Below are 144,179 nucleotides of genomic sequence, written 5' to 3'. Positions count from 1 at the left end.
GAAGAGTCAGTGCGTGGGCTGCTGGGGCTAATGCCAGCACTAGGTGCTAGCAGCGCCCAGCGCCAGCACGTAGCACCAGCACAGCCCAGCAGCAGCGTGCACTGGCTGGCTGGCTGGGTGCTGGGCAGCAAGGCACGCTAGCTGGCAGCCCTAGCTGGCACGCTAGCTGGCAGCCAGCTAGCACACCTTGACCCGGTTTTGGGCATGGTGTGTGGGGACCAATACATGGCCTTGGGGATCAAGGCAATGGTCCCCCCAAGCCTTGGTCCTCACTTGGCTTTCTCTATATTTGTGCCATGTGTCGATTTGTGATTGAGTTGATTAATTATTTAATTTTGGAATTAAATAATTGTCATTTTACCTACTCTCCCACATTGATGGGAGATTGGAAATCAAGGGATCATTTCCCTATAAATACCAAGCTTGGTATTGGGATTTGAGACAACCTTGAGTGGAATTAAAAAGGCAACTCTAGAAAAGAGTAAACCTTTGATTCGTAAAACTCATAGTTATTTTGTCCGGGTCTTGACTAACCTTCAAGACTTGGGACGCTCGGGTCGGGTCGGGTCGAGGGTACGATCCGTCGGAGATCTCGTCTTTTCGAGATTTTGAAGTAAGAGCTCCTTGGGAGCGAAGCACGCGTCAAAGGTATAATTCTTATCCTTAATCTTGTTTGATTAAGTTTATCATGCTTGTTTAATTGCTTTAATTAAGGGGCGGGTCTTGGTGGGTTTCCTTCCGCGTAGTGTTGGGTCACTACGAAACCCTACAACAACAACAAGTACATATATAACAACGGCCACAGTGAGGCAACACCGCTGCACAAATACCAGTTATGTAGATGAAGCACTTTCTGCTTCAATCTCTTTACCAACAAGGAGGACGTCTTCCTCAACATCCCCTTGATAACCACGGCACCAATTTTGGGTGGTAACCAATGCCTCAACATTCTTTGGCAAAAGCTTACCCCTATATTTGTTCAAAATACGACCACCCAAACTAAAGAAGATTCAGAGGCCACCGATGTAATAGGAATGGCCAAAACATCCCTTGCCATATTAGCTAAAATAGGAAGAGAAGAAGCTTGAGATTCCCAATACTTGAGAACATCAAAATGTTCCCCTTGAATTAATCGCGAACGAGGTCCATCCAAATATGCCTCAAGATCAGCCAGAGGGCATCTAGTTGAATCACCATCTTCATCATCAACCTCACACAACTGAAACAGTTTTTTTTATTAAAAGTTAAATTATGACATTACAAATAAAAATAAAAGACTGCCATTAATATTGTATAACATAATTACCGTGAAAATATTTTGAGAACTCAACATGCGATTAGAATTTTCAGATTGAGTTGTTTCGGAAGAGGCAGGATTTCTACAGCTTGTATCAGAATAAAATTTATAAAGGTCATAAAGAGCTTCCTTAATCATCTTAATCTTTTCGTCGCATGCCTCACCATCATACAACGAGTTCAACATATTTCTCACTCGATACAACTTATAACGAGGATCAAGAGCAATAGCAACTGAAAGAATCAAACAATAATCCTCCCAATAACCCTCAAACTTCTTAAGCATAACTGCTGCCATGGGTGCAAGTTTAGGGTCTTTATAGGCTTGAGTAATAGCGTACTCAATTTTTAAAACACTAACAAAATACAAATTAGCAGTGGGATATTCAGTACCAGAAAATAACACAGTAATATCATTAAATGGCTGAAGGAAATCACAAATTTTCTGAATGGTATCCCATTCATCAGCATCAAGTCTATAAGAAATACCCAAAAACCTACTAGTATATAGAATCAAGGCATCCTTAGCTTCTAAGGCTTTTCGGAGCATTGTATAAGTGGCACCAACGAGTCACAACATCGAGACATAACTTACCATTAAAAGCACAGTCTAACTCAGACAAAGCATGCGCAAATTGAGTTAATCTAGAATCAGAAGCATCAATATATTTAACAACCTCAAGCAATTTTTCAACACTTTCATGAACTTCTTTTAAACCTCTTTGAACAATAAGATTTAAAACATGAGCTGAACATCGAACATGAAAGAATTTACCATTACAAGGAAGAGGAGAGCATTGCATTAATTCTTTTTTCAAATATTCAACCATAACACTCATAGAACGAGCATTATCAACAGTTATTGAAAAAGCCTTACCTTGAAGATTCCACTCTTTGATCAGTTTAAACACAAACTTTCCGACCTCAACACCATTATGGGGAGGGCCACAATATCTAAAATTTAAAATTTTAGACCTAAGAGACCAACTGTTATCAACATAATGAGCAGTCAAAGTGAGATAGCCTCGGTTAGTACATGCAGTCCACAAGTCACATGTAAAGCTAACTCTACCAGAAACATTAGCCAAAGACTCATGCAACAAGGATTTATATTTATCATGTTCAGCAATAACATACTTTAACATAGTTTTTCTACAAACATGCTGCACCTTAGGATTCAAATATGCATGAAGTTCCCTAAGATATTCATGCTCTACAATATTTAAAGGATATGCATGGCAGATTATAGCTTTAGCAAACTTTTGTAAATAAGTTTTTTGATCAAATGCGGATTCTTCACCTTGCTGGAGACCATGCTTTAGCAAACATGCATTAATATGAGCTCTACAAGTTGAAGTAACCGCTTTACCAGGTGCTTTATATTCTTTGCCACACAAATTACAACGAGCATATTCTACCTTTTCATTACCTACCGTCTTTAAAAAAAAAAGTGTAATGCTTCCATATACCTGCGGTTCTTTGACGTTTATTAACAAAAGTAGTGATAATACCGGTATTACTAGCATCATCAACCGGGCTAGAGGCAGCTTGAGAGCTAACAATATCAAAATTTGATTGCCTCTCATAGTCAAATTCATCATACCTCGTGAGACATGACTGAAACAAAAAAAAACAGCATTTATAAGTACCAAATGAAATGACAGATTTCAAATGATAAGTTTCCTGTGAGTTATCTTTGACATTTTATCCCCCCTCCCCCCCCCCCCCCTAAATATGTCATTTTTAAGCAATGATGATATACTATTCTTTAATGACATTATTTTCTGAGTTGCTTCCTGCTGCATTGTAATATACTGGATCAAAGTACTCAAGAATCAGGTTTATTGTATTAGTTCTGAATTTTTACTTCAAAAGTTTCAGAAATAAAAAAAGAAACCTTTCTGAAAGAACAAAGAAAATCATGATTTTGCAGTAACATGATAAATGTGCTAAGTAGTAGCTTACTGTAAGCCAATCATACAAGTATACTAACTTTAAGTACTAACTTTAAGGTTTAGCTCGGTTTCATCTCATGAATTCATTCTCTAAATATGCCCTATTGAGGGTTTGCACAATCAAAAAATGAATTTCCCCAACTCTCTGAAAGTATCTTAACTAAACCATTATCATCAAATATGTTTCCTACATTCTCAAGATACTTTACATATATTTTGTGATCTTTCTCATCCAAAGTACAAATGTACAATGTATTTTAAGCAGCACGCCCATTTCACTGGACTATATATGTTCATTTCCTGAGATAATGGTAACAAACTAATAATTTATCAGTAATTAACTAATTTTGTCAATTTGTCACGGATCAATTCATTTCTTACTTTCTTTGTACATTGTCGAATTCCGAACTAAAAAAACAAAAACAAAATTCCTTGAAAAAACACCCAAAAAAAAAGTCAAATAAACCAACACAACACAACCATAATTCAATTCCCCTCCCTCTGAAAATCAAGATCTAGCGACTAAGATCAAATTCATACAAACAAAATTCATACCTTATATCGTCCGTCAGTAGAATATGACAGATCTACAAAAAAAAAAAGAACAAAAAAATTAAAATTTCAAAAAAAAAAAGCACAAATTATACATTGCAAAACAATAAATAAACAAAAGAACTAGAACTTTCAAAAAAAAAAAGCAGAAATTATAATTTACAAAATAATAAATGAAAAAACAGAACTTAGAAAAAAAAAAATAGGAACTTAGAAGTTTTCAACAAAAAAAAAATTCGGAACTTAGAATGAGAATGAAAAATACAAATACCTTATATCGTCCGTAAGTAGAATATGAGTATATGACAGATCTACAAAAAAAAACAAAAATTAGAACTTCCAAAAAAAAACAGAAATGAATCAACTATACATTGCAAACGAATCATTCGAAATAAATGAACAAAAGAATTAGACCTTCCAAAAAAAATCTGAAATTTTAAGAATAAATGAAAATATCAGATGAGGAAATGAGAGTTTCAGAGGTGTGAGAAAGCTTGAGAGATTCAGATGAAGAGGGAGATAGCTTAGGAGGTTAGGAGAAAGAGAGAGATGTTTGAGAATATCAGATGACTAGATGAGGAAATGAGGCGTGTTGTGTGCTGGTGCGTTTTATCTAGGTTTAGCTTTAGGTTTTACTTCTTCCCCTAATCTAACCGTCCATTTTCAATCTCAGCATCTCACCATTCATTTTTTGTTTTTTTTTTTGTAGTAATAAAGGATCCAGAATGTTCGTGCTTGATCCAACGGTCTTTTTTTTTTTGTGCTTTTCGAGTCTTTTTTACCGTTCCTTTTTTTTAAAAAAACATATTATTATTAATTATTTATTATTATTATTATTATTATTAATAGTATTATTATTGTTATTATTATTACTGTTAGAATGTTAGTATAATTTTATGTTAAATTATAAGTATTATTATTATTACTATTATTATTATTATTATTGTTGTTGTTGTTGTTGTTATTGTTATTATTATTACTTATAAATTGTAAGAAACGCAAATGAAACAAAATTGAAATTGATTCAATATGACATAGTTAATGTACATCAATATCTAACATCTCTATGTATAACTATATATATGAATATATCTGTGAGTCTGTGACTTTAAATGTAATAAACTAATAACTTAATAAGTAATAAGACTAATAAAGTAATAACTAATAACTAATAAGTAGTAACTAATAAAGTAATGAAATCTAACTGTTGTTTTTCATGGGCATTCAATCTAACCGTTGTATATTTGACTATTTGACTATTTGTACATTAGTATTGCATAATGATTTCATCACCACTTTAGTGATTTCGTCATTTCGTCCATTTAACTTATCAAGTTGTTTGAGTTAGTAATCTAAATAAAGTACCAAACTAAATAACTAATCCATTTAATCTCGTGTAACTTATAAATTATAAGAAATGCAAATGTTTGGAAAATGAAATTGATTCAATACGATATTGTTAATGTATATGTATTATGTATATCATATGGTAGTATGGTACGAATGTACGATTGGTATCATACTATCATTGGCTCATTGCCTCATTGAATCATTGGTATGTAACTATGTACGTATAATCGATAAACATATATGTTAAAACTTAAAAGTTTAAAACACTTGTTGATCGATCTAATTGAGTACTTGACCTACTTGTACTTCCTTAATTATCAATTTATCGTATTCTAAGTATCAACTCATTAAATCATGGTCATGACGCGATCTTTAAAACAATCATGAATTCATGACCCAAACCGCTTATAAACCGAACTGGCATGATCCGAACCGTTTATAAACCGAACCGACATTTGACTGGGTAAACCCGCCCCTAAACCGGCTCATTTCAAACCGAACCGGCATGATCCGTACCGTTTATAAACCAAACCAACAGTGACCCGGGTAAACCCGCCCCTAAACCGACCCGTTTCAAACCAAACCGGCATGATCCATACCGTTTGTAAACCGAACCGACATCAACCCGGGTAAACCCGCCCCCTAAACCGACCCGTTTCAAACTGAACCGGCATGATCCGAATTGTTTATAAACCGACCCGCTTATGACCCAAACCGAATTTAAACCGTAAAGAAATAAACCGAAACCGAACCGACCCGTGACTAACCCAAACCGAACTGAACCAACCCGTCAGCTAAATCAAACCGTTTCAACCCGAACCGCTCTAAATCGAAACCGACTCGCACCAAGGTCAAACCGAACCGCCAAACCGAAGTCCCACCCCTAACTATCAACACTAACCCACTTTTTTCGTGTCCAATTTGTATCGTGTTATCATCTGGTGTCAACTTTTGTCAACTCTACTCTACGTTGTTAATATAATGACGAAGTGCCTTATGAACTTTCTCTTTCTTTTATTAAATATTGAGTGTGTTAAACAATCATGTCGTGCAAACAAGTGGCAATTTGAAAAAATTAATATGCATGCACGAACCATGACCAATATTGAGCTTCAGAGTCTATCTCATATATCATGCCACGTTGACCCATCTCATGTTCAATTATACTCATTCTATTTACTAAGCGTACTTGATATCTATGTAATTTACGTTTGCCAAGTATGTGACCCAAACAATGTTAATTTAGTTAAGCACCATTTCTTTTCAACTTAATTTTAACTCATTTTATTCTTAAAAAAAATTACTAACACCATTTCTTTTCAACTTATTTTTAACTCATTTTGACTAATTTCAGTTTTGTAAATGAAGTTCGGCAAAATTAGCTTTTAAATTTGGCTTTTAAACCTTTTATTTTTACCCTGTTTTGATTTTGACCAACTTATAATTTTTATTTTATTTTTTATTTTACCAACTTATGTTTGTTAAATGTGTCAAAGTTATACCCAAATGACGAACTTCATCCGTAATTCCATGAAGTAAGGCCCACTATCCAACTTTTCTTCCCTTCAGTTCTACCTCGATTTTCATCTCCATAATTTCAATTTGTTGTCAAACTTGAGATTTTTTTCCTACAAAAGACAAAATTGAGTTAGGGCAAAGTATTAGTTGCAAATTAGTCCCATTGATTTTTAGTTCATACAATAAGAATCAAGCTACATACAACTATTCAAATAGTCAAGTATAGTTTTAAATATATTGTTCTTTCCCAATGGATGACCATGAGTTTTGAAGAAATCGTTAATTGAGTTCATTTTTCCAATTAAGCATAATTCATTAATTTGTATTATTTAACTTCATATAGAGCTAAACACATACTTAATTTATGATTATAGCTTACATTTTAGATTAAATAGCTGGCTTTGGCGCGGGCAATGCCTCAATTATTACATGTACTATATTTTCTAATCTACATTTTTTTTTTTTTTGAGGGGTGATTATGAGTATCACAAAAATTAGTGGATAAACTATAATCATCGAACTTGAGGTTATAGGTTCAAACCTTGAATTAACACCAACATATAAATCTATAGTTGCATATTAAATCATTCCTCTCAAGTCTCAATTGCTCCCCATTTGTGAATTAATAAAGTTTCAAATCTAAACCAAAATCAACAGACATTAACTGAAAAAATGCTAGCTACAAAGGAGGTAATCAACCATCCCTATATACATCCAACTAGTAACTACCCAAGTGATACGACTGAAACAATTTTGAAGATAAAATGAAAGCTAAACTGTATAAAATGTTACTTGTATTACATGAGCAAAAAATTATTAATGTATACAGACTAATATACAACAATTATTTCGATGTTTCTTCAATCAAAATCTTCGAATCATTTAACCTTATAAATGTAAAGCTATCCTAAGAGCTGAGCTCGAGCTTGAGCCTTATATGTGAATAATTGAATATACAGCCACCAAACCCTGATATCTTACCCATTGGTGGTAATGCAAGCATAGAGATCAAGAAACACCATGACATCTCCTTTGCTCTTTTGCTTGTTTAAGCAAATTATCTGAGTGATACATGAAACACGCAGCAAATTTTTGCTGTTTAATCAATCCTTTCAAGGTTATATAACACCATTCTTTCAAGAGCTACACGAAATGCGCTATCAGGAAGGCATTGAAGGCTCTGCAGAGCAATATCAGCCTTTTCTAGAGCTAATTCTCGAGCCCTCTCAATACCACCACAACTCTTAACAAGTTCAATGGCTTCATCTAGTGAGCCAGTCTCAGAGAATTCAGACTCAATAATCTCTCTCAATTTAGGTTCTTTTTCCAAAGCAAAAATTACTGGAGCAGTCAAATTTCCTTTTGCTAAATCCGCACCTGCAGGCTTTCCCAGCTGCTCAGCAGACTGCGTAAAATCCAAAATGTCGTCGACAATCTGGAAGGATAGACCAAGATTCCTGCCATATTCATACATATTTTCACAGACATTGCGATCAACTTCACTGAATATGGCTGATCCCTTTGTACTAGCAGCAAGCAGCGAGGCGGTTTTATAGTAGCTCTTGATCAAGTAGTCCTCCAATTGTACATCACAATCAAATAGGCTAGATGCCTGCTTTATTTCCCCACTAGCAAAATCTTTAATAACCTGCCAAAGAACAATGAAGATTAAATGTACAATTAAGAAATATATCACCATGAATATTATTCCCGATATTTTGTCATTTTCATAAGTACACTGAATGGCCCAATCAACTCCACTTGTGGGAAGAACTGAACAAATGCATGCTATTTTATCTCCTATAGTGCAAACAAATTAATAAGCTTATATCCCTCTTAGAAGTTTTGTAAAGAAGTTTTTAGAACATTAGTGAAAAGACAGAAATTCACAAGTTAATGTCATCATCATCATCATTTCACAAGATAACCCTCTTTTTGTCCAAATATGATACATCTCTTCTTTGAGCCTCATTTCCAGTAGTTCCTCACTTTTGAGGCAATGAAGAAGGGTGAACTACATTTTCGGTTAGCCATAATGATCATGAACACATAAAATTAGTATACAAAGCACTGGCTCATCAATGATAATTTTAGGTCCGCTACAGCTCACTTCCGTTCACATAACTCAGCAGCGACAAATCAAGCTAGGAGTTGAGCTTCTTTGTCTCCTCACAAGACAATAGTTATTATGCTTATTCTATAACAAATGTTCAATAAGTGCTATTGCAATGAATTACAGATATACCTGACTGATAAGCTTTATTACTTCCAGGTTTTCAAGATTTGCAAGGTACCATGATGACTGTGCGAACATGAAGTCCCCAGCCAGTACAGCCACTCTAGTGCCATAACGTTGATGAACAGTTTCCTTACCTGCAAAGGCATTGTAATCCTTTTTCAGACTAAGCATAAGAAAAATGATAGACACAGAAGCTATAGAATGAATAGCCCTTATTCAGAGCGAATTTCTGTACACATTCACTTATGATCAGCAAATGTGCTTCATTTCAAGAGATTAAACACCACTCTTTCTTTCCTTCTTCCTTTAAGAATTAAAGAAAACATCATTAAGCTATAACCACACATAAACTTCTGCTCCTCTAAAAATGAAAACTAGAAAATTGCAGATGAGTTGGAAAGGGAAGGAGAAACAGTGAAACATAATTTGAAAGGTAGTCAAGACCCATGGAAATGTTGCTGCAGGCTGACTATTAAATCAAGCGCTAGTATAATTTGAATAAATGTATTAGATCATATTAAATACGGGTCTGGGCCGCACCCGCAAACCAAGAGAGAGAGTCCACTTCACAAGACCAAAGGAGGTTCCATCCCAAAACCATATGGCAATAGGAGTAGCCCCTTAGCTTTATAAAGTGTTGAACTCTTCTTCTTTTCTCAATGTGAGACACTTACATGTGTTATTTGGTAGAATATACATCAACAGACCAACAAACGATAATGATATTTGATGATCAGCAATAGGGAACGGTATACAAATAAACATTGGTCCTTCATGTAGTTTCTGGTCTATAAAGGTTGCGAACATATATATGCAGTTAGGCTCTGCTGACTCATGAGTCATGAGACAAACTTGCAAGCACCACAGCCATGCAAAGGTAAATCTTTAAGAAAGACATATCTAAATTGCATGATTATCGGCATGAAAAGTCTCTTAAGCAAAACCAATAAAATAAACTATAACATTTATGCCTCAAGTATCTAAAATCCTCTGGCATCAAAGAACCATTCAACAAATACAAACCTTACCCCTCCTCAAGTTACTCTCATCAATGACATCATCGTGTATCAAACTTGCAGTATGTATCATTTCAATGATTTCTGCCAAACGGCGATGCTTTACTGTAATTTCCCTGGATAGTGATATATAGATGATAAGTGAAGAGGTTAAGAATCATATACTGAAAGAAGCAAACATATGACAGCACCGACATACTTTAAACCGGCTAATTGTGATGTAGCTCTTGAGACAAGGAAAACTAAAGCTGGTCTCATCCTCTTCCCCCCAGCACTAAAAATCTGCTCTGCAGCTGACATCAACAGTGGGTTTTCTGCACCAACAATCTAAAGCTAAACCAACATTAGATGCAGGTATCGAATCTAACAAAACTAGGATAACATCCAATATGATCCCACAAACATCCAATAAAGATGCATAAAATGATTTTTTAAAAGTTAGAAATAAATGATCAAGATTCAGCCACAAGGAGAAGGAAATGCCCACAGTTTCACAAGCCTTAATAATCAAATTTCTTATGTCGCAGCCCAGTTGCTCATATAGGTGAAGAGACTAGAAAAGAATGAATCATATAGAGTAACTGCACATCTCATTCACACAATTAAAAGAAAAGGTGAATATGCTATATGATTTAAGTCTAAATTCAAGATCAGATGCATAACAGACAAATGCCTGAGTTAATAACAGGATAAGGTATTCTCCACCCAAATTGCAGCAACAAAAAAACTGCCAAGAACATTTTTTTTTCAATTATTTCAGAACAAATAATAATTACTAAACAGGAAATCCAGTTTTATTTTCAAAAATGGCCAAGATCCAGCAATCCCCCCCTCCGAACCCATTCAAGATGAACCATAAAGCATAAAGCCCCCTCAATCTCATGATGAAAGTGGCTGCAGTAGAGGAAAAGTGGGAATACACTTATTATCTCTAGCAATGTTTGCAACCACCTTATTAGCAGAAAAGGTGAACCAACATATTCCATAAAGTACAAGTATAGGCATCTACAGATTCTGGAAGTACAAACTATCTATCAGCTGGACAAATGAGCAGAACTAAATGCAATGGTAATCGTCGAGAAAATTGTATATCCTAACCTAATGAATTAATAACTTTTAGGGAAGAGTATCAAAGGAGGTCCACCAACTACCACCAATTTAACAAAGAAAATTACAACTCAGCACGGTCATGCTCTATGTTACTTGGACTCGGGTACCCATGTCCAACATGGATACGTGTCTAAATGTCTGACTCGGCTATTTTGTGAAAATTTTCCATGATTTTGAACTAAAATGAGTGTCAAAGTGTCCCACCCATGTCCGAGTGTCAAGGGTCCGACACGGGTACGTGAGGTAAAATGAAGAGTCCGAGTAACATAGGTCATGCTAATGCGAAGTTCAGAAATAAGTGCAATGTGAGAAGAGGAACTGTTAAGCTTACAAGAGTTCTCTACAAAAGTGCAATGTGATGAAATTCTAAGAGTTTAAAGTGATCAATAGATACTGATCTAGCGTGCAGAAAAAACTCTTATGTATGCAGAAACATCAGTCATCCATCCAAAAAACATGAGAAAGAGGTTCCTTTTTAACTCGATCACGTGTGATGTTTCATGGGCTAGAGTGCAATTTCAACACTCTACCTCACATGGATCCATTTCAATTTGGCCTAGAGTATATTAAAGCCATTACAAGTCCCAACCATAGGCCTAACTCTAATACCATGTTAAATATGAGCCTAGGCCACATTCACCACAAGAGAGAGAGAGTCCACCTCACGAGCTTAAAGAATGTTCCATCCCAAAACCATATGGCAACAGAATGAGAAGCCCTTTAGACTTAATTCTCTCTTTTGTAGTCAATGTATGACATTCACATGTGTATTTGGGAAGGCTATGCTTCAACAAACAACTTTATCTTCAGATTATATTGAAATATAACTACATAAGCTGCCTTTAATATTCAAGATAGAAAGAATTTCAAATGTCATTGTCACCTGTCACCAAAATCCAATTATGTACTCTTTTTTTCTCCTCAACTCCACCTGTATATAAGCAAAGTATTGCTACATATGCCTATTTCCTTCCAAAATTTAAGACCTACAAAGCTACCACCATTAAACTATAACTGGTCTATAAAACCACAAGTCTTCAAATTTGAACATTTTTAACTAGGTGATAATTCTTAGTCACCAATATCCACTATGCTTACATTTTTATCCAGCAAAGGAAGAAATTAGAAACATCACAGAGTTCATCAAAGTTGCACTAGGTTTGGAAGATGAGAGGCAATACACGATTCATAATGCTTGATAGTTTCCCCATGAATAAATTAGCTATAAATGCTAGAAGGAAAGGATTTAAACCAAAGACTTTCATTCCTAAAGGTAAGGTCTACAATTGAGTGTGCTACGCTAAAGATGATGCGCCCATGCAAATTCAACAAACAATAGTAATTCCTCCGTTTTCCTAAATGTTAAATACTTTCTGTTTTCATCCGTTTTTCTAATTTTTACTCACTCTAATTTTATTCCTTTAATGGCAACCTTTTATTCATTTTTTATCATCTACAACACAGCTTTACGGGCCCAATTTTATTTAATAAAATCTCTTACTCTCTCTCTCTCCTCTTTAAAGCAAAAGTACCCACATGCATGGTCCCCGTACGCGTTGCTACAGTAAAATAGTATAACTCAAGAAAACGGAGGGAGTACAACTTTAATTTGGAGAAGGTCAGTATCAAATTGAACTGACAATGTGTGTTTCTATATTTATTATTTTGAACCCATTTTGGTTATGCAAAAGGATGGGGTTTGGTGTGGTGGGAGTAGTAAAAAGAAGCCGAATAAAAGGTCACCACAATTGTTTTAGGAACACTAAATTCTTCAAGCTCACTACTGCTAAGAGTGTGTAGCCACACTAATGAAGCAGATACTATCTTCAACAACTACTTTGAAGATAACTCCTTGACAACATTGAACAAAGTGCGAGTAACTCACTATCCTAGCCTAGTAGCCTCGCAATACAATTTGATAAAACACAACTTGATATTGTGTTGGATAACAATTACCTAGCCTCGTTTTATAATCTGATAAGTCCTGACATTGCACAATACTTAGATAACAATCCTTCATCCAAACACGCTCATCCTAACTTCTTTGCACAATCATTTTTGAAGCATTAGTAAGACTCAAATCAGTTTGCTTTTGTAGTCTTGAATTCATAAAAGCTTAATTGAAATAGTAGCCAATGAATTTACAACCAATCCAGGAAAAATCAATCCAATTTCATGCTTATTAATAGCTAATACCATCTTGGTGTATCTTCCTGACAATACTCATATCATTAAACTCAATCCACTGCTAAGCAAGTATTATACAATGAACCAAAGAAAATGATGTACTGTAACAAACATAATAATAGACAGAACAATGCTTACAGCTTGCAGATTCTTGTTCAAAGTCAAGAGATCATCAGCAACCACTTCAAAAAGATTAGCAATCGAAATCGGGTCACTCGACTCCTTCCTTACATTCAAAACAGGCAAAGGATCATCACTAATCCCTATTAAACATCCAAATTCACAAGCAAGCATAAGATATTCGTCCTCGAAATCGATTAGCAATGTTAAAACAGAACACAATAATTTGTCCATACCATTAAGTAAAGTCTCAGGTGTCTTGGTAGAGTACACCCTACACTTGGGACTACCAGAACGAAAACAAAACAATTTTCGCGCTCCATAACCTTTCCTTATGTTCTTCTTACTCCCACTACCCTTTACATTATTACTCTTTGCAAACAAACGATCAGAAGAAGCATTAGATGAACAACAACAAGCAATAAAATTAAACCTCATTCTACCAAAATCAACATTTTGGCAACTCATTGACATCATTTTGAGCAATACCCAGAAATCGAAATCAGTAAAAATTCAATTTCTAACCAAAACCCACCTCAGAAAGTTGATAACTTGATCATTTAACAAGAACCCACATGAAAAAATGGGATGAAATTAGAAAAAATTGTCACAAATTATGTCATAAAGGAGAAAAGTTTTTATTTATTTATTCTCTTTTTTGTATGGTGGAAACAAAGAATTGAAATGAGTGTTGCTGGAGTAGTTTAGTAGCAGCAGTTGGTAACGAATGATAAAGAAGAGATTGAGTGGCGGAAAGATGCCCACACATGTTCATTAATTTGCGTATGTGAGGGCACTCCGTACCTCTTTATTGATATTCAAGAGAGCCGTGTGTAAGTTGCAAGTGACTAAGATATGGGAGCAGAGACATTAAAGAGTAAATTGGGATATAAGAATATATCCTATTTCGTTTTTATTATGATTATGTTATATATTATATGTATTTAGTGGATATCAATTATACCCTTATGATAATTTTAGGATATTCTAGATATACTATGTTTATTATTATACAAGGAAACTCTAATTGTATCACATGTGTATATATATATATATATATATATATATATATATATATATATATATATATATATATATGTACACTTACATCATTGATTAATAAGAATATCCATCTATTTTCTCCCCTACTTTCTCCTATCCCCTTTATTTCATAACACGTTATCAGCACCAACCCTAGCTGACTGAGCAAGACCATATCCCATCAATTTATATGAATTTTCTGTTAGAATATGATGCAAAACCTATTTACGATTGATTGAAACCATACCTCAAAAGATAAGTTTATGGAGGAATTACCATTGAAATCTAACATCGTTCTTGATTGAATAAATATTCAAGCATGCATCAAGAGGTAAGTTTACAATTGTAATTATTAAAATCCAGAATTAAAATATGTGTGTGATCCGGCAATGATGTTTTGAGTTTCCACAAATTATTAAATTTGTCAAAACTACGTGTCCTTATACCAAGAGTCTTTCCCTTTTGATCTTAATTTTTCCCACGTTAATCATTTTATTAACTATTGTATTGGAAGAATTAAATTACTATTACTTTGTATTAATCTTATTTAGATAAGCAGATTGTTTGTTATGGGATTCCTTGGATATCCAAGACTGGAAATTTTGTTTTCATGTTTAATACTCATTACAGTGGGTTTAGTTAATTTTTGTTTTGGGGGCTTGTTTAATTTATTCACCTAATATTATGCCGACATGATGATTTGCTCATCTTCTCTCTTTTCCTTAAATGATAATCTTTACGATAACTATGCCGATTTCATTTGAACTATTAAAGTACTGTATTGGTGTAGCCCAAAAACTCCTATTTGCTTGAATATTCTAATTGTACGCATAGATTGTTAAGAGTATTGATAAATTCATGACTACTTTTATATAATTTGTAAACCTGAAGTACTATATTCAAGAACCAAAAACCCCTAAACTTGCTTGAAAGTTTTGTTTATACATACGTTTAACCAAGCATTATTTGCTTGGGAAATATTTCCTTAACTCATTGCATCTAGTTGGATAAATTGTTTCTTTGGTTTTGATTGACTTTGAGAAAAATCCTAGTTTTATATTGGATATGTTTTGTTGTTTTTAGTGTTTACTCTTTATTTGGTGTAGTGAACGAGTTATGCCATTATAATTTCATGATTTTGCCTGCTAAATTTTGGGACTATCACACATGATTAGTTTTATCACATTATTTTGTTATGTGTATGTGTTAAGTTTACTATTAATAATCTAAGATTATCAATTAATCATGATAATGTATATATAATATTTAATGCTCATGGTATATCACTACTAGAAAACAGGCTATTTCCGGCGGAAAAATTCCGTCGGAAACACCCTGAATTCCGTCGGAAAACACTGTTTCCGACGGAAATCTCGTCGGAACGTGTTGTCGGAAGACCTTTTGTAGGTAAAATGGCTTTTTCCGTCGGAACAGTGTTTTCCGACGGAATTTTCTCATAGGAAGGAAAGTTCCGGCCACCGGAAAGTTCGTCGGAAATTTCCGACGGAATACAAATCCGTCAGAAATAGCGATAAAAAAAAATAAAAAAAAAACCCACCACCACCCCAACCACCCTACCCTGCCCAAACCACCCCACGCTACTCTGCCCAGACCACCCTGCCTAGACCACACCACGCCACCCTGCCCAGATCCACCCACCCTGACCCAGACCCACCAAACCCAACCCAGAACCACCAAATAACCACACCCAACGAACCCTACACCACCCACACCCACCCTATCTCCACCTCGCCACCCCCACAACCACCATATCTCCACCTCGCCACCCCCACAACCCACAAAAACCACAAAATCGAAACCAAAAACTAAAAAAAAAACCGAAAAAACCAAATAATCGAAACCACAAAAACCAATCAAACAATATCGAGACCACCAATTTGGAACAAAAACCACAAAATCGAAATAAACAATTTATATATTATATTGTCCGAAAATCCAAAAAATTACAAACTTAAATTACAATTTCATCATAAAAACTATATAAATTTGTAAAAAATAAACCTAGATCTACATATATTTCCGACCTTCTAGGTGTTGTTGAGCGTCGGTGGTTGTTGTTGTTGAGTGGCGGTGGCTGTTGCGGTTGTTGTTGTTCCGATTGTTGATGTTGATGAAGAGAAAGAGGAGAAGGAGAAAGGAATAAGGAAGAAGAGGAGAGAAGGAGGAGAAGGAGAATGAGAAGAAAAGGAGAATGAGAGGAGAGAGAAAGAGAAGAAGAGAGGAGAGATAAGAAGAAAGAGGCGGGTTGCTGTCAAAAAAAAAAGGAGAAGAGAGGCAGAGAGATGGGGGTGGGTTTAGGGTTTTTATTTTTATTATTATTTAAATATGTTCCGACGGATTTTATTTCGTCGGAGAGTTTTTGTTTCGACAGAATAATCCGTCGGAAAGTTTCGACGGATTTTAATTCCGCCGGAAAATTAATATTCCGATGGAAAATTCCGTCGGAAAACCCATATATTCCAACGGATTTTAATTCCGTAGGAAATCCGTCGGAAATATCCGACGAATTTATATTCCGTTGGAATTTCCGACGGATTTTCTTGTCCGTCGGAAGAAGTCCGTTGGAAATAAGCCTATTTCTTGTAGTGTATATGTTTATATCTTATGCTCTGTATTTTAGGTGGCATTGGTTTGGTATATTAAATTATTATGTGGCTAAGTGCATTGCTAACGAAAGGCAAACTAGTTTTGATTTAATTTGTTATGTATGTAGTATACATATTGGGTTATATATATCTAGCTTCATGAAGAGCCTAACTTTGATTGAATTAAGTGATTGTGATGAGTGTAGATTAAACTTTATAGTCGATTGTTTGTTATGGTGATGCATTGGAGTCTTTAACGATGATTGTAATATTATTTTTACTTTTATGAGTGATATTACTTACACTTGAATGGAGCCATAATTTTATTGACCATATGAATATTTATTTAAAGATATTTTACGTCATTATCAAAAACTAAAATTCATGAGTATTGTTTGGTCCTTTGATGATATATAACATTGTTTTAATTAACCTTATGAATGATGAGATTGCTAATACTACTCATACCATGTCATCAGAGAATATACAAAAGTTTTGAATAGTATTCTATCTAGATATAGAACTCACGGTGAGAATTGAATGAATAAGAATTTGTGTAGTTGAAAGAATAACATATATTCTTACGTGATATTTCCTTAACTATATATTATATATGGAAGAGTTCATAAGAATATCTATATGAGCAAGAATAAGTGTTATGAGTTCAAGATATTAAACATGACATTGTGAGTAACTTACTTGAGTAATGTATTATTTATGTTCATAGTTTTAAGAATTTGTGATATAAAGATTAATATAATTTGGCTAGAGCTGAGGAACAACTAAGAGTTTTATATAAAAATAATTTTACTTTTCTTGATACATGTTATTGCCAAAAGAATTTATGAATTAAACGGTGCAAGGGATTTTAAAGGTTGTTGGATTAATTCCATAACCCCATATACAAGGATTAGGGGGAGATAGTAATTATTTCATTATTTTATGTAATCCTTGCACATGAATAATAATAAGATACATTGATGGTCAGTTTGGTACATATATTAGCTTAAGTATCAATGTTTTATTTAATAGGGACGACCACAAAATTATTTAATATTTAGAACGACACCGTCTAGATCGAAGATGGATATGAATAGATATATTGGTTATATACCAACTGTAAATGCCCCAATTAAAATTGATGTCCCAAAAGGACAATATTAGTTGCTAATGAACCTAAAGCACGCCTGAAGCGTGGTAGCCAAGCCCAATAGGTTCCAGAGATAAGAATCTTTAAACTGAAAAAGAGCAATTATTGATTATCGCAAATTTGAGGAAGTGATGCATTCTGATAGATCTCTTAAAGAGATTATGTTTAGTAAAATGGATATGTACCATGATTATATAGAATACTCCAGCAGAGTATAGGATGTCTAACAAGCTTAGCATGTATCAAGATTATAGCCAAAGCTCTAGCAGAGTATAAGTTCATATTGGATCAAGTATTATATTAGTTGCTTGTCTTGCCAATTATATAAAGAAACACATGTTGGTGTTCTAATATCACATCATAGTCATGGTCATGCATAAAGTAAATTTAAGTTATCACTAGTGTTGGAAAAATGACCAGAATTTAAATTTAGATAAACGATTGGATGTGATAATTAAATTAGGCCTCCGGGTTCAATAAATACCCGTTATGAAAACCTGAAGTTTCATTTGATAATGTGCTGACACTCTCTCAATGTTAGATATATGAAATGAATTAAATGGCAAGACATAACATTGAGATTGAGCTATAATAATTTTGTGTTGATGAAAATTTCAAGAGTTAATAGGTTTTGATTTTTATATATACGAAATAGTAGTAGGTGACCAGGAGTTTACCAAAATAACTTATGTATTATTATCAAGTATTAGGTGACCAGAAGCTCACCAAATACACTATTTAAGTCTTCAAAGATCCAGAAGATCACCACCTAGTAGAATTACAAGCAAGTGATTTACGCTTGTATACCGGACAATTCTTTTTATTGGGGCTATTATATGTCAGCACATTAGAAAGAGGAGAAGAAGGAAAAATGTACAACTTCACAACACATGTCTCCCCATTGACATTGATCTCCAGAAAAGAACATATTATGGAAATTGTAATAATAAATACACATGCAATGTAAAGTTAATGAAGAAATGATTCTTCATTGAAATTCTTCTCCAGAAGAGATAAATGTTGTTTAATACAAATCTTCTGAGAGATAAATTTTGATTGTGATCCTCGCAATGAAATGAATTTTAATGCAAATTTATATACTAAGTTGGTATAGAATTAGACGCCCCTATAAATGAGATGCTTTACCAACTTAGGGGGAAAAGAATCGGCAAAAGTTGGAAATCGAAAAGAATTTGATGATCCCTATAATGGTAGTTTGAAAAGTTATATGCCAACTTTTGTCTATATATTATCAAGATATGTTGCACATTTATGATTTGATTCGTATTCAGTTATGACTCATGTTGCATAGCGTTGAAGATACATTTTGGTCATATTATGTGTATACATTGAGATAAAATCTTGCCAATTATACTTAAATCACTACACCTGAAGTGTGGGTTGTATGATCGGTTCCAAAATAAAGATATGATATGTGGCAAGATAGTGCAGTTAACACTTTTAATATTGTAATCGTATATAAATACCATAGTGTATGAAATACCCCAAAAGTGGTATAGATATCTGAATTATTACAATAGATAGCCTATGATGTAAGAAAAGTTATGATGGTACCAATGAGAAACGTATTCAGATATCATTGGTAAAATAGCATGCAAATTAAAATTGTACCTTGAGGAATTATATGATACCGGAATATGATGGAACCGATATATAATATGCATATGCAGAAGGAATGGACTTGTGCATAAGGTATACAAATATATGTCCATTTTGATGTCGACATGAAACTAAGATTATAAATCAAAAGCTTATCATGGACAAGAAGTCCAATGAAATATGAATGCTAATGATCAAAACTTTATCATGGACTAGTAGTCCAATTAGAAAATGGATTTATGAAATCCACACTATATAGTGTTTGCATTTTGAGTCTTTAATTTATGTGCATGTTTGAGTTTTAGATTTATGCATCACTCATTGTATGTATAGGATGTAGTTTGATGCATTACTCATTACATATATATTTTGTTTAATGTGTTATCATGAATTCTACATCTCATATTGCATGCATTAGTAATAGTTCTATACAACAACAATTGTGTTATATGTGAATGTTTGTGCACTAAAAAAAATAGACATTTAGCAACAGATCAAATCCGTTGCTAGATTGTACTTTTCTGTCGCTAAATATAGGTAGCGACAGATTTTGAAACGGAATTACTCCATTGGTAAAACTGTTGTCGCTAAATGAGACTAGCGACGTTATATCTGTTTTCCGTTGCTGAACTTAGCAACAGATTTTTATTTCCGTCGCTGGTTTTAGCAACGGATTATTTTTATCTGTCGCTGGTATTAGCAAGCAAAAAAAAAATCCGTCTCTAAATTTAGCAACGGAAAAATTATTTTGAGTCTATAAGTAGATGTTATTCGGTTCGACCTCACTCGGGTCGACCCGACTCGGCTTTGCATGTAAGGCTCCTTGAATCCCCAATCTCAAGAATCGCAATAGGTAGGAATCGAACCCGTGACCTCATAGTCACATAGTGAAACTCTTACCAACTATACCAAATATTATTTGTTTACTTCTATGCACATAATTGATAATAAGTGAAAGAAAAATTAGAGACAGAATTTAAAATCCGTCTCTAGTTTAGAAACGGATTTTCAAATCCGTCTCTAGTTTAGAGACGGATTTTAGTTTACATAATTCGTCGCTAAAGTAATTTAGAGACGGAATTAAAAATTCGTCGCTCATATTAGCAACGGAAAAAAAAATACGTCTCTAATTTAGCAACGGAAAAAAAAAATCCGTCTTTAAATTTAGCAACGGAAAAAAATCCGTTTCTAATTTTGCAACGAAAAAAAAATCCGTTTCTAATTTAGAAACGGATTTTCAATTCCGTTTCTAATTTAGAGACGGATTTTTTAATTCCGTCTCTAATTTAGAAACGGATTTTTTAATTCCGTTTCTAAATTAATTTAGAGACGGATTTTTTTAATTCCGTCTCTAATTTAAAAATGGATTGAATTCCGTCGCTAGAATTCCGTTTCTATATGGACATTTTTTTGTAGTGGTGGTATGATGAGTTTATAATTATGATGAAGGCTTACAACAAGAAATTTATACTCCGATGGGCTTATAATTGTGATGAAAGTTTATATGATGACGATCCAATTACATGTTATGTATCATGCATGCATGAAAAGTTCCCGAAGAACTTACAACAACGTATTCAAATATCTAGCCCTTCAAATTCTATATTCTAAAAAATGACAATGTTGATATTGTTATCAAACTCATGGAGAGTATTGGTGACTAAGTTATTGAGATATCAACCTGAAGTTTAACCATGTGAGAGTTAATCGATTTTGTACACATTGGAGAACTCTCGTATAAAATGCAAAATGTCTAAAGAAGAATAGTAATGAGATATATTATAGTAAGAATCATCTTCTTATGGTCCAGAAGAACCATGAGTAAAGTATATAATAATTACTTATGTTATATATTACTAATTCATATAAACTTAGATAATGATATCAAGGTATCACGGGTTGCCATAATTATTATCAATATTTGATTATCAATAGCTACTTTTACGACCTCCAAAAGTAGGCATAATTTTGATGGTAAGGCAACTTTAAACAAAAATGTCATATAAGATAGTGGTAAACGCAACATAGGTATTGTTCTCACAAGTATGGATAAACGAAGATGCTTTACAGTGAAGATTCAAGTTTGATCAGGGAAGATCAACTATCAAGTAATGATAGTTAGGTACAAGTGTGAAGTTACTAAGGCATTGGATCATTACATTGGAAGATCTCAAGTTATGCATTCATCAGGGGGAGAAAATACGCGCTGCACTCTTTTTCCCTTAACCAAGGTTTTGTCCCACATTGGGTTTTCCTGGTAAGGTTTTTAATGAGGCAGCATGTCAAGGCATATTATGAAAGTGTTGCACTCTTTTTCCTTCACTAGGTTTTTATCCCATCGGGTTTTTCCTAGTAAGGTTTTAACGAGGCACACTATTTGATAATGGTCATCCAAGAGGGAGTGTTATATAATATATGTATTTAGTGGATGTCCATTATACGCTTATGATAATTCTAGGATATTCTAGATATACTATGTTTATTATTCTATAAGGAAACCCTAATTGTATCATACACACACACACACACACATATATACTCCTACATCATTGATTAATAAAAATATCCATCTATTCTCTCCCCTACTTTCTCCTATCCCTTTTATTTCATAACAGATTAGCTTTATTTAATTTTTTTTTTTGAAACGATTATGGTTAGCTATTTAGTTAGTCAATTAGTAGATAGTAATCCAAATTATTGCCAATTTTTTTTAATTATGATTCATATAAGATGACTAGGTCAGGACTTGTGCGATGCACGATTTATATAAAATCTACTTTTATAATTTGTACTTTAAAAAAAAATGGATAAATATAAATAAGAATTATGCACCTTGTACAAAAATATTTGTAATTTTATAGTTTTAGATTTTCATCAAAATTATGATATAATACATGTTCAACGTCGCCTAATACATATTTCAATGTAGGAGTCTATTTATTAGTGTGCTATTTACAATTGTTTCATTTTTTAAATATAAATTGATATGTTGTAGTTGTAATGTAGAAGTTTCTAATATTCAAATTTCAAACTTGTTAAATATGGTAGATGAAAAAAAAAAAAGATGACATCATCCTTGCATTTAGGCAGGAAAATATTTATTATGTGAGTGACATGTGAACAGTGATGACGTCAGCAACGTTTTATTTTAGTAATAGTTAATAGATTATCCAAAACAATATAACCAAAATGGTCAATAAGTATATAGTGATTTCAATTATTGCCAATCTCCTATTGATTATTTGATGAGTAGATTATATCATAAACAATTCCAGCCAATTTCGTATGATTTTTCTTTATTGAAAGTAGCCTATGATTATATTTACTAAATGTTAATTCAAGGGTGAGACTGACAATTTATTATACTTCCTCTTTTCTTTTAATATCGCATCATTTGTCTTTTAGGGAAGTTTCACAAATATTGCATCACTTCCATTTTAGGATAAAAAATATCTATGTTCACGCTGCATATATATACCCAACATACCCTTACTTTTTCAAACTTATTTTTTATTTTATCTTTACATTACATGGACAATTTTGTATTTTTACGTTTCTCTCTCTTACTTTTTCCCACTACCAAATTTTGCCTCCAAAACCCCTATAATGCAATAAAAAAAGAACGGAGGAAGTACTATATTCCGAATAAGAGTGGTGAGTAGGGGTATTAACAAGCCAAGCCGAAGCCAAGACTAGAAAAATTGAGCTTAGCTCGAGACTCAATCAAGGCTTGTTAAGCCCAAAATCAGTGAGGCCCAAATGATGCCCTTAGCCATAGTTTCAAGACAATTAAATTTTGCTTTTTGTAACACTTATATTCTATCATTTGCTGCTATTTTTCGATGTGAGACTATTTTCTTTTACTTTCTTTTGTTGGTTCTTCTTCTCCATAAAACAAAAAAACATGAACGAAATCTCCAAGACTCAACGACTTAGCGAGAACACAAGCTAGAGTTTTGAATATTAATTTTAGTTCCTAAGTCCAAAATATGAAACAAAGTTTATTTTGATGTATTACCAAAAAAAATAAAAATAATATAAAAAAAAAACTCGAGCTGTTCACGAGATTTTGAGCCGAGCCAAGGATAGTTTAGGCTTAACGTATCGAGCCGAATCCGAATTTGAGTTGAGTCCACTCGACCTTTGACCGAGGTGAGTCTCGAGTAGTTCACGAGCAGACTCGGCTCGTTAACACCCTTAGCGATGAGTAACACATGGTACCCTGTCAAAATTCTCAAAATCATAATCAAAACTTGTTGCAATCGGTTATGGGAAATGAGATTTGAAACCAGTCCGTCTTGTGTGTGGCCGGTTGTAAAAGAACAAAGTAATCCTTTATAATACTGACTGAGTAACCCTGTAATACTGACCAAATAACCTCTATAATACTGAAGAAGTAACCCCTGTAACACTGACCGAGTAACCCCTATAACACTAATGAAGTAACCCTCATTATAGTTGGCCACACGATGTGGCCAGCCACATATAAGAATTTGTGATATTGTTATTCTAGTTTCTTTCAAAGTGAACTTGGATTGATTTGTAGTTTGGGCTTATATAACAATTTATATGGTTTTAATTTTTGATTCTGAGTACTCAATATTTGAATCGGTATTGACATTTCTGAAAATTTGAGAACACAAAACATAACTTGTTTGCAATAGGTTCTTAATTTTATCACCTAGAACTGGAACCAACGCTCCAAAATAAATCTCAAGGGTTATTATTAGTATTAACAATACAATTAGTCAATAAGTATATTGTAGTCCCAATTATTATTAATCTCCTATTGATTGTTTTATGAGAAATAGTTTCAATTTTCAAACAATCATAACAACTATATTTGTCAAAGTAAATCAACTAGTCAATTATTTTAAAACAAATAAAATGTAAACAATAACAAAAATTGGGAAGGCTTCTTTGTAATTTGAAAAAGGAAAAATTCATGGAAATAATCCCACCTTTGGGCCGTTCGTTTTTAATAATCCCACCTTTGAGATATTTTTTTAATAATCCGACCTTTACCCTCCCATTCTTTTTTAATGGTCCCATTTTACCAGAAACCGGTTGAGTAGGTAATTTTTTTTTTTAAAAAAATTAATTTACACGTGTCACAATTTGATTTGTCCAAAATTAAAAAAAAAAAATCAGAAAACCAAGCAAGCTTCCCCTTCCCCCACTGGTCCACCCTAACCTCCACCACCACTGCCAAGCCCGCCGCCCCTCCCTCGTCGGAATGCCGCGTCTCCCCTAACCTTGGCGTCGCCGTTTTCCCCCCTCCTCGAAAACCCCCTCCCATTCCTCACGCAACCACCAAAATCGCTGCCAAAAACCCAAAAACCACCAAGGAAATCGCAGCCAAAACCCCAAAAACCACCAAGGAAAACGGAATTTTCAGGGGTGGGGGAAAACGGCGACGCCACCGTTCTCTTTCTCCCCTCACGACCATCGCCCCTTAGCTCCCACCATCGCCCTTTTTATATGCTCAAATTTTCTGATTTTCGTGAAGAACTCTAAAATAATAATTTGGGGATTTTTGTTTGGTTAAGTTACTCTCTTAATTCGTTGCACCAAATGAATATACGTTGGATTGTGAGCATTTTGATACAAATTTCATGCATTTTGGTGAAGAAATGAGTAAGTTCCCATTATGCCATGAACTCCATACGTGAGCTTCAATGGAGTTTCCTCCATTGTTGTCTTCTTTAAGCTTAAAAATGGGGTTGTCGAGGAAGGAGGGGAAGGGGAGAGAGACCGGCGGCCGCCGGCGCGTCTGTCGGAGCGGGTACCGGCTGCAGGGGGCTGGCCTGGGCTGGTGATTGGGCTGGCTCCCTAGTGGCTGGCTGTTTTTTTTTATTATTATTATTTTTTTTTTGTTTTTTTGTTATTTTTTTTTATTTTTGACCAATCACAGACCACCACGTGTCGGGGGTAAAGGTCGGATTATTAAAAAATATCTCAAAGGTGGAATTATTAAAAACGAACGACCCAAAGGTGAGATTATTCTCATAAATTTTTCCTTTGAAAAAAGCATACTAAAGAAAAAAAAAAGGAATTGGAGCAGTGCTTGAGTATGACCCTAGTTATTTTTGTATGTATATGTCTTAAGTCTTTACCAATCATTTAATCCTATGACGATATCTTTTGTTTATTATGGCTCAACTTTTTTTTGACACATATTATGGCTCAACTTGAAATAACTATAGGACTTAATTTGCCAATGAGCCCGGCCCTAAGCTAGAAACAAGTCTCTAGCTAGAACATACGAAGTACAACATTAACACGGTGTGGTACATTAAACACAATCGTAGTGTTATGTTAAATGAAAAACTTGATTAATTGATTATGGTTATAAAAAAAATTAAAAAAAATTAAAAAAAAAAAAAAAACACTAGTTGTAGCTAATGAATATACACTATAGACTTATTGAGTCGTTCAAGAGAATTATCATAATAGTGAGATTACTAAACGTCTAAACTCAAAGAGAGAAGATTCATGTTTAGAGTTATTAAATTGAGAGATATTGAGGGTCTTGCATCATCATATATATGTTATAAATAATTTGTGAGCGCTTGATCTTAACGGTTACTGATCTTATATTCTTATCCATTTTAAATTGATACATATGTCATTTAATTAATATGTAATTCTTCAATTAAAAAAAACACTACAAAAATTGATGGTATTTATGGTAGAGATAAGTTTAATTATTTAACTCATATTCGGCTGAAGCTAGTAAAAAGGGTCTCGCCTTGTTACAAAAATTACAGTATCAATTTATACTGGACCAAAATTTGACCAAAAATCCACAAATATTCCTCCTTTAAAGTCCGACATTATATGAAATTTCTTTCTATTGGTAGAGACAATTACCATAACCTGAAAAAAAAAAGGGTTAGAATAAACATAATCTAAATATCCAAATGGAGAGGAAACTTGCTAAACCAAAACCTTATACAAGTAAAGTAAGACTTGTTAAACTTAAGAATAATTGGACAAATTGGCTTAGCCTTCTATTGATATTCACATCGGTATATATATAGTAAATTTCACGTTCAATTTGTGTCAAGTTTGGATAATTTTTTTGCTTTTCCTAAATAAAATAATCATCATAATAAATAAACATCAAGTCAAGTCGAGTTGCATTGGGCCGAGTCATTAGGAATGGCTTAGAAAACAAAATAATTTCGAATCGCATAATCAGATATAGTTCAGTTTTGCCAAGTGTAGTTATCTATGTTGAATAGTATTTAAAAATGTAGTATTGATGACACATATACATCAAACTCCAATAATTCACTAAAATTATTTTAATTACCAAAGATTTTCAAATCAAATCCACCTCAAAAAGGAAAGATAATCAATAATATATTGAAACATGATCAACAAAATATTTTATGAATAATTTAAATAACTCGTAAGTTAGTGTATAACATCTGTAGTTCATATCTTACTGTAGCGATTACTTTTTAACATCTTACAATAAAATAATTACGTATTTTAATTGTATGACTAAATCAAAGACTTTGGAAATTGAAATAAGAACTTACTAGGATTAGTGATGACAATGAGTCCAGAACCCCTGAAGTCACAATTCAATTGCTGGCAACCCTTAGCTCTATAATAAAGATTCATAGCAATGGAAGCATGATTTATTAGATTATCAGGAGAGAAACAAGGACACCCTTGATGAAGAACACTGCAATCCACTTGAGAGCAAGCATAGTTTATGTTTGCTAATAATGTTGCATCATCTGATGATGGCTTTGCAACACACCATGTTTCCTGTTTCAATAATTTAATGCACCAAAAATATTAGAGATAATTAATAATCCAAAAAATAAATAAAAATTGTGTTAACTATAAAAAAAAAAAATGGTATAATGTAAGGAATTTATTTACATATTTTTTTTACCTGTATATTTGCCATTGCAAACATTTGACCTAGTCAACAAGAATACATTAATGGTTGATTAGTTTAGATTTTCACAACATCTATAAAATATAGTCCATCAAAATTTATAGCAATTTGAAATCATAAACTGTTTAAAAAAATCTCCTATAACCCTGGAAATTTATAAAATGGATAACAATTTTCTGAAATTTTCTCCAAATTAAAAAAATAAATATTAGGAAAATTAACTTATTGAGCAATTCATAGCAAAAAGTTAACTTCGTATAATAATTTTCAACGTTTTTTTTGTGTGACCAGCCATATTGTGCGACAAATTGACACACGCTAAAACACTGAACGGGTAACCCCTAATCAACCGAGTATCTGACCACACCATATAGCTAGCAAGATATGAAAATATGTTTCATAAATCGAACTAAAAAGAGAAAAGAAAAAAAAAATTGCCTAGTATATGAAAAATGGAAAAAAAAAATGAAATATCTTTATAAATTTTTCATAAAAATAAATTTGGCCTCCATTTAAAAAAAAAAAATTTGCTGAAAACAATGATGGAAAAATGTACCTGAAACAGAGAACAGCAGAATGAGAAAGAGGAGAGAGAAAGTAAATTTTGCCATTGTTAAGAAAATAATGCAAATTTTCTATTTAATCAAATTTGAGGAAGAAATAAATTACATAAACAAAATGTCTATTTATACCAAAGTGCAAAAAACACAACCCCTCTTTTCTCTGAGTTATTTTTCTTCTCTCAGATTTTCTCTTGAAAATTATTACATACAAATGAAGGAAATGCTCAATTTATAGTTTTCTTAAAACAACCTAAGCCATTTAAAATTTAGCCTGCAATATTTATTACCATTAGTTATTTTTCCCTATATTTGGAAACACCTTTAATTTTCAATGGTAATGCATGGTTATTTAATAACCATTTATTTTTTTTCTTTATGTTTCTTAATTATCTGCCAACAATCTCCCACTTGAAGACTGATTTCAATCTGTCTTCACACCAAGGAGTAGAACCTCAACTAGTCTTCTGTCATTTTAAGACCAATTGATGTTGAGCACAATTTCAACTTGTCAATCGTCACTGTTTTCGTTAACATGTCTGCTGGATTCTTACTGCCAAGAATCTTTTTAAGAGTTAACACTTCATCTTCTAGAAGAGACCTGATAAAGTGATAACGAATACCGATGTGCTTTGTTCTTGAGTGAAACGCCGAATTCTTTGCTAAATGTATAGCACTCTGACTATCGCTATACAAAATATTATTCACTTGTTTGAACCCCAGCTCATCTAACAAACCTTGAAGCCATATCATCTCTTTACTAGCTTCGGTCACTGCCACATACTCAGCTTCTGTAGTGGATAAAGCAACAATCTTTTGTAGTTGGGACATCCAACTTACGGCTGTATTTCCAACTGTAAATACATAACCCGTTGTGCTCTTTCTATTATCGACTTCACCGCCAAAGTCTGCATCAACGTAACCTTGTATTTTCAATTCACCTTTACCAAAGTACAAACACTTATTAATTGTACCTCGTAAATACCTCAAAATCCATTTAACAGCTTCCCAATGGACTTTTCCTGGATTGGACATAAACCTGCTTATAACTCCCACTGCATGTCCAATATCTGGTCTTGTACAAACCATTGCATACATCAAACTTCCAATAGCCGAGGCATAAGGAACCTTGGCCATATATTCTTTATCTTCATCTGTCTGAGGGGACTGATCCTTTGATAGACGAAAATGACTCGCCAACGGTGTACTAACAGGCTTAGCATCACCCATATTAAATCTCTGAAGAACACGTTTGATGTACTCTGATTGTGATAACTGCAAAGTGCCTCTCTGCTTATCTCTTGTGATTTGCATTCCTAAAATCTTCTTTGCTGGACCCAAGTCCTTCATGTCAAATTCCTATGACAATTGATGCTTCAACTTTATAATATCATTCATATCAGAACCTGCTATTAACATATCATCAACATAAAGTAATAGGATGATATAACTGGATTGATATCTCTTGAAGTAGCAACAGTGGTCAGCGTTGCACTTCTGGAAATCTTCCTTGTGCATGAAGTTATCAAACTTTTTGTACCATTGTCTTGGGGCTTGTTTTAGCCCGTATAAACTTTTCTTAAGTTTGCATACCAACTGCTCTTTCCCACTTTTTATAAAACCTTCTGGCTGGTGCATGTATATTTCTTCATCAAGATCTCCATGAAGAAATGCAGTCTTCACATCTAACTGCTCGAGATAAAGATCTTCAATTGCAACAATACTCAACACTGTTCTAATGGTATTGAGTTTCACAACAGGAGCGAATATCTCATTATAATCAACTCCCTCTTTCTGTTGAAAACCTTTGACAACTAGTCGAGCCTTATACCTCTTGGAATCATCGTGCTTCTTTTTTGCTCGATATATCCATTTGTTATGAAGGGCCTTCTTACCTATGGGTAACTTAGTTAGTTCCCATGTCTGGTTTGAAATCAGGGATTGCATTTCATCTTTCATTGCAAGCCCCCACTTGCTAGCATCTCTGGTCTGGGATGCTTCATAATAATCTTCTGGTTCCCCATCATCAGTTAATAACAAATAATTCATATATTTTTTATTAGGCACATGTGGTCGAGTACTCCTTCTTAGTGTAGGAGTTGGACAAGAAGGTTGTTGTATGTCATTTGATTGAGATGTACTGCCCTGTACACTATGTTCTTCTTGTTGCGGAGTACTTATGATAGTGTACTCTTGCATCGTACTGTCTGGGACATAATCTTCATCAATGAATGTAGATTCTTTTTGATTTGTTTCATAACTCTCAATTTTATGCCTATCTTTGTACATGACTCTCTCATTGAAAATTACATCTCTTGAACGAATAATCTTTTTGCTTTCATCATCCCAAATGCGGTATCCGAACTCATCTTCGCCATAACCGATAAAAGTGCAAACTTTTGATTTAGGATCAAGCTTATTTCTGCCTTGATCACTAATGTGCACATAAGCTACACAACCAAATACCTTTAAGTGCGACAATTTGATCTCTTTGCCGCTCCATACCTCCTCTGGTAATTTGTACTCCAATAGGGTTGATGGTCCTCGATTGATCAAGTAAGCTGCTGTATTGACTGCTTCTGCCCAGAATTGTTTTGGTAGACCTGACTATATACGAATGCTTCTGGCTCTTTCTGTCAATGTTCGGTTCATCCGCTCAGCTATGCCATTATGCTGAGGCGTACCTGGCACAGTTCTTTCCATCTTAATACCATGCTCGTAGCAAAACTTCTTGAATTTGGTGTCCTCATATTCTCCGCCATTGTCGGACCTGAATCTTTTGATCTTCAGACCTGTTTCATTTTCAACCCTAGCTTTCCATATCCTGAAAACTTCAAACACTTCGGACTTGTATTTTAGAAAGTAAACCCATACTTTCCTAGAGTGATCATCAATAAAAGTCACAAAGTACTGTTTTCCACCTATAGACCGGGTGGTTGTTGGTCCCCACACATCAGAATGAACAAGCTCCAATTTTTCTTTCATTGGAGTTCTTCCATATGTCTGGAAGCTTACCCTCTTCTGTTTTCCAAGTATGCATTCTTCACACATGTCTAAATTCACAGATTTTAGACTAGGGAGTTTTCCAATTGAATGCATGATCTTCATTCCTTTCTCACTCATGTGACCAAGTCTTTGGTGCCATAACTTGGAATTTTCATTCTCTGTTGCAACTGCAATCGAATAACACGCTCCAGCTGTCAAATAGAGAGTACCATTCTTTTTACCATGAGCAACTATCATTGCTCCCTTTGAAATCTTCCAATTATCACCTTGAAAGATTATAGTGTAACCTTCACGAGCCAACTGCCCAACTGAGATCAAGTTCTTTCTTAGGTCGGGAACATGTTTGACATCCTTCAGCTCCCAAGCTGACCCATTTAACTTAATTTTGACATTACCTTGACCAACAATATCACAAGGTTGGTCATCACCAAGGTATACATGTCCAAGGTTTCTATGGTCATACTTCTCAAAAAAGTTTTTATTAGAAGTAGCATGGAACGATGCTCCAGAGTCTAATACCCAAGACTCTTCTTTGCTCTCCAATGAGCATATCAACGCATCATTACCTTCTTCGGTAGAAGTGACATTTGCCTCTACCTTCACTTCTTTGCCTTTTAGTGTTCCCTTGCACTGATTTTTATAGTGCCTAATCTTTCCACAATTCCAACACTCCACAGTCTTTGAGTTTTGGAAATTATTTGGATTCCTGGATTTTGACCTCCTATCTCTGGATTGTCCTCGATAGTTTGATCTTTCGCGTTCATTCCTTCTGATTAAATTTCTTCCTCTTGACTCTGTATGCAATACTGAAGAGGATGAAGATTCACCTGATTCTCTTCGTCGAATCTCCTCACTAAGAACCAGATCACGAACGTCATCAAACTTCAACTTGTTATTTCCCGATGAGCTACTCACAGCTGTGACTGTAGCATTCCAATTATCTGGCAGGGAAGATAAAAGTATTAACGCTAATACTTCATCATCAAATTTGATTTCAACAGAACTCAATTGGGTTGTGACAGAATTGAGTTCATAAAGGTGTTGAGCTACCGATCCACCTTCCGACATCCTCAAACTAAACAACCGCCTCATCAAATGAACTTTATTGGAGGCTGATGGCTTCTCATACATATTAGAGAGAGCTTTCATGAGACCTGCCGTTGTGGTTTCCTTTGCAATGTTAAACGCCACATTGCGTGATAACGTCAATCGAATAACTCCGAGTGCTTGTCTATCTAAAAGCTTCCATTCTGCTTCTTGCATGCCATCTGGCTTTTTCTCTTCCAGAGGTTGATAGAGTTTTTTCTGGTATAAATAATCTTCAATCTGCATTTTCCAAAATCCGAAATCTTTACCATCGAATTTTTCAAGTTTAACTTCTCCTTTGTCTGCAGCCATTTCTCCCACTCAAATTTGACCTTTTCTTTTAGGATCGTTTTTATTTTTATCGTAATGTGGACTAATTGTCAACCAAGCTCTTGATACCAATTGTCAAGAAAATAATGCAAATTTTCTATTTAATCAAATTTGAGGGAGAAATAAATTACATAAACAAAATGTCTATTTATACCAAAGTGCAGAAACACAACCCCTCTTTTCTCTGAGTTATTTTTCTTCTCTCAGATTTTCTCTTGAAAATTATTACATACAAATGAAGGAAATGCTCAATTTATAGTTTTCCTAAAACAACCTAAACCATTTAAAATTTAGCCTGCAATATTTATTACCATTAGTTATTTTTTCCTATATTTGGAAACACCTTTAATTTTCAATGGTAATGCATGGTTATTTAATAACCATTTTTTTTTTTTATGTTTCTTAATTATCTGCCAACAGCCATTTCTTTCTTTCTTTCTTTGTATACCCTACAAAGCTATTAGTAGCAGTAATATAGATTAGTAGGTTCGTTTTTGTGGGAGAATTTAGATGATAAGATATGAGATGTGAGGGGTTGAGAAGGAGAAGGCGGGTTTTATACAAAGAGAGCGTAAATGAAAGTTAGTTAACGGCTATATTAAGCTATTTGATTCAATGAGTGTGCCGTTATTTGCCTATTAACGACTTTTTAGGTGGATTATATAATTACACTTTGTTTACCACTTACGAATTACGAGTAATTCGTAAGTCTCGTTTTATCACGCCATCTAGATGTATGGAAAGCTACAACTTTATTTTAATCTGGGTGGCTAATGCGCGATGCATATAGCTAGTCATTTTTGGAGAACTTTTTTAATTTAGTCTTTTGTCATAATTTTAGGGGCTGTTTGGTTGAAGTTGTTGAAATAGATTGGAATGGATTCTTTTATTTGTTTGGTTGGACTATTTAAGTATGAAATCTCATACTTGAGGAATTCTAAGTCCACCCTATTACATTGGAATCTCATACCCCCATCCCCTCTAAGGATTCATAAATCTATACTATTACTCAAGTATGAGAATCCATTCCATGATTAATTCAAACAGCTTTAGATTGGTATGGGATATAGAATCCATACCACCCAAGTATGAGAATCCATATCAATCCATTCCAACTTATTGAACCAAACGACCCCTTAGTTGTTGGTAGGATTGATGTGGGTGATTATATAAACAAATATTTGTAAGAGTATAAATGTATTCACACTATTTTTAATTTTTTTTTTAAAAAAGGCGATTAATATTAATAAGAGTAGATAATTAATTAAATATTTTAGAGGGCAAATTTATCCAAACACTATTTATAAGTGTTAATTCAAACTTTTTGAAAAGGTATGAATTTTGACATTTTGTCATATGTAATCTGACTAATCTCACATGAGTCGAATATATTTGTTTTAATATAAGGAAACATCTACTCTCCCTCTCATATTTTAAACTAGACTAGATAAAATGTTCAACACGAATTCTCTAAAAAGACGAGTGTACGTTAATTTTTTTTTTGGTGTTTAGAGAGCCACAAGGGCAGGGGTGAGAATCGATCCCAAGATCTCTTGGAATCGGGAGGGAAGCTCTAACTACTTAAGCTATCCCTCATCATAGAAGTATTTAAAGTTACCCTATATACTACAAAAAAATATTATTTTTTTAAGGGAAATTCTACATTATAACCCTTTAGTTTTGCGTTTTCTACGCAATGCCCCATCTTTTTGAAAGTTACACATTGTAACCCTCAAGTTTAATTAGTAACCATACGGTGACCTTGCCATTATCCTGTCATTAATAAATTTCGTTAGGTTGTTTTCATCATCGTTAATGGGGCCCACTCTCCACTAATTAATTTTTTTTGTCAATTTGCGAGGAAGAAAATATTTCGTCATAGGTTTTGGGGGACATTTCAACCCTTTAGAATCCAAATGGAGCTCAGATTTGACTAAAAAATAACGTAAACGCCTCGTTTTGCGTATTAAGAAATGTTTCAAACGCAAATTGAACATTTTTTAATACGCAAAACGAGGCATTTACGTTGTTTTTTTTTTTTGCAAAATCTGAGCTCAATTTGGGCCCATAAGGGCCAAAACGGGCCCTAAAACTTTTAAGATACATTTTCAATCAAGTAAATCGATAAAAACATATTAATTAGTATAGAGTGAGCTCCACTAACGTTGATTAAAACAACATAACGGAATTTGTTAACAGCGAGAAAACGGCAAGGTCACCGTGTGGTTACTAATTATACTTGAGGGTTACAACGTGTAACTTTCAAAAAGATGGGGCACAGCGTAAAAAACGCAAAACTAGAGGGTTATAATGTAGAATTTTCCTTTTTCTAATAATAAATTTTATGTTACAAAAAATTTATAATGTATTAGATTACTCATATTAGCATTTGTAGTTTGTAATCATGAATCTATAAGAAATTACACATTAAAATAAAATTTAAACCAACGACAAATTAAACATTACCCTTTAAGTAATTAAAGTTACCATAAAATTAAAATAGTTAAGTTACCTTCAAACTAGCCGTTTTACAATAAAATAACGTAAACTCGTTTTAGACAACACTTATTAAATGTCCAATTACTCATGTCCGGCTCACTATGAGTAATACAATATCTCCTCTAAACAAAAACAATTGAAATGGATTATAAGGGTATTAGTAATGCTTTTCTATGGAGCACTAATATGTCTCATCACTACCTAAACAAGTCAATGGACTAAAATTTGGCAATATCGATGCGGTCATGCTCCTTGCTAGTTTCCAAATCATGTTAAGATTTGTTGAATAATTTTCAATATTCACACTAGGTTTAGTTTTCAACGGCAAACTATAGATCTTATTTGTTGGATCGCAAACTTATGAAAGGATGTGCTCTAAACTATGATAACTTAAATAAGAAGGTAAAGGCATTGGGAATACAAAAATGAAAGGAAGGAAAGTAGTACTTGAGATTCTCTAAGCACATTTAAGTTGTAAGGATGCATGACATTCTTCTTTGTTTCATTCTATATTTACTCCACCCGTCCCATAATATAGTTTCCATTTTCCTATTATGAAAATCCAAAATTTTGTTCCTATTTCTATTTTTGAATAGTATGTGAAGACTATTATACCCTCACTTTTTTAACTTTATACACTGTACATCCTAAATTACCCTTGAATTTTGCACATGCCTTGTACTTTTTTCCACTTTCTCTCTCTAATCTATAATTGTACATTTTACTTTTATTAATGTACTTCATCCACTTTCTCTTCCTATTTCTTAAATACCGTGAAAAAACACAAATTGGAACTATATTATGGGACGGAGGGAGTATATGATTTCTTTAGCTGTTTAACTTATGCAAGATAATTGTAGGTGTGTCAAAAACTGATCCAATCTCGCTAGATTTAACCTAATATAAAAATAACCTGATTTAGAATTTAACTTTAATAGACACAATGATGTAACATGTTTCAAACTTGAACTAGACTCGATTAAACCCGATCCAACGACTCGAATTATTAAGGGCGGTTCACTAGCATTTCGATAAAAATCTAAGTAGATTGGGGTCAGTGTTAGACTGTTATGGCCATGTTTGTTAGGTTAGTGTCAAATTAAAGTGTGTTGTTTACAGGCCAAGATTTTATAAAGATTATTTTACCTTTTATAGTATAAATGGAGCCAACTCTTTAAGTCATGAGGACCGGGAAGGACACACCTTTGGTGAGTTATCGTGTCCACAGCTAGAGGTGTCGATTAAGATGATCGGATCGGGTTTGATGAGGTCGGGTTGGGTCAGATTAATTTTTAAATTTGAGTCACACTAAATTATTGTGTCTACGCGATTTTAAATCTAAATCGGATAATTTTTGGATCGATTTCAGATCGAATCGGTCAGTGGTGGTCTTGACATCTCTACCCACAATAAACGTAATGTTAGTATCAAATTAACAACACCACTTTATATATATATATATATATATATATATATATATATATATATATATATATATATATATATATATATATATATATATATATATATATATAAGTGAAAGGGAGGGTGGTTTTCAAAAAAAAAAAAAAAAAAAAAACATATTTGCCTCCAATTTTTTTTACAAATACTACTCCCTTTGTGCTTTAACAAGTGTTACACTTACTAAATGCGGTCGTGTTTTAATAAGTATTACACTTTCTTTATTTTTTGGCAAAAGGCTATATTTTAATATTTTATCCCTCTCCTCTCATGGTCGCCACCTAAACCCACTACTACTTTTTTTTATATTTATTTCCTCTCACATTCGTTACTTTTCAATAAATTATTAACCCCACTATCTTTCTTTTACAATTTTTTAATACTCAAATTACCCCACTTACCTCTTATTTTATTTAAGTTAATTAAATGGCCTAAAACTATCCGGTCAAAGACTCAAAATGTAACACTTATTAAAAACACAGAGGGAGTACTAATTATAAACTAAAATTTTTATAAATTGGTTTTCCTAAAATAACTTTAATACAGAGTACATTTTGTTAAAATGGGTTTCCCCAACAATACATGTAAGTGTCCTACATTGAGAAAACTAAGCTAGAGAGAGTTAAACATTTTATAAGGATAAGGGGTTACTCCTCCTATTGTCAAATGATTTTGGGATGGAACCTCTTAGACTTGTGAAATGGACTGCTATTAAACTCTTGGTTGTGGGTGCGGCTCAACCCCGTATTTAACATGATATCAGAGCTAAACCCATATTTTGGGTCTTTTAATGGCTGTAATGCAATGTATTGTGGGTCAATTTTAGTGAGTTCATGTGATGAGGGAGTGGAAAAATGTGCTCTAGCCCCACGAAACATCACATGTGACAAAATTAAAGGACCTTATATGTGAGGGTTAGTGTTGAAGTAGGCTTCTGAAACAACACATATAAGTGTCTCAGATTGAGAAAACAAGATAGAGTTAAACACTTTATAAGGCTAAGGGGCTACTCCTCCTATTGTCATATGGTTTTAAGATGGAATCTCTTTAGACTTGTGAAGTAGACTTTCTCTCACATGGTTGTATGTGCGGCCCAAGCCCGTATTTAACACATTATTTACTTTGCTGAATTCCAAAAAGATAAATTGACAAATAAGTTTAAAATAAACAAAAAAAGTTTATTTTCTGAGCCATGCTTGGATTTTAAATTAATATATATATATATTAATTAATTAATTAATTAATTAGTTTATCATAACTTGGCAGCTGATTGTTGTTTTTATAAAATTATTCGGCTTAGAAAATATTATGTGCTTGATATAAAGCAATTTGGTGTATTCAATTTTTTATTTTTTATTTATTAAATTTATTTTTTTTTATTATTATTATTTTTTTTTTGAAAGAGGTGTATTCAAATATTGATATTTAGTAGATGAATAAAATTTACACAAAAAAATAAGTTTCGAGTTTGTAGGATATAGTATATTGTCATAAATATTTTGGAAAAAGATTAAATAGATAAATCAATTTTAATATTGTTATAAAATTACCTTATATAATATACTTATGATTTGAAGGAATAAAATATGATGTATTGTCCTATATATAGATATGACATAATATGTATAATATATAAAGTAATAAATTAATATGGAAAAAATTTATATACAAATAAGGAAAATTTGTGAATTAAAATTATCAGAATTATATAATTTGTTGAATATTTTGGGCATATTTTAAAACTAGTTGATGACATTGGTGCCAAATAAAAAAAAAGAAAAAAAAAGGTTTTTAAGAAAAAAAAAACGGCACAAGATGTGACATATGCTATTCATGATGTCTGTTTTATTATAACACTAGGTTAATTTCCGTGCAATAATAAATTGACTTACTGATATGTTCATTTTATATAGTGTTTTACCTCGTCCCTTGGTCATATTTAGGAGTATTTTTGGCTCTTTGGAGCCACTTTTATTACTAATATGTGTTTTCTAGTGCTTTCGTAGATTTGGTATTGTTTTATAGGATATTGCAGATTTGGAGCATTTTCCCGGACTTATGATAAGCTACTACGAGCATTGGAGAGATATGACCATATGTCGTAGCCCAAGACCGGTTAGAGTCATCAAATCGGTGATTAAGGGCTCGACAAAGAAGAGATCGAGGCAATGGACCAAGTATTCAAGGCCCCAGAGAGGAAATCCGGATTGGGCCAAGAGAATGGCCCAATCGAAGAAACTCCCTTGCCCGAGAGCTCGCCCGACCGGGTGGGTGCCTCGCCCTAAGGCGCGCCCGGCCGAGCGAGGAAGGAAGAAATAGCAATCCTTCGCCCTGTTTCTCGCCCGACCGGGCGTGAGTGAAGATCTTCTCACCAAAAAGGCAGGCCGGCCGGGCGAAGCTCAGCCCGACCGGGCGCGTGTTTTTAAGAGGATTTCGACGATTTTAATTTGTTTTTATTTAGGATTTTTGTGCTTAAGTATAAATACGTTTTGTTAAGCTAGTGACGGGGACCTCTTCTCATTAGTTAATTTCCAGATTTTAGTTTTAAGCTTTTGGTTAATAATCTTGTTCTTTCTCTCTCTACACTTTTAGTTCATGCAATTCATCATTTCCGTTTATTTTGGTAACGATTTCTTCCCTTTTATTTTCAATTTTTAATTGCTTTGATTAATTATGTCTTGTTTATTTGCTTTGCTTAGTTTAGATTTAAATATGTGTGAGTAGTTTTATTTTTAGGGTTGTGGGGATCCATAAATAATACGAAGGGGTAGTTTATTATTGTTGATTGTCAATGCTTGATTGATTTCCTATTGGTTGATTTAATGCTATGCAATTAGATTTGGCCAGGTCTAATTGTATGAGTTATGCAATATTGATTCGAGATTCGAGAGATGAGAATTGATGTTTAGGCTTAGTTTCAATAGGAAAGTTAATTTATAAATGGTTAAGTCAAGATTCTAGAGATGCGATTTAATACCGGTAGATTAGTTCTGTGATTGTAATACGTAGCGAAAGCCCTTTATGATCTGATTAATTGGTGCATTGATGATTGATTATTGTGTTTTACCCTGAAATATTATTTATTGGTGAACCTACACCCTAGACTTTGATTTATTGATTTCTTCTTAGTTTAATTTGCTTTAGTTTATTTATTTTCCTTAGTTTAATTCTCAGAAAAAACAAATTGGTTACTTAATAGTTTAGATTATTTTAATTATTTAGGAATAGAAAGACTTGTTTCGTTGTGGATTCGACCCTATTTCCTTATCTACTTTAGTTAGAGGACTTAGGTAATTCTTTTGATTAGGTGATATGACTTTAGCCTGTCAAAATTTGGCGCCGTTGCCGGGGAAACAATTTTATTTTTATTCCTGATTATTTCAGTAGTCTAGATTATTTTATTTCGTCTTAGAGAACGCAAGTTCTTTGAGACAGTTTCTTATATTTGTTTGTTTAGTTCTGTGTTTATGCTAGAGGTGGGCATGGGCCGTGCCGGCACGCGGGCGGCACGAGCATGGCACGGTGGTGGCACGGCCCCCCGTTGTAGGCACGGTGGCCTAGCCGTGAACAAAATTTTAGGAAATCGGCACGAGCACGGCACGACACGACGTTTAGCCCACAGGCCGGCCCACAGGCACGTCACGCGGCACGGCACGACCAGTGCATAACGGCTAGTTTTGCTTTCTCCAATAGCTAAAAATGGCTATATTAACGGCTACTTTGCTTCCTAATTCCTATAAATACTTCACTTCTTCCTCCATTTTTTTCCACAATTCATCAACTCATCTATTCTCAAATCTCTTATTCTCTAATTATCTTACTCTCTAATTCCTGCTCTCTTATAATCTATACTTCTCAAAAAAAAAAAAATCTCATATAATCATTAGTTCTCTAATTCTCACAATTATAAAAATTAAAAACAAATTATAAGTCCGGGAAATTAATTAGCGGAAAGCAATCTAAGCGTCGTTCTAAGATCTAACTCAAAGTTATTTTAATTTGTTATTGTTATTGTTGTTATTATTATTATTATTATTATTATTATAATAAAATTAACAAAAACTTACAAAGTCAAACATTTTACAAGAAATTAGTGGGTAGCCGAGACACAATCTGGGCCCCCACTCCTCTAGCTATGGCGAATCCGATCCTGCTGAAGATGTGAGCAGCGGCACGAGCACCAATATCCTGAGTCCTAGCGAAAGCCTGAACCCGCTTCAACAACGCAACAACATCCTTCTCTAATTCCCCCAATGAAGAAAAGGAGAAAGGAAGAAAACCATAGCCAATAGCCCTGCAACGCGCCCCATATTTGTCTCGCTTCCGCTGAGCCGCAACCGACACAACACGACCAGGAACGAAGTCAGACAACCCAGATTGAGTCAATGGAGAAGACCTCGTCAAGTCAACACATACATTTAGGCCTCTATCCTAGGAGTAAAGCAACACATCTGCTGGCCGAAGAGCCCCGTCGTTCCCTCCGGTCAACCCAACGTTGACCTCCTTCCTTGCAGAAATCCCAGAGCGGAAACAAATATCAATAAGGGTACCACGAACAACGTTGTGCCGATGTTTAATACCCACCATCCCAGCACAAGAAACTGCATGATCCCCATAAATATCCTCATCAAAAACCCTTGAGCAACCAGAACAAGGTGCCGATACGGAGAACAAGGGAACACCCAACCGGTAGCAAAGAACACAACGGTAAGTCTTACCATTCATAGTCTAACCCAGACCTGATATCGGGACCGCACGCAACCAGGCAGAAGTATGATCCCCCTGCTGGGACTTCCATAAGGCAACCTGACGCGGAGATAAGGAGAAAGCGGATTCTGCAGAAGCAGTGACCTTCGTGAAATATATATCTGCCAATTTCTTCATGAGTTTGGGGGCAGCGATCTCACTAGGGTTACGCAAAAGGTCAGTCTCCATAGTCCTATTAAAAAGACTTAGAGCGTCATCGAAGGCCGGACCCAGACCAACAATACCAGAATTGCGAAGAAGCGAAGCCTGAAGACCAGAAGACTGCAAATGCGACGCAAGGAAAGCATAGTGTCGAACATCACCCGCTGAATAGACACCCAATCCCCCATAAGAAAAAGGTAAGGTGGCAAGCCGCCATTGCCAATCACCAAAACCTAGCCCCGAAGCAGTTACAATACGTTCCACAGAACCTCGAAGGGCTACATCAAAAGAAATTTGGGCCGCTTCAAAAAGACGAGGAGGACAAGTGCGCATAGAAAAGTAGAGTTTTGAAACTCCAGTACACGCACTAAGTAGTAACAACTCACATTGGGAATCCTCAAGCTTAGCAACATCATCCATGAGCACAATGGTCTTCGACACTCGCTGCGAAACAAGCTCACCACAGAAAGAGGCATCCGCTCTGGCAGGACCCCCAAGTAGCTTAACACCATGAGCAGGATGAGCAATATCCGGAGGAAAGACACCAGCCAGACGGCTACGAGGGTCCTCCGTCGGCCAGAAAACTTCCGTTTTCTCAACGTTAACATGGAGGCCGAGACGAGGTCCCTCCATCAAAATCAACTCCAAAACCTTCCCTACCACCAAGGTGTCACCAATAATAGTGCCATCATCCAAATACCAATCCTGCAAACATAAGTCGAAAGAATCCCTAATTCGACAAACCAATGGATGGAGCACCAAAGCAAAAAGCAAAGGGCCAAGAGGATCACCCTGCTGCACACCTTGACATAACCTTAAGGTATGCTCCCCATAATAGAGCCTGGCTGGAGTAGAGTAACAGAATTCAACCCAAGCGAAAGAGCTGGACAACGGAGACGAACCTCACGCAGTAAAGCCGTACGATCAACCAAATTAAAGGCATTCCGGAAATCCACCAGCAACATAGAGAGGCCAACATCACCACCCCGAGCCTCAACCAAACGATTAACAGCATGAAGAATAGCCTCGCCACCTGCCGGCACCCCAACACCGAACTGAAGACCTCCTAAATAGTTCCCCATACGGGGACCAAGTAAAGCAGCCCCAACCTTTGAAACCAGACGCCGCCAAACAGTACCCACAGCAATAGGACGAATACCACCACCGGGCTTAACAAGGGGCGTGAGAGGAGCACTAGCAATATACTCCCCCAACTCAGCCGGACATTTTCCTGCGAGAAAGAGATTAACCACCTGTGTAATAGAGCCCACCAACTCATCTGAAATAGAAACCGCAGCACCACTCAAGCAATCAAGAAGGTGCTGAGCACGCAAGCCGTCTCTTCCGCATGACGTACCACGCGGAAAACCCTTAATCTTATCCAAAACAACAGCAGATGAAGCAATGAGGGGCTGATCAACGGGGATATTCGGTAAGATAGGAGCCGGAAAAGAAGGGTGCTTAGCTTGTAAATCAACAAGAGTAGCATCATTGTAAGGGGCAAGACCAGAAGACGAAAGAACCCTAACCGCAGTAGTGTAATGTCCGTCACAAATCTTTCTCTTACACTGCATAATATTTCGATCAGACAAATCATGCTCATCATCAGCTTCCAACAAAGGAGGAGACACATCTGCCAACATATCCCGCACAAGAAGCATAGAACCACCAGGCTCACACCAAGAACGAATAGCAGCGGAGATACTCTCTTCCATTATTATTATTATTATTATTGTTGTTGTTGTTGTTGTTGTTGTTGTTGTTGTTGTTGTTGTTGTTGTTGTTGTTGTTGTTGTTGTTGTTGTTGTTGTTGTTATTATTATTATATACTAATTTATTATTATTGTTATAATTATTGTGTCACTATTATTATTGTTATTGTTATTATTATTTGTATTATTATTTGTATTATTATTATTGTTGATATTATTATTGTTATTATTATTATTAATCATGGCATCAAACCCGAACCCTTCTTTCTTCTCTAGAAAAGCCAAGTCAAAACGTACTAGTACTAGTTGGGAATCACCAAATCCAAACACTTCAATGCCCCTCCTAACATGCCCAATCCGAACATTTCCACCCCCTTCTTCAATCCCCAAACCATGGGAGGATTTGAACAATTTAACAATATGCCTCCTTGGAATATGTCTAGTTCGGGATTTCAAGTAAACCAATTCTCACCTCATTTATACGGCTCACAACATGAATTTTCTTATCAAACTACCCAAGGTAGCCAAACAAATGCCACCGAGTCAAGTGAACAATCCCTCGAAATTCCAAACGCCCAAATTCCAAACATCCAAATTCCAAACACATTAGATTGGTGTACCGAAGAGGAACTTGTCAATAGCAATTGAAAGAGTAGTGTTTGGGGATATTTTCAATTAATTAGAGATGGAACCAAAGCCAAGTGTAAGACATGTAACAAAATTTACTCGACCGAAACCAAGGGAGGGACGAGACACCTTAGTAGACATGTAAAAAAATGTGGTGGGCCATCTAGTGATCCAACTCAACCCAAAATTTCTCAATTCCATCCATATGGCTTCACTTACAATTATGAGAGAGATAGAGATGAACTTGGGAGAATGTTAGTACATGCCGAACAACCTTTTCTTTTTGCCGAAAATGATCCCTTTAACAATTACATTAACCGAGCACTACAAACCCAACACAAAAAAATCTCTAGAAAAACTATCCGTTCGGCTGCCATGAAATCTTTTCTGGAGTACAAATTGAAGTTATATGATGAGTCTTACTTGTAGAGTTTCTTTGGCTGCTGATGCATGGGATAGTGGTTACGGATATCACTATTTGTGTGTGACTTGTCATTGGTTGGATACTGATTGGTTATTACAAAAATGCATTATACATTTTAAAATGCTTGAATACCTCCACACCGGTCGTAATATTGCTCACCATTTAATGCAAGCTATTGATGCATATAATCTTAGGCCCAAAATCATGTCTTTGACTTTTGATAATGCAACTTCTATGACATATTGTGCAAATTTAGTAAAGCACAATTGACCGACTTCATATTAGATGGAGATGCACTACATATTAGATGCATTTGTCATGTTCTTAACTTGTGTGTGAAGGATGGAACACAAGCAATTGGTCCATTTTATCACAAAATTAGAAATGCTATTATGTCTATTAACAGCTCTAACATGAGATTTCAGGAATGGAAAGGTTTTTGCAGGCAACAAAGGATAAAGGCTATTAAAATATCAACGAATTCACTAGTAGAAAAAATGAATAAGGCACCGCAGCTTTCGCACCGGTTTTTGAAAACCGGTGTTAAAAGAAATAGGCGGTATTAATGGAAAGAGTTTTCGCACCGGTTCTTACAAAACCGGTGCGAAAAGTGAGTAAATCGCAACGGTTCAGTTCGAACCGGTGCGAAAACTCTTGTTAAATTAAAAAAAAAACCCGGTTATAATTTAATCTTCTTTCTTTCTCTCGAAACCCCTCGATCTTTCCTCCTCTCTCATTCTCTCTCCCCTCTCTCTCCTCCATTGAAGCGTACTCATCTACCTCTCTCTCCTTTCCTTTCTTCTCTCTTTCGATTGCCTTATTGCGACCTATGCACCCTTCCCCGGTTTCATTGTGGAGGTCTTCAGTTGTGCTCCATCAATCAAGGTTTTCCTCTTTCTTCTTTTTCAGTTGCATTCGATCTTAGGGTTTTGTTTGTTTTAAACTTGAGGGGTTTTTTAGGGTTTTGTTTGGCGGTGGTGGCTGTGGTGGCCTTATTGCGACCTAAAATCGTTGGCTTCATGTTCTTTTGTCAAAAACTCTTCATGGTGGCGCAATTGTGTCTTTGATGGATTTTGGTGGGTTCGGCTGTTGCGCAATTGCGAATACTCTTCCTTTTTTCTGGGTTTGTAATGAAATCATTGGTTTTGTTTGTGTTTTTTTGATGAAATTATCTTGTGGGTTGTTTTGTTTTGATGTTTTTTTTTTTTATGAGTATCTTCCGTTTTCCTGTTTTTTCTCCTTAATCTGATTATGGTTTGATTAATATGATTGTTGGACCTTAAATTTTTGGTTTATAATGTTTTGCTTTGATTTCATCTTATATTGTTAAGAAATCCTGCAAATTTCGGAAGGAAATTTGTAATTTCATGAATATCATCAACTTTAGCATAAGTTTGAATTCAATAGAGTTTCGATCTTGGTATTAAAATGCCTTATTTTCTGTTGCAAGAATCTAATTGGGTATGTTCTGAAATTGGGGGTTCTTATGTTCTGTATTGGATTTTTTTTAAGTAATTAATTTGAGTAGGAATTTTATTTTTAATAATGGAGTGTTGGTTTTTGGAATCAAGACCCAATTTCCTTGTTTGATAGCGTTTCAAAACTAAGAAGCCGCAGCAACCTATTATACCTTGATTAAGGTTTTGAATTTTTTGATGTTTGTATTAAGTGCTCTGAATTTGCTCATGTATTGGTTTTTGGCTTAATTTTGGTGAGTAATTGTTGAACTTTGTAACAAGGGGAAGTTAGTGGCTTGGGTTTTCAAAAGTATGCAGTAAATGAACGAAGTGAGAATACGACTGCTAGGTTAAAATTCTGTTATATGGCTGAAGTTTATGATTATTATAAAACGTTTTGGACAGAAAGACGAGAACTTAGTTTGGATTTTAAGAAGTTTTTCAATTCCTTTTTGGAAATTTACTACCCTTTCTGCTTAAGTTTTCTTTCCTAGATCGAGATAGTTAAATGATTTATGGTGGCAAGGGCAAGGATATGGGGCATTCAGTAAGTCTGCACTATTTAGTTTGAGTATTTGTAGAGGCTACTTCAGTATTTGTCTACACTTGATGGGTTCTAGAACTTGATTTTAGCCGCTTGCTATGTTGTTAGTGGGATAGCATTGGGTCTTAATCCTGGTAGCAAGCACTGATTACATTTTATAGTTTGACTTATTTCCTCATACTTCTTCGATGTACATTGTTTAGGAAGATCTGGATTAGATGTCTACTAAAAGACTTTAATATTAATCTCTACATAATCTTAAACAAGGAAAGCTTATGACATTACTAATGAAATCTCTGACATGGTAGCTTAAGTTGATTAGTGAAGGTTCTTATATTAATTTGGCTTACCATTATGTTCAAATAGAATTATGCGTTCGGTTTTTTTTATTTACAAATCCAAAGGAGGTTTACATTTCACCCTAGATAGTACTATTTTCTGTATGTGCTAATGATGATACTGTATAAAAATTTCAAAAAAAATGTATGTTCTGATAGGAGAAATAAGGTCTTTAAGCCTAATTAAGTACACTCATTTATATGTTCCAAGTATAATGACCGTTAATTAGAGTATAAATTTTGAGTTTAATTATCAAACTTATATGCAGAAACCTCACTCAAAATCTGAGGTGGACGGTAAAAGCAAGGAAACTAAAGGAGAAAAGGTAAAAAAATCAACTGTGCCACAAGAAAAAGTAAGCACTGATGCAAATGAAGAGAAAAATAAGAAGAAACAGAAGCGAAAGTAGGCAAATGACCTCCGATTTGAAGCAGAGATGGAAAAGTTGGATGGTGTTTCAACAAGAAAGCAGAGGAAGAAAGAGTAAGTGTGTGTGTGTGTTTTTTTTATTTTTTTATTTTTTTTTTGTTTTTTGTTTTTTTATTTTTTATGTTGGTTCTTGTTTGTTTGTTTGTTTTTGTACTCAAACAGAGTTGGATTATTGTATTTGTCATTGCGAGTGGTCAAGTCAGAGAAAACAATCTAGTGTTGGACATAATAGGATTAAGTTTAATCAATTAATCCTCCCTGAAGAACAATGATTTGATTTTGAAATTGGGTCTGAAGAACTTCAACTGTGATTCAGTGCTATGTTGAACAGATGACATTGCACTCTTGGATTAATCCCGAAATATGTAGTCCGTGCCTAGAATTGTTAGTTATTTTAAAACTTTAAAATAAGAGGTTTACCCATTTGATAATTTGATTAGGGTTTAAGTTTGAAGAGTGCCAAATGCTACAATTAAATTACTTCTTGATGCATGTTCGATTGTAGAAGAACACTTACCCGGTTAAGGTCAACATTTCTTAGTCGAATATTTCCTTTTGATGATAATATAAATTTTCACAAGATGGTAGCTGCTGGGATTACAATTGGAACTTTTTTTTATAGGTTTTGATGCACTTGAGTTGAGATTTTCTAAGGCTCATTTTGTGTTCGAAAAACAAATTTATGATATGGTTCGGTCCAAACTTTAACTTCAAGCAGCCAAATTTTCTTGATCTGATGTGGGTATTATTAGACCATGATTAGTCATGAACTTTGATTAAAAGGGCGGGGAGCAGTGGCGTGTATGTCTGCATTGTTGAAGCTGTACTGTAATACCTCATATATTAGTTCCATAAAGATGTGATGAATGGTCTATATATGTTTGAAACTAGGTTGGTTTTTGTGACTTCGGAAAAACCTAATTAAGTTTCTTAGACTAAAACTTGGATTCGAGTATGTTGATAGTGAGGCTGATAAGCTTTAGAAATACAAACACAATTGTGATGACTTAAAGCTCAGAACTATAGAAGAAAATTGGATTTTCAGGTTTGAAAGATTTCTTTGATTATTTGATGATATCTGTGCCAATTATCTTTACTGTGATCTAGTGTAACTTTTTTGGTAAGTTTAAACTTGATTCCTCATAAGGCTTAATCTATGATTTGGGCTGTGTTGTTACGTTTTTCGATATCATTGCAGACTTTAAACTGGAATAAAAATTAAGCTTACTTTTCAGGTTTGATCATCTTTCCTAAATGGCATCAGCAGCCTCTATAGCCTTAATGTCATATTCAGATTGCTGCCAGGGTATCCAGTTACAAAAGGGCAGATTTCCAATTGCATATGAAAGTCAGGGAGCATCTCTACTGCTAGCCTTGTCTTTCCTGTCTCTACACCATCGAAATCACCAGCGAAATCACATAGGGCTTCTCAGAGCTACACAATGCCCTCCGGTAGTCTGTGCACGCCACCCCAATGACTGATAACAATTTTGAATCAGCAGGGGAAATAACTTCAACCCCCCAAATATATGAACAATTATCTAGGTTGGTCAAAGCTGAGTCTCATATATATTTCCTCCTACTTTGTACAGTTAAGTTTCTACGGTTCCTTATGATGTTTTATATCCTTGTATTTTATTTTATTTTATATTTTATTTTTTTGGACGAAAATTGTAATATTACAGCCTTTTTTAATGAAAATATGTAACTTTATATATATGTTAGTGTTTATATATCAATTTAAGTGAAAAAAATGCAATTTTTTTTTTTTAATTTTTTTGGGGCATTTTTGGCACCGGTTTTGGAACAGAACCGGTGCTAAAAGTTTTTTTTAAATTTTTTTCGGCCACTTTTTGCACCGGTTCAAAGCAAGAACCGGTGCTAAAAGTTTTTTTTTTAATATTTTAGGGGACTTTTCGCACCGGTTCACATCAAGAACCGGTGCGAAAAATAAGTTTTCGCACCGATTTTGAATCGGTGCGAAAAGTCTTGGGATTTGGCATTCCTCAAATCAGAACCGGTTCAAAACCGGTGCGAAATGGGGGTTTTGAACCGATGCTGATTAGCAATTTTCGCCTAGTGATTGTGTAACTAGGTGGAACTCCACCTATGAAATGTTGAGTAGGGCAATCGAGTACAAGGCTCCATTAACAATTTTTTATAATAAAAAATTTCCACAATTTGCTTTACTAGATGATGATTGGTCTAATTGTGAACAATATATGCAATTTTTACAATTATTATATAGTATGACACATTGTTTTTCTTCTGTTTATAATCCTTGTGCTCATTCTTTTCTTAGTAATGCATGTTTACTTGCACAACTTTTCGATGAACACCGATTACAACACGATTATGATGGATATCTTCCATCAATGGAGGAAAAATGGTATAAATATTACACCACTATTCCTATGATTTATATTTTTGCTTCTATATTAGATCCTAGGCAAAAGTATGATGGCACATTTTTATTAACTGATATTTATTTTCAATGCATGAATTTTGAAGATGATGTTGAATCTTATAAAACTAATGTAACCGATCAATTTTTTTTCCTTATATAGAGTTTATGAATCTAAATATGGAACCGTGACTCGATTTGCTCATTCTCAATCATCCAAAAATGTAAGTAAAAGGGGCAAAGGTTTATTTGCACAAGCTGTTAACATGATGTCTAAGTTTTCAGGTAGTGAATCATCATCTAGGAGAACACAAAGCAATGTTTCAGAGTTGCAAATGTACTTAAGTTACGACTTCATGAAAGGCATGGATGACGAAGAGAAGTACGACCTCGACATCCTTGAATGGTGGAAATTACAAAACTCGAAGCATCCAATTTTGGCGGCAATGGCACGAGATATTTATGCTATCCAAGTCTCCTCCGTTGCCTCCGAACGAGATTTTAGTGCATCAGGGAGGGTTTTAGACGATAGAAGAACAAGACTAAAACCCGAAACACTTGAAATGTGTGTTTGTTTCAAGGATTTGTTGGATACCGAAACTCGCTGCCAAGATCGTACTTATGCAGAAAACGACGACGATGAAGGAACGTCGGGTTCTACTAGTTCTCAATCAATTCAATTGGCCGATGAACTTGGACAATAAGAAGAAGAAGACGAAGACGAAGAAGAACAAGAAGAATAATTAGATTATTACGTACTATTAATTATAGCTAATTTTTTTTATTATTGCACCCTGTATAATAAAATAAGCTATAAAATTAAGTTATTCATCAATTATTGTATGATTTTATCATTATAAATTATTGTATTATTGATTTATCGTACCGGGGTATAATAAAATTAAATAAGTTATTCATCAATTTTTGTGTTATCGCACTCGTAAATTTTTTTTAATTATGTGCATCCTTACTTTTTGCTAAAGAATAATAAATATGTATAATAATAATAAAAAAATATAATAAATTAATAATAAAAATAACATAAATAATAAAGAGTAAAAGAACTATAATAATAAAAAGCACATTAATAATATAATAATACAAAAATATAAACATAAATTAATAAAATTATTTAAATATACTTATTATAAAAGTTGTTCAAAAATAATATATATCAATTTAAAATAAATAAATAAATAAATAAATAAATAAATAAATAAATAAATAAATAAATAAATAAATAAATAAATACGGGGCGGCCGCTGCCCGGCGCTCACGGCACGCCAGGCATGTGGGTCGTGTCGTGCCGTGGGCTGGGGTGTGCCAAATGGTGGCCCAGCACGGCACGACTTGCGAAGTGGCAGGCACGGCACGGCACGGTGCCCACCTTTGGTACTCTATGCCCAGGAGTTCTAGATCAGGTTACATTCCATTGGATCTTGAAATCGAACGTTCTTTTCATAGACAGAAGAACCTTTTTAGACAGGTACGAGCTACTTCCGAGGGTAATACACCTTTGGAACCCCCATCTGATTCTAGTGACACAGAAGTTTCTTTAGAAACAGAATCAGAGATGACGACTTAACCACCTTGCAAGCTCAGCGATTATTCGTAGCCGTCCCTGACGAATTTTCCACATCTTGCTCCTACACCTAATCTTGAGTGAGTACAATTCGAGATTAAACACCAGTTTATTACTATGATCGAAAGGAAGCAATTTAGCGGAGCTAAGGGTAAAGATCCAAATCTTCATATTTTGGATTTTTTCCTATATTGCAACATTATTAGGCAAGCTGGGGTCACACAAGACCAAATTAGGGAGATTCTTTTTCCCTTTTCTTTAAGTGGTAAAGATAAATTATGGTACAATGGATTGAATAGAACTGCACTTGGTATTACTGACTGGGATACTCTTGCTTTGAATTTCTATAATAAATACTACCCTGCAGAGAGGACAACTTTGTTAAGGAGTTTAATCCAAAATTTTGCCTAAGAAGCTGATGAAAGTCTATATGAAGCTTGGGAAAGATTTAAGGATTTGCAGAGAGAATGCCCTCATCATGGTCTAGCACAGTGGAAGATAATCCAAGCCTTCTACAACGGGATTGGATATTCATCTAGATCAATCCTAGATTTAGCAGCTAATGGAAGATTTATGAATCGTCAAGTAGATGTAGCAAGAACAGTTATTGAAGAGATGGCAATTCACAATTCCCAATATGGGAATCCTAGAGGTTTTGCAAACAAAGGGAAACATAGTGTTGATTCTGTATCCTCTATGAAAGCTCAATTAACTTCTATTTGTCAGAAACTAGATAATATTAGTATTGCTATTCCAACAACCGTAGCTAATGTTTTTGCTATTAATAATAATAATAATAATAATAATAATGATGCTTTTTGTGAAAATTGTGGAATTGTAGGTCATTGGGAACAAGATTGTAGGAGTTCCATGGAGCAAGTTAATGCCTTCCAAACCTATAGGCAAAATAACCCATACTCCAACACTTATAGTCTTGGTCTCCGAAACCATCCATATCTTTCTTACCGGAGTACCAATGTGCAAAACCCTCCACCTCCACAACAACCACAACAACAAGCGCCACAACAAACACAACAAAAATATTACCAAGCTCCTAACCAAAGGGCCCAACCACAAAATCCACCTCCATCTACTGACCCTGCCTTGTCAGATATTAGAATGATGTTAGCTAGTATGCAAAAGCACATGCAGAGTAGGGATGCACAAATTGATTTGATCTTAGCTCATAATAAAATCATGGATAATTAAATGGCGTAACTTTCCTCTACTCTACAAACTCGCCAGCAGGGAGCCCTACCATCGCAGCCAGTACAACCTACAGATCATGCAAATGCAATTACTCTGAGGAGTGATTCACACAATGATGGGCCTCCCATGCCTAAGAATGATGAACCTGTTTTAACAAAATTGCTAATCCTGATTCTGTTATACCAAATGATCTTGTTACTGGCCTTGTAGGGCTCCAGGGTGAAACTAACATTTCTGATTATACATTTCAGGGTACAACTCCAAAGAAAGTTACAACTCTAGACAAGAGTGGAGATGTACAGAAACCAGTTATCAAACTACCATTCCCTAATAGACAATTAAAGACTAATTTGGATAAGCAGTTTGGTAAGTTTCTGGAGGTTGTGAAAAACTTGCAGGTAACAGTTCCTTTCACAGCGTTAATTACACAAGTTCCTGCATATGCTAAATTTATGAAAGATATTTTGACTAGGAAGAGAGCCTTTAATGAGGTAGAGACTGTAGATTTTACAGAGGAATGTAGTGCTTTATTGTAAAATAAATCTCCACCTAAATTAAAGGATCCTGGTAGTTTTTCTATTCCTTGTCATATTGGTAATGTCTTCATTGATAAAACATTATGTGATTTGGGTGCCAGTGTTAGTGTTATGCCATTGTCTGTGTGTTCAAAGCTTAATATGGGTGATTTAAAAGTTACTAACATTACTTTGCAAATGGCAGACCGTTCTGTTAAATACCCTTTAGGTATTCTAGAGGATGTCCCTGTTAGAGTTGGTAAATTTTTTATCTCTGTTGATTTTGTTGTTTTAGACATGGTTGAGGATACAAAAATTCCAATAATATTAGGTAGACCTTTCCTCCACACTGCAGGAGCCATTATTGATGTAAAAAAATGGAAAACTAACTCTATCTGTCGGAGATGATAATATCACTTTTAATCTAGGGAAGGTTTTGAAAGGTCCTATGTCAGAGGAAAATTGTTGTAGTATTGATGTGATTGATGTTATTTGTGAAGATAGCTTACCATAGATCCTTGCGAGGGATCCCTTGGAGGAAGTAATTTGTGGTGATTTTACTACAGGTGATGCTGGTATTTGGAGCAGTGAGGTGGATGCTATAGAGTAAGCTCTTGCACTTGAAGACCTTGACCCTAAGGAGAGCAAGAAGGTAGTAAAATTAGTTCAGGAATCAAAACCTGTAAAGTTTAAGAAACCTGAACTAAAACCTCTCCCTTCTCATTTAAAATATGTATTTCTTAATGAACAGGAATTACACCCTATGATCATTAGTACTGCACTTGATGACCCACAAGCTTCTCAACTTCTTGAGATTCTTCGAACCCACAAAAGGGAAATTGGGTACAGTATTGATGACCTCAAGGGTATTAGCCCTGATTTTTGTATGCACAGGATACACTTAGAGGACAATCACAAGCCTTGTATTCAACCCCAGAGAAGGTTGAATCCTAACATGCAGGAAGTAGTCAAGAAAGAGGCTATGATATTACTTGATGCAGATTTTATCTATCCTATTTCTGACTCAAAATGGGTAAGTCATGTACAAGTAGTTCCTAAAAAGGGTGGGATGAATGTGATTAAAAATGATAAAAATGAATTGATTCCCACTAGAATTGTAACAAGGTGGCGTATGTGCATTGATTATCGTAGATTTAATATTGCCACCAAGAAAGATCACTTCCTTCTCCCTTTTATTGATCAAATGTAAGAAAGGTTAGCTAATTATAAGTTCTTTTGCTATTTAGATGGGTAGTCGGGATTTTTCCAAATTTCGATTCACCCTGAAGATCAGGAAAAGAGCACATTTACATGCCCTTATGGTACTTTTGTATATCGTAGGATGCCCTTTGGTCTATGTAATGCCCCTACTACTTTTCAACGTTGCATGATGAGTATCTTTTTTGAGTTCATAGAGTCTATCATGGAAGTCTTTATGGATGATTTTAGTGTGTATGGGTCTTCATTTGATGCATGTCTAGCTAATCTCACTTAAATTTGAAAAGATGTGAAGAATGCAATTTGGTCCTAAATTGGGAAAAATGTCACTTTAGGGTGACAGAAGGAGTGGTTCTTGGTCATATTGTATCTGATAAGGGTATACAAGTAGATAAAGCTAAGGTTTCTGTGATTGAGCAATTACCTCCACCAGTTAATGTTAGGGGGTTAGAAGTTTCTTAGGTCATGCGGGGTTTTATCGTTGCTTTATCAAAGATTTTTCTAAAATTGCTAAACCACTAACTCAGCTTTTACTCAAGGATGCCCCATTTGATTTTACTGACGAGTGTCTTGAGGCTTTTAACAGGATTGAGCAGGCTTTGATATTGGATCCTATCATATGTGCTCCCGATTGGAATCTTCCTTTCGAGATTATGTGTGATGCCAGTGATTTTGCAGTAAGAGCCGTGCTAGGATTAAGAAACAACAAAGTTTTGCATGCTATTTATTATGCAAGTAAAACTTTGGATGAAGCCTAAATCAATTATGCCACCACAGAGAAGGAGTTTCTTGATGTGATTTATGCTTTTGAAAAATCTAGATCATATCTAGTTGATTCTAAAATTATTGTTTTTACTGATCATGCAGCTTTGAAATACTTATAGCTAAGGCGGAAACAAAGCCTAGGCTCTTCCGTTGGGCTCTCTTGCTCCAAGATTTCAATGTGGAAATTAAGGATAAGAAGGGAGCAAAGAATGTTGTCGCAGATCACTTATCAAGGATCAGGTATGATGAGGATAAGGATTCTTTTCCTATAGATGATTCTTTCCCAGATGACCACTTGTTTACAGTTGTAGAGCAACACCCTTGGTATGCCGATTATGCTAATTATTTGGTGGGCGGTACTCTACCTTCTGATTTGTCCTACCAACAGAAAAAGAGGTTCCCTTATGATGTTAAACATTATTTTTGGGATGACCCTTTTTTGTTTTGTGAGTGTGCAAATGGACTATTTCGAGGTGTGTTCCCGAATAGTAAGTTCACGGTGTACTTACAAGATGCCACAATACACCATATGGAGGACACCATGGTCCCACTAAGACAGTAGCAAAGATTAATGAGTCGGGTTTCTATTGGCCTCTATTGGCCTACCATGTTCAAGGATGCTCACTCTTTTGTCCAAGCTTGTGACTCTTGCCATAGGACTGGCAACATCTCACGGCGGCATGAGATGCCTCAACCGGTATTTTGGAAGTTGAGAAATTTGATGTTTGGGGTGTTGATTACATGGGACCTCTTCCCTCATCAAAAAGGAATCGTTATATCCTTGTCGCCGTTGATTATGTATCCAAGTGGGTTGAAGCCATTGCTACACCTACCAATGATGCCAAGGTGGTCCATAAGCTCTTTAAGAAAGCCATTTTTCCTAGATTTGGAGTCCCTAGAGCCGTTATTAGTGATGGAGGATCTCACTTTCATGAGCGGAAGTTAGATACCCTTCTCAAGAAGTATGATGTCTACCATTGGACAAGTTTAGCTTACCATCCCCAAACTAGTGGCCAAGTTGAGGTTTTTAACCATGATATTAAGGCTATTTTAGAGAAGGTGGTAGCAAAGTTTAGGAAGGATTGCAGCGATAAGTTGGATGACACTCTTTGGGTGTATAGAACCGCATTTAAGACCCCCATTGGTACTTCCCCCTATAGACTTGTGTATGGGAAAGCATGTCACCTCCCGGTGTAATTAGAGTATAAGGCTTATTGGGCAATTAAAGAGCTCAATTTGGATGCTAAGTTAGCGGGAGAGAAGAGGCTAATACAACTTAACCAACTAGATGAGTTTAGGTTGATTGCCTATGATAGTGCACGCGTCTACAAGGAGAAGACCAAGAAACGGCATGACAAGATGATCCTTCCGAGAGAATTCAAAGAGGGTGATAGGGTCTTGTTGTTCAATTCTAGACTTAAACTTTTCCCAAGAAAGTTAAAGTTAAGGTGGTCGGGTCCTTTTACTGTTAAAAGGGCAAACAAATTCGGTTATGTGGAGTTATATGATGAACATGGTGGTGATTTTAAAGTAAATGGCCAAAGATTGAAATTATATCATGAAGGGGCTACGATTGGTGCAGTTGAATTACTTCACCTAATCGATTCCATCTCATCTTGATCGACATATGGTAGGAAGGTCATGCGGGACCAAGATAAACAAGCGCTTTGCATAGTTTTTCCCTTTTATTTGTCTTTTGAGAAGAAGATAGGAGGGAATTTAATGTGTTTTAGAGTAATTTGTACAGGTTGGAGAAAAAGAAATAGCCAAATTTTGAAGAGAAGAAGGAAAAATCGGACTCATAGTGCTATATCGCGCCCGACCGGGCGCGAGAGGAAGTCCGTATGCGAGTGAAATTCGCCCGACCGGGCGCGAGAACAAAGATCGAAAAAAGAGTCAAATTCGCCCGACCGGGCGAGATGGCGCCTTACCGGGCGCGAGAGGAAGCGAAATCGAAGTCTTAAACTCGCCCGACAGGGCGACGATCCTCCCGACCGGGCGAGAGCCCAACGAATTTAACTTCGCCAGTTCGCCTGACCGGGCGAAAGGCCGCCCGATTGGGCGTGCCTATTTCCCCCCCGATGCTTTCCTCTTCTTTCTCTTTTCTTATTCTTTCTTTCTTCTTTCTTTCTCTTTCCTCCATAGTTACTCTCTATAAAACTTAATTTTCTCATCCTTCTCTCTAAGATATCTCCTCCATTTCTCACCCAAATCCAAATTTTTTTACATATTCCTTCTCCTCTCATCATCCTCTACATTCTTATACTATTTTGGTTCGGTTTTGAGCAAACTTTTTGAAGACCCATATACAAGATGACTACGAAGAGGGAAATAACTCAAAGTAGACGTGGTTCGAGATCGAGTACTCCATACGATCCAGATTTGCAACCACTAGAGTGGCCAACGATCAAGATTACAACCTCGACGCAACTTCAACGACTCATTAATCTCTACGAACGCGAGGTAACTCCCTCTCGGTGGTTACACCGAGATACTCTTGAAACTTTGGGATTATTTGAGCATGTTAGGAGGTTTATGAATGACATAGGAATGCGTAAATTTGTTGATATGCATTATCCCACATATCGTGAAATTACTTGTGAATTTCTTTCAGCTTTAAATGTTGTTCAAACAAACAATGGACTGGTTATGCATTTTAGGTTGAATAATAGAAATATTAGTTTAACCTATGTTGAATTTGCAAAATTGTTTGATCTTGAACCCTATCCCCCTACTCAATGGCATGAACTATACATCGAGTGACATATATTATGCTTTGACGGGTTTGCCTTGCCCGAACTCACAACATGCCAGTGCACGACCCTTTCACCACCCCGTCCCTAAAATCTTCCAAAAAATTTCGGGGACTTGTTTTCTAGCTCGTCATGAACCTCACAACACCCAAACCAACGGGCTAGCTATCCTAGGACATTATGTTTATGGGTACGGGAAATTGAACATTGCTAAATACATTATTTCCCATTTGAGTAGGTAAGCCACCGCTTGTGGTGGCTCTGCCAAAACCCTATTCGCTTTAGAGGCCTAATCTAGGTATGAGGGGTTGACCAATTGTGGGGGAGGGACTCTCATGAACTTGTCTTATCTTTAGAGCTTAGATTGGGTCAATCCAAACCACCAACGGATTCTAGAGTGGCATATGAGGGTAGGAACAACCCCTTTACCCATCTTTCCTCTTCGTAACCCCGAGCTGATCGCCTTTCCCCCTGGGCAAGATTCTTTCACTTATGATATTCTAGTTGCCCATGCCTAGGGCCTGGCACAACCTAAGCCACGTGCACCATCACCATCACAGCCATAGCCTGAGGTACCACTACCACCACCTCATGTACCTCAACCACCCCCTAAACCTGACCCCAAGACTATTTGGGACCTACAGAGTATAGGTCAAGCTATAGGTAGGATAGAGGAGACTCAGGGGGAGCTTAGGGAACAGGTAGGTGACATTAGGAGGCTAGTTGGTTCCCTTGACCAGAGGGTGGGCTATGTTGAGCGGAACACGGGTAGGGGACTTTATCCCATGTACGACGACTATGCTCGTCGTGGTGCTATTCCTGCTGACTCCCTTTGCCCTGACTGGTTCCAGCCACCACCCCAGGGATACGTGGATCCCGACTCCTGTGGCATTTACATAGACTACTCTTCCTTTTTTGGCTACGGCCAAGACTTTCCTTTTGGGGGGATGGGGGATAATGTTAACCCTAATTATTTTGGTGGGAGTTCTTTTGGTGGTGCAGGTGGTACCGGAGGAGGATTTGGGACGATGGATGAAGTTGGTGGTGATTAGCCATGCTGCGGCTAGTTCCCAAGACAATGAGGACATTGTCTGATTTTGGCTTGGGGGAGATTTTTGAATTGAGGTATCTTTCTTTTCTCTCTTTTTGTTTTTGGTGTGTTTAGTATAGTTTTATTGCTTTCTAGAGTAGATTTTATTGCTTTGAAAAAATAAAATAAAAATACAAAAATACGATCCAATGAATGATAAATCATGCTTCCCTGTGCCTCATAACATGAAAATTGTTTTGATTCTTGGTATATGATGATGAGTATTGTGGATAGGTTAGCCATGATTTGATGTTTGATTTCTTGGATGCCCTAACGTGAGTCAATTTTGTCCAACTATTTGTGAATTTGGTGCTTGGCTAGTTGTTTTGGTTAGGAATTGTGTGTTAGTTTCTAGTATGTCAATGAAGTTGAGTACTGGTTTGCAACTTTGAGTAATGTTTGTATGGCTCCCTATTATGCATGTTGAGGAGGACGAAGGCATTTGTTCTTTTAGGTGGCCTTCAGACGAAATTAGATACATTTGTTCCCTTCTTGCTACCCATGTTGTTGCCTTGACTTTTTGTTGTTTATTTTCCACGTTATAAGCCGATTTTTCCCCATTGGTTACTAGTCCCAAGCTTGGCTTGGGGGAGCAATTAGTGAGTGAGGTGAGGGAGTTTGTGGTGTGCTTACTATTTGCACAATTTGGGTGGTGTTGAGAAGTTGTTTGTTCTTAATTGTGGTTTATTTTGATGATTGTTAAAAGATTAATTCTCTTGAAAAAAAATAAAGCATGATATCAAAAATAAAGAAGTTCAAGAAAAAAAATGATAAGAAAAGTAAGTGAACTTTGAAAGAAGAAAAAAAAAAGAGCAAAAGAGAAAAATTTATGTAATGTTCAAATGTTTTAAGAGAAGGTTGTTCAAAAAAAAACAAGATTTTTTGAGTTTCAATGAGAAAAAGAAATCAAGTGTTAAAGAGTTCAAAAGTTTGTTTGATTCGCTCAACTTCTTAATTATTATATTTTTATGAGCGAGATTGTAAGAGTTGGAAATTGTTGATATAATTGGTTGTTTGGTGAATATTTGGTTGAGTTGAGTTGTGTTAGAGATGATTGGTCATTATTTATTTTTGACCGTGGTTGATAAGTATCATTTATAACACATTTTAGGGCGTTTTTCTCCCTTAGTTTTAGGTTTATTTCGGTGTTTCTTTGTTATTTCTATTCCTTTTAGTCTTGTTTTAGTTATCTTAGTCTTAGTTTATGGTTTTAGGCCTTAGTTGTGAATAATATGCTTTTTGCTCGGTTTCTAGCTTGATTTGCGTGTTTTTCTATGTGTTCTTTCACTCTTTTCTCTCTTGGTCTATTTTTGTAGGTGCTTGACGCTTCCTTCGATGCTTATGACCCGAGAAAAGGCAAGAAAGTTCAATAGAAGAAGCTTGAAGCTAAGAAAGAAGCAAAGAAGCTTGAGGCAAGAAAGCTTGAAGCTCGTAGAAGGCCTTAAACCGAGTCTTATTCACTCTTTCAGACATAACTTTTTATCTACACATTCAATTGAGGCGATTCAAATTTCGTTGGAAACTATACTTGAAGAGGTTTCCAACGGTAGGTTGCACACCCCAAGAGGCCTCCTAGAACAAAAGTTATGACCGTTTGAATCTGCAAGACACTGCCAGGCTGCGCAGCCGCCGCGGGTGCGGCTATTTTTTCCGCGGGCGCGACCCTCTGTTCTTCCCAAGTGTTGCAACTTTTTGGAGATGCCTCGGAGAAGCCTTGCCGCGGGCGCGGCTCCGGCCATCGCGGGCGCGGGTTTCTGGGTCTTGTCCGAGCTTAATTTCCGGATTTCTTTCTTTCTATTCTTGTAATATAAATAGAGGACTTCTTAGACTTCCTTAAGACAAGATTTACATTTCCTCTCTCCTCTAATTAGGATTAGGTTTAGATTAGGAGTTTCTCTATCTAGTTTAGGAGTAGTTTTAGAAAGAGAAAGCTTGGATTTCAATGGAGATTTGGGAGGTTGAAGAAGCAACTTTGTGGATTCTCTTCTCATCTATTCAATGAGCTTTTCTAACTTTCTCTCACCTTTATTGCTTTGTTAATTCTTGTTTTGGTTTAATTAATTGTTGATTAGAGTTGTTAATTAGTTTGGTTGTTTCATTATTGCTTTAATTCTAGTTTTATCTTGTTTTCCATGTTCATCTTCATTATGTTTGCTTAGTTTTTGTTCTAAGGAAATGGATGAAATTTAGGTTGATGGATTGAGTGATTAGTTGTGATTAGTATGCTATTGATTTTTGATTATTGTTTTTAGATGATGCTTACATTGACTAGAATCTTTTTAGCTAATTGATTCTAGGTTCTTCATTGTGCTTGCAATCAATTGTGCGGAAGTGGGTTGATTGAGAGTCTAGATTCTTCCATACCTTTGCTAGGCTAGTTGCGCGGGAGTGAATTAGCTTCGTAGGATAATTAACATGCTTAATTGCGCGGGAGTGAGTTGAGTGTGTTGATCGTTCCTAATTGAGATCATGATCATCTGATTGTGACTTGTCATTGAATTTATTAATGTAATTGGATTCCCCTTTCCCTAGTACCTTGTTAATTGCTTTAAGTAGTGTTTTAGTTGTTTCTTTCTCTCTATCTCACAACCTTCCTACTAGTTTAATTACCTCAAATTAATACACTTAGTCCTTGTGGTTCGACCCTAGCTTGCCACTATCTAGTGTGAACTTGATAGAGTTAGGTTAGGAATATAAATTGTAAATTTGATCTAGGATAGTAGACCAACGACCTATTGTCCCTTGATCAGTGGTTTATTAGGATTGGCTCCCTAAAGCATGGATTTACTCTCACATTTTCCTAAATTTATCCTACCTTTTACCCTAGCCTTACATTACAAGCTTTGAAGACCTTCAAACCTTTGTGCATAGAGTTGTATGGATGTGAAATTAGTTGTTTATCAATGCAAAGAATGATTTGACATATTCCGAGTCGACTACTAGGTTGAGTGATTGTTTTCTTAAACACACGAGTGTTGTGAGTTTGGGAGGGAATTGTTCACATTAAAGGGGTTGGATGGAGAGCGATTGGATACATCTTATATCCGCCACATAAAGAGTGAAGAGTGCGTGAGCACTAGTCTTGAATTCCATATACACTTATGTTTTGCTCTACTTGACAATTGTTAGGGAGGATAAGTAGTTGGATGGATTTGATTGGTTGACTTTGATGCATATTTGTTGGGTTTGCCTTGAATTGGTTATGCTTGGTTTTAATTGATTTTTGGGGTGAAGTATATTTTATTTGTTCATTGAAGAGCTCATTGCTTTGGGACAAGAAAAGGTTTGGCTTGGGGGAGTTTGATTTGTTCATTTTATATAGTGTTTTACCCCCGTCCCTTGGTCATATTTAGGAGTATCTTTGACTCTTTGGATCCACTTTTATTACTAATATGTGTTTTCTAATTCTTTCGTAGATTTGGTATTGTTTTATAGGATATTGCAGATATGGAGCATTTTCCCGGACTTATGATAAGCCACTACGAGCATTAGAGAAATATGACCATATTTCGTAGCCCAAGACCGATTAGAGTCATCAAATCGGTGATTAAGGGCTCGGCAAAGAAGAGACCGAGGCAATGGACCAAGTATTCAAGGCCCCAAAGAGGAAATATGGATGGGCCAAGAGAGTGGCCCAATCGAAGAAACTCCCTTGCCCGAGAGATCACCCGACTGGCGAGGAAGGAAGAAATAGCAGCCCTTCGCCCTGTCTTGCGTTCGACCGGGCGTGAGTGAAGATATTCTCACCAAAAAGGCGGGCCCGACCGGACGGATATTTTAAGAGGATTTCGACGATTTTAATTTATTTTTATTTAGGATTTTTGTGCTTAAGTATAAATAAGTTTTGTTAAGCTAGTGACGGGGACCTCTTCTCATTAGTTAATTTCCAGATTTTAGTTTTAAGCTTTGGTTAATACTCTTGTTCTTTCTCTCTCTACACTTTTAGTTTATGCAATTCATCATTTCCGTTTATTTTGGTAACGATTTCTTCCCTTTTATTTTCAGTAATTAATTGCTTTGATTAATTATGTCTTGTTTATTTGCTTTTCTTAGTTTAGATTTAAATATGTGTGAGTAGTTTTATTTCTAGGGTTGTGGGGATCCATAAATAATATGAAGGGGTAATTCATTATTGTTGATTGTCAATGCTTGATTGATTTCCTATTGATTGATTTATTGCTATGCAATTAGATCTGGTCAGGTTTAATTGTATGAGTTATGCAATATTGATTCGAGATTCAAGAGATGAGAATTGATGTTTAGGCTTAGTTTCAATAGGTAAGTTAATTTATAAATGGTTAAGCCAAGATTTGAGAGATGCGATTTCATACCGGTAGATTAATTTTGTGATTGTAATACGTAGCGAAAGCCCTTTATGATCTGATTAATTGATGCATTGATGATTGAAGATTGTGTTTTACCCTGGAATATTATTTATTGGTGAACCTATACCTAGACTTTGATTTATTGATTTCTCCCCAGTTTAATTTGCTTTAGTTATTTATTTTCCTTAGTTTAATTCTCATAAAAACAAATTGGTTACTTAATAGTTTAGATTATTTTAATTATTTAGGAATAGAAAGACTTGTTTCTTTGTGGATTCGACCCTACTTCCCTATCTACTTTAGTTAGAGGACTTAGGTAATTTTTTTGATTAGGTGCTACGACTTTAGCCTGTCAGTTACCGAGGATTAGAAAGTATGAATAAAATATACAGTATTAATATAGTAAAAGAAAATAATTAAAAGGTTTAAATAGGCAATTTGATATTTTAGGAAGTTTACCATAATTTTATATAAAAGTGAATGTCATAATCTCTTTTTCTATAATAATGAAATTTTTTTAAGAAATTAAATTTGTGGGAAAGTTTTTAATTATATGTTGCCAAGTGTTATTTTTTGTTTTGCCTTTATTAGTAATCCCTCTGTCCCATTTTACTTGCAACATTTTGACTGGACACGCTTGTCGATGTACATGTCTGATCGTCAATATCTTTTATTATATATTTATAAAATATATAAAAAGTTTATATTAAGAAACTATACATTAAAATAGACCCAACAACATCTTACATGATTACATTGGCTTTCAAATAATATCTAAAAAAGATGGTCAAAGTGAGATGTGTGAATAGTGCAAAAAGTCAAAACGTTACGAGTAATATGGGATGGAGGGAGTATGTAATATATAGATACTCTAATACTATACACTCTATAAGTGCCCCTTGTGAGGAGGGTGACCTGTCGTTGGGGATCCCATTTCCTCTATGCCCTTTAAAAGCCTAGGACTTTACACCTTTTAGGGTGTGTTAGGATTTGAACTCCTGACTGTTTGAGAGACCTTGAATTAGAATTGAATTCGTCATTACTTTTTTATTACAAGTAACCAATAGAGAGTCACTAATGAGTTTTAGGAAAACTCATAAAACTCGTTCATACCTTTCTCTAAGTAGTGTTCAAGGGATAATTAACATGAATCATAAGTTTACCCATGCCCAAATTGGTTTACTAAACCAGAAATGAGTTCGGATACTAGAAACACGTTCTCTTTTAGAATCGCAATCCTAGCCCTAGTGCGGTCTCTACTAGCTCTTCCTTTTTCACAATTTCATTACCAAACAATATATGCAACGCGATTCCTAAAAACTAAGTTAGTTGATTTTATTTACAAACATCAATAAAAAAAAAAGTCTACATTGCAATGAATGTCGTTATTCTTTTTTAATTCAATTAATTCGTGAAAAGAACAAGAAATAAAACAAGATTCGCCTTGACTTAAGTGATAAAACAACAATTAATTATTCCAATTCTAGTCTTTAATTAACAAAAGAATACTACGTGAATTGATTAATTAGAGTTTATTTAAAGTGATCAAACAACACTAATTAATTGATTAAAGTTATTTAAAACAAGAAGAAAAAGGTGATTGATCTAAGTGCTCAGGAAACTACCATTCTCCTTTGTTTTCTAGATCTCTATTTTGGATGTTTACTGACCTTCCTTCTTCTTTGTACCTCAAAGGCTTCAATGGAATAAATTAGGGTTGGAGAGTATTTAGGAAGAGAGGAGAAAAGTAGTATGATTGTAAGAGGGTTTGAGAGATCAGGATTTTCAAAACTTTAGGGTTTAAAATTTGATTTTTCTGTTGTGATTAGGTTTAAGCGAAGACCTATATTTATAGGCGTAAGAATCTAGGTTTAGAGTTTTATTGGAATTTGTGTGCCGCGGTTTGCCTTATACGAAAACCCATATTTTAAAACTTCCATAACTTTTGATTAGAAAGTCGTATTAAGGCAAATAAGATATCATTGGAAAGCTCTGAATGTCAAAGGTTGTCGGTTTTAGGGCCCGGTTTAGTATTTTGATGATAACTTCTTCATTTTAACTCGGAATTGGGCTTATAATATACCATTGGAAATCTCTTTGTCAGGGATATCCATCTGTATAGGCCATAAACGGATATTAGATGGTTAATTTTTCTGATTGGCTCGGTTTTCAACAATGTAAGATATATTTGATCCAATCATTGCATTTGACGCATTTATGTCTGTTATTAATCAAGATTACACGTTTTAGGCCTAATTAGCAATCGGACAAGGCATTAAGATAACTTGGTCTCAAATACGGGTTTTAACTTACTTCATAATGCATTTCGGAGTTCGTAAACACTTCAATATTGATCTAGCATGAAGAACGAGTTTTTGTAACATCATCGCACTTCCTATCGGGACAGGAGGCCAAAAGTAGGTGTCTAGCCATAAAACTAAACTTTCCTAAATTCTTTAGCTCACTTTTCCAAGTGATTCCTTAAACCAAATTTGCCATGATTCTTCCTACATTTTCTTACCTTAATTCTTGCATGAGCTAGCCTATAAATACCCCTTGAATCATAGCTAAAAACTCACACCAAAACTCTCTTTTTAGGGTTTTAAGTTTTCACTCTTTTCAGCTTTCAATTTGGGCTTGGGCCAAGTATTATTTTTTTTTAAAAGACTTTTTTCGGGTTATAAGGTCGTGTTCGGGTTGACCCGAAAATATTTTCGGGTTACGTGGGTCATTTTCGGGTTGAACTTTTCAACCTTAACCTAACCCATTTAATTTCGGGTCGGGTTCGTGTCAACCCATTTAAGTTTTCGTGTCGAAATTCTCAACCCTAACCCACTAATTTTGGGTCGGATTCGTGTCGGGTTTTCGGATCGGGCCAGTTTTTGCCACCCCTAATAGAGACATCAAAAGTTCCACCACCAAGATGAAAAATTGCATTAAAACCTTCCCTATTTGTCATCCCATAAAAAAGAGCAGCAACAGCGGTGGGTTCATTTATATATCTTTGAGCATCTAGTCCTGCAATTCTCCTAGCATCTTTAGTTGCTTGTCTTTGAGTATCATTAAAATAAGCGGGAACAGTAGCCACGGCCTTTGAAACTGATTTCCCAAGATAAGCATCTGAAGTTTTCTTCATCTTCGTCAAATCAAAGGCCCCATTCTGGCTTGGAGAATATTGTTGACCAATTGAAGGTGTAGGGGAATCATCCTCTGCATTTTTTCCAGCCAACTGCAAAACAAAACAAAACAAAAGACAAAAAATAAGGAGACTTTCCAGTATCAGCAAATCTAATAACTATGAAAGTAAAACAATAGCCGGAGAACAAAAACTGAAATAAGCACAACCCGAGATCAAATTTAACCCAACCTAGAGATGACCTGACCTGAATAAAACCAACAAATTATTAACCTGAATCGAACCCAACCCAAACCCGAAAATGCCCCTAACCTGTTATAACCTGTTGAAACATGAATTTAACTTGACGTGTTATTGATCCAAACCAAATTCAACTCGATATGCTATTAACCCGACTGAAACCTAATAGGATATATGCATGATCTAATGTGACCCAACCCATATTAACCTGACCTAAACCTGAGCCACAAGGTGATGATATTAACCAGAACTAACCCGACCCAAGTTGAACTAACCCACATTGATCCGACCCGACCTGAATCCCTGAATTGACAGTTCTAAGTAGAAGCAAGGAAATGCTGAAATGTTTGTATATATAATTTTACTTTAAATAATATACTAAGATACAAACTACATATATATAATAATAAAATAAAAAAAAACCACAGTTTTTTACCAAAAAATATCAATAATATAAAAAAAAAAAGAAAAAAAAAAGACATTTTATTACCAAAAAATCTTTAAATCATGAATTAGACAACTAATCTAGAAATGAGATTAAATTTTCTCACCTCAACTTTGATGATTGACACATCGTCAATCATCAAGTGAAATCGACCGACTTTAGTAGCCAGTATAGCCTGTAGGTCACTGCTCAAAAACTACAAGTCAGAAAAAAAAAAATAAAGTTAACTACAATTATAAATATACATACATACACAACTAACAATATGATTTAATTATACATATAGGTTAAGAAATATACCTAGTGGTTAGAAATTAATTTTGCGAATGCATAATTGGCAATCACAGAATCGCAACCTTCAAGCATGACCGATAGACAAACAATGTCCTTATAATTATCGCCAAACGATCGAAAATATAAGACATTTGGTTAGTGACGAATCTAATTTTTTTTATAAGTGGATTCAATCAATATGAAAAATTGTATTAAATAATTTATAAATTAACAATTTACGTGAAATTAAATTACATGAATTTACAGTTCTCTATTAATATAGAAATTTAACATTTTATATTCAATTGTAACAAAAAAAAAATTAGGAAAAATTGGTTTTAATAATCCCAACTTTGACCGATTTTCTTTAAATAATCCCAACTTTTAATTATAATCGCAACATATATAGGTATCTTCTAATAATAATTCAAATCTTAATTTTTGTTTTAAATAATAGTCCCAAAAGGGATCAGCAAAAGTAACAAAGATAAAACTTCGGATTATTTTAGGAAAGTATCTATATAAGTTGGGATTATTTAAAGAAAATCGTTTAAAGTTTGGATTATTAAAATCAATTCTTCCAAAATATTAATACATTGTACTACTATTTTTTAAAAATCTTATACACTTAAGTTAACACATATATAAACAACTATATATTTTGTAAAATTTTCGTTTAAATATATTTGAAGGACCTACATAGACATTTAATTTAAATACAATATAAAATCTCAAATTGTTTCATGCGAAGTATTGTGTGATTTTTTTTTTGTGATATATGAATTAAATTAATAATTAGTTATAATAAGAAAAAATCATAAGCTAATGAAATCAAATCATATCTTTTTCATTCAACTTATATTTTTTCCTTTTTTTATTGTAATATTTTAAAAATCCCCAATGTCTACTTTTTTTTTTTAATGAGATAATAAGAAAATAAAAGCTAATGATATTAAATCATATCATTAATTTTTTTTTAAAAAAAAACATCCAATGTCTACGTAATTATTTTTGATGAGATAATAAGAAAAAAAAACTAATGAAATTAAATCATATCATTAATTTTTATTTTATTATTATTTTTATGATACGTTTATTGTAATAATCATTTTTATGAGAATTGATTTTTTTTTTCTTTTTCATTGTGATAATCATACGTTTATGTAAAGATAACAATTATCTATAAAGTTTACATTATATTTATGGAATATTTGGTTAAAATCTCTAATATCAAAAGATTATCTTTTGCCTTTTTAATTATTTAAATCCTCAATCACTATTCATAATTATTTACCTACGTGGAAGTTGAATTTAAATTCTTAAATCTCATTTGTTAATTTTGCTTGGGTGGTGAATGAATTTTTTAATTTTAAAATAAAATATAAATTTATTTTTCCATTGGTCGAAATAATACCATTGCTTATGTATTAATAATGGCTACTTTATTATGTATTAATAATACCATTGCTTATGTGGCGCGCCGAATACTCCCGAAAAATGGCTACTTTATTTATATACTAGTTTTGTGCCCGGGTGATGCCCAGATGGTTGATAAAATTTTAAGATAACATTTCTACTTGAATTTTGAATACGGTCAAATAATTCGTTTTAATAATGTAGGATATTTAGACATACTTTTCGTAGTTTTGTTTTTAAATAGATATCTATGTTATTATTGACTTGAAATTATTTTTATTAAACTTAAATTATTCTCACTGAATTCAAAGTATTTTTTCCAAACTAAAATTATTTTGACTGATTAAAACTTTTTTTTACTGATTCAATAATATATTTTTTAAATAGGTTAAATAACAATGCACTTTGTATGCGGCTAGCCTCACCATCTGGCCGGTCAAAGTAACTCCTATAAAAATGACCGAGTAACCCCTGTAATACTAACTAAGTAACCTTTAACACTTACTATGTAACCTCTATTTATAACACTGATTGAGTAACCACTATAGCACTGACCAAGTAACCCCTATAGCACTAACAAAAAACTCTTGTAATAGTTGGTGACATGGTTTGGCTAGCTACGTATAAAAATTTGTGATTAAAGATACTGTTATAAATGGATCTTATTTTAAAGAACTTTTAAAACGAATTTGATGATAGAAATAGAATTGAGTTATAGGAAATTTATTAAAAGTTATGATTAATAAAATATATGAAATATTAGAATTTTATCGATAATAAAACTGTACATAACAGTTTTATATTAAGAAATTTATCCAAAAATCGCTTACTTAGCATTTATCATATGGGTCACAATAATACCTATTTATCTCCTACGTGGCGCGACACTTGGTGAAAAATTGGAATGCCAAGTGTCGCTGTCTCGTGGCCTGGCTGCGAGACCGGCTTTATTTATTCCGACTTTAATGGACGACGTGTTCAATGCCAAGCCAAATTTGCTCTCAGTTGCTAAATTTACGAAAGATCATTTTGTAAGTTTCACACCTTAATGCAAGCACTAAGCAAGTAAACTATCTGTCTTTATTATTATTATTATTATTATTATTATTATTATTATTATTATTATTATTATTATTATTATTATTATTATTATTATTATTATTATTATTATTATTATTATTATTATTATTATTATTATTATTATTATTATTATTATTATTATTATTATTATTATTATTATTATTATTATTATTATTATTATTATTATTATTATATTTTTAATGAAGTTGCTCACAGGCCTATATCACTTAAGTATGTCTTTGTCCTTTGGACTGAAAAAGGGTTTTGATTCATTGCCTCTTCCGAGGATTAGGAGAAAGGGTCGGTCGAGCTATTTCATAACTGGACGACTTCTTGCTTTTTGCGTGCTCTATTTACTTTTAAAGCGGATTCGCCGACTTTGACTTCTAGGCTTGAAGCCTTTCTGGATTACTTGAAGAAGAAACTCTATCCCAAAAGTTCTTCCTTCCCCCTTTTAGTTTAGTTCTTTGAATCGCTCATTGGCTTTACTTTACTAGGGTCATAAGGTCGAGGTGAGATGCCTTCCTTCATTGGCCGAGCTTGGGCACAGAGGCAGCCCGACAAAGGACGAGCTATGACATTCAGTCCCAAGGATGTATACTATTGATCAGCAGGTCTCCTAGGATTCGTCTTAAATAAGTAAGGTAGTTTACTTGCTTACTCGTTAGAGTAAGGATTTAAGAAAAGGCCCTTCCAAGCCATCTGTATGTCCTCCGGTCCGGTGCAAGGGCTCATATCAATATGATATAGGACAGGGCTTCTTTTCGCACAGCGTATCTGTGAAAAGAATCGATTCTAGTAAGTCAACTGAGTTCAGTAACGTAGTGAAGCATTGGAAGCTCAAGTCCGGAAGTCAGGAAGCTTTATAGTGGCATTACAGGAATAAGAGAAGACGGTGCTAGTCGTTGAGGGATAAAATCGCTTATGCGAAGCGTAAGGGATGTCTGCTCTTGCCGCTGAACATGTTATGTGTACTTGTCTCCATGTCCTTATGTCTCCTGATACCGATGGTAAACTCAAGAAAAAAGGTTTGGGACGGAAAAGCAAACTAAGAAACTAGTTTTGTGCCCGGGCGATGCCCGGATTTTTGATAAAATTTTAGGATAAACTTTTTGGCTTTTGATAATGCAGGATATTTAGACATATGACATCCTACTGCTTATTTATAGAACAAAATTATTTCTATTGAACTTAAATTATTGTATTGAACTTAAATTATTTTTACTGAAATGAAAGTATTTTTACCAAATCAAAATTATTTTTACTAATTCTATATTATTTTTTAACTAAATTAAATATATTATAAATGGATCTCATTTTAAAGAACTTTTTGAAACGAATTTTGTGATAGAAATAAAACCGCGTTATAGGATATTTATTAAAAATTATGATTAATTTTGTGTATATGAAATATTAGAAGTATAGTGATAATAAAACTTTATATAATATTTTTATCTTATAAAATCTATCCAAAAATTGCTTACTTATCATCATATGTGTCATAATAATATCTATTTGTCGTCTGAGCGACACTTGGCAAAAAATTGGAATGTCAAGTGTCGCTGTCTCGTGACCTGGCTACGAGACCGGCTTTATATATTAGTGATATGATATGATATATATTAGATTATAGATATGTAGATTTAGATTGCGGAAAAGATAATTTATTTTTAGAAGTTCCTTGAAAGAATAATTAATATTTATTGTATGAGTACAATTATTATAATTAGATGTATGATCTTCATATATATTAGGAAAAACTGTTTGCTTAAAAAACATGTAATAAGTATTTATTCAATTTAATGTTTATTTTTTATTATGTTACGTAATTTGAAATAACAATATTATTTTAGTACGTAATTTATTTTGTTCATTCACCTTTTTTTTTTATTTTATTAATGTTAGGCCCTATTCACTTCACTGTAAAATGATAATATTTAGTAAATTTAATTTCATTTCAGTATGAATAATTTCTGTTCAGCAAAAATAAGTTCAGTTCAGTAAAAGTAATTTTAGTTCAGTAAAATTTAGTAACTTTAAAGAAGAAATTTAACAGAAAATTAGTAAAAATAATTTTACTTCAGCAAAAATAATTTTAGTGCAGTAAAATTAATTTCAATTCAGTAAAAATAATTTAAGTTCAGTAAAAATAACTTCAGTTCAGCAAAAATAAGGTGAAGTGAACAGGGCCTTAGTTCAATGTAGACTTAATACACTAAACAGTCCATATTCGAGATAAGAAAATGTGTCAACTAACACCTTATCAACAGTGATATAAAGTAGCATTCCAATAAATTTATGAAGTAATTCAAATTGATCCCCTTCAAAAAAAAAGAAAAAAAAAAAAAGTAATTCAAATTGATTATACTTTTCTTGACATTTTTGTCGTGGCTAAACATCTTGCTATAACAATATGTTGAAAGGTATATTAGGAAAATTAGGAATGAAATGTGTTATTTATTGTTAGAAAAATTTCCAGTCAATAATTTATTTTTCTTTATTATTATTTTCTTATGTCTTCTCAAAAATGAACTGGCAAGTTAAGCTACAAAGCAACATCGATCAAGTTAAGAGTAATATGTTAATTCATTTAGCTTGCAAAACTTTAGCAGATTTAAAACAAATATTGATTAGGGGATTTTTATCCACCAATCACTTTCTGACAAGTGGACCAACCAGGTTCCGCCACGTGTCCTTCACGTAGGCCAATAGGAGCCTGCCACGTGTCAATCACAGATACGTCCTCTACGGACCAATCGAGACACGCCACGTGTCCACCCATGCCAAATGGGAAAACCGGCCAACAAGGCCCAATCCTGTTTAGAGGCCCAGTCAGCCCTAGGTTTACCCTAAACCTAGAGAGTGGCACGCTTCTCAAGACTATAAATACTTAATTAATCCTCATTAAAGGGGATTAAGCAATTAATTACTCTCACCTAGAGAAGTCTGAACACATTGATCTCTCCTCCCCTAGAGGAACCAGATCTTCCCCCTTTAATTTCCGCACTTATTACTCCTCAAACAAGTACTAACTTGATCGTTGGAGGCGGAGCTCCCAGGAGTCTCCGTTATTTTGCAGGTACAGGCGTCCGGTTCCAGTCTCGGTGTTGTAACTCTCCCGCAGGACATCAGAAAACCCCGAAACATTTTGCGCCGTCTGTGGGGAGAGTACTTCTGAGATGGCATCCACGTCTGTACCGACTCCTGAAGAGAGGCGTCCCCTAGATGACCCTCAAGTTCAGTCGGACCATGATACCGAGAGTGAATTTGAAGTTGAAGCTCACACAGCTTCAGACGGGACCCTAAGGGCCCGACGTACCCGTCATACCGAAAGGAGGGAGCGGGAGCATCTTCAAACAGGAAGCGAGCCAGCAGGCGCACCGCCTGTTCGGCAACAGCCGAATGATGGGTCTGCTCCCATCACAAGGAACGAACTCATGACCTTCATGAGGGACTTCAAGGGAGAAATTCAAGAGTTGCTTAATAAGAAGCCTGTTCCGGCCAAGGAACAGTCGGCCAAGAAACCATCCACTTCACTGAAAAGGAAGCCAGTTCAAGGGCGGGAGGCGACTCCTCATCCTAAACCAAGGAAGCAGGAGCCGCCTGCTCTTGATTTCACAAAATTCCGTTTTCCTGCAGGAAGTAGGAAACCTGTTCGTCACATTCAGGCGGACGGGTCGAAGAAAACATACACAGACGCTCGTCTGCTGTTAGAACAGAAGAAGAGTGACCGACTGTCAGAGTCGGCCTCTACTTCAAATTTTCAAGAAAGTCTGCGAAATACCTCGATGAGGCATACCCAGTCGTGTCATGAGAGTCAGTCAGGCGGCACCTCCCGTCGGTCAGGCTTTCATAGCGACCAGGCGGTACCAAACTTACCGTTTGTACCACAGCAACAGTATTTTATGCAGCCACCTCCGTTTGGTGGACACGCAGCTAAAAATGTCCAGCCTTTGGACTGACAGCTACGGTTGCTTAGACTTGGTGAACAGCCGTCGGCCTTCTCCAAGGAAATCACTGAGGCCGCTCAGCCGGCCAAAGTGAAAAATGTGTTAGTAGGCGCCTATGATGGCACTACTAACCCAGAAGATCATCTGATGGCATTCTCCAACCTAATGTACCTACAAGGGTTGGATGATCCCACTTGGTGCAAGTGTTTTCCAGCGACTCTCAAAGGAATTGCACAGCAATGGTTCGGCAACCTGCCGACTGGTTGTGTAAACAACTTCAGGACGCTTGCTTACTTGTTCACCTCCAACTTCGCCATGAACATTCCTGCGAAAAAGACGACCCTTGATTTGGGAACAATTCAGCAGGGTGAGAAGGAGGGGCTTCGATCCTACATCAGGCGGTTTAACCTGATGAGAATACAGATTCAAGGGTTACCGGATGAGGTAGCTTATACTGACTTTTTTAGGGGTCTCAAGGATGGGTCGACCTTCAAATTTGATCTGGTTCGAAAGAGGGTGGCGACTCTTCAGGAGGCCTTGATTGAAGCAGAAGCCTATATACAGGCAACTGATCTTTGTAGTACAGTGAAACAGTCGGACGGGAAAAAGTTCGACAGAAAAGAAGGACGACAGATACAGTCGTCAAGCAAAGAAAAAAAGAGAAAAGAGGTCTGGGCGGCTGATTCCTCTAAACAGCCGGCCCAGAAGAAGAAAAAAGAATTCAAACCATACTCCCCAAAGTATGCGTTTAGCAAGGATACCCAAACTATCCTAAAAGAAATCAAGGGACGGATCTCTATTGAGAAGCCGGTCCCCATGAAGGGTTCTGCAAGCAACCGGAACCAAGATAAATTCTGTGATTATCATGAAGACGTTGGTCATCACACCAACGAATGCATCAGTCTCATGCGGTACCTAGACCGCCTGGCTGAGCAAGGTGATCTTGACTCTTTTGTCAAGAAATCCAAGGGGAGCACTTCCTCGAAAAAACAGTCGGCCAAAAAGAATCAACAGGCCGACAGCTCTGATACAGATGATGCAGTCGTCTACACTATTGCAGGCGGCTTCGCAGGAGGAGGTCCCACTATTAGGGGCAACAAAGCCAATATCAGGCGGCTAGATGTAAATTCTGTTCACCCAGAACGGCCCTCCAAAAATTCATTTCCTGAGATTGTCATTACTGAAGAAGATCTAGGAGGGATCAGGGGGCCGCATGACGACCCTATAGTCATTGAATGTAAAGTGGCCAATCAAAGAGTTGGCCGAATCCTAATAGATACCGGAAGCTCCTCAGATCTTATCAGTAGCAGATGTCTATCAAAATTGAAGTACAAAACTGATTGTATACATCCGGCCTCCCACCCTTTAGTAGGGTTTGGAGGAGGAGTCGTCCACCCTGTAGGACGAGTAGATCTACCCATCCGCCTGGGTGAAAAAGGGGAAGGCCGACACATGGTAGTCCGGTTCCTGGTGGTAGAAGAACTCTCGGCCTACAACATGATTCTGGGACGACCAACCCTGAATAATTCCAAGGCTGTAATAATCCCATCTCTTATGTTGCTCAAGTTTGAGAGGGACAATGGAACAGTCGGCTCCCTAAGGGGAGATCAGAGGATGGCACGAGAGTGCTATCTCTCGGATGTCAAGCCCACTGTTATGGCCGCTGGGTCCAGTGGAGGAAAGATTGACAATGTCAAGGACAATGCGCCTGATCAAGAAGCAGGCGGCAAGAAAAGAAAGGCATCCCAGATGGGGGCCGCAAGAAAAGATAAAAAATAGCAATCATTGGCAGAGGAGCGGTCGGATGAATTCCGCCCTCAGCCGGCTGGTGAGCATACGGACCTGATCCTAGATGTCTCCCGTCCTGACAGAACAGTCAAAGTTGGGACGACTGCTCTAGGGGTCCTAGGTGATGTCTTTCACAATCTGTTGAAAGAATACAAGGACATCTTTGCATTCGAAGTCCATGAAATGCCAGGCATTAGTCCTGAGCTGGCGGTACATAAACTGGCTGTGATCCAAAAAAGAAGCCGGTAAGGCAGAAGAAGCGGAACCATGGCGAAGAAAAAAGTCAGGCGGCAGCCGCCGAAGTTAAAAAATTACTTGATGCAGGGTTCATTCGGCAATGTTACTTCCCAGACTGGGTTGCAAATGTGGTGCTTGTTAAAAAGCCGAATGACACCTGGCGAATGTGTGTAGACTACACAAACTTAAACAAGGTGTGCCCCAAAGACAGTTACCCTCTGCCTAAAATTGATAGCCTGGTCGACTCAACAGCCGGCCACGCTTTGATGAGCTTTATGGACGCCTACTCTGGTTTCCATCAAATTCCTTTATGGAAGAAAGATCAGGAGAAGACGGCCTTCGTCACTGATCAGGGGTTATACTGTTACACGGTCATGCCGTTTGGTCTTAAGAATGCCCCGGCTACCTTCCAGCGAATGATAAACACTGTGTTCTTTGATCAGATTGGGAGAAACGTCGAGGCATACATTGATGATATGATTGTCAAGACTAAACTTCAGAAAGATCATCTGTCGGACCTCCGAGAAACTTTCGCCACACTCAGGCGGCACCATGTCATGCTCAATCCCAAGAAATGTGTATTTGGAGTTGAGTCTGGGAAATTTCTCGGATTCCTTATCAATCAGAGAGGAATAGAGGCGAACCTTGAGAAGGTGCAGGCGGTCATTGACATGCAGTCGCCTCGTACCATCCGAAAGGTTCAGAAGTTAACAGGTTGTCTGGCGGCCTTAGGAAGATTTCTAAGCCGATCAGGCGACAAATGCCTATACTTTTTCCAGGCAATCAAGAAAAAGGCGAGGTTTGAATGGGGGACGGATGCTGAGGCCGCCTTCCAGAATCCTTGCCGAGGCTGGTCAGCCCTTTGCCCAAAGAAGTACTCTACATGTACCTGGCCGTCTCTGATCATGCGTTAAGCGCTGTTCTCCTTGCTGAGAGAGACGGCTGTCAGCTCCCGGTCTACTTTGTCAGTCACGTACTGAAAAATGCCGAGTTGAGGTATCCCCTAGTGGAAAAATTTGGTCTTGCACTCTTCATGGCTGTTAAAAAATTGAAGCCCTACTTTTTGGCACATGCAGTCGTCGTGTATACAGACCAACCTATCAAGCGGCCACTGACCATCATGGAGTCGTCAGGCCGAATGATCAAATGGGCCATAGAAATACAGAGCCTCGAAGTTACATTCGAGCCTAGAAAAGCAGTGAAGGGGCAAGCCTTTGCTGATTTTATTGTAGAGATGACTCGTCCTCCTGACTCTCAAGTTCCAGACCAAGTATGGAAGGTATATGTGGACGGAAGCTCTACTTCAAATGGTTGTGGAGCAGGCGTCATATGTCAGTCGCCAGAGGGCGACAGGTACGAGTATGCTCTACGCTTCAGTTTTCAGGCCTCAAACAATGAGGCAGAATATGAAGCTTTACTAGCCGGAATCCGCATGTGCAAAGCGGCAGGGGCAAGAAAAATAGACGCCTGTTCCGATTCACAATTGATAGTGAGTCAGTACAATGGCGAATACGAAGCAACCCATCCGGCCATGATCAAGTATTTACAGGCGGTCCGACAAGCAGTCGGCTCCCTTGAGGATTTCCATCTGATCCAAGTGCCGAGATCAGAAAACAACCAGGCGGATGCACTGTCAAAATTAGCGTCATCCGCCTCCTCTGATACTCCTCGAACTGTTTTTTGGGAAGTAATGGAGAAGAGAAGCATCGAGGAAAACCCTATTGGAATCCTAGACAAAAGCTCAACCTGGATGGATTCAATCAGGGCATATCTGACAAACGGTACACTGCCGGATGATACTCAACAGGCGGCAGCACTGAAAAAACGAGCCACCTGTTTTGAAATGATAAAGGGAGAACTTCACAAAAAGGGGTACCTTCAACCCTTCTTAAAGTGTGTTACTCCAGAAAAGGGACGAGAGATACTAGATGATCTTCACTCTGGTTACTGTGCTTCTCATATAGGCGGTAGGACGCTTGCTCAAAGGGCAAGGCGGCATGGCTACTTTTGGCCTACTTTGGAAGCAGATGCAATGGAGATGGTGAAAAAATGTGACAAGTGCCAAAGGTTTGGCAAACTAATTCACCGACCGGCTACTGACCTCACTACCATTCACAGCCCACTACCGTTTGCTAAGTGGGGCATGGACATTCTGGGTCCATATACGCCTGCTACAGTCGGCAGGAGGTACATACTTGTTGCCGTTGACTACTTCACTAAATGGGTAGAGGCGGAGGCTGTAAAGGGAATCAAGACGAAAGATGTAATTTCATTCATTTGGAAAAATGTCATTACTCGGTTCGGGGTTCCCATGTCTATGGTTTTTGATAATGGTCCCCAATTTGAGACGCCTGTTCTCAAAAGCTGGTTGGGTGACCAAGGAATTGCAAACTACTTTGCATCTGTCGGCCGACCACAAGCAAACGGCCAGGTAGAAGCCTTTAATAAAATCATCTCAGACGGTCTCAAGAAAAAGATTGAACGAGCAGGCGGCCTATGGGCGGATGAACTACCACATGTTCTCTGGGCTATTAGGACGACTGAAAAAGGGGCGACTGGAGAAACTCCATTCCTCCTAACTTATGGTGCGGAAGCTGTTCTTCCAATAGAACACTACGAGCCGACTCTTCGAGTAATGCTATATGACGAAGAGGCAAACTGGGAAGCCATGCGCCTGGCATTAGACTCACTTCCTGAAAAGAGGGGCAATGCTGTCTTGCGTCATGAGATCTATCGCCTGAGAATGACTAGATCCTACAACAAAAAAGTACACAGGCGTCCACTCAAAGCAGGGGACTTTGTACTTAGAAAAATGGAAGCAGTTGGTAGGGCTAATGAGTCTGGCAAGCTAACTCCCAACTGGGAAGGACCCTACCGAATCTATGAGGAAGTCAGGGACGGTACCTACCGTCTGGAATTACCAGACGGTCAACCGTTGCCTCGAACTTGGAATGTAGATAATCTTAAGAAATATTTCTTTTGAATGATGTAAAGTAAAGAGCTACTTAATAAAAGTTTGCACTTACTATTCAATTTTGTATTAAGAGGGGCATGCCAACTGACTAACAGTCGGCTACTCTCCATGTTTATATTCATTTTTAAGAGGGGCATGCCAACTGACAAACAGTCGGCCACTCTCTATGTTTAATTTAAGAGGGGCACGCCGCTAGACCGGCTACCCTCACATAATATAGTTCACCAAGAACTATCAAAAAACATGATCAGACCAGGCGTCAAGCCAACTGATCAAAATATAAAAATTCAATTCGACCTGTCCCAATCTTATAGCAGGCGTCCGATGGCATCCATCCGGATGAAATTCGTCGCAGAGAGCAGCTCCCTTTTGGGTGGAACATTGTTCTATAAACTAATCACACGGCACCTATACGACTGTCCCCAAGGGCAATCACGTAGCCGTTTTTGAGACAAGGATAACTTTATCACTAACCAAACTAGTGGTAACAGTTGACATCTGAGTCGGATTACCGCCTGTATTACTTGGGATAAATGCAGGGGGTACCTCTTGAGTTAATAGCCAACAAACATTGGCGAATCAAAAGGTTCAGCCGGCCTCCGCCGCCTGGTACCTTTACTACTCAAGCAGGAGTGACGGCGACTGAGTAACACCAAAGTTAACTCATAGTCACTCTCTCAAACTTAGTATGGAGCCTAAAAGGTATGAGTCGTCCGCATGTTTTTAGCAAACAGGGGCTCTCAACCACTACTCCTGCTAGGTTAACAACTTTTGAGTTAATAGCCAACAAACATTGGCGAATCAAGGGGTCCAGCCGGCATCTGCCGCCTGGTACCTCTACTACTCAATCTAGAATGAGGACGACTGAGTAACACCAAAGTTAACTCATAGTCACTCTCTCAAACTTAGTATGGAGCCTAAAAGGTATGAGTCGTCCGCCTGTTTTTAGCAAACAGGGGCTCTCAACCACTACTCCTGCTAGGTTAACAACTTTTGAGTTAATAGCCAACAAACATTGGCGAATCAAGGGGTCCAGCCGGCATCTGCCGCCTGGTACCTCTACTACTCAATCTAGAATGAGGACGACTGAGTAACACCAACGTTAACTCATAGTCACTCTCCCAAACTTGGTATGGAACCTCTACTACTCAATCACTCGGCGACTAGGACCGCCTGCCTAAAGGTAATCCAGTCATAGACTGCCTACAAGTCTAAGTAAGAAAACCCTTTGGTTAATTTTACTAATAACAGGACCGCCTGCCTAAAGGTAATCCAATCTTTTAAACGGGAACAATACCGATTGAATAAATGGCCGACTGATCGCCCAGCTTGGAAACAGACAACCAGTCGTCCAGGGGCATAGGCGGACCATCCGTACCTGTCTACAATCGGCCATGCAAAACAGTCGATATAGTGTACAATTCAATATCAAATATTCAACACTTAGACAAATTTGAAGCAAAAATTGCATTAAAGAAGAATAAAATATTCAGAACCCCGGCCCCCTGGCCGGGTAAATACAAGCAAACGGCACGCAGGCCGTGGAAAGAATACATAAAGCTTAAGAAGGGGGCAGTTCAGTATTAGCAGCTGCCGCCTGGTCAGCACTCTTCTTGCTGGACTCGGCTTCAGCTGCATCCTTTTTCGATGCCTTGCCCCCAAGTGGCACAAGCGCCACTATCGGCTGCTCATCCTCAACCAAGGCCTCCTCCAACGCCTCGTCCTCAGCAGCCGCCAGGATCTCTTGATTATATGTTTCAGAACACTGGCGGTACGTTTTTTCCCACGAGGAAAAGTCGGCACTGGGGAAGAGGCGGCTCCAGGTCATGCGCTGGATCTGGGAAGAGTCTTCCATCATCTCTCGGACGAGCTCTCTCTTCTCTTGCTCAGCCTTCTCCGAGAGCTCTTTAGTTAGACTCTTCTCCTGGGTCACCAGGCGTTCCTTTACGTTAGCCAAGGATTTCTCCATGGCTTCGTATGAGAGCATCTTTTGGCGGAGAGGTTTAAGCTCGGCCTTGAGATTGGAGACGGTCGCCTCCAGCTCGCTGTTCCTCTTCTGGGCCGCCTCTAACTGAGCCCGAACAGCGGCGGTAGCCTGCGCCTGATAATAAAGAATATCAATGGTCAGTACTTCATTTTGGGCAATTTGAAACATTGCCTTATCACAGTCAGAGGCGGCCATAGCTTTTGCAGCCTTTACCTCTTTGTTCTTCCGATCAAGCGGCTTGCGAAGGTCGTTCACTCGGAGCAGGGCCTAAGTAAAGAGAAAACATGCGTCAGTTTCCAAACAAAAAGATAACAGGCGTCCTGGAATTCAAATACTCAAAAGTACACCTCAGCAAGGACCCCTGCAATCCCATCAAGGTCAAGGGTGCCGACACCCCTGACCGCCTCCCTTTCAGATGGAGGAATTGCTTTGATCATGGACTTGGCTACCTCTACCAAGTCAGGCCCCTGAGGGCCGGCTGCATCAAGCGTAAAAAAAAAAAAAAGCAAGTTAGACCTAGTCAAGAAGGAAGCAAGTGTAAAAGTTTTTACAAGTAGTTGTCCATACTTCTAGGCGGCCCCGCCGGAGTTTTAGAAGAAGTGGCCGGCTGCTCCTCAGCCGCCACTGTTTTCCTGGAAGACCCAGGAGAGCTTGCAACAGTCGTCCTCCGGGCTTTGGGATCCGGCTGTTGCGAGGAAGAAGCTTTTGGAGTGCCCGACTAAAAAAAAAAAAAAAAAAAAAAAAAAAAAAAAAAAAAAAAAGAGTTAGTATATGCATAAGACAACAACTCCTAAAAGAGGAAGAGTTTCGAGGCCTACCAAGGGTGCCCCCTTGTTGGGGGAGTCGGTACAAGACTGTTGCATGAGAGAGGCCCGCAACATGGCCGCCGCAGTCTTGGATGCTGTTATTTTACTCATGGCGTCAGCTGCAAAAAATAAACAGCAAAGTTAGTAAAAATCCCAAGTAAACAAGGCGTGAAAAAAAAAAAACAGAGTATTTGTCAGGCCGGCTACCTCTAGAGCACCGACTGTTGAGGCCACAGGCGGCCAAAAAGTACTCGTCATAGAGCCACTTGAAGCTCGGGACGCAGTTCAGGGGTACTTGCTCTCGTACCCCTGAAGTAGAGTTCACCCTAGTCTCTACTTTGAAGAGTCCTTTGTCTAGGATCTCTTTTTTAGCCTTTGGGGGAACAGGCGGCATGCTGCGGCCGCCTGCGAGAAGAGGCGGATCCCTATTCCACTTGTTAAAGCGTTTGTTCAGCTCCGTGTCTGAACCCTCGATGATAAGGAAGGTGTTCCGCCAATCCTTCCATTTGTTCGCCTTACCTCTCGTCATGAGGTAGCCCCTATGGCTTGTTAATTGATACCAGCCGGTGCCGCCCGACTTAGGGGTCCGGCTGAGATAGTTCATGTGGGCGAAAGCCTCAAAGCTTGGCTCCACCCCGTACATTTCGCACCCGGCCACATAGCCGAGTACGTTTACCCAAGAGTTGGGGGCTAACTGCCATAACCCCAAATCATACCCATCTAAAATCCGCTGAACAGCCGGATGTAATGGGAAGCGCAGTCCAGCTTTGATGGCCGCCGCATAGCAGCCAAAGCAGCCGCCATCATAGCTGGTACCAGCCGGCCAGACGACAGTGTCTTCTGGATCCGGCACGAACAGTAAAAATCCGGGGCCCATTCTGTAGTTAGCTATAAAGCTCTCCACTTTGTCTTTCATGGCCGCGATCCGGCCCCGGGGTACCGTGCAGTAGTAGGGGGTGTTTTCCTCTCTGTAAGAGGCGGATGGCTCCGCCCAATTTCCCCCCTTCTCAACTGCATGAGAAAGCCTCGCCTCTTGTAGGAGGCTGTTTCTTTCTTCTGAGCCTGGAGAAGCGTGGCCAGAAGAGCTGGACTCGGACTCGTCCTCTGACGAGTCCGAAGAGGACGACTCCTCCCCTCTCCCAGAGGGGCCCGCCTCCTCTCCCTTAGAAGCAGGAGAAAAGTTAGACATATCAACGGTGAAATGGGAAGGGACCACCTTGACCCCTCCCTCAGAACTGACGGCTTGGCAGCCGCCTTGTTTCCCTTCTACATCTGGCGCCTGGTCAGACGTTTCACTAATGGGCACCCTTTGGGAGGAGCCGTCCGAGTTTGAGATCCTAGCAGTCTTTTTTGTTCTGGCCATCACGTTCTACATAGACACAGATACAGTCGGACTTTGTATAAAGGGCAAAGATGGGTCCAGAAAAGGGCAGGCGGCACTCCTAGTCCTAGATTCAGCCGTCCCCGGTGACCGGCTGATCACTAACTTAGGTCGTGTCGTGTGCTTCCATGGTGCCATTTCAAAAAATAATAATAAGAAAAAAAAAATTAAGAATAAGAGAGCCGACGGTTACCTGAACGAGTGACGACTGATGAAATTCTGAAATCCTTTGCAAACGGCTTGTCAGAGCAGGCGGTAGGCAACAAAAGTCCAAAGTGTCAGAGCAAGTTCAGGGGTCCGAATGTTCTCTCGCAAAGTTCTCAAATGTGAAAATGACCGAAGCCAACACTTCCTTATATAAGCACAGTGAGAAGGCAAAGGGTCGCTTCCAAATTCAAAATTTGGGCGGGAAAATCTCTCGGCCATTTGCAAGGTGCCACCTGCAGCAGGCCGTCGCCTGTCACCATGCGACGCCTGTCACAGGTGACACGTGACCAGTCACGTGCCACCTGTGAGGGGCAAATGATTAGGGGATTTTTATCCACCAATCACTTTCTGACAAGTGGACCAACCAGGTTCCGCCACGTGTCCTTCACGTAGGCCAATAGGAGCCTGCCACGTGTCAATCACAGATACGTCCTCTACGGACCAATCGAGACACGCCACGTGTCCACCCATGCCAAATGGGAAAACCGGCCAACAAGGCCCAATCCTGTTTAGAGGCCCAGTCAGCCCTAGGTTTACCCTAAACCTAGAGAGTGGCACGCTTCTCAAGACTATAAATACTTAATTAATCCTCATTAAAGGGGATTAAGCAATTAATTACTCTCACCTAGAGAAGTCTGAACACATTGATCTCTCCTCCCCTAGAGGAACCAGATCTTCCCCCTTTAATTTCCGCACTTATTACTCCTCAAACAAGTACTAACTTGACCGTTGGAGGCGGAGCTCCCAGGAGTCTCCGTTATTTTGCAGGTACAGGCGTCCAGTTCCAGTCTCGGTGTTGTAACTCTCCCGCAGGACATCAGAAAACCCCGAAACAAATATCATATATGAAAAGCTACAACAAATCAACTCTAATCTTAACATGAAAATCAAGCTTACCAATTTACTTTCTCTGCATAGAGAGAATGATATTCATGCGTACCTTTAATGATTTAACGACCTTATGCCAAGAATCACACTAGTTATCTCAATATTTGAACTTCCATCTTGGCTTAAATACAAATACAGACTTTGAACTTTAAAAAACCAAAAAAAAAAAAAAAAAAAAAAAAAAAAAAAAAAAAAATTGAAAAAAAAGGCATGTGTAATTGTTTCTGGACATCCGAGGGCTCGGCCTGCAAAGCAGAGAAAGTTAGCTGTCCCGGGGTGTGACTCGGGAAAGCCTCTTCGATGCTTAAGTTAGCGAATGTACTTTCTAGAGAGAAAGTAGAGAGAGAGTACTTAGAGAGAGAAAATAGAGTGAAAAAGGAGAGAGAATTCAGAAAAAATCTCCATCATTAATGAATGATGAGCTATTTATAGATGTAATTTTCAAGAACTGGGTGCTTTACTTTGCCATGACTAATGATGGGCTGGATCATGGAGAGCTATTTTCGTCATTTTATGTCATTGGGCTTAGGACAATGGACTTGGCCCAAACAGTAATCATGATCAATCTAGCACATTACTAATATTAATGCTAATAACAGTAAATACACACATAAATCAAATCAATTCCTTAACATGCCAAGAATAAAATCAATTTACCAAGAACTGGGTGCTTGCACTTGACCCCACATGCAGAACCTCTCAAGTCCACTCACCAGATTTGCCCCAAGGGGTAATATGTAGCATAATAGACATACTATCTAATATTATGTTCTTATGAGCTTCTGAGCAGAGTGGTTTTCAGCAGAGTAGAGCAATTGTTGTCATTGTTGTTGTTGTTGACAATGTTGTTGCATCTGTTGCTTTTTCTGCTGTTGTTGTTGCTGCTGTTGCTGCGGTTGTTGTTGTTGTTGTTTAATTGTTATAATTATTCATTATCATTATAATTATTGTTACTATTATTATTACCATGAGTCCATGACAAATGCTACTAATGTAGCTTTTTAATTTTTCAATTTTTTATAATTTATAATTTTTTTGTTTCTAATTTATGTAGTTCTTAATTAGTTATAAGTTATTAATTATTAATAATTAATTATTAAATAGAGATGATTTTAGCAAAGTATAACAGCTTAAGAGAACACAACTAAATTGTCTCCTTTGAGTGCATCATACTCGTATAAAAAGGGTATATAATAAACATATTAAGTAAATTTGAGAATTTAATAATAATTACAAAGTAAATGAGAAACTTTTCAGGTTTTCGAGCACGTTTGTTCACTCCTTCGCAACATGTTGTAACACAGACTATCAACAAATCATATCTCCACACTTACAATTAACCTATCATGTATGTTGTACATTATCATGTTGCAAAGCCACCACAAATGCCTTCAAAGCATCAAGGACTTGACTAGCCCGCCTCTAAGCATGTCTAGCAAGGGACAAAAAACAAGGCCCCTAATAAAATGGGGCTTCCAATTTAAATGCTCTATATATGTCAGAATATTGTAATGTGTTTTAGGTAGACATATCAATCGTGTCGTGTTCGTTTTTGTGTCAGAAATTAAACGGGTTGGAGAAGGTTAACATTAATCCGACACATTTAATAAACATGTCGTGTCGTGTTGACCCAATTAATTAATCGTGTTGAAAACTCTCAACACTAACTCGCTTTTTTCGTGTTCGGTTTGTGTCGTGTTGAATTGAAAAATATTGGCCTTATTCAATATATTTATCAATAATTTCATAAACTATTGGGTTTTTATGTTAGGCGGGTTAGGTCGTGTTAATTTCGTGTTGAAAATCTCAACACTAACCCAACCTGTTTAATTAAACGTGTCGTGTCGTGCTGACCTGTTTAATTAAACGTGTTTAAAACACTTGACACTAACCCGTTTTTTTCGTGTTCCGTGTAGATTTTTGCAAGCTCTAGTTTTAGGTAGAGGCTTAGGGGTTTGCAAATGTAGGACAATAATGTCTAGGTTTGGTAAGATGATCAATTCTGTGGTTTTTTTTTTTGGTTTTTATTTTTAATTTATTCTGTTTGTTTTTCATCCTTTTCTCCTAAAAAGAACCTACCTCAGATAGTCAAATGTGAATTACAAAGTATTAATTACAATTCTACATAACATTATTATTATTATTATTATTATTATTATTATTATTATTATTATTATTATTATTATTATTATTATTATTATTATTATTATTATTATTGCTTTCAAAAAAAAATATTATTATTATTATTATTATTATTAATTCAAGTACGTACTTCCTCCGTTTTTCTTTGATTGCACTATAAGGACTTTACACTATTCACATAACCTTGTTTGACCTCCTTTTGTGATATATTCGTAATGAAAAATATAGTCAAGTGGGATCTAGTTGGATTCGTATCCAAATCTACTTTTCAAATATCAACTTTTAATAATTTTTACAAAAGTATAATTAAAGTTATTAATAGCCAAAGTAATGCATTGGCAAGCGTAAAACCATTCATAGTGCAATAAAATTTTTTTTATAGATGAGAATTAGATAAGGGCTTAGTTAGTAGTAGCGTTCTTAAACCTTACAAATAAAATGTTGGTAAAATATAATAATGATCGAATGATGAAAATCATGTTCGAATTCAATTGCTAAAGCAGTTGTATAATCACTTGATTTAGGAAACAACAAATCAATTATTTCGCTTCTAAATTGTTACTTGTTGGTTCCAATAACTTAAGGAAAACGAAATGAAAAATTACTTGATCGGAGATGTCAAAATAATAGTTGCACCATGGTCTATACCCACTGTCTTAGATTTGATGGATTGTATTATTAGGCATCCGTTGATCCTGAACCACCTATGAGATAGGCCTGCCTGTGCCTTCAGGCGAGAAAGAAATATAGGTTTTCAATTTATTAGGAAAGTGATAGTTCTCTTGCAGAGAGAGAGAGAGAGAGTTCCTGGGAGTTGGAGTCTCCAGACGAGTGTCTCTCAAGTGGAGAGATTTTCTTACTCGACCAATAGGGAAGGGATAGGATAAGGCAAGTAAGTTATTACGCTTAGGAAAGTTCCCCGCCATTCATTAAAAAAGGGACTATTCTGTTGAAATCCTAAAGACATCCAGTGCCAATGCAGCGGAGAGTGCCCTTTTCCTTCCTTCTCTTGTAACCGCGGTTTTAGGAAGAGGGGCAGTTGACATACACCTAGTTTCCACTCATGGAGAGATAGCCTATCTAGTTGAAGTTTTAGCTCCAGTAGTCTAGCTATCCTGTTAGAGGTTGTCTAATGGGGGTTGGGCTATGGGCTCTTCAAAAGATCTAGCTTTACTTATTAGCTAATTAAATGAATTCCTTGCCAATCCCAGGGTCAGCAAGACAAGAAGCAAATGCTCAAATGAAGAATGAAAAGAAGCTTTAGCGAGCCATAACAGAGGAACCCGTGTTGAAACTGCCGGATCAACACTCCCTTCTCTCTATCTACTTTCTCAAGCGGCTTAGTTGCATCCTTTCTAAGGCAACAACCTTCGGTCTATAATACTGATGAGACCAGAGCTGAAAGTCAACCCGGGGGTATGAATTGAAGGTATCTTAGCTTGAGAGTCTCCTAGATGTAAGTCCTTACGATGCATGATTTATAATGAATCCAAAATTGTAAATTATTATTTTATTTTTTAATTTGTATTTTTGGATAAAATCTCTAATATCAAACAATTATTTTTTATAATTTAATTAATTTAAACTCTCGATTATTGATATTGCTTTGCTCGATTGAATATTATAATTCTAAATTAAATTGTAACTAGTTCTTGGATCCATTCCATGCACCTAACTAAGCAAGTTATTGCATTGTTATTATCCGAACTATAATTAATAATATTTATATTCTTACTAGGGATTCTCACACACGCGATGCGCACTATAGCTAGTCTTTGAAAAGGCTTTTTTACAATTGGTCGTAGTGAATTTGCATGCTATTCTATTATAATTGTTTGCATATAGAAGATTAGTAGAGTTAGTTTAGATTTAGTGAGAAAGCGACAAAAATTTTTAAGTTCTCGAAAGGTAAATGTTTAGATTTAGAAACGTAAATGTCTTTTTTTTTTGTTTTTTTTAAGGCTGATATACTACTACCTAGGAATACTTATTAGGGAAATGTATTAATAAGAAAAAGAAAGCTTCTTAAACTTATAAATAAGGGCAAATATGTAAACAAACATTTTTATGTAAGAAAAAAGAGCTTTTTAAACTTATAAATAGGGGTAAGTATGTTAATAAACAATTTAAGGGGTATAAATGTCCTCACTTTATTCATAAAAGCTCTCTCATACTCTTAAAAGTAGATAGGGATAGGGAAAAAACGAGCTTCTTAAACTTATAAATAGGAGTAAGTATGTTAACAAACATTTTAAAGAGTATAAATATCCTCACACTATTCATAAGAGATCTCTCATACTTTTTAAAAGGTAGGAATACATAAAATTCACTACTGAATCTCACTTTAATTTTCATTTTTTTGTCTATTATATAATAGTTTGTGAATTATAACTTTTGGTAAACGATAACATGTAATTACGACATCTAAGAATTACTTGAATAGTCCTTTTGTTCTAACCCAATATAATTTTCTAAGCCATTTTATCTATTTTCTTAGCCCAAATCATTTTGTTAGCCCAAAATCCACATATCTAGCCCATTTTCCTCTTTTCATTACTACAGCACAAAACTGATTAAATTTGAATTTTGTGTCTCATAATTTTTATCCAAATCAGAGATGGTTGGATAGATCTTGAAATAAGCTTTCCAATGATATATCATAATCCCAATTCCGATTTGAAACGAAAAAGATATGATCAAAAATACTAAACTCTATCCAAAACTAACACCGTTCCACTTACTTCGATTATATCTCAAATTCTACAAAAGATTTTAATCTGATTCTATTTGGGTTGGAAAGTAAACTTCCAAAGGTTTCCAACAATATATATACATATATTTATTTTATTTCGAATTCTGGATCAAAAGTTATGATAAAAACAAAAACCGCAATATTGTTGACCCGCGCAACGTGTTTTCAAAAATCTATCTTCTTTTAAAATTCTATCTTTACCAGATTTTAATCTTATAAATACATCACTATTTTCTAATTTTTAAGGAGGTGAATTTGACATCCCAAAAACTATTTTTCAGTCCCATACGACCTAAAAAGGCTTAGATGTAAAGCTTTAACGTACAACTTTTATTGTTCTTAGTTTTATTTCTAATCCTATTCAAGTAATTCAAAGTCCAAAACAAGGTCTGAAGGTTCTACCTTTTAGACTAAGGCGTGAAGGTACAATCCCGAGGGTGAAATCAATTTTTCTAACTCTTTAATTTAATTCTTTTAATTAATTATGTTATTGAAATTATTAACAATTAATAGTGATTTGGGTATTTTTACCTCGCCACATGGACCAACCAGAGCGTGACACATGTCACCCTAGGAGAGCCCAAAGTGGACCTACCAGAGCTAGACACATGGCAGGCAGATACCCCATATGGAATTGGTGGCCTTTAAGACCCAACTACCTAGACCGCCCTAAAACGGCGCAACCCATTAGTCCTAGGTTTTCGTAACCTAGGACAGGGGCACAAATCCCAATGACCCTATAAATAGGGAGAGTTACCCCACTTTGGGGACACATTCAATTATAAAAAAAACACTGAATTCTCTCACCTCAAAGAAAACACCTAATCTCGGAATCCGAGAAGATCTCACTTTACTTTCCGCACCTTTTTACATTTTTTGACTTGTTCTAACTTGATCGTCGGAGGCGGAACTCCGCCCAACCGGAGTCTCCGTTGTTTTGCAGGTATATGCTCCCAGAATCCAGACATAGTGACGTAACTCTCCCGAGGGACACAGAAAACCCCGAAACATTTGGCGCTGTCTATTGGGAGAGTACCTCTAAGATAGCTTCACAACAGTCTGTACTGCCTCCTAATGAAAAACAGCCTACGACCAAAGCTGAGGTCTATTCGGACCATGACAGTGGTGACGACTTTGAAGTCGAAATGTATGTGGCCACTAATGGGTCACTCAGAACCAGACGCACCCGTCCCAAGGGAAGAAGGGAACGGGGCGATGATCAAGCTGGTCCAAGTAAATCATCCGGACAGCCGTCTGGACAACACCAGGCGACAGAAGGCACATCCCCAATCACTCGAGACGAACTCATGAAATTCATGACAAGTTTCAAGGGGGAGATAAAGGACTGATCAACAAGAGGACGACTGGCTCCAACAGGGGTTAGTCGGCCATGAAGCCTTCTCTCTCTGAGAAGAACAAGCTAGTTAGGGACCGAGAGCCCACTTCACATCCTAAATAAAAGGATGGGAAACGACCCTTGATTGATCTTTCCAAGATCCGATTCCTTGAGACAGGGAAGAGGAAGGCCATCTGGCATGTCCAGCCGGATGGCTCAAAGAAGACATACTCTGATGCCCGGTTCCTAATCGAGCAGAAGAGAATCCAGCAAGTGTCTGAGTCGGCTACAACGTCGAGTTACCCAAATAGCTTCCAGAATACCTCAATGAGATATTCTCAATCTCTACTAGAGAGTCAGTCATACGACCCGTCTTTCTACACTGGCCCTCAGATGATCCATTTGGCCCTATATGTGCCTCAACAGCCATACATGCCGTATGGACAATCTTACATGCAACCGACCCTCTTTGTGGGTCAGGTGGCACAAAATGTCCAACCTTTGGACTGACAGCTCCGTCTGCTAAAACTTGGGGAACAACCTTTTGCGTTCTCCAAGGAAATAACCGAAGCGGCACAGCCGACCAAGGTTAACAGTGTCATGGTGGGTACTTATGATGGTACTACCAACCCTGAAGACCACCTCATGGCCTACACCAACCTCATGTACTTGCAAGGGTTGGATGATGCCACCTGGTGCCGATGCTTCCCGGCTACATTGAAGGGCATCCCCAAACAATGGTTCGGAAAATTGCTAGCAGACTGTATCAATAGCTTCAAGACGCTTGCGTTGTTGTTTGCTTCTAACTTTTCTATGAATATCCCTGCTAAGAAAACAAGTCTTGACTTGGGTGCAGTGTAATAGGGGGATAGAAGGGTTGTGGTCATACGTTAGGCGGTTCAATCTAGTGAGAATCCAGATTCAAGGGCTGTCTAACGATGTGGCTTATACAGACTTCTTCAAGGGTCTGAAGGACGGGTCGACTTTTAAGTTTGACCTCATCAAAAAGAGGGTTGCCACCCTCTAGAAAACGCTGATGGAGGCGGAAGCCTATATACAAGTGACAAAAAAGAGAGTCGGCAAGCTCAGCCGGTAACGAAAGCTGAAGAGAGTAAGAAGAGAAAAGTGATCTGGGCGGTTGATGACTCTGATTAGCCGTCCTAGAAGAAAAATAAAAAGTTTTAACCGTACGTCCTAAAGTACAAGTTTAACAAAGACTGCTACTCCATCCTCATGGAGATAAAGGACGGGGTGACCATAGAGAAGCCCGTTGCTATGAAAGGTTCCGCCAAAAATCAGAACAAAAACAAGTACTGCCACTTCCATGAGGATATTTTCCACGACACCAACGGCTGCTATAGTCTCAAGTGGCTGTTGGATCGTTTGCTGATAAGGGGGTGTTAAAGTCTTACATCCTGAAGTCTAAGGTGACCTTGAAGACAAAATCCGAGCAGTCGTCTAAAAAGGATGCCTAACCTGCTAGTAGTTCGGAAACTGACAAAGAGCAGTCGGCTTTGTTGGAGGGGGCCCAACCATCATGTTCACCAAGGACCATGTCAGACGGCAGGACGTCATTTTAGTTGATGAGGGCCAGGCGTCTACTGACACCTTCCCTGAGGTCATCATCACTGAAAAGGACAGGGGCAAGGTCCGCCTACCGCATGATGACCCCATTGTCATTGAGTGGAAAGTGGCCAACCAGAAGGTCGGCCGGATCCTCATTGACACCGGAAGCTCGTCTGACATCATCAGCTACAAGTGCTTGTCAAAGATGAAATACAAGCCCGGTAGCATGCACAAGGTTTCTCACCCCTTGGTTGGTTTTAGGGGTGGAGTTGTGCGCCCAGTCGGACAAATTAACCTACCCATCCGGCTGGGGGAGAAAAGAGAGGGACGCCACATGGTAGTCCGGTTCTTGGTCGTAGAGGAGCTGACTGCCTATAATCTAATATTGGGCCATCCAACTCTGAACGAATCCAAGGCCGTCATTATTCCATCCCTCATGCTGTTGAAATTTGAGAAGGATGATGGGTCTGTTGGCTCCCTGAACGGGGACCAGAAGACGGCTAGAGAGTGCTACCTCTTAGACGTCAAGCCCATAGTGGCCGCAACCGGCCAGGGTGAGGAGCCAATAGACCTTGATGATGTCAAGGAAGCTGAGCCTGATCCACCAGCAGTCGGCAAAAAGAGAAAGGCCAACCAGCTGGTGGCCGTGAAGAAGGAAAAGCAATAGCAATCACTGACCGGGGAACGATCGGATAAACTCCGTCCCCAGCCGAGTGGTGAACATATTGATATTACTCTGGATGACACATGTTCGGAGCGTACTGTTAAGGTGGGGACGGTTGCTTTTGCGAAGTTGGGTGCAGACTTGCACATTTGTTGAAGGAATTCAAAGACATCTTTGCATTTGAAGTGGAAGAGATGTCAGGCATCAGCTTGGATCTAGCTGTCCACAAGCTCGCCGTGGATCCCAAAAAGAAGCCGGTTAGGCAAAAGAAAAGAAACCACGGCGAGGAGAGAAGTCACACGGCAGCCGTCAAAGTGGAAAAGCTGTTAGACGCCAGGCTCATTCGGCAGTGTCACTTCCCAGATTGGGTTGCGAATGTTGTGCTTATAAAAAAGCCGAATGGTACCTGGCGCATGTGTGTTGATTACACTGACTTGAACAAGGCATGTCCGAAGGATAGTTATAGCCGGACATGCTTTGATGAGCTTTATGGATGCCTACTTAGGATTTCACCAGATACCCTTGTGGAAATAAGATCAAGAGAAGACAGCATTCGTCACTGATCAGGGGTTATTCTACTATATAGTGATGCCGTTTGGTTTAAAAATGTGCCTGCTACTTTCCAATGAATGATTAATACAGTCTTCATTAATCAAATTGGGAGGAATGTAGAGGCGTACATTGATGACATGCTAGTCAAATCCAAGCTATAGACGGATCACCTTGCTGACCTCTGAGAAACCTTCACCACACTCAGGCGGCACAAGGTCATGCTTAATCCAAAGAAGTTTGTCTTTGGTGTTGAGTCTGGGAAGTTTCTCGGATTTTTAATTGATCAAAGGGGAATAGAGGCTAACCCAGAGAAGATACAAACGGTCATTGACATGAAGTCACCCTGCTTTGTCAAAGAAGTTCAGAAGTTAACAGGTTATCGGGTGGCATTGGGGAGATTCCTCAGCCGGTCAGGTGACAAGTGACTCTATTTTTTCCAAGCTATCAAAAAGAAGACTAGGAGTGAATGGGGGGATGATGCTGAGGCGGCCTTTCAAAAATTGATAGAACATTTACACTCTTTGCCGAGGCTTGTAAGCCCTTTGCCAAAGGAGGCGCTTTACATGTACTTAGCAGTCTCAGACCATGCTCTCAGTGCCGTTCTCCTTTCTGAGAGAGACGGCGTCCAGCTCCCGGTCTATTTCATTAGCCATGTTCTTTGAAATGCAGAACTACGGTACCCAATGGTTGAAAATTTTGGCCTGCTCTTTTCATGGCAGTCAAGAAGTTGAAGTCTTACTTCTTGGCACATCTAGTTGTGGTCTACACAACCAACCCCTCAAGCGGCCAATGACAACCTTGGAGTCATCTGGTAGGATGTTCAAATGGGCTATTGAAATGAAAAGTCTTGAAATCTCTTTCGTACCAAGGAAGGCAGTGAAGGGTCAGGCGTTTGCCGACTTCATTGTCGAAATGACAAGGCCTGCTGAGCCGAAGAATCTTGACTAGGTTTGGAAAGTGTATGTAGACGAGAGCTCTACTATGAACGGTTGTGGTACAGGGATTATATGTTAGTCCCCTGAGGGGGACAAGTACGAATATGCACCATGGTTCAAGTTTCAGGCCTCGAATAATAAGGCAGAGTATAAAGCCCTGCTAGCCGGTATACGCATCTGCAAGGCGGCAGGAGCAAGAAAAATTGACGTCTGCTCTGATTCTCAGTTGGTTGTTAGCCAATACCATGGTGACTATGAGGCCACCCATCCAGCTATGATCAAATACTTGCAGACGGTCAGGTCAAAAGCCGAGACACTAGATGAATTCCATTTAAGCCAAATGCCCCGGTCAGAGAACAATTAGGCGAAGGCTCTTTCTAAGTTGGCATCATTCGCCTCTTGTGATACGCCTCGGTCAGTCTTTTGGGAGGTAATGGAAAAACGAAGTATTGAGGAAGATCCCATTGGTGTCCTAAACCAAAGCTTAACCTAGATGGATGACATCTGGGCCTATCTGTTAGACGACACTTTGCTGGATACATATCCAAAAATGGATGCAATGAAAAAATGTGCGGCCAACTTTGAGATTCATAATGGAGAGCTTTTTAAGAAGGGTTTTCTGCAACCTCTTTTGAAATGCATCACCCAGAAAGGGGGCAAGAGATTCTGGAAAATCTACACTTGGGGTTTTGTGCCTCGCACGCAGGCGGCAGGTCTCTAGCAGAAAGGGCCATGAGGCAAAGCTACTTCTGGCCCACTCTTGAGGCATACACCATGGAATTGGTAAAGAAGTGTGATAAGTGTCAAAGATTCGGCAGACTCATACACCGTCCGGCCACTGATAAGACGGCCATTCATAGCTCAGTACCATTTGCCAAATGGGGCATGGACATTCATGGTCCGTATACGCCTGCGACAGGCGGACGACGGTATATCCTAGTCGCCGTTGACTACTTCACCAAATGGGTAGAGGCAGAGGCAGTCAAAGGCATCAAGACAAAGGATGTCATCTCCTTCATCTAGAAGAATATCATCACCTGGTTTGGGGTACCTATGTCTATGGTCTTTGACAATGACCCTCAATTTGAGACGTCTACCCTTAAGAATTGGCTGGGAGACCAAGGGATCTCTCACTGTTGTGCATCAGTCGGTCGTCCCCAAGCAAACGGCTAGGTTGCAGCCTTCAACAAGCTTATCTCAGATGGCATAAAAAAGAAAATTGAAAGGGCTGCCAGTCTATGGGTAGAAGAGTTAACTCATGTCCTATAAGCCATCAGAACAACAGCAAAAGGGGCGACCGACAAAACCCCATTTCTTATGGTGTATGGTGCTGAGGCCTTCTTGCCTATTGAGCATTATGAGCCAACTCTTCAAGTCATGTTATATGATGAAGAGGCAAACTGGGAGGCCATGCGGCTAGCACTGGACACACTCCCAAAACGCAGGGGCAATGCCGTCTTGCGCCATGAGATTTACCGTCTGAGAATGATAAGAGCCTACAATAAAAGAGTGCACAAACGACCCTTGAAAATAGGGGACTTTGTGCTACAGAAAATGGAGGCAACCGATAGGGACAATGAGCAGGGCAAGCTGACACTCAATTGGGAAGGTCCCTACCAGATCTACAAAGAAGTAAGAGGCGACACCTACCGCCTGAAAACTCTAGACGGCAGAAAGCTAGCCAGGACTTGGAATGTAGACAACCTCAAAAAGTACTAAGTTTGAGACTTTTAAATTTTTGAACGAAAAGCCTATCAACGAAAAATTGCTTTTGTGTTTTCAATCTTAATTATTTATGCATTGTTAGATATGTCTCCCAAAGGGAACACCGTCTGTACAATGTGCATACGGCCAAATCTGAATCAACCGTCTGCTCTAACATGAGTACGACATCCAACGACGCCCATCCGGGTGATTTCGTCGCAGAGAGTATCTCCCATTTAGGTGGCACATTGCTCTATAAACTCAAAAAACAAACGGCCCAATCGATTGTCTGGATAAAGACAAGTTCGTAGCTGTTTGACCTGAGTAATCTGATATGAGACCTAGATAGCTAAAGATTATCGCCTGTTCTATAACAACCAGTAGCCAGCTATTATTTCATTTAGATAAGAGAAATCACTTATGTTCTTACACCATTAAGATGCCTGATATATCTTAGGGGCAATACAAACGGCTAAATGTTAAAATATAAGCTAAGTCCAAAACTTAGCAGCTAAATGTTGCTCGTTTAAAGAGACTGGATACGGCCAATGGCCGTCTGCTACTAAACGTTTACCCGTCTGCTCCCACAAGAGCAAGACATCCGGTGACGCCCATCCGGTTGAATTCGTCGCAGAGAGCATCTCCCATCTGGGTGGTATATTGCTCTATAAACTCAAACACAAGCGACAAAGACTGATTAACCCAATAAGGGCTAATTCACAGTCATTTGATCTGAATAATCTAAAATGGAACCTAAACGGCATAAACAAAACCGCATGTCTCATTGACACCAGCCGATAATCGGCCGTCATTCCAACTTAGATTAAATCTCATGATAATTGAGTAACTTAAGAAATCCCCCTAATAGGGCAAAAGGACGCCGGAGTATATTCAGATAATAGCGCTATCAGCCGCTTGTTATTTCTCCAGGACAATGCAGACTGTCCAAGAGCAGATTCCCCTATTGGTTGGTCCGCTTGCTCTACGGAGGCATTACTGACCGAGTTAGGAGTGATTGAATTAGAATTAGTGTCGATACGGTCAATAACCGTCTAATACTCTATCTGGATGCTTGATGGACGACTGTCCGCTTGGTTTGGGGCAATCACCTTAGTGATTGATTGACTCAGATATTAGTTATACCCTTATAGGTATCAAAAATTTCTAGGTCAATCAACCTGCTTTTGAAACCAAGCGCACATCTGTGCAGGGGCAAATACATCTGGTATATCGCATGTATAAAATAAAAAAAGGCTACACACTTAGCAAAGTTTATACATAATCAAAATGCAAAGACAAATTTTTTCTTTTATGCAGGAAAACCGACCAATGGCCGGCTGTTTCATATAAAAAGCCGACCTCATGGTCGGCCAAAAGAAAGTGTTAACCGCTCTTACAATCGGTAAAGAAAAGAAAAAGTGTTAACCGCTTTTACTGTCGGTAAAGATACACACATACTCGGCACGCATGCCTAAAAAGTAATTGTCAAGCCATTCGGCCAAAGGAAGATTTAAACTTGACCATCTTGAGGGGAGGACTCTTCTACTTTCTCATCTGGCTTTTCACCAGCATCAGTTGGATGACCCCCATCATGCTCAAAGTCCTCATTCTCAGCCATGTCTTCATCATCATTAGCTTCACCCTTTTTCTCCGCCTATAACCGCTCCTCGTCAATCTCTTCAGGGGCTTTCTCAAAACGATACTTCCAAACGGAATAGTCGTTGTCAGGATGCAAAGCCTTCCAAGCCATTCTCATCCAAATGGCACAGTTGGCTCCATTCTCCTCGATTAGCGGCCTCTTTTCCTCCTCAACCTTGGCTTGGTACTTCTTTGATAAGCGTGTCGCGCATCTAACAAAAATAAACCTAACTATTCCTCCTAACTATGTAGTCGGGCAAGTAAGGGTCGAATCCCAAGAGACTAAGGTTCAACTAATTAATCGGACTCAAGCAATCACCAAGCGAGTAACCAAATCAATGATGACTAACGCTAATAACTAATATATTAAATAGCACAATTAATCTAAGGAAAGTGATAAATCAATGAATAAAAGCATCCAAGATCAAACATTACCACGAATATAATCAATGCACGAATAAATCTACCCCCAATAACAAATCAATTGACAAGAGGAAAAACATTCCCTAAACAATACCAAAGGTTTCTTCCGAGTTATCAATGGCTTCCCAAATCAACTATCAAGCCTATTTCCATGGAATCAAGCAAATAAGGGACTTTAAACACAATACTTAACTTCCTAATCATCCAATCAACTACTTCCGTGATGAACTTCAAACCCTTAATTGAAATACCCAAATCCCGTTAATACCCAACTTTCGTTGCGATAAGAACAAAGGGATGATAACAATACTAATTATTCCTAATCTAGCATTGGCATAAACACAATCATATAAGCATGTCAATTGGGATTATTATTGGAGAATTTAAGATTCAATTCATGTATCAATCATATTCGGGCTTTGCAAGATCCTGGATTATGGATCTACTCACACATAGTAACGAAACCAAAAACAAGATTCAATAAAGAAAACATAATTAATAAGCAATAATAAGTAAAAGAAAGAGAAAGAGATAAATACCAATTGCTTTAATCGAAAGATTTCGAATTGTTGATGAACAATAATCCAAACTAAGAGTAGAAATTAATTGCTTGAAAGAGAGAAAACTAGGGTTTAAAGTAGTTCTAATACTAGAGAATAAGAACTCCCTTTCTAAAAGTGATTACAAGGTGTATTTATACGCCTAGAAAGATAAAATTCCGTAGACAATTAATGACGGTCATCGCGCAACACTGCCCGGTCAGACCGGGCAAGGCCTGCCCGATCAGGCGGATGAAGTTAATGCCTCCTACTCTAACTTTCTTCTTCTGCCTGGTCAGCCAGGGTACCTCACGCCCGGTTGGGCGTGCGTAACAGCTTCAAGAATGAAGTTCTTAAAATAACTCTTCACTGCCCGGTCTGCCAGGGCATGACATGCCCGATAGGGCACGTGGGATCAAAGTTAGCTTTTCCTTTCTTCGCCCTAGCAGCCAGGGCATGGGATGCCCAGGATGCCCGATAGGGCATTGGGGAAATCTTCATTCTTCACTCAACAATTCTTCTATAATCATCCAAAACAAGTCCGATTCATCTAAGAAATCTCCGTATTCCTAAACTCAATAAAATAGATCGAACACACTAAAGAAGTGATTGTTAGCGAGAAATGGCTCCGTAGAGCTCAAAACCATGTAAATATACACTATAAAACCGGGGTAAATTATGGTATAATACGCATACATCATTCTTCCTTAGCTGCTCTTCCTGGTTGGCAAGTTTTCTTTTAAGATTCTCGTTCTAGCGGCGGAGGCTGTCTGTTTCCCTACTTACATCCTCATGCTTCTCAAGCTCGACCTTGGCTGACTTCAGCTTGCCCTCAAGCTCAGATACCCTCTTCTGGGCTGCCTCTAGCTGTTGCTTGACCTGCAGGTTGGCCTCCGCCTGAGAATGTAGGATATCATGAGTCAGTGTTTAGTTTAGAGCAGAGGCGACCCTTTCTTTGGCACTCTTTACCTCTTTTTATGTGTCTGAGAACAACTTCTTAAGCCCATTCACCCACAGCATGGCCTGCATGCGGCAAAGAAGATCATCAATAAAAAGACGACACGAGCGGGGTAAGAAATATTTTCTAACGTAAAAACAGGTTACCTCAGATAGCAGGGCCAAAATGGCATTAAAGTTGAGGGTGCCAAACCCCTTCACAGAATCCTGCTCCTCGGCAGAGACGGCCTTCAGCATGTTCTTAACGAACTACTGTATATCTGGCCTTTGGGTAGCATCTGCATATTCAACACTTGGTGAGAAGTTGACATAAGCTCAGCCTATAGACCGGGTGTCTTCAAAGCTGCTGGGCGACTGTTGATAAGACTTTACCCTATTATGGTAAGGTAATGGATTGAAGGCACTAATACTTGTGAGCTCAACCTCCAAGTCTTTAGGATACCTGTCTTTGCGTCCACCTGTGACATGCCTGCCTGTTGCAGCTGAGCCGACCGCAGCGGTGAGTGGCTTGCCACACTTTGACGTCCGGGGGACATCCGGTTTTTTAAGGGCCTTGAAAGAAGCAGGCGAATTGCCGGCAGTAGAGGGATGAGAATCATCCCCAGACATGGCAGCAGATGGATTTTTCTACACCACAGATATTCTCGATATAGAGGGCGTTCGGTCCTTTTCAGCAAACGGACGCTTCAGTGGCTTATCGCCAAAAGCAGGCGGCCTCGTTGATCCTTCCTGAAAATTAAGTTAAGCCGTCAAGTTCTAGACAAAAAGGTCCACCTGACTGTGACAATCGTGGAATACTTACATGTTCTAGCTGATCTTTCTTGAAGATCTGGTTTTTCTGCCGGATCATTTGGCGATAGGCGGCAGCAAAGCTTGCGAGTTTCTTACTCGGAGATAGCTGCGACATTGATTCTTCTACAAAAAAGGCTGGACGAGCGTCAGTAAGAAATAATACCATGAAATATGTATTTTTCTAGACGGTCTCATCCGACAGCTACCTTTCTGTGCTAAGGCCGTAGGCGGCTAACTGAAAAGGGTCCCTTAGCCACTCAAACATAGGGATGTAACTATGGGGAATTATCTCCTTTTCGTTCCCTCCCTCTTAGGTTTTGGTGGATCCCCTTCTAGCCTAGATGGTACGGGTTCCTGTTCCAAGTGTTATGCTTCCGGTTCCGCCTGGTATTTGGGGAAGAGATGATGTAAAAACAGCTCCACCAGTCTTTCCATTTTGATTCCTTGCCCAGGGTCATCATGAACCCCTTATGACAAGTTAGGGTGCATACCACCTAGGGCCGACTGTCTTAGGATCCTTGCTCAAATAATGTATCGAAGCAAATCCCTCAAAGCCCGGTTTCACCCCCGGCATCTTATAGGCGGCGACGTACTCGAGAACGTTCACCCACGAGTTAGGGGCGAGCTGCCAAACACCTAGGCGGTATCCGTCTAGGATTTTCACAACGTCTTTATCAAGGAGAAATCTCAAGCCCGCCTGTATCGCTGCTTTGTAACAGCTAAAGTATTGATCCCCATAACTTTAATTGAATGGCCAGATGACCGTATCGTCCAGGTCAGGGACATGAATCTCATATCTGGTCCCCATGATATAGGTGTCTCGGAATTCTTCAAGCTTTTTTTTACATATTTCTTTGAGTCCCATCAGAGACATGGGTGAAATAAGGAGTGAATTTTTTTCAAACATAGGAAGAATCTTCCCCTTGTCCTCTTTCAGAAGAGGCGACCTCCTCCTCAGACTCAGAGTCAGACTCAGAGCTTTCTGGCTCTTCATGTGCTATCTTCGAAATCGCCTAAAACAACATCCGACTGGGATGACCCTTGTTTATAACCGGATGCATTATCATCAGCCCCATCATCTGACTCGTTCAGGATGGATTCATCCGGCGTGCTTGGAGTGCCAGGTGGGTGATCAAACACCTCATCTCTAAGCACCCTAATAGCGCCGCCATCTTCCTAATCACATATGGGGCCTTGGGCCATCCTTTTAGTTATGACCATAGTGTCCTACACAGACACATAGACGGTCGGATTCGGGGATGTTTGCAGAGGGGTGTCCATGTAGGGGAAGGCAACACTCCTAGTCCTAGATTTAGCCGTCCCTGGTGACTAGCTAATAGCTACCCTAGGTCGTGTCGTGTATGTTTGTGAGACCATTTTGAAAAACAAGGAATGACAAACACAAACGGAAAATTAAAGAGCAAGAAAGAGATAGAGCAGGCGGTTACCTTGTATTGAAGGTACTGAAGGAACCTCTTGGGACGTCTGTAATGCAGGCAGATCAAACTCAAGCGACAATAAACAAATTCTCTAAAAGTCAAAGATTCTCTCTCGGAAAATTTCACGTGAATATGCGAAAATGAGGGGATGAAAACATATATATATATATATATATATATATATATATATATATATATATATATATATATATATATATATATATAGGGGTAAAATTCTAAAGGGAAACCCTGATATTTACTCTAGAAGGTAAATAGTAAAAATACTATTCACCCATGCAAGTATGACACTTGTCACATGCGTCATGTGGCACGCCACGTCACTCTGGTGGGGGGCAAATGATTTGGGTAATTTTTGAAAGGAATGGTGTCCTTCCAAAAAGCGTATTATTCTGATAGAGGGTTTAGAAATATCAGGAAGCTAATTCTTCAGTGAGATCAAGTGATCGGAATGCCTCGGTGGAGGCCGCTTTCAATCTGTAATATTAGTGAATAATTAATATTACAACTTTGTCTTAACTAAACCCTTTGGGTCGAACCCAAACGAACTGCCGATCCGAACCGACGAATCAATCCGAAGGATTTGATGAGTCACTAGAGTATTACAAACACAGACGTCGGATATCGAGCCTAGGGCGTCGAGACCGAGCGTCGCAGAATCAATAAGCAACAAGTTCGAGCGTAGCCGTAGCATTACAATGGCCTATCCATGTGGACTCTAGGCTAGCTCGAGCTAGCATGCACTTTGCATGGCTAGGCGCAAGCCTAGACGCACCATGTGTGTTAGGCGCACCATCGCTAGCACTAGGTGCTTGCGTATGTGCGTGCCTTGCATGGCAGCACCATCGCAGCAGCAGCGTGGTTGCGTGTGTGCGTGCCTTTGCATAGCACAACACCATCGCATTGCTAAGCCTGTGCGTGTGTGCGTGTGCGTGAATGCATGCCATCGCAGCAGCAGCACGCTGTGCTTGCTTGCTTGTGTGCGTGCCTTCGCATGGCAGCACCTAGCAGCAAGCAGCGAGCAGCAAGCTAGGAGCCTCGCACAGCAGCATCAGCAAGCAGCGAGCCCTCGCCCAGCGCCCAGCAGAGCAGCATGCATGGCTCGCTAGCAGCACGCATGTGCTAGGCGTGCTGGCTGATGCGTGCTAGTTGTGCTAGGCTGGCAGTGCATGCTGGCCAGCAAGGCTAGCAGCCAGCTCACCCCTTTGCTTGATGCCTGTTTGAGGAGAGTGGGGACCAAGGCTTAGAGCCATGCCTTAGGGAGCAAGGAAATGGTCCCCCCATGGTCATGGTCCTCACCTAACCTCTCCTCTCCTCATGCCACTTGTTGATTTGTAATTGCATTGTTTTATAAATTATTTTGGAATTAAACAAATTAGGGAAAAATGCAACTATCCCACATTGATCATGAATGGGAAGAGCAAGTTGCATTTCCCTATAAATACCCCATGATTGGGTATTTGGGAAACAACTTGAGTGGAACTCAAAAAGGCGTCTCTTATTATTGAGAAAACCTTTAAGTTCGTAAAACTCTAGTTTTATACTTGGTCAAGTCTCAACTAACCCTCGAGACGAAGATCGTTCGAGTCGGGTCGTGGGTACGAGCCATTGGAGGCCGTCACACTTGTGAGGCTTTAAGCTTCGAAGTAAGAGCTCAGTTTACGAGCGAAGCACGCTTCAAGGGTATTACTTCTTTATCCCTTTTCTTAATTATTGTTTAATTATGTTTATGCATGCTTTATTGCTTTAATTATTGGGGCGGGTCTTGGGCGGGTTTCTCTTCTGCGTAGCGTTGGACGCTACGAAATGCAACAGCGGTATCGGAGCCGCGCTCTTTTTAATTATTGCAATTTGTAATTAATTAAGGTGATTTAAAATGGATTTAAATTTCTTGTTGTGCTTTCTAATTGGATTAGAAGCTCATTTTAATTAATTTTAAAACTCGTATTTTTATAATTTTGGCTGACGAACCCAGATTTCGACACAAAAATAGTGATTTTTGGGTGGAATCGATGCTCTAAATCGTTTTTGATTCTTTTAAGGTTGTTCAGAAGCCAAAATCTTCCCAGAAATATGTTTTTCGAGGGGTTTTTCGTTTTTAAGGAATTTTTTTAAATCTTTATGCCTTGATTAATTTATGCATGTTAAGGTAGATTAAATGTATGGTTGCATCCCTAATCTACTGCAATTATAAACCCTTTTAAGCATGGTTATGAAGTCATAATGTGTGCTTAAGTTGGTATGTTCAATTTTTCACATAAACTTGTTATTTCACAATCATGCAAATAAATTGCATTAAAATGTGAATGTTTATTGTGAATGTGAAATTTTAAAGTTCCTTGTATATTAAAGATCCAATCTTTGAGTGTTTAAATGGTTGGAACTTTGATTCTAAATTCCGTGGTTGAACTAGAATTTGGATTTAATCATTTTGTGTTGATTAAAATCCTTAAAGTTCAAGTACTTGTGATTGAATCTTGATTAATCTTCATATTGGAAGATGTAATTTTGTTATTTTACACAAGTTAAAAGTTGGAAAATTTTTATTGGATGATTGGTTTTATTTTCCAACTCCCTACTTTGTCAAAACCATTATTAATTTGCATATTGGTCAAATTAATTTTGGGTGTAGCCCTTCAATTTTAAGCATCAACGAAAGACCTAAATTATTTCAAAAGGAAATCTTGGATGATTTAGGCTTGTGCACCGTTAAAATTGAATTTAATTAAGTTGGACTTATTTTAATTTCATTTTGCCCTAAAATGATTCTAAAATACATTTAGAATTAATTTTATGTCACGCGTAAATCGGGATTAAAATCCCGAGAAAGGGCACGCAAATCGAGGCAAAAACACCTAAGCGTCACCTAGGCTAGCCGGGCTACCTAGAAGCCCACATGTGGCTGCCTTAGGTGCGCACAAGGGTGCTTAAGCCTCGAGGTGCTGCTGTGTAGTGTGGCGACGGGTGTTGTTGCGTGTTGCCGTAGTGCTAGGTGCGTGGCTGGGCTGCTGGAGTTGCTTGTGCGTGCTGCTGGGCAGCGAGGCAGCAAGCCCCAGCCAGCCTGCCATACGCTTCAGGCACCAGCTAGCAAGCTAGCATGCGCAGCATGCGTAATGAGCTGCTAGTGCTAGCTGGCGTAGCGCGCTACGCTGGGCGTGGATGCTAGCACCCAGCACAGCAAGCGCAACACATGGGCTGCGTAGCAGCCATGGTGCACAGCCCTTGTGTTTTGAGGGTGTGCCATTTTGCTTAATTTTGGGCTATCGTCTTTTGCAAAATTTTGCCGTTTTTAATTTTAATTAATTATTTTAACGAGGTTAGACCTCGATTTGTCCGGCTCTTGCAAAATTTAAAATTTGACAAATTTGGGTTTACCGACTTAATTAATTAGATTAATTAAGTTGGATGTGGAATTTAGTGGGAGCTTGAATATTTCGTGAACAAATTGCGCCTTAATAAACATAATATGTTAAACAATTTTGACTAGTTTTAATTAGGCGTGTTAATCGGATTAACCACCTAAGTTAGTTACTAGTTTTCGCGTGTTGTGCATTATTACTTGTTTTTCGTCGTAAAATGCATAGGTCATTCATATATAGTGAATGGATGAATGGAAAATATATTGTTTCACAGGTTTCATGAAAATGGCAACTAGTGGGGCCCGATTAGGATAGAAAATACGGACTGCGTTCTGTTACGTATTTTTGTAAATCTAAATACGGTTAACGTACCGTTGAGTATTTTTGTACCTTAATATTTAGATTAATCCTAGTCGTAGAAGTTAGTAATTTTATTTTGGCAAAGATGTCTCAAGATGGCATTTCGATGAAGACGAGCCAAGATGAAGACCCTTGAAGATTTGTAGATTTCAAGGGGTCATGCTAGTTTCCAAATGCATCTATTTTTTATACTTCATATATATTATTGTGCTTATATATATATTTGAATGTTGGATGCATGTCTAGGATTTCAAATGTTGCGATGATTAGTTAAGTTCACTTAAATCAACCAACATAGAAACCCTAGGTCCCTAAAATATTGAGCTAAAAATTTGTCGTTCCAAGAACAACACTTACCGAACAAATGCGCGTACGTAATGGGCTACGCCAAAGCGAGGCATCACTACTTCCCTAGGAATATAAGGTATACTAGGTATACGAGTTGATCTTGGTTAAGCTCAACGATATCAGTAAGGAGTCCTTAGATGTCTTGGCAAAAGAGATAAGACGTCAAGGATGCATTAGATGCGACGTTTTATCAAACCGAGAGTAGCTTAGAGCTATTAGCAATTGGATTGCTTACCCTAAAATATTTAAGTGTTAAGACAAGTCAAAGCATGCTTAATCACTTTCTGATTTTTGGGATCTCGGAATCATTTTATTCTCGCCAAAAGGGACAAATTGTTAATGCGTGGATAAAATGCTCAATATGAAAATTTTCATAAACGCTTTTAAATTTAAAATATTGGTTTACGAATGGTTTTTCGTTTCAAATTCTTTCAATTGTAGAACCATGTCTGCAAGTAACTCAAGCAACCAGTTTTCATTACGCTCAATTCTCGATAAGGAGAAGTTGAGTGGGCCAAATTTTCTCGATTGGCAAAGGAATTTGCGTATTGTTCTCATTCAAGAGCAAAAGGAATACGTCCTTGATGAGGAAATGCCCGACACTCCCAATGAGGAGGTCACTCAGGCTGCCCTTAACCGATGGCAAAGTGCCAATCGGGATGTCAAATGCATCATGTTGGCTATTATGTCTCCGGACCTTCAAAAGACTTTCTTTGAAAAGTAGACGACTTTTATGATCATTTATGAGCTTCAGAATATGTTTTAAGAGCAGGCCCGAACTGAAAGGTTTGAAACCCACAGGAAAAACCTTGAGAGCAAGCTCAAGAAATGAGAGCTGGTAAGCTCGCATGTTCTTAAAATGATTGGATTGTTTGAGAACATGGAAAGGCTCGATGTTGGGTATTTAACCGAGATGGCAATTGACATCATTCTCCACTCGCTGCACAAAGGCTATGATCAGTTCAAAATGAACTATAATATCGACAACATGGAGAAAACTCTCACCGAGCTTCATGGTATGTTTAAGCAAGCCGAGCAAACCCTCAATGATGAGGGAAAGCATGACATGCTCATGGTGAGAAAGGGTAAGCCATTTAAGCGGTCGGGCAAGAAGAAGAGCTTTAAAGGGAAACAAAAGAATTTTCCACCTAAGTCAAACACTGCCAAGAGCAGCAAGGACAAGAAGTTAGCCTCTTCCAAATCTGACTCTGAATGTTTCTACTGCAAGAAGAAGGGACATTGGAAACGAAATTGCCTCAAATTCAAGGAAGATAAAAAGAACGACACAGTTGCTTCTTCATCAGGTATTTTTGCTATAGACTTAAACTTCGCTAGCAGAACATCATGGGTATTAGATACCGGATGTGGCTCACACCTTTGTTCCAATGCTCAGGGAATAAGGATAAATAGGAGGCTAGAGAAGGGAGAAGTCGAGCTTCGAGTCGGCAATGGAGAAAAGATGTCTGCCGTCTCCGTTGGAACTCTCAGTTTGTCTTTTCCCTCTGGGCTTATTTTAGAACTTGACAATTGCTATCATGTTCCTAGAGTTACCAAAAACATTATTTCAATTTCGGCGTTGGACGCCAAGGGTTTTGAATTTCGAATTAAGAACAATAGTTGTTCATTTTATTTCGATAATGTTTTATATGGTAAGGCATATTCAGAAAATGGTCTTTATGTGCTTTCTCTTGACAAACAAGTTTATAGCATTAATGATACCGCCAAAAAGGATAAGACCATCGAGTCGAATCAAACCTACTTGTGGCATTGTCGTCTTGGCCATATTAACGTCAAACGCATCAAGAAGCTTCTACAAGAAGGTGTTCTTGACTCATTCGACTTGGAGTCGTTTGACAATTGCGAAGGATGTCTATTAGGCAAGATGATAAAGCAGCCATTCTCCAAGTTGGGAGAAAGGGCAAGTGACTTATTGGGTCTAATACATACGAACATATGTGGACCAATGAGTACACCCGCAAGGCAAGGTTATAGATATTTCATTACCTTCACCAACGACTATAGTAGATATGGCTATGTCTACCTTATTTCGAATAAATCTGAGTCCTTTGAGAAGTTCAAAGAATTTCAGAGTGAAGTTGAGAATCAACTTTGCAAGAAGATTAAAGCACTTCGATCGGATTGAGGTGGCGAATATTTAAGCCATGAATTCGACGATCACTTGAAAGAAAATGGTATTCTTTCAGAGTTGACACCTCCTGGAACTCCTTAATGGAATGGAGTATCCGAAAGGAGAAATCGAACCTTGTTAGACATGGTTCTATCAATGATGGGTCTTAGTGAACTTCCTATCTTTTCTGGGAACACGCGCTACTAACTACGACACTAACACTGAACCGTGCTCCGTCAAAAGCTGTCGAAAAGACTCCATATGAATTATGGAATAAGAAACCTCCAAGGTTGTCTTTTCTGAAGATTTGGGGTTGCGAAGCATATGTCAAGAGATTAATTTCTGACAAACTTCACCCAAAATCGGACAAGTGTTTCTTTGTGGGCTACCTAAAAGAAACCAAAGGGTATTAATTCTACAATAAATCCGAGAACAAAGTGTTTGTTGTTCGTGACGGTGTCTTTTTGGAGAAGGAACACCTTTCCAAAATGACAAGTGGGAGGAAAATCGAACTCAACGAAGTTCTAGAGGACGAGCAATAATGTCAACCTGATAAAACTGACAATCAAAATGCTTTAGAAGCAAGTGATAAGATTGGTCAGAATCAAACAAACAATGTAAATGCTCAACCTATTACCCTTCGTAGATCGCAACGGCCAAGATCTCAACCAGACAGATACCTTGGTATTGTCTTAACCGAAGATCAGGACATCCTAGTCGTGGATGGAGATGAGCCAGCGACATAAAAACAAGCTATGACGAGCCTCGACTTTGCTAAATGGCAAGAGGCCATGAAATCTGAGATGGATTCCATGTCTAAAAATCAAGTCTGGGACTTGGTAAATTTGCCCGAAGGTTACACACCCATCGGTTGCAAATGGATTTTCAAATTGAAAACAGACAAAGATGGAAATGTATTGATATACAAAGCTAGACTGGTGGCAAAAGGTTACAGGAAAATCCAAGGGATTAATTATGATGAAACCTTTTCTCCAGTCGCAATGCTTAAGTCCGTCCGGATCATCCTAGCGATTGCTGCATATTACGATTACGAAATATGGCAAATGGACGTCAAAACCGCCTTCCTTAATGGGATTTTAGAAGAAACTTTGTATATGACACAGCCGGAAGGTTTAGTTGATCCAAGCAACGCTGGAAAGGTATGCAAGCTTAAGAAGTCCATTTATCGACTGAAGCAGGCAAGCAGAAGTTGGAATATGCGATTTGATGAAGCCATCAGTAAATTTGGTTTTATCAAGAATCCAGATGAGTCTTATTTTTACAAGAAGGTCAGTTGGAGTGACATCGAATTCCTAGTCCTATATGTCGATGACATATTGCCCATTAGAAACAGCACAAAGTTATTAGAGTCCGTAAAAGGTTGGCTGGGAAAGTGCTTTTCAATGAAGGACTTAGGAGAGGCACAGTACATATTGAGCATCAAGATCTATAGGGATAGATTTAAAAGGATGATTGGATTAAGCCAGAGTACTTACATTGATAAAGTACTGGCACGATTTAGCATGGAGAATGCCAAGAGAGGGCACCTACCCATGTCCCATGGCGTAAATCTCAGCAAGAAACAGTGTCCACAGACACTTGTTAAGCGAGACAGAATGAATCAGATTCCATATGCTTCGCTAATTGGATCGATCATGTATGCCATGATATGTACTAGGCCTGATGTATCGTACGCTTTAAGTGCTACGAGCCGATACCAATCAGACTCAGGAGAGACGCATTGGACTGCGACCAAGAATATCCTAAAGTACCTAAGAAGGAACAAGGATAAATTCCTGGTCTATGGTGGCCACAAATATTTGGTTGTTGAAGGTTACACCGACGCTAGCTTCCAGACTGACAGAGACAACTTCAAGTCACAGTCAGGGTATATATTTTTCCTAAATGGAGGAGCGTTTAGTTGGAAGAGTGTCAAGCAAAGCACCACTGCAGATTCTATAACTGAAGCCGAATACTTTGTAGCTTCGGAAGCAGCTAAGGAGGCAGCTTGGATTCGTAAGTTCGCCAGTGAACTTGGTGTTGTAACCTCCATCAAGGGTCCAATAGACATCTATTGTGACAACAATGGAGCTATTGCTCAGGCTAGAGAGCCAAGAGAGCACCAGAAGGTCAAACATGTCCAAAGGAAATTTCACATGATAAGGGAATGGAAATCCGAAGGTGAAATCAGAATTTGTAAGATCGGAACGGATGACAATGTGGCCGATCCTTTGACTAAACCTTTGCCTCAAGTGAAGCACAACAAGCACGTCGAGGCAATGGGAATCAAGCACGTTGGAGATTGGCTTTGAATTCCCTATACATGTGTTTTAATTAAACTAGATGTCTTAATGTAAAACACAATGTTGAAACCAATCATTTATGGAGTAATTAGTTTTTCATGCAAAATTACTATTCACTCCATTGCTATTTAATTGTGGTTTAGAATTAAATAATGAGTCCATTCGATTTCTTAGAATATTCAAAACAGGGTATCAAGACCATGTCTTGGATAAAGAAACACATGTTAAGTGAACATTCAATATTTAAATCGAAAATTATCCCTAATCGAGGTCATTTAACTGATGGACGATTAATGACCACTGGAGATTAGTGTGTAGTATGATTTACAGCATCGTTTCATGTGCTGCAAGGACGTAGTAGTCATAAATCGTTTGCACAGGTGCTAGTTTGGAATTGCACTGGATCGACCTATGAAAGTACTTTAAGAGATTTAAAAACGTCATAAGTACATTTCTCATTATTGCTATCGGAACCTGTTTCCTTAACCATGAGTATTGTGAAGTTCTCTTGTTTGAGTACTAGTCTCTTTGATGTTGTCAAACGTCCGCCGTAACTGGGGATTGTAACGGAAACACTCAGGAGATTAGGTCCTCTTAGTAAGAGAGGCTTACAGTACAAGACTGGGAATGTCCCCCTATTAAAAAATAGGGAATATGTCTTTGTTGTTTACAAGGCCGCTCGAAGAGTGAGACTGTGAAAATGCATGGCCGTGCTCAGATGGATTTTAGAGATCATTTGCTTATTGACAGTCGAACTCAGAGATCGAGAAACACTTCTGGACGTAATAAGGATGACGAAGATTCTTACCTTATAGTTCATGAAGAGACATTAAGCAACATAGGAAACGGGCTATACACTATATGCACACTTGTCCGGAAAGACAAGTGGAAGACTGAATGGAATGGTGTCATTCCAACAAGTGTATTATTCTGATAGAGGGTTCAGAATTATTAGGAAGCTAATTCTTCGGTGAGATCAAGTGATCAAAATGCCTGGGAAGAGGCCGTTTCCGATTTGTAATGTTAGTGAATAATTAATGTAACAGTGTTGTCTTGACTGAACCCTTTGGGTCAAACCCAAACGAACTGTCGATCCGAACCGAAGACTCAATCCGAAGGATTTGGTGAGTCACTAGAGTATTACGAACACAGACGTCGGATATCGAGCCTAGGGCGTCGAAACCGAGCGTCGCAAAATCAACAAGCAACAAGTTCGAGCGTAGTCGTAGCATCACAATGGCCTAGCCATGTCGGCGCTAGGCTAGCTCGAGCTAGCATGCACTTTACATGGCTTGGCGCAAGCCTAGACGCACCATCGCTAGCATTATGTGCTTGCGTATGTGCGTGCCTCGCATGGCAGCACCATGCGTGCTTGTGTGCGTGCCTTGGCATGGAAGCACCAAGCAGCAGCAGCGTGCTTGCGTGTGTGCGTGCCTTCGCATAGCACAACACCATCGCATTGCTAGGCCTGTGTGTGTGTGCGTGTGCGTGTGCGTGCATGCCATCACAGCAGCAGCACGCTGTGCTTGCTTGCTTGTGTGCGTGCTTTCGTATGGCAGCACTAAGCAGCAAGCAGCGAGCAGCAAGCTAGCAGCCTCGCACAGCAGCAGCAGCAAGCAGCGAGCCCTCGCCCAGCGCCCAGCAGCCAGCAGCATGCGTGGCTCGCTAGCAGCACGCATGTGCTAGGCGTGCTGGCTGATGCGTGCTAGCTGTGCTGGGCTGGCAGTGCATGCTGGCCAGCAAGGCTGGCAGCTAGCTCACCCCTTTGCTTAATGCCGGTTTGAGGAGAGTGGGGACTAAGGCTTAGAGCCATGCCTTGGGGAGCAAGGCAATGGTCCCCCCATAGTCATGATCCTGACCTAACCTCTCCTCTCCTCATGCCACTTGTTGATTTGTAATTGCATTGTTTTATAAATTGTTTTGGAATTAAATAAATTAGTGAAAAATGCAACTATCCCACATTGATCATGAATGGGAAGAGCAAGTTGCATTTCCCTATTATTACCCCATGATTGGGCATTTGGGAATCAACTTGAGTGGAACTTAAAAAGGCATCTCTTATTATTAAGAAAACCTTTAAGTTCGTAAAACTCTAGTTTTATACTTGGTCAAGTCTCGACTAACCCTCGAGACGAAGATCGTTCGGGTCGGGTCGTGGGTACAAGCCGTTGGAGGCGGTCACGCTTGTGAGGCTTTAAGCTTCGAAGTAAGAGCTTGGTTTAGGAGCGAAGCACACTTCAAGTGTATTACTTCTTTATCCCTTTTTTTAATTATTGTTTAATTATGTCTATGCATGCTTTATTGCTTTAATTATTGGGGCGGGTCTTGGGCGGGTTTGTCTTCCGCGTAGCGTTGGACGCTACAAAACCCAATAATTTTACCCCGCCATGTGGACCAACCAGAGCGTGACACGTGTCACCCTAGCGAGATCCCAAAGTAGACCTACTAGGGCTAGACACAAGGAAGGCAGATACCCCATATGGAATTGGCAGCCTTCAAGGCCTAACTCCCTAGACTGCCCTAAAACGGCGCAGCCCATTAGTCCTAGGTTTCCGTAACCTAGGACAGGTGCACAAATCTCAATGACCCTATAAATAGGGAGATTTACCCCACTTTGGGGACACATTTAATTATAAAAAAAACACTGAATTCTCTCACCTTAGAGAAAATACCTGATCTCGGAATTCGAGAAGATCTCACTTTACTTTCCGCACCTTTTTACATTCTTCAACTGGTTCTAACTTGATCATCGGAGGCAGAACTCCACCCAACCGGAGTCTCCGTTGTTTTACAGGTACAAGCTCCCAAAATCCAGACATAGTGACGTAACTCTCCTGAGGGACACAGAAACCCTGAAATAAATAGCATCATGTTCAGGAACTTTATTTTTAATTATTAGTATCATGTTTAGGATTGTTGTTTTTAATTATTAGTTTCGGCGAATCTTGTTAGTATCATGCCTAAAATTTTATTAATAATTAATTAGTATCATGTTTAGGATGCTTTTGATTCAATAAATAATTATTGAGTTGCTTCCAATATTTTTATGCTCGTTTATTTATTTTAGGAATTATTGTAAAAAACCACCTTTTAAACTCCAAATTTTGCGAAAAACTACCTAATAAAAAAATGTTGTAATTAACTATCTTTTAGGGCATGCTTGGATTGAGGGAGATGTATTACTAGGGTAATAAAAGTCAAACTAAGCAAAATGAAAGTAAATATAGAGAAGGAGGAAATAGTGATGGCTTGATTGTAAGGAAAATTATGTAGTGATGGTGTGGTATGAGGTGAAGAAAGAGAAACTAATACCCTCATTTTGGGGGTAATAGTTACACTAGGAGGAGGATGGGTAACTATTACCCTCATTATGAGGATAATAATTCCTCCATATATCTCTTTTCCTCATATCACAACTATCTTATTTCATTTATAAATACATTGTCTACTACAACAACACTTTTCATTACTTGTGTTTTTTCAAAGTTGACTTTTATTATCCCCTTAGTATATTATCCCCAATCCAAGCATTCCCTTAAAGTATAAAATGTTGTAATTGACTACCTTCCACCAGAATCGCAAATTTGACTTTTTTTTTCGGCGTTAACCATGTCACGTGGGTGTCACGTGACCTTTAATGACTCAGTTCCCCCATTTTTTCCCCAAATTTCCCCACCAGAACTCCTTCGACAAAACCACTGTTCATCTCCCTCTCTTCTCATTACCACTTCCTCAACCACACTAATTTGACAAAAATTGCAGAAGCTATGATGAATATTAATGGCGAATTGCACAGGGCATTAAAAATTTAGCATCTAATAACCTGATTTGGTAAGTTTGGACTTTAATTTATCAATTTTTGGGATAAAAATTATTAATCGAAAAAGGGTTTCAATCGAAAACCATTACAGAAACATAAAATTAAGAAAATCTACCTAAATTAGAATGTAGAAAAGGAGAATTTACCTCAAAGATTGGAGATACAAAGTAAAATTAAGAATTTTGGGGGTCATAAGGGTTGAATTCGTCACTGGACGGACTTCTTGCTTTGCTTTGATTTTTGGCCTATTGTTGGGCGGCAATGGTGGTTTTGTGGCCGTTGGGGTGGTCGGGGTTGAGAGTTGTGGTGTGGGTGGTGAGTAGTGGCATTTAGTTGCGAGAGGTGGAGATGGGGCTACTGCAATGGAGGTGCGCTTATTGCAGGGTGGCGGATGAGTGGGAGCTGTGGCTGTGATGCGAGCTGGAGTTGATTGCTGGTGGTGAGTGGTGGCAGCAGTTGCTGGTGTTGTCTTGTTGTGGGCAAGAGAAGGGAGATGTCTGGGGCTACGGTTTGTGTTGTGGGTGATGCTTGGTGTATGCGATGGAGCAGAGGCTTGAATTGGTGATTGGTAATGGCGGTTGATTGTGGTAACCCCGGTGAAAAAAAGTCAAGGCTGAGAATCCTGTGAGAGGTAGTCAATTACAACATTTTACACTTTGATAGGTAGTTAATTACAACAGTTTTTAGGTAGTTTCTTGCAATTTATGGACTGTAATAGGTAGTTTGTCACAAAAAATCCTTTATTTTATTCTATTTGCTTTAATCACCTATATTGCATGCTTAATGGGGAATATGTAATTGAAAATCATGCCTAATAAGATAATTTGGACACCCAATTTAGGTTCCTAGTAATCTTGTTGTTTAATTCAAGTGATCACAATAATTATACTTATGTGTGCATCAAATATTCAACCAACTTAGATTAATTAGTTTGGAGCGAATTGAATCTTGTTTGTATGTCTCTTGGGTTGCAATTAATACCTGTCACTATAAGAATCGAATAGAGGCCAATACGGGCGTCATTGGGTTCATGACTCAATTTGTACCATCATCCCATATCTAGTTATGGTTCAGGACCATTATAGAGTTAGTAATCACATGGATTATGAATGAGGTGTAACCTTCATAGATCAAATCGTTGTTTCGTTTCGCCTTGTCCGAGACTGACTATTTTTTTTCTTTCCATGGTATATATATTACAGGTTAAATAAGTTTTAATCAGTATAAATAATTCCTTTACATCAACTTATATAAAAAGGTATGTAGTCTACACATCATTTATTAATTGGATGATTGAAACTTGGTAAGAAATCCGTAAGGAGATTTTCCTAACAGCATTGTTAAGCAATTTGAGGAAATTTTTCAATGGTTATTTTTTTATATTTATTACATTAAAAATGTCATGATAATATTGTTTTTTTTTTTTTTAAGAAAAAAAAAACCAAATAACTTCATAACATCAAATGAACCTCTATATATAGGCAAATATGTTTAAGTAAATCTCACGTTCCATTTATCTTACAAACGCTCTAATTCATATAAACCATGTATGAAGCAAACACTAACATTGAAAAGCTTATGAGCAATCTTGTGAAAGAGATAGATGTTTTGTCAACTGAATTCAAGGCAAAAACTCTAGTCATATTTAATCCCAACGATGACAAAGAATAAAGTGAGAAGGCTATGAAATTAGAGAATCTGTTTAAGAAAATACAAATTAAAATGCTTCTAAAAAAACTCCTCAAGTTGAAAGAGAAAAATCATCGACTCAAGATGAAAAACTTGTTCACTTCACTCATGAAGGGAACAACAAAAAAGGAAGATTTGTCGTTGGAAGAGTTGCAAGGTATTTTTGCCTTCAGTAACGTGAAGTTGGAGGAGGTTAATGCAGAGCTTGCCAAAAAGGATCAAAACTAATCCAAACAAATGTTAAGAATGATAATGTTGTTTTTTTCTATGCGTGATAAATTGTACTAATTTCTTCCGGGAAATATATGAATTAAACTTAAATAAAGTTTTATGCTATTTTTTTATTTTATTACCTATTCAATTAAATCTTAGTATCTACAACATAACTCTCATGCTATATTATCTTGTTAGTGTCATGCTAACGCCACATGATTTATTTATTTATTATTTTGTTTAATATCCAAGTCAATCTAATTTCAACTTTAGGGCCAATATATGAATTTATGTATAAAGTTACAAAATATATGCGTGTATTAGACATGTAGTTTTTAATATAACAACCAACAATCCTCTTAGTTATATAGCATATATGGAATACCCTTTATATCAAACAAATAAATGGTCAAATCTTGTTTATATAAAATACTCATTTTAACGGTATCAACAATTTTGGGTATATTCACACACAAAACACGCCTCCACATAACATGTTTTATTTAGGTATCATGCATGTCTAGCATGTGATGTGTCCGTATTTTACACTAATTTATACTTTCTCTTTTTTTTTTTTTTTAACTACACCATTTGAGTTGATCACAAAGGTTAAAAAATGAATAATATAATAAAAATTTCCATGTGACTATAAAGGAAAAAGAATAAAAGTGAGGTAACAAGGGTGTTTTGGGGTTTTTGGAGTCCCTCAGGAGAGTTACAATTCCAAGAATGCGCGTCGACCGTCTGTACCTGCAAAACCAGGGAAACTCCGGCTGGGTGGAGTTCTGCCTCCGACGATCAAGTTAGAACGTTTCCGGATGTATAAAAGTGCGGAATGTAAAGGTTTTTCTCTCGGATTCCGAGAGAATTCTACAATTAATATTGCTCGGGTTTTGTGTGTATATTTATGAATGTGTAATAAATGAGGATTTTCCTCTATTTATAGAGGAAGGGGATCAGTTCTCCTTTTAGGGTTAAAGTGCCACGTGTCAGTAGGGGATTAGATCCCCTAGGACCTCTCTGACACGTGTCAGCATGCTATAGGGCCAAGTGGACATGATATTTTTACCCTAAACATTTGCTCCTCATAGGTGTGACGTGGCTTGCCACGTGGCACTTGTGACAGGTGTCACGCTCTGAGAAGGTGACGCTTCGTCTCCTTCTCTCTCTTTTTTTTTTTGAATTTGAATTTGAAATGGGGAGGTGATGGTTCGCCTTCTAGGTTCTTCTATAAGTAAAAACCCTCCCCCTCATTTTCAACACTTTGCAAATTTTCGAAAAACTTTCTGGGAGAAAAGCTCTTAAACCGGCTTCTCTTATTTGCAAAAACTTCCCTTCTTTCACTCATTCGGCTTCCGTCTGAGTGCTCTTTGCTCAAAGCTCATAGATACCGCCTGACCATACTCAAATTCCTTCCCTTTGCTCTTACTATACTCACAGCCGGTCACAACCGTCTAGGACATTTTCAAGCAAATTTTCTTCAAACCGCCTGAGGACCCTTTGACCTTTCCTTAGCTCCCAATACACTCACAGCCGATCACAACCATCTGGGGTATCTTCAAGAAAATTTCCAGAAAAACGTCTGGGTCTTTAGTGAAATTCAGTTGCTCTTCAAGGGGGTACATCCGGGATACCGTCTAGGGTATCATCAAGCAACAAAGAGGATTTCCGGCTGCTGACTTCAAGGAGTCAACCGTCTTCAGATTTTTTACAACTTCAAGTTACCGTCGCTACCCCTTGCAACTTTTTTGTGCTTTTTCCAGTTGTATAGCTTGTAAAGAATAATGTATTCACCCAACACACACACGGTACGGCATGACAGGCTACAGCTGAGTCTAGGATTGGGGATGCCGTCTGGGGGTGATTGGACCACCCTTACTCTTCTGCGAATCTGATTGTCTCTGTTCATGTGTAGGACAGAATGGCTCGGACGAGACGGACGGCTATAGACCTTGAATATCAGTCAGACGGCTCAGGCGAAGTTCCAGCGAACTATGTACCTTATGACCAGCCGGGCGTACCTAGCAAGCTCGGGGATGATATCTTGGACGAATCCGAGGATACAGGCGGCGAAGAGACCGTCTAGCAATCAGGCTCTACTAAGTCTACTTTGGAATCGGATGCCCCTCAAGAGGATGAAGAGGCATATAAATGGCCCTCTATCAACAATCTAACACAGGCGCATATGACTGCCCGGGATGTGGTCACTTTAAATGCCACCCTTCCCGCATTTTTGGAAAAGCGCCCGGTTGGGGCCGGATGGGAGATTGTTGTGCCGCCTGTCGAGGCAACCGTCGTCTGGGATGACGACCTTGACCATGCTAATGATTATTTTGGCTGCTATGAGACGGCGTTCAAAGTCGGCCTCCGGTTCCCCCTCCATAATACAATAAAGGCCATTCTAAGGGGTTACGACCTTGGTGTCTGGCAGCTAACACCCAACTCTTGGGTGAATATACTAGGATATATCGTCGCCTGCAAGATGCAGGAAATAACGCCTATCTGGGAGGCGTATGCACATATGCACTACCTCAGCCGTGCCCCAGGTGGCTGGAATGCGTGGTATACATTGACCAGGCATCCAGAATTCATGATGACGTTTGACAAGCCGTCAAAGTGGAGCAGCTGGAAGAGCAAATTTTACATGGTCTCTTCCCCCTTGCTGCAACTAAAACACCGGCTGCATCGCTACAACACACACCCGGCTCTCCTTGGAAAGAAATGCACCCTTCTTCAAGTACTGAGGAGGCTTGGGATCAAATAATGGAGAAGGGTCTCTTCAAAAGACCTCCTTGCCTTGGATGATGGGACATAAGTCATTGTCCCTAAAAACTGGGTCCCTCATCCGGACTAGCTAAAGGACGAGGCGTTCCTTTCCGCTTGTGGCCTAAGCACAATGTTTAGCAGACGTATGTTGATTGTTAACCGGCACTTTATGCCGTCTATATCATGCTTGAATGGATTTTAACTTTTTGATTTTTCTTCCTTGCAGAGAAAGGATTAGAGATGGTGCCACCTAAAAAGACATTGGCTAAGTCTGCTGCAGAGATCCGGAAGGATCAATGGGAGAAAAAGAGGGCCCAACTGGCGGCCAAAGATGATGGGGTAAGCGCCGGCTGAGCTCTTTTACCGTTTGTATTGTTTGACGCTTATTTTTTATATTAATTGGTTGTGTTATTTTCATTCTCAGATGGGGAGCAAGAATGTTCCTTGTTCTCTTAGACAGATGCTAAAGAGACCGGGAGAGGAGCCCTCCCAGCCTGCTTCCAAAACAAGAAGGGTTTCGGCTGCCCTTGCCTCTACCGGATGGTTGCCTGCGCTTGAGAGGCCTACCTCAGCAGGAAAAAGCCTGAAAGATCTTTGCCTAAGCTCGGGGTCGGCTACGGTTAGAACGAGGGAGCCTGAAATTCCCTCAAGTCGGGTGCTTGTTGTAGCATCTGGCTCCAATGCGGCCGGGGGTGGAGTGACCCCTCAGTCAGAAAATCAAGGTACGGCTCTCACCTTTGATCCCCCCTGGCCGCTTGGGCCTATGCGAGTCAAGTCCCAAGCTACTGAATCAGGGGATTATTCAGGCAGCCGGCAGAATGTAGGTGCCGCCTATGCTCAGTACTTAACCTATAAATCTATTGATACAGATGTCTCTTCTCGTTGGCCGGATCTCCAAAATTACGCCAAGATAATGCTGAGGACCCTTACCCGGTCCGAGAAGGAGGCGGTGCCGGGTATAAACCATGTGAACATAGAACACGTTAACTCACTACTCGCTGAGGTAATTCATCGGTTGGGGTGCTTTAGTGCCACTTTATTCTTTTGTCGGTTGTGGCGTAATTGAAAACTAACCCCTTTCTGGCTGACTTTACAGGTGATATTGAGGGTGGACGGCATGAAGGTCCCCTTGCGGAAAAAGCAAGAGGTAAGGGATGCCAATAGAAGGGCAGCCGAACTTATTGATGTTACCCAATATAACACCCTAATATATGAAATCCAAACTAAAAGTCGGGAGATGAAACAGGAGGAGCTAATCAAGTAGCTCACGGTTGCTGCTAATACGGCCAACAAGAAGGCAGCCGACTTTGAACTTCAAATCAAAAACCTCTAAGTTGATGTCAAAGCCTTGGGGGAGGCTGGCAAGGAGAACACTTAGCTGCGGGCAGAGGTCAACCGGATGAAGAATGAGTTGGCCCAGACCCAGGCGGACCACAAGGGGAAGCTGGAGGCTGAACAAAACCGGCTAATTTCCGAGAATGAGCGCGACTGTGAAGAGTGCATGAAGATGGCCTGGTCTATGATCTCTGGACTCCGACTGGGCTTTCTTTGACCAGCGGTACAGAAGTCGGCTCCTTTTGAAGAATGGGCCGGCATTGCCGAGGAGAAAGAGGAGTAGACGGAAGATCAAATGCGGGTGAGGCTAACGAAGCTCAGGCCCAGCAAACTCAAGATGCTCCTCCTTCCGGCCAGGGCCAGTCGTCGCAGCATCAGCAACAGCAGCAGAAGTAGCTTGATTTGTTTCTTTCTTTCTTTCTACTTCTGGCCTGCGAGCCGTGTAGTTTGCTTGTATCTCCTTTCCCCGGACATAAGTCCGGCTGACGATCTTTTATTAATATATTTTTCCAACTGAGTCGGTTTTTCCTTTGATATTATTTGCTTCAATTTTTGCAATTTTTGCCCGTACAAATCTTTTTCTTTTTGCAATTTGATTCGGTACGTGAGGTATGCCGGATGCATTGGCTCTGCCTTCCCCTGGATGGTGGTTTGCTTAATATTATCCAACTCTAAGCAGACAGTCGTCCATACAAGCATTCGGACAAATAGATAGGCGGTCCTTGACCGCATTTAAAGTAGAATTATTCTAAGTTGGTTAAGCAGACGGTGCTGGCTAAGGCCAACCTAGATTATTGTTTTAACCGGCTGCAGATTACCCTTTGGGGTATCCGTCATTGCTGTTTGCTGGTATGCAGGCGGCCATTGGCCAGACAGATGTATCATAACCAAGTTATGGATTAAATGCTAAGGTTTTGACCTTGCTTAATTTGAGTTTGTAACCGGGTGTAGTGCTTTTGTGCAAAGACCGGTTACCTTCAACCAAGATTTTAGTTACCGTCTGTGTTGCTTTGGAGCAACGACCAGTTGTATCTTGGTTTCAATTAATCATTCAAGAAGCCGTTGTTGGGTTTTGTAGTGACCCACACTACGCGGAAAGAAACCCCCCAAGACCCGCCCCCATAATAAATGCAATTATCAAGCAAAACATAATTAAACACAAGAAAGGATAAAAGATTATACCTTTGACGCGTGCTTCGCTCAACAATGAGCTCTTACTTGAACCCCAAAAATACGAGGTCTCCAACGGGATCGTACCCTCGAACTCGACCCAAGCGTCCTAAGTCTCGAAGGTTAATCGAGACCCGGACAAATAAAACTATGAGTTTTACGAATAAAGGTTTACTCAAATCAAGAGTTGCCTTTTAATTCCACTCAAGGTTGTGTCCTCCCAAATACCCAAGCCTTTGGTATTTATAGGGAAATGCACCCTTGATTTCCAATCTCCCAACAATGTGGGAGAGTTGGTAAAAATCAAAAATTTATTTAATTCCAAATTAAATAAATAATTAAGATCAATCACAACGCGACAAGTGGCATAATTATATGCTTATGAGTGATGCCCAAGGTTAGGTGGGGGGGACCATGGCCTTGCTCCCCAAGGCTTTGCTTGGTCCCCACACCCACACACAAATCGCCTCAAGGAGGGTTGTGCTGGCTGCCAGCTAGTGTGTCAGCTAGCGCTGCCAGCTAGCACCAGCCAGCAGCCTTGCATCCCAAGCCAGGTAGTGCGTGCTGGTGTTGGGCGATGGTTGGTGGTGGTGCGTGCTAGTGCTAGGTTGTGCTAGCATGCTGGAGCTGGCCCAGCACTCCCATGCATTGCCTCGCACACACTCGCATCCCTCGCACAGGCTCTACGCATAGCCAAGCCTGCTAGCCCCTCACGCACGCAAGGCCTAGCATGCGTGCTGCTAGCGAGCCACGCATGCTGGGCTTGGTGCTGGCTGATGGTGCACATGCACACACACTGAGCGAGGTAAGTGCGGCTTGCTAGCTTGCTGTGCTTGGTGCTGCTATGCGAAGGCACGCACGCAAGCACACAGCTATGTGAATGCTCGGTGCTGCATTGCGAGGCTGTTGGGAAACGGTGCACACGCACACACACACACATGTGCCTAGCACTACGATGGTGCTGTGCGTGGTGCTAGTGTTGCGATGGCGCCTAAGCATCATGCTAGGGCTGCGATGGCGCCTAGGCATGATGTTACGCCTAGCAAACCATGGTGCGCCTGGGCTTGGGATGAGCCAGCCTAGCCTAGCTATGGCTATGCTCGTACTTGTCGCTTGTGATTTTGCGACGCTCGGTCTCGATGCCCTAGGCTCGATATCCGACGTCTGTATTCGTAAAACTCTGTCGACTCATTAAATCCTTCGGATTAATTCGTCGTCTCGGATCGGTTGTTCGATTAGGTTCTACCCGAAGGGTTTAGTTAAGATTAAGCTGTAATATTAATTGTACCTTAATATTACTGATCGGAAGCAGCCTCCACCTAGGCATTCCGATCACTTGACCTTACTGAAGAATTAGTTCTGTAATAATTCTGAACCCTCTATCAAAATAATACACTTGTTGAAAGGACACCATTCCTTTCAGCCGTGAGTTATCTTTAACCTAGATTGTCGGTTAAAGCTGCTTGAGTTATGATTTATATAACAATGTACCACCCAAATGGGAGATGCTCTCTTTGATGAATTCACCCAGATGGGCGTCGCCGGTTGCCTGCTCATGTTGGAGCAGGCATCTTAAGATATATCCGGCCATTGGCCTTATTAATAGCTAAGTTTGGTACTTATCCTACATCTACTCAGTTTAGAGCAGACGGTTGCCCGGTTGTGCATTGCACAGATGGGACTTTGCACAAAAGACAATGAAAATAAAGCATTCTTTTCATTAATATACTCTATTTACAAAGATTTACAAGGCCTTAGAAGTAGTACTTTTTCAAGTTATCTACGTTCCAGGTTCTGGCTAGCTGCCTGCCGTCTAGAGTTTCCAAGCGGTAGGTGTCGCCTCTAACTTCTTCAAAAATCTGGTAGGGGCCCTCCCAATTAGGGGTTAACTTTCCTTGCTCATTGGCCCTACCGGTTGCTTCCATTTTTCATAACACAAAGTCCCCCACTATTAGGGTCCGTTTGTGTACTCTTTTGTTGTAGCCCCTCGTCATTCTCAGACGGTATATCTGATGATGCAAGACGGCATTGCCCCTGCGCTCCGGGAGTGAATCCAATGCTAGACGCATGGCCTCCTAATTTGCCTCTTCATCATAGAGTATGATTTGAAGTGTTGGCTCATAAAGTTCAATGGGCATGACGACTTCAGTGCCGTATGTCATGAGAAACAGAGTTTCACCGGCTGCCTCTTTTGAGTTGTTTTGATGGCACATAAGACATGAGGCAACTCATCTGCCCATAGACCGGCAGCCCTTTCAATTTTCTTCTTAATGCCGTCTGAGATGAGCTTGTTGAAGGCTTCAACTTGGCTATTTGCTTGGGGACGACCGACTGATGCAAAACAATGTGAGATCCCTTGATCTCCCAACCAGCTCTTGAGGGTAGGCGTTTCAATCTGAGGGCCATTGTTGAAGACCATAGACATAGGTGCCCCAAACCGGGTGATGATGTTCCTCCCTATGAAGGAGATGACATCCTCTGTCTTAATGCCCTTAACCACCTCTGCCTCTACTCATTTGGTGAAGTAATCTACAGCAACTAGGATGTACCTCCGTCTGCCTATAGCAGGCGTATATGGACCCAGGATGTCCATGCCCCATTTTGCAAATGGAACCGGGCTGTAGATAGTCGTCAAATCAGTAGCCGGACGGTGTATGAGCCGGCCAAATCTTTGACACTTATCGTACTTCTTCACCATTTCCATGGCGTCTGCCTCAAGAGTGGGCCAAAAGCAGTCTTGCCGCCTGGCCCTCTTTGCTAGAGTTCTGCCGCCTATATGTGATGCACAAAATCCCGAGTGTAGATCCTCTAGAACCTCTTTCCCCCTTTCAGGGGTAACACACTTCAGTAGTGGCTGGTTGTAACCTTTTTCAACGCATCCGCTTCTGAAGGGGCGTCCGGCAAAGTGTCGTCTGCCAAATAAGCTCGGATGGCATCCATCCAGGTAGAGTTTCGGTCAAGAAATCCAATGGGATCATGTTCAATGCTTCTTTTTTCCATGACTTCCCAAAAGACTGACCTAGGCGCATCACAAGAGGCGGATGATGCCAACTTAGACAGTGCATCCGCCTGATTATTTTCAGACCTGGGCACCTAAATTAGATGAAATTCGTTTATTTTCCTGGCCTCGTCTTTGACCGCCTGCAGATATTTGATCATAGCTGGATGGGTCGTCTCGTAGTCACCATGGTATTGGCTAACGATCAACTGAGAATCTGAGCAGGCGTCAACTTTCCTTGCCCCTGCCGCCTTACACATGCGGATACCGGCTAGCAGGGCCTCATACTCTGCTTCATTATTCGAGGCTTGGAACTTGAACCGTAGTGCATATTCATATTGGTCCCCTTCCGGAGACTTGCAAATTACGCTAGCACCACAGTCATTCATAGTAGAGCTCCCGTCTACATAAACGTTCCAGGCCTGATCAACATTGTCCGGCTGAGCCGGCCTTGTCATTTCCACAATGAAGTCGGCGAACGCCTGACCCTTCACTGCCTTTCTTGGTTCAAAGGTGATTTCCAGACTTTGCATTTCAATAGCCCACTTGAGCATTCTGCCGGATGACTCCAAGGTTGTCATTGGCCGCTTGAGGGGTTGGTCTGTGTAGACCACCAACGGATGTGCCAAAAAGTATGGTTTCAACTTCTTGACTGCCATGAACAAGACGAGACCAAAATTTTCAACCAAGGGGTACCGCAGCTCAGCATTTCGAAGAACATGGCTAATGAAATAGACTGGGAGCTATATGTCGTCTCTATCAGCTAGGAGAACGGCACTGAGGGAATGATCTGAGACGGCCAAATACATATAGAGAACCTCTCCTGCTAGAGGGCTCACCAGCCGTGGCAATGAGTGAAGGTACTCTTTCAATTTCTAGAATGCCGCCTCAGCATTTTCCCCCCATTTGAATCTAGTCTTCTTCTTGATTGCCTGGAAGAAGTAGAGACACTTGTCACCTAACCGGCTGAGGAATCTCCCCAATGCCGCCAGACGACCAGTAAGTTTTTGGACTTCCATGACAGTACGAGGTGACTTCATGTCAATTACCGCCTGTACCTTTCAGGGTTGGCCTCTATCCCCCTTTGATCAATCAAAAATCCGAAAAACTTCCCAGACTCACACCAAAGACACACTTTTTTGGATTAAGCATGACCTTATGCCGCCTGAGGGTGGTAAAGGTTTCTTAGAGGTCAGCAGGGTGATCCGTCTGGAGCTTAGATTTGACTATCATATCATCAATGTACGCCTCTACATTCCTCCCAATTTGATTAATGAAGACCGTATTAATCATCCGCTGGAAGGTAGCAGGCGCATTCTTCAGCTCAAACGGCATCACTGTATAACAGAATAACCCTTGATCTGTGACGAATGTCGTCTTCTCTTGATCTTTTTTCCACAAGGGTATCTGATGGAAGCCTGAATAGGCATCCTTGAAGCTTATCAAGGCATGACCGGCTGTAGAATCGACCAGACTGTCGATCGTTGGAAGTGGATAGCTACCCTTTGGACATGCCTTGTTCAAATCTGTGTAATCAACACACATCCGCCAAGTACCATTCGGCTTTTTGACAAGGACAACGTATGCTACCCAATCCGGGTAGTATCATTACCGAATGAACCCGACATCCAACAGCTTCTTGAGTTTGGCGCTACCACCTGAGATCTTTCCTCGCCGTGGTTCCTTTACTTTTTCCTAACCGGCTTCTTTTTTGGATCCACGACGAGTTTTTGGACAGCAATATCCGGGCTGACGTCTGACATCTCTTCCACTTCAAAGGCAAAAATGTCTTTGAATTCCTTCAGCAGTTGGTGCAAATCAGCACCCAACTTGGCAAAAGCAATTGTCCCCACTTTAATGGTTTGTTCCGGACGGCTGTCATCTAGAACAATGTCAATATTTTCTCCAGCTGGTTGGGGACGGAGATCATCTTACCGCTCCCCGATCAGTGATTACTATTGCTTCTCTTTTTTAACGGCCACCAAGTGGTCCGCCTTCCTCTTTTTTGCCGGCTGCTTTCGGAGGAGGCACGGATTCCTTGAAGTCATCAAGGTCGATGGGCTCCTCGCCTTGCCCGGATGCGGCCACAGTAGGCTTGTCGTCTGAGAGATAACACTCCCTTGCCGTCTTTTGATCCCCATTCAGGGAACCCACTTACCCATCATCCCTCTCAAATTTGATCAGCATGAGGGATGGGGTGATGATTGCCTTGGACTCGTTGAGGGTTGGACGGCCTAAAATCAGATTATAGGTAGTTAATTCCTCGACCACCAAGAACTTGACGACCATGTGTCGTCCTTCCCCCTTTTCTCCTAGCCGGATGGGTAGGTCAATCCTCCCCACCGGATACACTACCCCTCCCCCAAAGCCAGCTAAGGGGTGAGAGGCCTTGTGCATGCTGTCAGGCTTGTACTTGAGCTTCGCCAAGCACTGATAGCTTATAAGGTCAGACGAGCTCCCGGTATCAATAAGGATCCGGCCCACTCGTTGGTTGGCAACCTTGCATTCGATTACTATAAGGTTATCATGAGGCCGCCTAACCTTGCCCCGATCCTTCTTAGAGATGAGGACCTAAAGGAAGGTGTCTTTCGACGCCTGGCCCTCATCCACTAAATTGACCAACTTTCTGATGTTGTCCGTGGTACCCTAGATGGTAGGACCCCCTTCCGCGAAGCCGCCTGCTATGGTAAAGATCTGCTCTTCATCAGTGTCAGAGCTTATAGCCGGCTTCTTAGACGGTTGTCCATTGTTTGTTTTGGGGTTACCCTTGGACTTCAGCATATAGGACTTTTAAGCCCCCTCATCAGCCAGACGGTCCAGTAGCTGCTTGAGGCTATAGCAGCCATTGGTGTCATGGCCTATATCCTCCTGGAAATGACAGTATTTGCTCTTATCCCGACTTTTGATAGGACTCTTCATTGCTTCCGGTTTTTCAATGGTTAACCGGTCTTTGATATCCATGAGGATGGAGGAGTAGTCCTTGTTGAACTCGTACTTGGGGACGTACGGCTTCAACTCTCTCTTTTTCTTTTGGGACAGCTGACCAGAATGGTCCGCCACCCAGACTTCTTTTCTTTTCTTGCTCTCTTCTTTTTTAGCCAGCTGAGCAGACCAGCTATCCTTTTTGTCAGACTATTTAGGGTCCGACAGGTGCTTGATGGCACAGAGCTCCGTTGCCTGTATGTAGGCTTCGGTATCTATCAATGCCTCTTGGAGGGTAGCAGCCCTCTTTCTGACCAGGTCGAACTTGAAGGTCGACCCGTCCTTCAGACCCTTGAAGAAGTCTGTGTAGGCAACTTCGTCATACAACCCTTGAATCTTAATTCTCAACAGATTGAACCGCCTGACATAAGACCTTAGCCCTACTCTATCTCCGTGCTGAATAGCCCCCAAGTCGAGACTTATCTTATTGGCAGGGATGTTCATAGAGAAGTTGGACGCGAACAGGTATGCAAGCGTCTTGAAGTTGTTGATACATCTGGCTGGCAGATTGCCCAACCATCGTTTGGCTATGCCCTTCAATGTTGCCGGGAAGCATCGGCACCAGGTGACATCATTCAACCCCTGTAAGTACATGAGGTTGGTGTAAGCCATTAGGTGGTCTTTCGGGTTGGTGGTACCATCGTAGATACCAACCAACACGTTCTTAACCTTGGCCGGCTGAGCCGCCTCGGTTATCTCCCTAGAGAATGCCGACGGCTGTTCCCTAAGGTTTAGCAGCCGGAGCTGCCAGTCCATGGGCTGGACAATTTGTGCCGCCTGACCCCCAAAGAGGGTCGGCTGCATGTATGGTGATCCATACGGCATGTATGGCTTTTGGGGCACATACGGAGCCGGCTGGATAATCTGAGGGCCAGTACGTGCCAACATGCCGCGTGACTAACTCTCTCGGTTTGTTTTCGAATACTTCATTGAATTATTCGGAAATTGTCTGGGTACGTCGACGTTGAGGCCGACTCAGACAATTGTTGACTTCTCTTCTCCTGGATGAACATCCGGGGCATCTGAGTAAGTCCTTTTTGACCCATCCGGCTGAACTTGCCGGATGTCCTTTCTTTGCTCTGATTTAGGGAAACGAAGTTTGGATAGGTCGATCATGGGCCCGTCCGCCCCTTTTGGTTTAGGGTGAGGAGTAGACACACGTTCTTTGATATGCTTCTTCCCGGAAGGAGAAGGCTTCTTGGCCGACTGGTCCTTGTTGGTGCCAGTTGACTTGTTTATCAGGTCCTTGATCTCCCCTTTGAAACTCGTCATGAATTTCATGAGTTCGTCTCTAGTTACGGGGGCAGCACCCTCCGCCGCCTGGGGTCGCCCAGCCGGCTTGACGGTTGGGCTGCTAGGAACAGCTTTGTTTTCGCCCCGTTCCCTTGTTTCTTTGGAACGGGTGCGTCTCGTTCTGAATGACCCGTCTAGGGCCACGTAGGTGTCGACCTCAATGTCGTCACCACTATCTTGGTCCGTGTGGACCTCGGTTTCGGCCATAGGTCATTTGCCCTCAACAGGCGGTACAAATTCTGATGCATTTAGGAAGTACTCTCCCCACAAACGACGTCAAATGTTTCGAGGTTTTTGGAGTCCCTCGAGAGAGTTACAATTCTAAGAATGCGCGTCGACCGTCTGCACCTGCAAAACCACGGAAACTCCGGTTGGGTGGAGTTTCGCCTCCGACGATCAAGTTAGAACGTTTCCGGATGCATAAAAGTGCAGAATGTAAAGGTTTTTCTCTCAGATTCCGAGAGAATTCTGCAATTAATATTGCTTGGGTTTTGTGTGTATTTTTATGAATGTGTAATAAATAAGGATTTTCCTCTATTTATAGTGGAAGGGATTAGTTCCCCGTTTAGGATTAAAGTGTCACATGTCAGTAGGGGATTGGATCCCCTAGGACCTCTCTGAGGCTGACACGTGTCAACATGCTATAGAGCCATGTGGACAGGGTATTTTTTACCCTAAACAAAGAGTAAATATCAAATGAAAGGGTAAAATGAGTATTTTATGTGTGAACACAATCAAAAAGTGTATAAAGTATACCTATTATAGAAATGGTGTGATTAATATACAACTTACTTAAAAGGTAAATGTTGCGATTTAAATTAAAAAAAAAAAAAAACTGGAGGAAGTATTAACTAATACATTCAAGTGTACCATATACATTCTCTCAAAAACCCACTCATTGTACACATACACCAATTAAGCTTATTTTATTATTCAATACTCTGGTTTTTGGATCCAAATGATGCATTGGACAATGTTTTGTTATTATATGAAGAAACACTTCGTAATATTTGTGTTTTTTTTTTGTATTTTTGTGTAAATTGTAACATTAATGACTTGATTCAATGGTTAATGTCTCTAATACTCCCTCAATTTCTATTTGTTAGTCCCATATCTTATTTTGGGTGTTTTAAAAAGATCTACCCATATATTGAATTTATTTCATTTTGAATTTTTTTTTGTGTTTTCCCTATTCACCTATATTAAATATATTCAAGCTTGTAAATTGAAGGCGCATTGGTTAATAAAATGTCAAAAGAATTCTGATTGGTTAATTAATTGATTGTGGATTGATGACATGACTCTAAGTAAGTAAATCTCTCACTTAAATAATGCAATTATGGTTGATACTTTCCCAAAAAGTTAAAAAAAATTTAAATAAGGCAAAACTATTTATGAGTTGTTTTTGTATGTTTAATATTAGATTCCAAATATTCTTCTTTTCTTATTTTAAGTGATTGATTTCATATGGGATTATCATATTGAAACGGAGGTGATAAAAAATTCATGCCTTTGTTGGTTAAGAACTTGAGTGATTTTGCTTAGCTTGTTTTTCTGGGAGCAACAATGAGCAAGGGTTTAATCTGAAATTTTAAGATTCAAAATTTCTAGTAAGTTAGAGGTTGAGCGAGGGTAGAGTACTTTATGCCATTATCCGCACATATATATATGTAACTTATAGCAGATGCAACGGTTATTTTAGAACCGTTGTAGTAGCCTAAAATTCCATTACAATTGATAGCCTAAAGCAACGGTCAGATTAGGACCATTGCAATAGCCTACAATTACATTGCATTAATCTTATCCGTTAACCGTTGCATTAGCAATTACCGTTGTATAAAATCGTTGCATTAGTTTTAACCGTTGCTTTTGCTCATTTATATTGTACTCCCCTATTTTTAAATACTTGCTCCATTTCTCCATGCGCGGAATTTTAGGAGAATTTGGAGAAAGTAATAGAATATGGAGGTAGTGGGGTAGGTGAAAATATAAAAAATTGTAAAATGCAAAAGTAGTTGAGAGAATATGAAATTAATAAAATATGATTTATGTTATATCCACTATTTTAGAGAAATGAATTAAATATTGTGAAAGCTTTCCAAATAAGGAAATGGAGCAAATATTTAAAAACGGCCGGAAATGAAAATTGGAACAAGTATTTAAAAATGGAGAGAGTATTGAGGGAGTATTAACTCTAAGATCAGTGTCGTCTTGTACATTTTTAGGGCTGGGAGCTAAAACCAAACAAGGGGCCGTAAACAATGAAAACGTATTTCATACATAATTCTCTTACAACATATTTTACGTCTTATAATGAGGGATTATTAATTCAAATTATTTGACTATTTTTTCGTCCATCGTACAGTATCTACGCACAAGATTTGAGATGAGAAAAAGTAAAGAGTAAAAATTAAAATTATTGACAACATTGTGGGTATAATTAGAGGGAATAAATAGAAAAACTCGTAGATAAATATACCCCTGAGCTGTCGCTCAGGGTGCTCCCCCTTGTAGCCGGCTCTGTCTGAGATCAATGGATTGAGACTCAAGAAAAAAGGAGAAGGCTACGTGGTGATATATGAATTTGCTTAACTTTAAAAGTATTTTTACATTGCTTAAGAACTTGATACATTAATTTGCTTAAGTTAAAGCCTAGATACATCAACCTTTATTTATTTATTATTCCCAACAAGTGCTACTTACATACGGAGTGAGTAATATAACAAATTAAGTTCAGCCACATAAAAATCTACACTTGCATTTATATATATATAAAAACCAAACATATATTCATCTAGCATGTGACATCTCCATAAATTTTGCAACTCTAATAACCTATACGGGTGCATCCTGCACACACTCCCAAAACTCGATCCACTTAAAACCATGCCTACTCCCTTTATTTGTTTTAAATGTTGAATGTAGATAGGAATGTTAATGGCGCGGGAAGGGCGGATGTTGGGCTTATCATCCCCATCTCCACCTAAAATTTTCATCCCCATCCCCATCTCCATCCCTATCCCAGCGGCGGATCCAAAATTCATCCTCATCCTCGCCCCCACGAATACAATTTTAAATCCCTCCCCGCCTCACTCCCCACTTGGATATCTATCCCCACTTAATCCCCACCTATGACTCACCTAATCCCCACCTCCCGATACACATGCCAACATAAGTAATATAGATTAAAAAAAAATATATTAAAAAAAAATTGTTAATATTACACGCTTTTTTAGTTATAATATTAGTGTATTACAAATTATTATATCTACTACTTTATTTTACATAATTTTTTTTATTATAAAATAGTATGAAAGTATATGTTTGGGGGTTTTTATGTGTCCTACGGGAGAGTTACAATTTCCTAGTATGCTTCTTCCTTCGCCTGTACCTGCACAAATAACGGAATACTCCGGCTGGGGCTGGGGTGTTCCGCCTCCGAAGATTAAGTTAGTCTCTTTCTAAATGTGGAAATAAGACAATAAAAGCTTCTCGATTTGAGAGCGTTTGCAAGGGGATTTGTGTTTTGTGGGTTTGTGGGAAAATGATTCGATCCCCATTAATGAGGTCTGCCCTTACTATTTATAGTAGGGGGAACTGTGCCTCAATTAGGGTACAATGACACGTGTCGCAAAGGGATTGAGCCTTTGCTGACCGTTGCAAGCTTGACACGTGGCAGGCCTTTATTGGGCCACGTGTCTTAGGGTATTTTTACACTAAACATCTTCCCCTCACAGGTGTGACGTGGAATGTCCACGTGTCACCTGTGACAAGTGTCAGACGCATGGGAGGAGACGGTTCGTCTCCTTCCCTCCTTTTTTTCAAATTTCAAGTTTTTAGGGCAAAAGGCATCGTTTCGCCTTCTGCTCCTTCTATAAATACAAGACACGCTCTCTCTCCTCCTCACTTTACATATTTTTCAAAAAAAAATTCTGAGAGCGCTCTGCTACCGGCTGCATTATTTCCTTAGTTTTCCTACATCCGGCACTTTAAAATTACGCACATCCGGCGACCGGTTGGGTTCCCTTTCCTCAGTATCTAAGGTACCGGCTGCCCTTTTTCTTTTTTACTTTAGCTTTTGACGATTTCAAACATTTCAACCCATCCGGGTTTCATGCCGCCTGGGGGGCCTTTAACCCATATCCCATTTCTTGAATCTTCTCCCTCAGCCAGCATAGCCCCATCTGAGGGGTTTTCAACTTTTAAACTATGCATTCTAAACACCCCCATCCGGATTATCACCGTCTGGGGGTGTTTGAACCTTCAATAAATTTATCCTTTAACACCGCCTGGGGTACATTTGAGTTCATCAAGAAATGATTTCAAAAACCCCAATCGGTTTGGATTTTTCAAAGTTTTTAAGATGCGCTCAATACACCCCCATCCGGCATTTTACCGCATGTGGGTTATTTGAGCAACCTTGGCTTTTTCTCAAACATCATTCAAATAACCCCCATCCGGTATATAACCACCTGGAGGTGGTTTGAGCAGCCTTGGCTTTTTCTCAAACAACATTCAAATAACCCCCATCCGGCATTTTACCGCATGGGGGTGGTTTGAGCAGACTTGGCTTTTTCTCAAACATCACTCAAATAACCCCCATCCGGTATATAACCGCCTGGGGGTGGTTTGAGCAGCCTTGGCTTTTTCTCAAACATCATTCAAGTAACCCCCATCCGGTATATAACCGCTTGGGGGTGGTTTGAGCAGCCTTGGCTTTTTCTCAAACATTCAAATAACCCCCATCCGGTATTTAACCGCATGGGGGTGGTTTGAGCAGCCTTGGCTTTTTCTCAAACATCATTCAAATAACCCCCATCCGGTATATAACCGCCTGGGGGTGGTTTTAGCAGCCTTGGCTTTTTCTCAAACAACATTCAAATAACCCCCATCCGGCATTTTACCGCATGGGGGTGGTTTGAGCAGCCTTGGCTTTTTCTCTAACATCATTCAAATAACCCCCATCCGGTATATAACCGCCTGGGGGTGGTTTGAGCAGCCTTGGCTTTTTCTCAAACAACATTCAAATAACCCCCATCCGGTAAATAACCGCATGGGGGTGGTTTGAGCAGCCTTGGCTTTTTCTTAAACATTCAAATTACCCAAATCGGTATATAATCGCATGGGGGTGGTTTGATCAGCCTTGGCTTTTTCTCAAACATCATTCAAATTACCCCCATCCGGTATATAACCGCCTGGGGGTGGGTTGAGCAGCCTTGGCATTTTCTCAAACAACATTCAAATAACCTCCATCCGGTATATAACCGCATGGGGGTGGTTTGAGCAACCTTGGCTTTTTCTCAAACATTCAAATTGTACCCATCCGGCATCTAACCGTATGGGGGTTGTTTGAGCAGCCTATAGCTTTTTCTCACATACAAATAGACCCCATCCGGAATTTAACCATATGGGGGTCTTTTGAATAAGTCCATTTTATATATCTGATCTATTTTTCTTTATTTCAGTTTCAAACACATTCGGAGACTTCCGCCTGTGGAGGTTTCAAGCTATCATCTTAATCCAATCTCAATTTTCTAAGGTACCGCCTGCATCCCATACTTGTCACATTCTTTTATTTCCGGTTGCATAGCATTAGGATATGGACTCCACCAATACACACACGGCACAGCCTACGACTGTGGTCAGTTGGTCACCAGGAACGGCTGAGTCTAGGACTGGGATTGCCGTTTGGGGGTGCTTGGAACAACCTTAACCTACATCGAATCCGACCGTCTCTGTTCATGTGCAGGACAGAATGGCTTGGATCAGTGTGACGGCAATCGACCTTGACTACCAGTCCGATAATGCAGCCGCTGACCTAGCTGTCCCTATAAATCAAGAACAAGCTGAGGAACCGGCTGAGGAAGGTCCTAATGAGGAAGTTCCACCAAGTACATCTAGCACCCCGGGTGACAGTATCTTGGATAGCTCTAGTTCCAATGGTGAGGAATCCGGAGAGGAAGCCGGCGAGGGATCCGGAGAGGAATCCGGAGAAGGGTCAGCCGGTAATGAGGAGTCTTGCCCTGATGAAGAGTCTCCTGAGACGGCCGACCCGGTAGACCAAGAAGCTTATAAGTGGCCGGCTGCTGGTGACCCTACTGACATGACCATGTCTGCCAGAGATGTGGTTACTCTAAACGCTACGCTCCCTGCTTTCTTAGAGAAGAAACTGGTAGGGGAAGGCTGGGAAGTGGTTGTCCCGCCTGTTGAGGCAAGCGTCGTATGGACCGACGATATAGACAATGCCGACAACTATTTCGGCTGCTATGAGGCGGCATTCACAGCCGGCCTCCGTTTCCCCCTTCACCACTGCATCAAAGCCATATTAAGGGGGTACGATTTGGGCGTATGGCAGTTGACCCCTAACTCATGGGTCAACATACTTGGATACATTGCCGCCTGCGAGATGCAGGATGTCAAACCCAGCTGGGAAGCCTTTGCGCACATGCATTATCTCAGCAGGGTGCCGGGTGGGTGGAACGCATGGTATACGCTGACCACGCACCTGGAGTATATGATGACATTGGACAAACCGTCCAAATGGAGTAGCTGGAAGAGCAAATTTTATGTCGTCTCTTCTCCATCTACTCAACTTAATCGCCGGTTGCGTAGATACAATAAGCACCCGACCTTGCTTGGTAGGAAGTGTAACCTGCCTAGAGTGCCAAGCGAGGCATGGGATAAAATCATACAGAAGGGCCTCTTCAAAAAGACAACCTCCCGCCTGGATGATGGGAGTGAGATTATAGTTCCTCAGTTCTGGGTGAACCACCCGGACTGGTTCAAGGATGAGGCATTTCTCTCCGCCTACAACCTTAGCACCATGTTTACTAAGAGTAGGTTTTTACTTACCACCGGCCCTAGCCGCTTGATGCTGGCATGTTGTACAAAATATTAACCATTTTGTTTTTGCAGGCGTTGCGATGGAGAAGCTTCCAAAGGAAAGGACCTTGGCATCGTATACCTCAGCCGCTCTGCTCCGGAAGGAGCAAATTGAGAAGAAGAAGTCGCAGCTGGCGGCTAAAGACGGCGGGGTAACATTTATTCTCTCCTTTTCACCGGTTGTTGCATCTGTACACTGTGTTTGATATTAACCGGTTGGTTTTTTATATTTGCAGGCTGGGAACAAGGGTGTTCCTCGCTCTCTGTCTAAAATGGTCAAATGACCGGCGGGGGACATTCCTCTGCCTGCTGCTAAGGTATTAAAATTGCCGGTCCCCCCGCCGGCTATGACTATTTCAAAACCACCTGCAGGAGGCAGGCCCACCACTGGAGGCAAAAGCCTTAGTGGTATTGCTCCCACCATTGAAGTGGTGGATGAGAGTGCGAAGGAGCCGGCGACTCCGGCTGGCCAGACTCAAACGGGTACTGGCTCCAATGCGGCTGGGGGTGATTCTACCCCACAGTCCGACAAAGGTATGAATTTTGCCTTTGATTCCCCTGGCCGCTTGGGCCTATGCGCGTAAAGACCCAAGCCTGCCAATCCGGGGACTCTTCTGGCAGCCGTCAGAATATTGGCGAGGCGTATGCTCAACACCTGACAAATAAATCTCTAATTACAGATGCTACCTCCAGCCGGCCCAACTATCAACAGTATGCCAAGAGGATGATCCGGACCCTTACCTGGACCGAGAAAGAGGCAGTGTCGGCTGTGCATACAGTCAACATTGACCGAATCACTTCTTTCTTGGCTGAGGTAAGTTATACCGGATGCATTGCTTTCTTGTAATTTCTTTGTTTACCGTCTTAGTTGTTTGAAGATAGATTCTAACATTCCTCTACCGGCTGATATCACAGGTGATGCTGAGAGTTGACGGGCTTCAGGTCCCCTTGCGCAAGAAGCAAGAGGAGGTAAGGGATGCCCAGAGACGGGCATCTGAGCTCATTGATGTTTCCCAATACAATGCCATTAGATATGACATCGAAACTAAACGGCGAGAGTTGAAACAGGAGGAATTGCTGAAGCAAACTGTTGCGGTTGTTGATGCGGAGAAGGCGAGGGCGGATGCGCTAGATCTGAAGGTCAAAACTCTCCAAGCCGATCTCTAGGCTTTAGAAGGAGCTGACAAGGAAAACGCCGACCTTCGTGCTGATGTCAACCGGCTCAAAAACGAACTTGCTTCTACTTAGGCGGCTCATAAAGAAGAGCTTAAAAAAGAACAAAGCCGCCTGATTGCTGAGAACGAGACTGACAATGAGGAGCGCATGAAGATCGCCTGGGGGCTCACACACCCGGACTATGACTATGAGTTCTTCGACCTCAGGTACAAGTATGCCTCAGAGGTATACGATGCCAAGGTCCTTGGACTGGACCCGCCTGCTTCCTTCGAGGAATGGGCAGGTTCGGCTGAAGAACAAGAGGGTGAGCAGGTAGCGCAGACTCCAATGCCGGCTCCGGAGCAGCAGCTAGAGTAACAACAGCAACAGGAACAGCAATGATTTTTTCTTTTTATTACAACTTCTTTTACCGGCCTACGTGCCGAGTATTTTTGATGCATCTTTCCCGGACGGGGGTCCGGTTAACATTTCCATTTATAAATATTAATCTATTTAACCGACACAGTCGGTTTTGCTATTTCTATTATTTTCGTTTGAATGCGATTTTTTATGTTCATTTACTCATCCGGTTTACATGATCAGCCGTTCTATATATGCCGGATGAAGTAACAATACCATATTATGCCCCTGAATGGCCAACTGTTTACTTCAACAGTAGACAGGCAGCCGTTTCATTGGTGGCCAGATGAGTGATCAGTGACTGATCTATCCTTGCCCCGGCTGTTAAATAGGCATCCGTTTCATGGCAGCCGGATGGGTGATCAGTGATTGATCTACTCCTGCCCCAGCTGGTAAATAGGCTGCCGTTTCATGGTAGCCGGATGGGTGATCAGTGAATGATCTAACCTTAACCCGACTGGTACATAAAATGCCCCTGAAATGGCCAACTGTTTACTTCAACAGTAGAAAGGCAGCCGTTTCATTGGTGGCCGGATGGGTGATCAGTGACTGATCTATCCTTGCCCCGGCTGTTAAATAGGCAGCCGTTTCATGGCAGCCGGATGGGTGATCAGTGATTGATCTACTCCTGCCCCGGCTGGTAAATAGGCAGTCGTTTCATGGTAGCCGGATGGGTGATCAGTGAATGATCTAACCTTAACCCGACTGGTACAATAAAATGCCCCTAAAATGGCCAACTGCTTTCTCCCAACAGTAGACAGGCAGCCGTTTCATTGGTGGCCGGATGGGTGATCAGTGAATGATCTAACCTTAACCCGACTGGTACAATAAAATGCCCCTGAAATGGCCAACTGCTTTCTCCCAACAATAGACAGGCAGCCGTTTCATTGGTGGCCGGATGGGTGATCAGTGACTGATCTATCCTTGCCCCGGCTGGTACAATAACATAACGGATGGGTTGTATTTAGATAATACCCGGTTGCCGTAACCCCCTAGGAATTTCATTTTGCCGGATGGACCTATTTTGGATCCTTGCCGGGTGAAACCTAGATACGATGGATCATTTCTAACGGCTGTAAGTTTCTTTTAAGAAAATGCCGTTTGATTTATTGGATTGCTAGAACAATGTACCACCCGGAAGGGAGCTGTTCTCTTCAACGATTTCACCCGGATGGGTGTCGCCGGATGACTGCTCTTTTTGGAGCAGTGGTTTTTAACAAGTGTTCTTCCGTCAGTGATCTTGCACTAGACAGGTGCAAATACAATTGTATGAATGGAAACTATATGCTTTCACATTTCAATACTATTTACAAAAATTTACAAAATCCTTAGAAGTAGTACTTTTTCAAGTTATCTACATTCCAGGTACGAGGCAGCTGCATTCCGTCTGGGGTTTCCAGGCGGTATGTGCCGTTTCTAACTTCTTCAAAAATCCGGTAGGGTCCTTCCCAATTTGGAGTCAGTTTCCCTTGTTCGTGTGCCCTACCGGTTGCTTCAAGCTTCCATAAAACAAAATCTCCAACTTTGAGGGGGCGTTTACGCACCCTTTTGTTGTAGGCCCTCGTCATTCGCAGACGATAGACTTCATGACGCAAGGAGGTGTTGCCCCTTCTTTCAGGAAGAGTATCTAATGCCAGGCGCATGGCTTCCCAATTTGCCTCTTCATCATATAACATGATTCGAAGGGTTGGCTCATATAATTCAATGGGAAGTACCGCCTCGGTGCCATGTGCCATAAGGAATGGAGTTTCACCGGTTGATCCCTTCTCAGTAGTTCTGATAGACCAAAGGACATGAGTCAACTCTTCTGCCCAAAGACCGCCTGCCTTTTCAATCTTTTTCTTTATGCCGCCTGAGATGAGCTTGTTAAAAGCTTCAACTTGACCGTTTGCTTGAGGACGGCCAACGGATGCAAAGTAATGGGAAATCCCTTGATCTTGCAGCCAAGTCTTTAGGACAGGCGTTTCGAACTGGGGACCATTGTCAAAAACCATGGACATTGGTACACCGAACCGGGTGATGACATTTCTCCAGATGAAGGAGATAACATCCTTAGTTTTGATGCCTTTTACCGCCTCGGCCTCAACCCACTTGGTGAAGTAATCAACAGCCACCAAGATGTATCTTTTGCCGCCTGGGGTAGGAGTGTATGGCCCCAAAATATCCATGCCCCATTTTGCAAAAAGAATTGGGCTGTGAATAGCTGTTAAATCAGTTGCCGGCTGTCTGATCAGCCGGCCAAACCTCTGGCACTTGTCGCATCTTTTAACCATATCTAATGCATCCGCCTCAAGGGTAGGCCAAAAGTATCCTTGCCACCTGGCTCTTTTGGCTAGGGTCTTCCCGCCAATGTGCGATCCACAGAAGCCGGCGTGCAGATCTTCCAGTATTTCCTTTCCCCTTTCTGGGGTAACACACTTGAATAGCGGCTGCAAGTAACCCTTCCGGAAAAGTTCACCTTTGTGCATTACAAAGCTTAATGCTCGTTTTTTAAGAGCAACCGCCTCTGATGAGACACCTGGTAGAGTGCCGTCTACCAGGTAATCCCGGATGGGATCCATCCAAGTGGAGCTTCGATCTAGAACTCCAATGGGGTCATGTTCAATGATTTTCTTTTCCATGACTTCCCAGAAGACTGATCTAGGCGTATCACATGTGGCGGATGATGCAAGTTTTGATAATGCATCCGCCTGATTATTCTCGGATATGGGTACTTGACTTAGATTGAATTCATCAAATGCCCCAGCCTCCTCTTTGACCGCCTGAAGATACTTAATCATCTCCGGATGGGTGGCCTCATAGTCACCGTTGTACTGGCTAACGATGAGTTGAGAATCAGAACAGGCGTCAACTTTCCTTGCCCCGGCTGCCTTACACATGCGGATACCGGTTAACAGGGCCTCGTATTCAGCTTCATTATTCGAAGCTTGAAACTTGAATCGTAGAGCGTACTCGTATTTGTCCCCCTCTGGAGAATGACAAATTACGCCTGCCCCACAACCATTCAGCGTAGAGCTCCCATCTACATAAACTTTCCAAACTTGATCAGTTTTATCCGGCTGTATCGGCCTTGTCATTTCAACAATGAAGTCGGCAAACGCCTGACCCTTCACTGCCCGCCTGGGTTCGAAAGTGATTTCTAGACTTTGAATTTCAACAGCCCATTTAATCATTCTTCCGGATGACTCTAAAGTGGTCATAGGCCTTCTGAGCGGCTGGTCAGTGTAAACGGTAACCGGATGAGCCAAGAAATACGGTTTCAACCGCTTGACTGCCTTGAACAAAGCCAGACCGAATTTTTCAGTCATGGGATATCGAAGTTCACCATTCCGGAGGACATGGCTTATAAAGTAGACCGGGAGCTGGTTGCCGTCTCTCTCAGCAAGGAGAACGACACTCAAGGAATGATCCGAGACGGCCAAGTACATGTAGAGAGCCTCCTGGGGTAGGGGACTCACTAATCTTGGCAAAGAATGCAAGTGTTGCTTCAGCCGTTGAAATGCCGCCTCAGCCTCTTCACCCCATTCAAACCTTGACCTCTTTTTGATTGCTTGAAAGAAATACAGGCACTTGTCACCTGACCGGCTGAGGAATCTCCCCAATGCCGCCAAGCAACCGGTAAGCTTTTGAGCCTCCCTGACGGTACGAGGCGACTGCATGTCAATCACCGCCTGCACTTTGTCCGGATTGGCCTCTATGCCTCTCTGATCAATCAGAAATCCGAGAAACTTCCCAGACTCAACTCCAAAGACGCATTTTTTCGTATTTAACATGACTTTATGCCGCTTGAGGGTGGTGAAGGTTTCTCGGAGGTCGGCTAGATGATCCGCCTGTAGCTTTGACTTGACTATCATGTCATCGATCTACGCCTCCACGTTCCTTCCAATCTGATCATAAAAGACCGAGTTCATCATTCGTTGGAAAGTAGCAGGCGCATTCTTCAACCCAAACGGCATCACCGTGTAGCAGTATAACCCTTGATCTGTGACGAAAGCCGTCTTCTCTTGGTATTTCTTCCACAAGGGTATCTGATGGAAGCCGGAGTAGGCATCCATGAAACTCATCAGGGCATGGCCGGATGTAGAGTCTACCAAATGATCTATCTTTGGAAGCGGGTAGCTATCTTTTGGACAAGCCATGTTCAGGTCCGTGTAATCTACACACATCCGCCAGGTTCCATTCGGCTTTTTCACAAGGACGACATTGGCTACCCAGTCCGGGTAGTAACATTGCCGGATGAACCCAGCATCTAATAGTTTCTTGACCTTGGTTGCTGCTGCCTGGGACCTTTCCTCGCCATGGTTCCTTTTCGTTTGCCTGTTCGTCTTCTTCCTAGGATCCACAGCGAGTTTATGAACAGCAAGATCCGGACTTACACTCGGCATCTCTACTACTTCAAAGGCAAACACATCTTTGAACTCCTTCAGCAAAAGGAGTAAATCTGATCCCAAACTTTCAAACGTAACCGTTCCAATCTTGACTGTTCTGTCTGGCCGGCTGTCTTCAAGGACAATGTCAATTATTTCTCCAGCCGGCTGGGGGCGAAGGCCGTCTGGCCTCTCCCCGGACAATGATTTCTATTGTCTCTCCTTTACAGGCGCCAGTTGGTCCGCCTTCCTCTTTTTACCGGCTGGCTTAGTAGCAGGTGAGGTTTGATCACAGTCGTCAAGTTCAACTATTTCTTTCTCTTGACCGTCTGTGTCAAGCGTTGGTTTGATGTCCGAGAGGTAACACTCTCTCGCCATCTTCTGGTCCCCACTCAAGGAACCGACTGTGCCATCATCCCTTTCAAATTTGATCAACATTAAAGATGGAATGATGACTGCTTTAGAGATGTTAAGGGTTGGGCGACCAATAATCAAGTTGTAGGCAGTCAGCTCTCCTACAACAAGAAACTTGACAACCATGTGCCGGCCCTTTCCCTTTTCTCCAAACTGGATGGGTAGATCAATCATGCCCACCGGATGTACTACCCCTCCCCCAAAACCTACAAGGGGATATGAGGCCGGATGCATGCTACTGGGCTTATACTTGAGTTTTTCCAAGCACCGGTAGCTGATGAGGTCGGATGAGCTCCCGGTATCAATCAAGATCCAGCCAACTCTTTGATTGGCGATTTTGCACTCGATGACTATTGGGTCATCATGAGGCCGCCTGACCTCTCCTCTATCTTTCTCGGAGATTTTAACTTCCGGAAATGAATATTCAGACGACTAGCCCTCATCCACTGAGTTGACTAGTTTCCGAATGTTATCTTTTGTGCCCCGAATGGTAGGCCCGCCTCCCGCAAATCCGCCGGCTATGGTCAGGATGGTATCCTCATCCGTATCCGATTGAGTAGCCGGCGTCTTTGGGGGTGGTCCTTTTACTTGCTTGGGAGCACCCTTCGATTTGGATAGGTATGATTTGAGAGCCCCTTCGTCAGCCAGCCGGTCAAAGAGCCGCCTGAGGCTAAAGCAACCCTCAGTGTCATGGCCAATTTCTTCATGAAAAAGACAATATTTACTCTTATCTCGGGCACTTAAGGGACTCTTCATAGGAGCCGGTTTTTCGAGATTCAACCGGTCCTTTACTTCGTTGAGAATGGAGGCACAATCCTTGCTGAACTCGTACTTGGGCACATACGGATCCGACCTCTTTCTTTTCTGGAAAGGTTGTCTGGATGAGTCTGCCGCCCATACCCCCTTTCTCTTGTCTTCCTTTTTGGCCGACTGGGTAGGCCGATTCTCTTTTTTATCGGATCTTTTGTAATCCGTTGGAAGTTTCACAGCACACAATTCCATTGCCTGAATGTAGGCCTCCGCCTTCATGAGCGCCTCGTGAAGAGTAGAGACCCTCTTCCTAACCAAGTCAAACTTAAAAGTTGATCCGTATAGGAAACGTCATCAGACAATCCATCGATTTGGATCCTCATCAGGTTAAACCGCCTGACATATGACCGGAGCCCCTCTTTATCTCCCTGCTGGATTGCCCCTAGGTCAAGGCTTGTTTTCTTGGCAGGGATGTTCATAGAAAAGTTGGACGTAAACCAGTAGGCCAAGGTCTTGAAATTATTGATGCATCCGGCTGGGAGGTTACCAAACCAACGTTGAGCAATCCCTTTCAACGTTGCCAGGAAGCACCTGCACCATGAGGCGTCATCCAAACCTTGCAAATACACCAGGTTGGTGTATGCCATGAGGTGATCCTCCGGGTTGGTGGTACCGTCATATGCACCTACCAACACATTTTTTATCTTAGCCGGCTGGGTCATCTCGGTGATTTCCCTGTAAAATGCCGTTGGCTGTTCCCCAAGGTTTAGCAGCCGGAGCTGCCAGTCCATAGGCTGGAGAGGCGGCTGCTGATGTCCCCTGAAAAGACCCGGCTGGGCATAGGGAGATCCAAAAGGCGTGTATGGTGTTCTATGCAATGCCGGTTGGATCATATGAGGGCCGGATCGAGTGGAAACCTAGCTTGTCCGGCTGTCATTGTTTGTTCTCGAGTGCCTCCCTAATGTGGCATTGAAGCTATCTCGAAAGGTCGATGTTGATGCCGACTCGGATCGCTGAGTCTTTTTATCTTGGATGAGCGTCCGGGCATCAGAATAGACTTTCTTGGTTCCATCCGGCTGAATGTGCCGGACGGGCTTTCTGACTCCATCTATGGGAGTGTGTATCTTTGAGAAATCAAAGGGCCTAGCCGGCATATTTGACTTCGGATGCGGGGTAGATGCTCTACCCTTGACTGTTTTGGCAGTCTTTTTACCAAGGCGCCTTTCTTCCGCCTGACCCTTACGGGGGCCGGCTGTATTGTCCAGAGGCCTTTGATCTCTCCTTTGAAGCTCATCATCATGTTCATGAGTTCATCTTTGGAGACTGGGGTGGCTCCCTCTGAAGCAGGTGTCAACCCAAGCGGTCCCCTGGTAGGATGATTGGGCCTGCCTGCTGCTCTGCCCGTTCCCTCTTATCTTTGGAACGAGTATGCTTGGTTCTGAAGGAACCGTCGGCTGCGGTGTAGGTTTCAATCTCATGATTGTCGGCTGTGTCTTGGTCCGAGTGGAGCTCTACCTCACCAGCAGGTTGACTAATTTTACCCGGTTGTACCGGTTCTGAAGTCATCTAGAAAGTACTCTCCCCACAGACGGCGCCAGATGTTTGGGGGGTTTTTTATGTGTCCTACGAGAGAGTTACAATTTCCTAGTATGCTCCTTCCTTCGCCTGTACCTGCACTTATAACGGAATACTCCAGCTGGGGCTGGGGTGTTCCGCCTCCGAAGATTAAGTTAGTCTCTTTCTAAATGTGGAAATAAGACAATAAAAGCTTCTCGATTTGAGAGCGTTTGCAAGGGGATTTGTGTTTTGTTGGTTTGTGGGAAAATGATTCGATCCCCATTAATGAGGTCTGCCCTTACTATTTATAGTAGGGGGAACTGTGCCTCAATTAGGGTACAATGACACGTGTCGCAAAGGGATTGGGCCTTTGCTGACCGTTGCAAGCTTGACACGTGGCAGGCCTTTATTGGGCCACGTGTCTTAGGGTATTTTTACCCTAAAGAGTATATAACTTGTATTTAAAAATATATAGATGTAAGTGTGAGGTGGGGATGAGGCGGGTACGAAGGGGGGCGGGTGGAGCGAGGCAGGGATGAGGCGGGTACAATGTAAAATCCACTCCTGCTCCATCATCCATGGAGGGTATGATTTTTATCCCCATCCCCCCCCACTACCCACCAAACCAAGACCCATCCCCACCCCACTGGGGCGGGTCTCTTACTTGTCCCGCCCCACTGA

General features: G+C 39.3%; 3 protein-coding genes and 1 long non-coding RNA gene across 4 annotated transcripts; all 4 read right to left on the bottom strand.

Moving 5' to 3' along the window:
* Positions 1-7,448: 7,448 nt before the first annotated feature.
* On the bottom strand, positions 7,449-14,158 carry LOC110737893 (probable solanesyl-diphosphate synthase 3, chloroplastic). Its single transcript, XM_021918242.1, has 6 exons — positions 13,580-14,158; positions 13,362-13,486; positions 10,126-10,253; positions 9,939-10,042; positions 8,917-9,044; positions 7,449-8,319 (listed from the first exon to the last, which is right to left on the bottom strand). Exons 1-6 carry the CDS (start codon positions 13,818-13,820, stop codon positions 7,771-7,773), a joined length of 1,275 nt encoding a protein of 424 aa, XP_021773934.1. The 5' UTR covers positions 13,821-14,158; the 3' UTR covers positions 7,449-7,770.
* Positions 14,159-26,456: 12,298 nt separating this feature from the next.
* On the bottom strand, positions 26,457-28,292 carry LOC110737605 (glucan endo-1,3-beta-glucosidase-like). Its single transcript, XM_021917940.1, has 4 exons — positions 28,238-28,292; positions 27,676-27,704; positions 27,311-27,572; positions 26,457-26,639 (listed from the first exon to the last, which is right to left on the bottom strand). Exons 1-4 carry the CDS (start codon positions 28,290-28,292, stop codon positions 26,614-26,616), a joined length of 372 nt encoding a protein of 123 aa, XP_021773632.1. The 3' UTR covers positions 26,457-26,613.
* A 37,459-nt stretch (positions 28,293-65,751) lies between these two features.
* LOC110737604 (heat shock 70 kDa protein, mitochondrial-like) lies at positions 65,752-67,111 on the bottom strand. Its single transcript, XM_021917938.1, has 3 exons — positions 67,091-67,111; positions 66,852-66,941; positions 65,752-66,153 (listed from the first exon to the last, which is right to left on the bottom strand). The coding sequence occupies exons 1-3, from the start codon at positions 67,109-67,111 to the stop codon at positions 65,752-65,754; spliced, it is 513 nt and encodes a 170-aa protein (XP_021773630.1).
* Positions 67,112-83,719: 16,608 nt separating this feature from the next.
* Positions 83,720-114,266, bottom strand: LOC110737892. Its single transcript, XR_002514507.1, has 3 exons — positions 113,654-114,266; positions 112,360-112,539; positions 83,720-83,977 (listed from the first exon to the last, which is right to left on the bottom strand). It is a non-coding gene; the product is annotated as an uncharacterized LOC110737892 (long non-coding RNA).
* Positions 114,267-144,179: the final 29,913 nt, after the last annotated feature.

This window comes from Chenopodium quinoa, unplaced genomic scaffold, assembly GCF_001683475.1.
Source record: "Chenopodium quinoa cultivar QQ74 unplaced genomic scaffold, ASM168347v1, whole genome shotgun sequence".
NCBI classification, from domain to species: Eukaryota; Viridiplantae; Streptophyta; class Magnoliopsida; order Caryophyllales; family Amaranthaceae; genus Chenopodium; species Chenopodium quinoa.
The sequence above is the reverse complement of the archived record's forward strand: the minus strand, read 5'-3'. Positions and strand labels throughout refer to the sequence as shown.

What these genes read in the sequence shown, in the direction of transcription:
- LOC110737605 (XM_021917940.1), bottom strand. Translation starts at nt 28,292, where the DNA reads ATGGCAAAATTTACTTTCTCTCTCCTCTTTCTCATTCTGCTGTTCTCT. An exon ending in TCTGCTGTTCTCTGTTTCAG is followed by an intron (nt 27,705 to 28,237) that starts GTACATTTTTCC and finishes CTTGTTGACTAG; the next exon opens with GTCAAATGTTTGCAATGGCA. An exon ending in TTGCAATGGCAAATATACAG is followed by an intron (nt 27,573 to 27,675) that starts GTAAAAAAAATA and finishes TATCTCTAATAT; the next exon opens with TTTTGGTGCATTAAATTATT.
- LOC110737604 (XM_021917938.1), bottom strand. Translation starts at nt 67,111, where the DNA reads ATGCTTGAAGGTTGCGATTCT. An exon ending in TGCTTGAAGGTTGCGATTCT is followed by an intron (nt 66,942 to 67,090) that starts GTGATTGCCAAT and finishes TCTGACTTGTAG; the next exon opens with TTTTTGAGCAGTGACCTACA. An exon ending in TGTCAATCATCAAAGTTGAG is followed by an intron (nt 66,154 to 66,851) that starts GTGAGAAAATTT and finishes TTTGTTTTGCAG; the next exon opens with TTGGCTGGAAAAAATGCAGA.
- LOC110737893 (XM_021918242.1), bottom strand. Translation starts at nt 13,820, where the DNA reads ATGATGTCAATGAGTTGCCAAAATGTTGATTTTGGTAGAATGAGGTTT. An exon ending in ACCTGAGACTTTACTTAATG is followed by an intron (nt 13,487 to 13,579) that starts GTATGGACAAAT and finishes GATGTTTAATAG; the next exon opens with GGATTAGTGATGATCCTTTG. An exon ending in TGAACAAGAATCTGCAAGCT is followed by an intron (nt 10,254 to 13,361) that starts GTAAGCATTGTT and finishes GTTTAGCTTTAG; the next exon opens with ATTGTTGGTGCAGAAAACCC.